Source organism: Homarus americanus, unplaced genomic scaffold, assembly GCF_018991925.1.
Source record: "Homarus americanus isolate GMGI-L3 unplaced genomic scaffold, GMGI_Hamer_2.0 scaffold24319, whole genome shotgun sequence".
In the NCBI taxonomy this organism is placed as follows: Eukaryota; Metazoa; Arthropoda; class Malacostraca; order Decapoda; family Nephropidae; genus Homarus; species Homarus americanus.
Genome location: NW_024732443.1, coordinates 276,989 through 421,167, shown reverse-complemented (window position 1 = coordinate 421,167; position 144,179 = coordinate 276,989).

The following is a 144,179-nucleotide window of genomic DNA, read 5'->3' as shown; positions in this document are numbered from 1 at the left end:
CTAACCCTGGGTACCTGAGGTGTGTGGGGCCACCTGTGACGACCTCCGTAGTGGCACAGTGTGGAGAAGAAAAAACTGTTGTGGTATGTTGTTGTTGTGGGCGGCCGGTGATGAGAGTCTTGTCCCGCGCTGGATCAATGTGTCGGGTCGGGCCAGCCACCAGACAGCCGACACCTGACACAAAAATCTCCTCAGGTACCAGACCACTGCTTGTTACAGCCACTACCACACGTAATCACTTCTCACACACACACACTCACTGCTACCCCCACACACCACAGGAGAAGCCACAATCACCTCAACACACCTGGACTACACAATACGAGGTAGAGGCTGAGTCCCACTAATAACTACCTCAGCTGATCTTATTAAGAGTTTAGGATTACCGCAACATGTCCAGGGAAGCTGAGAGAGGAACCTTTCTTTACCATACAAGATAACGCTAAGAAATAGTGACGTACCCAGACAAAGGATAGAGGGGTCTTGGATGGTTGTGGTGGTGGTTTGATCCAACATGAGACGTGATGCGGTGGATGTGGTGATAGATAATGAGTCTAACCACACAGTCATCACGAGTGGTAGAGGAGGAGGAGGGAGGGAGAAGGTTCAGAAGACTCTCACTCAAGTCATCCTGTACACAATAAACAAAGCACAATGGCAGGACGTGACCACATCTGACACTGTTAATGTCCCCCACACAAACACTGACAGTCAGAGAGAGTTGTATAAATTTTCTTTCACCCGTACTTGGAATTCTGAGAGACCGCCGCCATTATAAGACAAACTAATTGAATAATTGGCATATATTCAATAATGGTTCAAGTCAATAATTACTAATCCATCAAAATCTCAAAAAAATAAATAAAAAATTCGCAGACCAGTTATTGTGATGTAGCTCCTTAGTACTATTCTTACTACTATTACTAAGAAATATATTTTATTTATTTTTCGGTAATTAATATTAAATATTCAAAGACTCAAGCTAACCCAAATTACACCCCCAAAAAATACTAAAGACTTTCTTAAAACACAGGAAGAGATGAAATACACTAACTCTAACACACAATAAACTAATAAGCTGACCCAAAACACATTAAGAAAACCAAGCTTGAAGACCCAAAACAGCCACTAAAAACAGAAATGCACTTATAAACAAAAGCTAAGAAAGGAGAGGAAACAAAAGTTGGAACAAGAATAAACAAGTCCTGTGAAGACGACCTAAGTCCCACTCCCCCCCTTCACCTGCCCCCTCTCCCACATCACCCCTTTCACCCCCCATCACCCCACGACCTCCCCCATTACCCCTCCCCGGGCTGTGGTTTATAAGACGACAAAGGGTCATAACTCCACCCCAAATCCCCAGGGCTGGATGTACCGGATGGTGGGGTGAGGGAGAAGGTGGGGTGAGGGAGAAGGTGGGGGTGAGGAGAAAGGTGGGGTGAGGAGAGAAGGTGGGGTGAGGGAGAAGGTGGGGTGAGGGAGAAGGTGGGGGTGAGGGGGGGGTTGGTACGTATGCACTCGCTCTAAAAAAATATCTTTACTCCGATTTTGTGTGAGAAAATATGACACAACGGACGAATGATTTAGAAAACCTTACCGAGACAACAAAAGTAGCTGTGTGTAATCATTAATTAGATGTGAACTGGAAGGATATCACCGTAATTAAAGCTATTAGCTGTGAGCGTTAATAAGGGACGAAGCTTAAGTATAACTAGATTCTTAGAGCATACGCCTAAGCGGCTCAGAGACAGGAATCGAACTGTCGATAGCCGGCTACTTAATTGATACTCTGCAGTCAAGGTGTGAGGGCACAGTGGGAATACACAGTCACATGTCCAGTTGATGATTACTTACGGTTCATAGGAAAGTTACCATGGGTGATGTAATTATATAAACCTAATGTATGTAACCCATATTTATTGAAGTTTTAATATCTATTAGACAGGGGTTAATACAAGACAAACAAAAAGACAGAACTTGGTATAAACAGACAGACAAAGACAATTGTCATGTAGAAAACACCTTCGACTAGACTACAGATGACGAGCTTACATAGAGTTAGACAGACAGACAGACAGACAGACAGACAGACAGACAGACAGACAGACAGACAGACAGACAGACAGACAGACAAACCCAGGAAGATGCACGCTGGGTTGGACCAAAAATAAATAAAATATCAGAGGAAATTATTAGTTTAAGGACAAAACTGAGACGGAAAAACAGGAAATACGATAAAAAAAGAGGAAAAAAGACAAGAAACAGAGAGAGAGAGAGAGAGACAGGGAGGCTCAGGTTCCTGCCACACACAACCAACAACACAATTACCCTCACACCCACGACTCTCTCTCTCTCTCTCTCTCTCTCTCTCTCTCTCTCATCGACGGAGCGAAAGACAGTGAATTTAGTGGAGATAAAAGAGTGGAGCATTAAAGTGAATTCCCGACCATTACGCAACCTGATGGTAGTGTATCTGTCCTCTTCACTTTAATAGTCTACCTGTTAATGATCTAAGGTTACCTGGTTGAGAGAGAGAGAGAGAGAGAGACGAGGATTTGAGGAGAATCGACAGAGGAAGAGAGATAAAGAAGGAGAGATAAAGGGAGAAAGAGGAATAGAGAAGGAAAAGGGAGAAATAGAGTGTAGTGAAGAGAGGAAGTAGTGAAGGGAAGAAAGAGGAAGAGACGAGAAGGAACAACAGTAGGAGGAGATAAGGGAGGAAGAGGAGAAAAAAAAAGAAGAAAAAGGAGGAAGAGGAGAAGTAGGAGAAAAAAGAGGAGGAGGAGGAGGAGAAAAAAGAGGAGGAGGAGGAAGAGGAGGAGAACAAGAAGGAGGAAGAGGAGGATATCCCACACGCATCTATGGGCAGACAACATCAACACACAGGCGGTGGAGGTACACGGCGATGGCTGAACTGTCCCCATCAATCCAGGGGTTCGAATACCAGCCAAGGTAACAGCGTGGGAGCCAGGGGTATACTATGTGGACCAGGATTTAGTAGTATAACCCGATATATTCATCCTATCTCAGTCTAGGAGGGGATATACTTACCTTATTCCACCTCAACCAAACTGGGATATATTCACCATAACCTAAACAGGGATATATTCACCCTAATAAAACCTAAGATACATTCTAACTAGGGTGATATATACCTATTTTCTGTCTACCTATCTAAGGCATTAAGACTAGAAGGATATGTATACCTATTCCACCTATTCTACCTATCCCATCTCGAACCTGCTTGTGTTACGTGCCTACAGGGGCAAGAGGCTGACGTCCTGGGTTGAGGTCTAAATGATTCACACACGAGAGGAAAGTTTGAGTGAGAGGCGAGGTGTGTGTGCTCTCTCTCTCTCTCTCTCTCTCTCTCTCTCTCTCTCTCTCTCTTTCTCTCTCTCTCTCTCTCTCTCTCTCTCTCTCTCTCTCAGAGGTTAAGGATAAAGGTTGGAGGATGAGGATAAGGGATGGAGGATGAGGATAAGGGATGGAGGATGAGGATAAGGGATGGAGGATGAGGATAAGGTGTGGAGGATGAGGGTAAGGGGTGGAGGATGATGATAAAGGGTAGAGGATGAGGATAAGGGGTGGAGGATGAGGATAAGGGGTCGAGGATGAGGATAAGGGGTGGAGGATGAGGATAAGGGGTGGAGGATGAGGATAAGGGGTGGAGGATGAGGATAAGGGGTAGAGGATGAGGATAAGGGGTGGAGGATTAGGGAGAAGCGACAGGTGGCGAGGCTATTCAGTTATGTATCTACTTATGTGACGACCACCCAGGTAATCAATGAACGGTGTGTGTGTGTGTAAGTGAACGTGTATGTGGCGGGGCTCCAGGAAGGCGGCGACACACACCCACACATTCACATCGACCACAGCCGCCAGCCGTCTCGAACACACACACACACACGCACACGTACATTACTACCCTGATCCTTGTGTACTAACTCTGCTATTAACCTAACTAGCTGGTCAAATCACAATTAACTTCCCATTAAACTTGTATAGATTGTGAACCTCTTAATGATGACTTGACTACACGAGTACAATGACTTAACTATATGAGTACCATGACTTACCCACTGAGTATAATGACCAAACTGCTGAGTACAATGACCAATCCCTCCAGTTTTCATAAGGTTATCAATGTACTCAATACGTTAAGTCACCATACTCAGGTTAAGTCACCATACTCACACTACACACTCAACGCATTCACCATAATAAAAGAAAATACAGCATAAACATTCATATAAAAATGGTTAAATGTTAAGCTTTAAAATGTATAAATGTTTGTCTTTAAAATTACTACAAGACATTGAAATCCTAGCCAGTGTCAGGAGCGTTTACCAGCAGCTGGACTACCACATGTGTACACTGACCCGGCCACCCAGCTGTGTGGGCCAGGCTGCACTCCCTCCCTCACAGCTGGGCCAGGCGGCACTCACAGCTGGACCAGGCGGCACTCCCTCACAGCTGGACCAGGCGGCACTCACAGCTGGACCAGGCGGCACTCACAGCTGGACCAGGCGGCACTCACAGCTGGACCAGGCGGCATCTAACCTTTCATTGGCGGCGTCTCAAGAGTATAAACATCTTCCCGTTGCCTTTCTTAACTGACAGACTCATAATGTGTTTCCCCCCCGAGAGAGTTATCTAAAATACGTCTTATTATTAGAAGTATTTATTTTTTTCTAGAAGTATGCTCGTTTTCTTTTAACGTACACTACCTGATTGGTCGGTGTACGTGAAGTTGTGTTCCTGAACCAATCTAACCTAACACCCAACCAAACCTAACCTAACCACAACCAATCTAACCTAACACCCAACCAAACCTAACCTAACCACAACCAATCTAACCAAACGAAACGAAACCTAACTAGCAGCATAGTGAAGATTCCCAAACATGGCGACGAGAACAACTCATGAGAAATAAGTGAGAAATACTGTATTACATAACCACACTCACTGTTCTGGATCTCTCAACACACTACAGTCATCTCTCACATGTACTCAAACTACATAATACAAAAATATACAGGACACTCACTCTGAATCCTATACATAGTCGAGTCACCCGTATCCCTAAACAATGACATCAGACTGTAACGTGATAGCTGTTCGAGGCGTGACAACTAGTATGAAATTACACCTTATCTTTTTAATTATTATTTTGGTTCTCATTTATCCTCCTCGTCTCTATTTATTTAGATATTTGTCATATATTCATTTGCTATTATCATCATCATCACCATCATCACCACACAAGAGGTACTCAAGGTTCACAACACATCACCATCATCACCACACAAGAGGTACTCAAGGTTCACAACACATCACCATTAAGTATCAGCTACATTTGGAGCATATAAACTAGCCTGGTGGCGTGTGGTAAAGATTTAGTGGCGCCCTAGCACAGGTTTAGTGGTGCTCAGTGGTAGGAGTGGTGATGGTGTAGTAATAGTGGTGGTAGTGGTGGTGGTAGGTGGAATAGTGGTTGTGATGATGATGTTGATAGCAAGTAGGTGGCAGTAAATGTGGTAGTAGGTAGAATGGTTGTGGTAGTAGGCAGAGTTTTGGTGGACGAGGGTGGTGACTGTGGTAGTAGATGTGTAGCGGTTGTGGGTGTGTTGTGATATTGTGGTAAATGTGGCAGGTGCGGTAGAGGATGTGGTAGGTATGACAGAGGGTGTGGAATATGTGGTAGGCGGTGTGGTCTCCCCCATACGCCATTGTCAAAGGTCGATACTCACTAAACAATCAACAAGGGTTAATAAAGCAAATTTGGAGGGAGGGAGGGAGGGGGAGGGAGGAGGAGGGAGGGAGGGAGGGAGGAGGGAGGAGGGAGGAGGGAGGGAGGGGGAGGAGGAGGGGAGGGGGTGGGAGGAGGAGGGAGGGAGGGGGAGGGAGGGGGTGGGAGGAGGGAGAGGGGAGGTGAAGGAGAGGAAGGGAAGCTAAGAGAAGGGAAGAAGGGGAGGGTGAAGGGGCTCCTTTAGAGCAGTAAGTCTGTAACACACACACACACACACACACACACACACACACACACACACACACACACACACACACACATATTTCGTCAGAAAGGCAAATAATTATGTAACACTTATGGTACAAGGAGACTAAAATAATATCTGGGTTTATGTGCACAACTATTGAGTAAATATGGTGTGTGTGTGTGTGTGTGTGTGTGTGTGTGTGTGTGTGTGTGTGTGTGTGTGGGGCAAGGTTTGGCTTGGTAAGGCTGGGCTATGTCAGGTTAGGTCAGGTCATACGTGTTAGGGTAGGATAGAATGGGTTAAGGCAAGCCAATTAGGTTAGGTTAGCCCATTCTTAGATTACCTTAAGTTAGACAAGATTGTGGTGTCGCTAAATTATCTCAAACCAGGATTAAATAGTCTCATTTACAATAGTCTGGGATAACTCAAGATTATGTTGAGCTGTGTTACACTCGGTTTAAGATTAAGATGGGTTACGGCCACTCGGTTAGGGCCAGGTCGGACTTTATCCAACAAAATCCCTTAAAACCACAACGTTAATGGCTGGATACCGCTAATGAAACGCCATCAGCCGCCTGGATATAACCTCCCCCCCCACCCACTTTTCCTTCCCCACCACACCCTCTTCCCCACCCACACCCCCAGCCTCCCCACCCACTTTGAAATCTGATCCGGCTCTCCCGACACATTAGGCCACCGGAGTTTGGCGTCCGATGTAAGAACTCAAGTTGAAAGTTCAAATTGCAGAAGTTGGGGTAGCCGGAGCGAAAACCTGCCGCCAGCAGGAGTTGGTAGTAGTGGTAGTAGTGTAGTGGTACTTAGTATTAGTGCTGGCCACCCTTAGCCGCCTAGGATCACAGCGACCTTCAGTTTCCCTAAGAGAACCACTACTCTCATTCTAACGCCAGGCACTGTTGATCGTTCACACTGGCACTTGAGTCTACGGTGTGCATAACAGGATACCTCAACGCTAGTTCACTATTCTTACTATTCTTCGTCGGTAATAATATGGAGGAAAGGAACAAAGATGATGACACTACGGAACGCCTGGCGCTCCTGATCACTCGTGCTGACACTGCGTTAATGGTAGGGAGGAACGTAGTTGCATAACCTCGTGTAGTGTTACGTGTCCCCCTACGGGAAGGAGGACATAGGGCCCACGCTACACACCAGCTGCTCTTAAACACGAAACTTATAACAAGGATGAACAAGATTTGGTCATTACCTCACATAATGGCGAGTTTTTCTGATGCGCCGCACGAGTCAGGGGATGCAGTGAGGAGCTTGTGGCGTGAGCGGGCCGGGGGAGGGAAACATCTCTCTCAATAGTAATGGAGTCAGTCAGAAAATGCACCTAACCTAACCTAACCTAACCTAACCTAACCTAACCTAACCTAACCTAACCTAACCTAACCTAACCTAATCTAACCTAACCTATCACAGCTGTACCGTAGATGATACAAGACTGTCGCTACATAACCGCAAAATAAAAAAAAATAAAAAATATTTACACATGAACAAGTTATAGTGATTCCCTTAACTTAGACCACACAGGCAGCCACAGGTTAAAAATGTCGTCGAAATTACACCGGGACTTGGATAAACAAACCGACAAAGATGAATATAGATTATGAGATTATAATACAGACCCTCTTCTGGCTTCACTAGCAGGAGAATAACGATAATTAATGAGGTTTAAGATAAAATTACATCACGAAAGTAAATTATGAGACCTGAATAGCAACTCCAACACATTACTGAGGTCAAAATAATGTGTATTTTGACAGAGGAGATTCTAATTACATCGCTTGAGATTTATTATGACACCTAGTTTATTATGACACCTAGTTTATTATGACCCCTAGTTTATTATGACCCCTAGTATATTATGACCCCTAGTTTATTATGACCCCTAGTTTATTATGACCCCTAGTTTATTATGACACCTAGTTTATTATGACACCTAGTTTATTATGACCCCTAGTTTATTATGACCCCTAGTTTATTATGACCCCTAGTTTATTATGTCCCCTAGTTTATTATGACCCCTAGTATATTATGACCCCTAGCTTATTATGACCCCTAGTATATTATGACCCCTAGCTTATTATGACCCCTAGTTTATTATGACCCCTAACTGGTAACAAAATGACCTTTCCTATCTTATCCACACGTCCGGGCAAAAGTTGGACGCTCATGATGATAACGTATCTGGTTGTGGCATCCGGGGCGCGCGCACACACACACACGCACACGCGCGCGCGCACACACACACACACACACACACACACACACACACACACACACACACACACACACACACACTGTAAATTAACAATGAACGCGAGCATAAAACTCCACTGTGAAAAAAAGTAACGAGCCAGATCCTAGCCTGCAGCATTCTCTCTCTCTCTCAATGTAATCTTAATGAGTCAGATCCTAGCCTGTAAGTTATATATATATCTCTCTCTCTCTCTCTCTCTCTCTCTCTCTCTCTCTTCAATGTAATCTAATGGAGTCAGATCCTAGCTCGTAAGTTAGCTCTCTCTCTCTCTCTCTCTCTCTCTCTCTCTCTCTCAATGTAATCTTGCTCGAGTCAGATCCTAGCCTGTAAGTTAGCACTCTCTCTTCATCAATCTTAATGGAGTCAGATCCTAGCCTGTGCTAGCTCTCTCTCTCTCTCTCTCTCTCTCTCTCTCTCTCTCTCTCTCTCTCTCTCTCTCTCTCTCTCTCTCTCTCTCAATGTAATCTTAATGGAGTCAGATCCTAGCCTGTAAGTTAGCACGCTCTCTCTCTCTCCCCTACCCATCTCCCTCTCTCCTTCCCTTCCCTCCATCTCTCAGTGTAAACAACAAGACGTTTTCACTGTCTACGGCCGCAAAAACGAGCGTCACTGCCAACTTTACACCCCCGTAAGTGGTGGGGCCGGAGGTGTTGTGCCCACGACGGAAACCTTGAGGGGAAAAAAACCTGTTAGAAGCTTCCGGTGTTGAGGGGATGTACAGTGATGGCTCTCCTGTTAACCTTGTTATATCCGTCTCATCCTCCCTAGACCATCTGTGGGTGCGTGTGTGTGTGTGTGTATGTGTGTGTGTGTGTGTGTGTGTGTGTGTGTGTGTGGGTGGGTGCGTGTGTGTGCCAATATTCCTCAAAAGCCAATAAGTACATCACGACAAACACACTCCGCCTTACCTTGAAATTTGACTTAGTTCCCCCCCCCCTAAAAACCCCACATTTACTAGTCAATGAACCATAATTAACGAGACTGACACACTTAAAATAGTCAATTCAGAATATAATACAAGCGAAATACTGGTTGGTAACGCCGTAGAAATGTCAGAACTAAAATCTTCACTGAATGACACACACACAAACAGATTACAATACCCTCGATCTTCTCGTGGATGAGGGAGACGGGAACGGGGACCAGACTAGCGCTACTTGAGGCTGCTATTCGTCTTCAGGTGAGACTCGTAAGTCTTAATAGAGTCTTACGGTAAATTCCCAACATTAACTAGAGATCTGCAGCAACGGCACAAATATGGTGGCCAAAATGGTGACGAAAATGCACAAAGACTGTACCGTCACTACGCTCTCTCGTCCTAGGTATGGTGAAAGATCTCCCTAAGACAAGCCGGCTCGGCCCTAATACACCCCAACCCCAGTAGAAGGTAGCCATTACGACTGATGCTCTTTCCTGATGGACCTTATTGGGCTTATATCTAATGGGCCCTATTCCTAAAAAGCCCAGACCTAAACGAGCGATAATATTAGAGCACCCTAATTCTAGCAAGCCCTAATAATGGAGAGCCCTAAAACTAATGGGTTTAAATCCTAATGGACAACACACCTACTGGGCACCAAATCCTAAGAGACCCTAAACCTAATGGATTCCACCATAAATGATCTGTTGAGAGATGAAAGTCCGCTATATCGAGGGTTAGTTAGATGTGAAACCCCCACCTAACGCAAGGAGAAGTCCGTTATATGGAGGTTTCACTGTACCGCATTTCTGGCTCCACAGAGCCACCCAAATGCCGTCTGTCTTGACTTAAGTGATAGTGCTCTTCACTCATGAGGGATATTTTATAAATATGGTTTAACGTAGCTAATGACTAGTACTTGGTCACCCACTTAACGACAAAATACACTTAAGACATTACTTTACACATCTGCTATAAAGTGAGGCAGGCAGATACTGTACAGTCACTCAAAAAAAAACTATCTATACAAAATTGTGTTGAAAAAATATGACACAACGGACGAAGGATTTTGACAACCCTACTGAGACAACAGGAGTCGTAGTGTTCATTCTGGAAATCATAGATCACCCTAAGTACAAATAGTTTTTTGGAGTGACTGTTACGTTCTCGCATATCCAATTACAGAAAAATGACATTTGAACCTTGAGAATCCAGCTGTGAGTGACTACATAAGAGGGCCCATTGTGTTGTCGTATTTACATAATAAGGGAAAAATTCAACAGAAAAACATTGGAGAATAAAAGGGTCATTACCTGAGCCCATTAAGTTCCCGCACCTCCAATTACCTAATAATAAATCATTAAAGAACACCTGTGAAAATATCTTGGTATCGTTCCTGATGTGAGGCATTATGACACTTTCTCCTCACCAAGACACTTTCTCACATACGGTGTTACAAGACCAAAAGATAAATGAAAAATCCACACGACTTTGAACATTTAACTTCATCCCGTTGTTTGAGTCAGCGAGTTGTTTGAGTCAGCGAGTTGTTTGAGTCAGCGAGTTGTTTGAGTCAGCGAGTTGTTTGAGTCAGCGAGTTGTTTGAGTCAGCGAGTTGTTTGAGTCAGCGAGTTGTTTGAGTCAGCGAGTTGTTTGAGTCAGCGAGTTGTTTGAGTCAACGAGTAGGTTACGATCTCCCATCTTCTATTTACGAGAACTGGTATAAAAGACCTTAATATAACAGCTATCATCCCTAAGTAGTGTGGCGGTCGCTCTAACACGCACCATGTCTCATTTCCCTCCTGTGTAACACTGCCGAGGTCATCTTCTTTCTTTCCATTCGCTTATTTAACTCATAATATTGTGGAATTAATGTGTTTTTGTGTCTAAACCAATAACAACGACTACAGGACCCAATAACAACGACTACAGGCCCCAATAACAACGACTACAGAACCCAATAACAACGACTACAGGACCCAATAACGACGACTACAGGACCCAATAACAACTACAGGGCCCAATAACAACGACTACAGGGCCCAATAACAACTACAGGGCCCAATAACAACGACTACAGGGCCCAATAACAACGACACAGGACCCAATAACAACGACTACAGGACCCAATAACAACTACAGGGCCCAATAACAACGACTACAGGACCCAATAACAACTACAGGACCCAATAACAACGACTACATGACTGGTGATATTAGGGGCAGAGTTTAAGAATGGTTTAGTTGTAGTAGAGGAAGTGAAGGTCGGCTGCCTCCATTAATGTGTTCTACCTTTTATTATATAACGGTGTACTGGGGATGCGAGCGCACACACACACACACACACACACCGGGGAGTCGTGGCTTTTCCGGTCAGCTAAGTTGTGCTGTGCTGGTTCACTGGAGGCCACTTGGTAGGCCCTCCGGCTTAACCCAGTTGATGGGGAGTGGAAGGGACCCGTACCCATAACACCCATTGACCTGTCCATTTTTTAACACAACTCATAGGTACCCTTCGACCCCCATAGTACATGCACGCCCCCCCCGCCCATCTACCCTACAGGAGGACCCCCCGCTATCTCCGTGTGGGCATTGTGGGGTACCAGGTTTATCCTCATGAATGGGTTAGGTGACACACACACACACACACACACACACACACACACACACACACACACACACACAAAGCTTGTCGGGGAAATATGTCACTTCAATCGACTAAATTGGCCGGAAGTTTGGAGTTATGTTACCGAGTGAAGTGGAAGAGGAGGTGGGTGGGATGAGGAGGGGCGTGGATGGATGAGGAGGGCGTGGATGGATGAGGAGGGGCGTGGGTGAATAAAGAGGAGGGACGTGGGGTGAATAAAGAGTGAGGGACGTGGGGTGAGAGAGGAGGGGCGTGGTGGAAGAGGAGGGCGTGGGTGGGAGAGGAGGGACGTGGGTGGGAGGAGGGGCGTGGGTGGATGAGGAGGGGCGTGGTGGATGAGGAGGGCGTGGTGAGAGAGGATGGACGTGGGTGAATAAAGAGGATGGGCGTGGGTGGGAAAGGAGGGGCGTGGGTGGGAAAGGAGTGGGCGCGTGGGTGGAAAGGGTAAAGATGGAAGAGAGGGACGGGTGAAAGAGAGAGGGACGTGGTTGAATGAAGAGGATGGCGTGGGGTGGGAAAGGAGGGGCGGGTGGAAAAGGAGGGGCGTGGAGGGAAAGGAGGGGCGTGGGTGGGAAGAGGAGGGGCGTGGGTGGAAGCGGAGGGGCGGGTGGAAGTGGAGGGGCGTGGGTGGGAGAGGAGGCGTGGGTGGAAGAGGAGGGGCGTGGTGGAAGAGGAGGGCGTGGGTGGAAGAGGAGGGGCGGGTGGAAGAGGAGGGGCGGGTGGAAGAGGGGCGGGTGGGAGAAGAGGGGGTGGGTGGGAGAAGAGGGGTGGGTGGGAGGAGGGGCGGGTGAATGAAGAGGATGGTGTGGGTGGGAAAAGGAAGGGCGTGGTGGGAAAGGAGGGCGTGGGTGGAAGAGGAGGGGCGTGGGTGGAAGAGGAGGGGCGTGGGTGGAAGTGGAGGAACGTGGGTGGGAGAGGAGGGCGTGCGTGGAAGAGGAGGGGCGTGGGTGGGAGAGGAGGGGCGTGGGTGGGACAGGTGGAGCGGGATGGGGCTGGAGGGGATGGAAGGAGGGAGAGGTAAGGGAGTAGAGAGGAGGAGCATGGAGGGACCTGGGAGGGAGGAAAAGGAGGGAGGGGGGGGAGCTGTGGAAGGGAGCAAGGGAGGGACAGTAGACAGGAGGAGCGTGGAGGGACCTAGGAGGGTAGGGAAGGGAGGGAAGGGAGGGAAGGGAGGGAGGGAGGGAGGGAGGGAGCGGTGAGGGTGATTCGTCCCCTGGCCTTTATAACAAGGCGTCCCTCCAGCAGACAGCCTGGAGGTATACTTTAGCCTCCTCCCCTCGTACTTCCCTCCACCTTCCTCATCTACCTAATCTCCTCCATCTTTACTCTTACCTCCCCTCACTCCAAGCTCAATACTTCCCTCCTTCAGCTCCCTCTTCCTTCCTATTCTCCTCATACTTTTTCTCTTCATCTCCTCCTTTTACACCTGCCCTCTACACCTGCCTCTACGCACCTGCCCTCCCTACGCACCTGCCCTCCCTACGCACCTGCCCTCCCTACGCACCTTCCCTCCTACGCACCCTTCCTCCCTACTCATCCGCCCTCCTACGCACCTTCCTCCCAGCACCCTTCCTCCCTACGCACCTGCCTCCCTACACAAATATCACACCTGCCATCAGAGAGAGAGAGAGAGAGAGAGAGAGAGAGAGAGAGAGAGAGAGAGAGAGAGAGAGAGAGAGAGAGAGAGAGAGAGAGAGACAGAGAGAGAGAGAGAGAGAGAGAGAGAGAGAGAGAGAGAGAGAGAGAGAGAGAGAGAAGTGTAATGCTCACTCTTGGCAGGCACAAACTCAGTCGGGCGGCAGGTGACACGTCAATTATCTCCGGCGCCGCAATTTTTCCCAACTAAGGCGTGAGCAAAATGCGGAGGGGGTAACCGAGTCCTTCCCATGTTGGCTGGTACCTATCCCGTGTGTGTGTGTAACTCTCAAGCTTGCCAGCAGCACTCCAGGCACAGAATCAAATATGTGGCGTTCATCAATGGGTTATTTCGACCCCTGGCTGTTTCAGTGGAGGTCAGGTTAACACAGGACAGATTAAACTCTCAACGACCTACATTACGCAGTGTATGAGACCCGAGTTTACATTTCGGTTCTGGATATTTAATCATGGTTCACTTTAGACAGGGTCGTTAATGATCTACAGCCCAGGTATTGTGGCAGGTGTGAGGGTCAGGGAACACCTGATTTTGGCTGCGGGTATTTTGACCCGAATAGGTTAGGTTCGGCTGACGACCATGGGGAGTAAATATTTGCTTGAGGGATTTGGGGACATATAGGCGCTGCAGGATCAAGTATGGTTAGGTTAGGTTACAAACGGTTGGAACTATGAAATAATTTAGGACGGTTAGGTTATGGTAAGTTAGGTCAAATTACAAGAGATTAGGTTATGAAAACACTAAATTCTAGACAGTTTTTAGCTTTGATAGGTTAGGCTAGGTCAGGAAGCGTCCAAGTTCTGGACGTTTGACCAATGACAAGTCTAATAAAAATTAGATCGACTCTGGTGAGGGACGAGACAAGAAGCGGTACAGTAAGTAATATGAGGAGTCGGCGAGGCAGACATTTTGACTCGGGTCTGTCTCAGTTAGAAACGACACACCGCTCGAAACGTCCAAGAAGTCGGGGAGGAGGAGGATCGTTCTGGAAAATTCAGTAGAGAGGCCCCCATCTTTGCTCTCAGTGACAACATCCCTCCCCCTCCCCCTCCCAGCCTGGCAGCCATGTGGCGACAACACGTGCATGACTTTCCCCAAAACATGTAGCAGTGAGTGAGTTAAACACTGCTTCCACACACACACACACACACCCACCCACCCACCCACACACACACACACACACACACACACACACACACACACCCACACCCACACACACACCTAGTTCATCAGCACAGGGTCCTCCACACTCACTAAGGACTTGTAAATATACCACCAACATTATTCCTTAAAGTCTCCTATGTCAAGTTACTTCCTGTCATAACCAAGATATACAAAGACCTCATTTCATCCGCTGCTCAATTAAACAACATAAGACATGGCTTCACAACTACGCTGAGACTCTACCGCAGGAGGGAAAACCATCTACTGACGAAGATGATAAGAAAAACATAATAAAACTGAAGAAAAAATGTCTACATCAAATCAGCCATGAGAGAGAGAAGAATATCCCTCCCCAGTAAACTAATTCCATCAGTCAGGTTCAGAAATGGCAAAGCGTTGAAATGACTGGATGCAGGGAAGAATGGTGACAGGATGACCCAGGTACCCCCCTTCTACAGTAACCAGGTATCTCCTTCTACAGTAGCCAGGTACCCCCTTCTACAGTAACCAGGTACCTCCTTCTACAGTAACCAGGTACCTCCTCCTACAGTAACCAGGTACCTCCTTCTACAGTAACCAGGTACCCCCTTCTACAGTAACCAGGTACCCCCTTCTACAGTAACCAGGTACCCCCTTCTACAGTAACCAGGTACCTCCTTCTACAGTAACAGGTACCTTCTACAGTAACCAGGTACCTTCTACAGTAACCAGGTACCTCCTTCTGGTAACCAGGTACCTCAACTTCTGTGTAAGGTACCCCCTTCTGCAATGACTCAGGTACCTCCTTCTACAGTAACCAGGTACCCCCTTCTACAGTAACCAGGTACCTCCTTCTACAGTAACCAGTAATCCTTCAGTGGTGGTGAGAACTCGGCAGGTGTGAGAATTAAATAAAGGAAGAGACAAAATCATGAGTAAAAGTGTAAACGGATAAGAGGGGAGAGAAACAAAGACAACAACAACACATACATACATACATACATACATACATACATACATACATACATACATACATACATACATACATACATACATACATACACACACACACATACATGCATACACCATCCCCCAAATTACATTACGACTGTCCGCGTTTGGAATAAAAAAAAAAAAAAAACATCCCTGGCAACCCAACAACTGAAATCTTTAATACCGAAATAAAAACATTAAGCATAAATCAACACAATAACGTCACTTAAAAAAATTAAAGCGAAAAATTTTACCTTTTTTTTTAGTGTAAGTTTAAATTCGCTTAATTCAGGAGTAGTTAACATCCGGGCCACAGGTGAGAAAATTTTACGGCCGTTTAACATTGGCGAGAAAATTTGACTGGAGTTTAACATTGCTGAGAAATTTTGGTGGGCGTTTAACATCGGCGCGAAATCAAGGTCTAGTATGTTTACAGTTTAACGATGTTGTGAATTATGACGAAAAATGCTGATAATAAACATCGACTAATAACCATTTCTATTGATGATTTTTGCTTATTTCACGGAGATGTGAATTATTGCTGTAAGTCAAGAATAATCTAAAACAAATATATATAATTATCTATCTAATTATTTTATGAATGGCAAAGATAATTTCTACACCATGAATACTCTAAGAATAATTATATGTTCAATTCACTAGTCTAGGAATGATACTGATAATTTGTAAATAATTATATAACGTAATATAATCTGCATTTCACTATTTTATGCATGATGATAATTTGTATACCACTTAAAACTTAATATAAGACCCAAACAGACACACGAATTACAACAATTATATATAAATAATTATTTTTTTTTCAGATACACACAAATAAAATTATCAAAATTCTCCTATAATTTACGAAAACAAATTATATGATATTTATGAAAAACGTGATGAAAAACGTGAATTACTTAGTGAATAAAATTATATAAATCCTCCACCATTATTAATAGAACGACACATGAATCCGAAAATGGAATTCAGTGCAAGTAAGTTAAAATATTCCAGCATAATATGACGATAACTTGTAACTTCCTCTCATGAATTACTTTCGTTACCAGGATGAGGAGGAGGATGAGAAGGATGAGGAGGAGGATGAGGAGGAGGATGAGAAGGATGAGGAGGAGGATGAGGAGGAGGATGAGAAGGATGAGGAGGAGAATTACGAGGTGGTGAAAAAAAAACACTCTACTCCCTAAGCAACAACCAATAAATATCCTCACATGCAAAAAAAAAACTATCAGTCAATAAAAAAAAAAACCCAGATATTGTGCTCACTAAACGCAGCCTAAACTCCCTCACTTCCAAACATTATACCAGTCAGGTGAGGTAAGGCGGGGGCACAGATGACTCAACAACCCGGGGAAACGACATCAGAAAACGGCACACCAAAACCCCTTCCAGGCAGGACGTACACACCTGGCTACCCTCCCCTCGCCAGGTAACCAAATTAAACATATCCAGGTGTATTTTTTTTCTTCTCTTAGGTTATCTTCACTACACTGGGGGAGTGGGGTAAAGTCATAGCCTTGAGAGGATTAGTAAGATGATGTAGGTGTGGTGGTGGTGTGGGGTAGGGGTGGAGGTGGTGTGTGGGGTGAGTGTGGGGTAGGGGTGGTGGTGGGGTAGGTGTGGTGGTGGGGTAGGTGTGGTGGTGGTGGTGTGGGGCAGGTGTAGGGTAGGTGTGGTGGTGGTGAGGTGGTAATGTGAGGGAGGAACTACATCACCACCACCATCACCTCCAACAGGCGGTCAACATCTCCGTAAACAAATGAAGCTGGACAGGAAGGCACAACCATCAACAACAATAACAATAATAATAATAAATACTACTACTACTACCACTACTACTACTACTACTACTACTACTACTACTAATAATAATAATAATAATAATAATAATAATAACACAAAAAATATTACCAGTCCTCCGCCACATAAAACGAATTAAGTGCGTGAATAAAAAAAGAGAAACGAGTTAATAAAATAAACCCCCCAAATTAACTAATCTTCACCTGGCACTAAATGTAACATAATGAACGATAAATTATGAAACAGCGTTAATGAATCTCTACTGAATGACCGTCCTTCTTCCCTAACTACTAAATAACGGAACATAATATTAAGGCCAATGTTTACCTAAAAAAAACTATTTATATCGACCAGGTGAAAGTATCTAATTAAGGTAGTCTCTCGGGTGTGATTCTGATATCTTTAGGAAGAAATTTTAGGGTTTTTTTAACTTGATTCAAACATGTACTGTACGAGTCAAGATATACCCTCCCTGGTCCCTATTACACTCCCTCTTCCCCCTCAACCCTGGATACCTATAAGGGAGTATGTGTTTCTCCCTTTGCTCCCTACCCAAGACTCCCTGGAGTATGTCGCAAGTAGCCATCTGAGGCCAGTCTTCTCCAACTCCTCTCCCAGCCAACCTGCTACTGGAACCTGCTGTAAACTTGGGAGGAGGAGGAGGGAGGGGGAGGGGGCCCAGAGACACCGTAAACAGCCTTGTTTCTCCCACACCAAAAAGTTACGAGGGTCGAGGAGACCCCCCTCACCCCTCACTGGAGAATACTGTGTACTGTCCGGGTGGGTGGTACTGGGGGAGATGATGAGGGGTAGGTTGTTGGGGGTTTCAGTGGAGGGGTGAGAGGAGGAGGAGGAGGAGGAGGAAGAATACTAATCTTCCTCACAGGTAAGATATTCCTCAGGAGTATATATCTAGCGGACGCCACCAACCCTATCACCACCATCACCACCACCACCACCACCACCACCACCACCACCCCCGTATAAAAAATATAAACTAATAAAACCTAAACAGTTGCAAAATATAAATCCCCCCAAAAAATGCTGAACTGGAAGAGAGAAAAAATTAAATTCCTTCTTGAGAACCGAAATTAATTTATCTTATGGAAGGATTCAGTTGTCAGGGAAATGGACGAATCGAAAAACCTTTAGGCCAAAACTAAATACAATTACCAGAAATCCAATTATGTGAACTGGAGGAGAAAAAAAAACCCCAACGGAACTCCTTCTCGGGTATCGAAGATTATTTCAGGGAGGAGGAAGAAAGTACTTCCCAGGGACCATAAACCAGGCGGGGGGGGAAGTGTTGTATGGGAGCGGCTGACTCCAGCATATTAAACCCGGGTTCTCAGTGATTCTTAGGAGAAAATATTCCTTCCTTTAACAGCTGATGTAATAAGAGTACCTGACTGTGCTTCAAATGGCGGCACCACTGTCTGCCGGCACCACTGTCTGCCGGCACCACTGTCTGCTAGCACCACTGTCTGCTAGCACCACTGTCTGCCGGCACCACTGTCTGCCGGCACCACTGTCTGCTAGCACCACTGTCTGCCGGCACCACTGTCTGCCGGCACCATTGTCTACTGGCACCACTGTCTGCCGGCACATTGTCTGCCGGCACATTGTCTGCTGACACCACTGTCTGCCGGCACCATTGTCTGCCGGGCCAGGAATCTCCGACTCGTACGTTAATTATCTTTCCCGTAACTAGATGTGAGGGAAGGTAAACAGTTATGGTAGAGTCTCAATGCAATTCCGACGTCATTTCAACCGTCAACTTGGTGTCGGGGCTGAAATGAGACACACTTAATACACCCGTCCGCTGCTACCAGGAATAGTCAGCGTCAATATCTTCTGAGAATCCATTTCCTAGAACCAACGTATCTAGCAGTCAAGTCTCTGTACCATATTGGCGCCATTTTGCCGAGTAAAAGAGAGAGAGAGAGAGAGAGAGAGAGAGAGAGAGAGAGAGAGAGAGAGAGAGAATCTATTCACGTTGCCTTATAGTTATGTCACTTGAAGTGGAGTTTGCGTGGCCGGGGGGTGAAGTGAGGGGCCTGTGGTACGAGCGGGCCAAAGACGCATGGGAAATTTTTCTCAAGTCAGTCAGTCAGCTAGTCAGAAAGTGGAGAAGTCAGTCAGCGTAAAGGAGGAAAGTCAGTCAACAGAAAGGCAGTTATTCCTAAGTCAGTCAGTTAACGGGAAAGTCAGTCTGTCAGTCGAAATTATTCAGTCAGAAAGTCAGTGAAGAGAGTTGGTCACGAAGCCACCTACCTCTCTACCTGGGCTGACTGCATCAACGACAGCCACACACCACATAGCACTGTCTACTAACCGAGAAATTTGTCCACGGCGCACTTGAAGGATAAACAAATAGCGTCCAACACCAGCCTCCACCAGTCACCAGCACGACCATCTACAACCCCGGCCTCCACCAGTCACCAACACGACCACCACAACCCCGGCCTCCACCACAACGACCACCCACAACCCCTGGCCTCCACCAGTCACCAAACACGACCACCCACACCCTGGCTCCACAGTCACCAACACGACCACTACAGCCCCTGGCCCCACAGTCAACAACACGAGACCCTGAGCTCCCCTCCACCAGTCACCAACACGACCACCACAGCCCCCGGCCTCCACCAGTCACCAACACGACCACTACAACCCCCGGCCTCACTCAGTCCCCAACACGACCACTCATTACTCCCCGGCCTCCACCAGTCACCAACACGACCACTCACAACCCCCGGCCTCCACCAGTCACCAACACGACCACTCACAACCCCCGGCTGAACTCTATACCGGGTGACGAGGTTTTCCGAAACATTTGAGCATCAGGACATTACGATCCAATACAAACTTTTGGGGCGGTAGTTCTTCATCCGTGGCGGCGGGTGGCTGACCCTTTCAACACCCAACATTTGACCCCTGGAAAGTTTTGATGTTTTAAACAAGAACTCTTGAACCGATGAAGAGTTGAGGACTTGGCTCCTTCAACACAAACACAAAACCCTTTGATGACTCAAGTGTTTGTACACGAAAACTTAACTCCTCTAGAGTCCACCACCTCCTGTACAACAACATGACCGCTGGAAGAGGTCGTGTAAAAAATTAATATTCAACTAAAAATATAATTGTTTATTAAGAAGAGTCCCTTGGCCAGGTGTGTGTTAACTTGGCCAGGTGTGTACCCCATTGGCCAGGTGTGTCCCCCATTGGCCAGGTGTGTGTCTCCTTGGTCAGGTGTGTCTCTCCTTGGCCAGGTGTGTGTCCCATTGGCCAGGTATGTTTCCCCCTGGTCAGGTATGTCTCCCCCTGGTCAGGTATGTCTCCCCCTGGCCAGGTATGTCTCCCCCTGGCCAGGTGTGTCTGCCCCTGACAGTGGATCAATAACATAATCAGCCTCACAATCCTTCCTCTTAATCCCGACCTCACCTGACAACACCAGTCACGCCACACTCACATCAAATTAGCCATGAGACATACCTGTAGTCAGACATGAGACATACCTGCAGTCAGACATGAGACATAACTGTAGTCTGAGCCATGAGACATACCTATAGTCTGAGACATGAGACATACCTGTAGTCTGAGACATGAGACATACCTGTAGTCAGACATGAGACATACCTGTAGTCAGACATGAGCCACTCTTACCTGTGACCTCTGGTGGCCGGCATTGACGTACCTGTGGGGGAAGAAGCCTGAGATTAACAATATGATGACCTCTCTCTCTCCCTCTCAGGTAGCCGTACAGAGTCTACCAGCCGTTGGAACACCTCTATTCACCGCTATAAACACACATGTATTTACATCTATTTACACGCAGGACCGCACCACCCTGGACTGTCGCCACACCTACCTACACACAACAGAGGAAACAACAACGACAACGACAACAAACAAGGTGGTAGAGCCGCATATACTGTCAACACGTCCATATATAAAACTATAAATATTATTAATATAAACACAGTTGTACACGTCATTATAGAACACACACACACACACACACACACACACACACGTACGTTACGTTCATTTCCACTCATGTAAACAGAGAATGAGTGAAAGTCGAGAATTCCCGTCGAATCTCAGTGTAATTTCGACGCCATCTTTAAATCATAAACGAGTCAGTCAGATACAATGTTATTTCACCAGTTGAGGGAAAAATCTGAATGGTGTATGTCTAGGAATCTGCCACATTAATACGATCTTACTTCAACATTACGAACGTTTACGAATTCGTCAGTGAATGTTTGTCTCAGATCACCAGTTGTGAGGTAAGGTATCGCTAAAATCTGAGAATTCGACAGTTGGACCTCTAGAGTACGATGAAATAGCCCAGTGAGTACGATATCTTAACAGTTAGAGTACGATGCCAGCCTCCTAGTTACAAATGAATTAGTCCAATGTGTACAATATCTTTCCGTTTGACTGAATTACCCCAGAGATGTCAAACCCTTGAGTACAATGACACCTGACTCAGTGGGCTAAGTCATCGTACTCGGAGAATTAAGTCATCGTACTCAGAAGGTTAAGTCATCGTACTCAAGAAGCTGTACGTCAATAAACAAATACCACTTAAGTCTTACACTACACTTGAGTGAGAGAGAGAGAGAGAGAGAGAGAGGAGAGAGAGAGAGAGAGAGAGAGAGAGAGAGAGGAGAGAGAGAGAGAGGGGATGCTCCAGTGCCTTTAAGTCGTCGTCTCCTTTAGGGGCAAGATTATCCCTGTCGTCTCGCTGAGGGAAGGGAGGAGGCTGAGGGAGGAGATGGAGGCTGAGGGGGAGGGAGGATGGAGGCTGAGGGGAGGAGGATGGAGGCTGAGGGGAGAGATGGAGGCTGAGGGAGGAGGAGAGGAGGCTGAGGGGAGGAGGAGAGAGGCTGAGGGAGGAGGATGAGGCTGAGGGAGGAGGATGGAGGCTGAGGGGAGGAGGATGGAGGTTGAGGGGATGGAGATGGAGGCTGAGGGGAGGAGGAGAGGAGGCTGAGGGAGGAGATAGAGGAAGGAGAAGGCGGGTAAAAAGAAAGGAAGGGGGAAAGAGGAGGGAGGACAAGGGTAGGGAAGAGGGAAAGAAGAGAAGGGCGAATAAGAATGAACAAGAAACACGAAGAAGGTGACAAAGAAGAGAGAGAGAGGAGAGAGAGAGAGAGAGACAGAGAGAGAGAGAGAGAGAGAGAGAGAGAGAGATTAAAAGGAGGAAATGAGTGGGGAATAAAGGAGAGAAAAAGAGCGCTATTGATAACGGCAGAGGAGGAGGAGGAGGAGGAAAAGAAGGAAGGGGAGGAGGAGGAGGAGGAGGAGAATGCGAAGAAAATAAGGAGGAAGGGGAGGAGGAGGAGGAAGAGGAAAATACGGGGGAAGGGGGAGAGGAGGAGGAGGAGGAAGAGAAAAAGAAGAGGGCAGGAGAAGGAGGAGAGGTTTATAATGTACAGGTAGGTCCTCACACGTACTGAGGTAAATCACCAACACGGGCTAAGAATTAAGAAGTGGTGTTAGCATCACACCTGTATCTCCTCTCACAGGATAAAACTAAACCATCCAGACACATTATCACCATTACTATCACCAATTATCACCATTGCTATCACCAATGTCATTAAAATAATAATAATATATAAAATAATAATAATCTCGTCTTCGTCATCATTATTACTATTATTATTATTATTATTATTATTAGTAGTAGTAGTAGTAGTAGTAGTAGTAGTAGTAGTAGTAGTATTAAGTATACCACCACAGTAAGGACTAGAATAACCTGACCTGACCCAATCTAACCTGACCTTATATGATCGAAATTAACCTTACCTGACCTCACCTAACCTGACCATCACTGCAGATCGTTCACAACAACAGAGTGATAAGGAAACATAAATAAACATACATACAACCACACAAAATGACTATAATAATACCTTTAAAATGTTGACATGTGAGGCAGGAACAGTCAACACGGCCATGAAATATAATGATCAGGTCCAGATGTCAGTAATGATGGATAATACAACTAAAAATAGGCCAGGTGACCCTCAGGTGAAACTGTTGTGAATAACGGAATATAAAGTCTTCAAAATTTACAATACCTAAACATGTTCTATCTATTATTCGATTATAAATATTAACAGACTAGTATGTTCCAGAAATTATAGATTCACTTTCGAAAATATATTAACAGTCACACGAGAAAGGTGGAAACTTTTTCAGAATTACGAAAATAAAAAGTCGTCTTTACAACAGTGACTTGGTGTTTATGTCTTGGGGAGGTTGAATGCGAGGGTTGAGACGGGACCAGAGGAGGAGGCAGCCAGCTGTTGAATATGTCAATAGGATCACTACCACCACAATATGGGCACCACCTTTCTCGAGTGGCTCACGCTTTCACACACCACACATCTGCCACCCAAACTCTGTCAGGGGTGGAGTAGGGTAGCGTGGGGTGGGGGAGAGGAGGGGATTCTTGTCAATACTGCGGGAGAGGGAATGTCCGTCTCTGCCACAATCAAGTGTCGCCTCTCGATTAATTCAGCGTCGTTTCTCCCTGTGTCGTGTAACAGTGACAATATAGCACCGGGTATGTCATAAAAAGAACGTTCTATAGATTTCATCGTCGGGGAAAATGATAAAGAAGTCAACGATCTTGGGTTAACATTACGAATACTCACAATCAGTCACGTCCCGTAGGTAATGTTCCTCTTGTAACATTAAATTGCAAAGTACACAGTAACAGGAAGACATAGGAGATCATCTGTGTGTCGTATACTCACCCATGGACAACTAAGAAACAGACAAGTCCAGTTAGAAAACAACTCACAACTTGCCTCAACACAACCGAGAAACATCCACGACGGCCCATAATGAACTATATTAACTTATGGCGTCTAAAAAAAATAATTCATATCAACTATAGAAAACTTCACAACTTAATCTATCATGACAGCTAGAAGTTAGACCAAGACGCCTGGTCAACACACAGGGGTCACGAAGGGTTCAAATCGACTCATATTTCCGAGCATCGATGAGCGTATGTACAGAAGACGTGAATGGTGTGACTATCATCCCAAAGACAAAAAAAAACAAAAAATAAATAAACAGCGTCATGCCAAACCCCGAAGATCTGACATGAGCCCTCCAGACATGCCGGAGGTGTCGCGGGAGGGGGTGAAGTGCTCGTGGTGTGAGGGTCAGGCAAGGGCAGCATCCGGGTGACTGCGGCCGACACACCAGGAACCCGTTTGTGGGGGGGGCAGGTGTGGCTCACTAACTCCTCTTCTCTCAGACACATACAGTTATACCCACCACCACCGTCATTATCTACTACCACCACTACCATTGCCACTATCATGTCTTTCCACCACCACTACCTACAACCTTCACTATTAACCACCTCCAAGACACCTAGGGTTATACTCCCCACCACCACTACCACATTCTCCCAGACATTTACTTATATAATCCACCATCACTATCACCATCTACCACCACCATCTACCACCACCACAACTGATGAGAGAGAGAGAGAGAGAGACTCCGGTTACCACACTCGTAAATAACTCACTCTGAGTCACTCCGCCACCCAGTGAGTCACTCCGCCACCTATTGAGTCACTCCGTCACCCACTAAGTCACTTCATCACCCAGAGAGTCACTCCGTCACTCCAGAGCTCCGGGTGTGACACTCACCCTCCTCCTCACTCTCACTATCTTTCCACCTGCCACACTATTTACCCTCGCCACTGTTGCCTCCCTTCTCTCTTATCATCTTCCTCTTCCTCGTCTTTTATGAACCATCAAGCTTTTCTTCTCTTCTGTTTATACCAGTCTCGTTGTTTGTGGCTGAACCTCTCCCGTCTATCTCTGTAACTCAACCATCACTTCCAAACTAACTGACCCTCTGAGAGAACTTTTTCTAGCTACGTTTTTCAGCTCAAAGATCGCCTTTACTCGCTCACTGACAGAAACCATCCCCCCGCACCTTCAGGCCGCTGGTATAATAGGTTCCTTAACGCACCACCCGGGCCGTGACTCCCACAAGTTCTGACCAGTACACCTGATGAGTAATTCTTGGTGACCTTGGCTGTATGACAGGAGCTACACCACACACCTGACTCGGAAGGTGATAAAGGAGACCAGACAGTAACACAACAGTACACCGATAGCTTTTGTAAAATGACCCCAAATAAATCACTGGCCAATAAAAGATCAGGTAAAGGTTGCAGCTTAAGGTCTTTTATATTGAACAGAACAGATAATGGTAACAGAGACGAGAGTGTCAGGGACCAGCACCACACGTGTTACACTACAGCAGGTATTTACAGCACCAGGTGGGAGGCGGGGTGTGTGTGTGTAGACCCGATTATAGTGTCGGGTGTTAAGAGAGGTAACAGTGATGGTGGTGGTACAGGTGTTGGGAGCGGTGCAGGTGATAATGGTGGCGACAGAGCTAAGTATAGTGGTGGAGGAGTACAGTCAGCCGCGGTGGTGGAGGAGGCGCTAGGGAAGGTCTGGTTGGTGGTGGCAGTGTTAAGTATGGTGATAGTGATGGAGACAAACAGATGAAAGTGGTGGAGGTGTAAGGAGTGAAGTGAGATGTTGGAGACGTCAGTGTTGGAGCGAGCGTCAGCGTACACGCGCGCGCGCGCGCGCACACACACACACCCCCCGGCGGGCTATAACAGCCATGGGCACAAATGGTGGAGCTTTTAGGCAGATTGGTGTGGTGAAGTGGTCGCCAGCCTCCACCACATTATTCTCACCTGTGTACAGTATACCCACCACCACCACCATCACCAACACTATCCTCACCACCACCACACACACACACTCGTACCCAACACAAAATGAAATAATTGTGAGGTGCTGATACCGCTAATGTCATATAATACCACAAATTATATTACCTTCACACACAAAAAAACACTACAATTCCCTCCAAATAACCCACCAACTACCAATAAAACTCCTACATCCTTTAAAACACACACATTAAAAAACAAACATATATAATCAAACGTTAAGCATATTACTGGTACAATATGATCTGTTTGTAATTCCTGAAAGAGCGGTGGATGGATTCGCTGGCAACTTGGTATGAATACAAAATCCCTCCTTCTCCGGCCTACACCAGTAACTCCCACTCATACGGCCTAAGTTGGAAGGCGTTCGGGAATAAATCGCGTGTTCGACTTGATGGAAATGCATGGGAATGACATGGCATTTAGTTCTTGCAAGCTTGAGAGAGAGAGAGAGAGAGAGAGAGAGAGAGAGAGAGAGACTGTGTGTGTGTGCGTGCGTGTGTGTGTGTATGTGTGTGTGTGTGTGTGACCAAGTGCCCCGGATTCTCGTAGGTGTGTATGGTTAATGTCACGTCAGGTCAGCTCAGGTCAGGTTAAATGAGGTGAGATTAAGTTTAGTTAAGTCAGGTTCGCGTATTAGTTTAGGTACGGTTAGGTTACCTTGGGTTACGTTAGCTTAGTTTAGGTTAAGTTAGTTTCCGTGAGTTTAGGTTAAGTCAAGTTAGCTTAGGATTGGAGATTAGATTAAATTAGGTTGGGTTAAGTTAGGTTAGGTTAGGTTAATTTAGGTTAGGTTAGGTCAGGTTAGGTTGAGGTACCCTCCATGTTCGTCAATGTTTCGATATCGTAACATAATCCTCTACCATATAAAGTAATTTCCCTTAGTAGTCCGGCCCGTCATGGCGGTAAGGCAGAACTACCAGAGAAGAACCACCACGATATAACCCTGAGCTCCAAGTCGTTAATGCTCCGATATCGTAACACTATCCTCCGCCGAGTTTTTTCCCACTGTAACCCCAGACAAGACAACGTAACGTACAGCAGCTAAAACAACTATCTGTGCTTACTTTGTGGGAAACAATATGAGACCATGGACGATGAATTTTGGTATACGAGGGCTGTCACTAGTCACAGGTAAAATTTCAGAGCATATCGACCCCCACCTGCACAGATAGTTGTCTTAGCTACTGTATATACTGCAGAAATAGCTGTAAAATTTCCACGCAATTTCTCCCCTGAATAACCATTATGACGCAGCTTAGGTGAACCACTTAGAAGCCTCCTCGCCCCTCCCTCCACCCACTAGCCAGGGAGGAAAATATATCTTACGAATCTCTGAAAATCTGGCCCTGCCTGAGGTACTTAGGGGGCGGAATAAGGGAGGGAAAGGGTGAGTAGGTCAGTAGGGAGGGCAGTAGGGAGGGAGGGAGGGAGGGAGGGAGAATATAGGGAGAAAGGGAGACCACTTCACCAGATTGAGGTTAGTACTGGGTCTCTCGGTCCTGTTCATCTCATCCCTCAGGGGCACCAGTTCTCATGGTCCCAAGACTAATGGGCTCACATCTCAACCTAACTTAACCTACCCATTAACACCACAACCATTACGACTGGGTGCTCTTATATCCCACTCACTCCTAATGGTTTTGGATCAGGTTAAGTTTGGCTTTAATACAACTGGAATTTATTAAGAAAACGGTCGGTCAAAAACTGGGGATTAGAACTGGGAGGAGATCATCTTACCGGTGATCTAGGACCGGGTGGTCAGTGTGAGTCATAGTGACCACCATCTACTGTACCAGCCACACAACACCATAACTTGACCCTGACATATAGCAGTAACTCTCTAACTCTCTCCACGTCGTTTTTTAGGTTTCATTGCATGTTATTTACTTGAAGGAGATACAATACACGGCCTTTTTCTCCTGTAGCGGTGGTGATGGTGGTAGCAGGAGGTGGTGGAGGTGGTAGCAGTGAGGTGGTAGCAGTGAGGAGTGGTGGCAGCAGTGAGGTGGTGGTGGTGGTGGTGGTAGCAGCAGTGAGGTGGAGGTGGTAGCAGTGAGGTGGTGGTGTTTTACAGAGCCGTGTACGTAATAAAATATAATTCAGAGAGACGGCGAGTAAACATATTTCCAGTTACATCAAGGCCACGACACCACTCTGTATATTACATCACCACACACCATAAAAAAAACACCACCACCTCTACTATATATGCTAAACCTGCACCCAACCTGCTGATATTTCTCAACTAAAAATTTCCGGATCCTGAAACGAAATCTTTAAGACAGTGAATGCCTGGAACCTTCCAAAAGCACTGTTGGGAGCGTGTGCCTCCTGGGGTGCGGTGACCGGGTCTTAAGCGTCCCCTGGAGGTTGAAACTTTGATCAAATCAATACGAGTGGTGGATATTCTCTGAACGCTTCCCAGTTTACTTGAGTCTCCGACGTATAATAATAACAGCTGGGAGATCACTGCTCACCTAGGGAGTGTGTGTGTGTCTCAGGGGAGTACATGAAATACATCTTTGAGGGTCGATGTGTCTCCTCAGTCATACAGGTGCCAAGGGTCTCTCAAGGAGTACATTATACATAAGCTTTAGTTCTTCTGGGAGTGTATAAGGAATACACGATACACTGCCTAATACAGACTATGCCTGTACAACACCTGGGTGACGACGAGGTGTAAAGGAGCTACGTAGATGAGACCAAATGTACGTGTGTGTGTGTGTGTAAGTGTATGTACGTGCCTATGTATGTATGTATGTGTGTGTGTGTGTGTGTGTGTGTGTGTGTGTGTGTGTGTGTCCTACTTCAGTGGTTTGTACTAGGACTACAGTACAGTACCTGGCGAGGCTGGGGGGACTGAGGCAGGTCAGAACCATACACCCGGATTCTCAAAGTTTCTTACGATTATATTTTTTTTCTTCGTTAAAATGCTTCTGTAAGACTGTATGTGAGTGACTTAACACCCGGAGCATCTTGCCTTTGAAGTGAAGACATAACAGCGTATCCAAATATCTCTCTACAGCTGCCTTAACAGTTATGACGGAGGTGGCAAGAACACAGTCGGTCAGTGTTGTGGTTCAGCTGCCGGTCTCCATCTTAGCGAGTCTCCACCATTACCAGGTACAATGTCTTCGTCCCAGTTAAGGGAATAAACCCAACGTTAGTAGTCTTTGAGGCCCCGGACCCCAGCTGGCCCAACAGTACCTCACTCCCGGGCCCTGAATGCCACGCACCCAAACACTGCCTCTGGATTATGTTACATATTTCACCTGGGCAAATATTCACCGTCTCAGAGCTGTGTTTACCAAGAGGAACCTTTTATGTAGTGTTCTCTGTGAGGTGTAGTGTGGGGGAGAAGATTTCATACAGCCTCTATTGCCCTCTTATATTAACAATCTTTATTTGGTGCAACGTGAAACTCTGTGAGGCCAGAATCATGGTGTATAAAGGAGCAGTGTCTCCAGGGGTCTGGGGCTCTATACATCACCCAACTGTTGAGTCCTCCAAAAAACATGGAACCTTAAGAGTAATGCTGCAGCCATCACAGGGACACGGGTGCAGTATTTGTACCATACAAAAGAGGCGGAGGCCAACAGTGCCCTCTAAAAAGTGTTCATAAACCGACCAATATCCCTCGGTGACCAGTTTTTCATTAATTATCCCCCCCCACCATTACCTTGTGTCTTTAGCAAGAGAGTGAAGGAGACAGCCTTTCCACTCGAATATACCCGAGTACTCATGCCGAGGAGAGTAATATTCCTCCAGCACCGTCAGGAGACAACACCCGGTCTTCATGATGGGGTGTACTATGTTCCTGGAGGGGGCGGGGGTGACACAGCCCGCCACACAACCAGAACATTTACCACCACCCCATCGTGTTGTGTGAGCTTTGATCCATCTTTTACCCCGAGTCCCGCCCACAACACTACCTCCCTCAAAAGACCTTACACAAAACACAACATTTTTTTCCTACTTATCGCTTGAATAGTATCTATAAATAGTCAAACAAAAGAGTAATTCAAAATTAGCTTTTAATATTTCTCTAATGGTTACAGGGTACTTAAATGACTATTAATAATATAAATGCACATAGATAAAGACATTATATACCCAATATAAAGGACAATGCTGAACTTCTCTTCATTTTCTTATTACACGAATATTACTCATTTACTAATTCTGAAAAGATTTAAACACTGAAAAAATAGCTAATCAATGACTGTGAATTAACTGACTACAAGAGTAAACAAAGAGGCCATTTGATGCGTCGTTATAACTCTTAAGTCTCTACAGTGACTGATCCCACACCTCCCTGCTCTCACGTGTGGTACATAATGAAGAACCAATACAAAGCTCCTCCTCGTACGACAACTTTTATAATAAGACGATTTAACTTGGTGCTGGCGGCGGCGCTCCATCACACAACTAATATATTTAGCCACAACTTTTTCAACTAAATTGTTAACTCTTTTACCGCCATTATAGAAAAAAAATGTGAAGTGTTGATCTCTCTCTCTCTCTCTCTCTCTCTCTCTCTCTCTCTCTCTCTCTCTCTCTCTCTCTCTCTCTCTCTCTCTCTCTCTCTCTCTCTCTCTGTGTGTGTGTGTGTGTGTGAGTGTCAGTCAAGGAAGGCGAGCATTAAGGAGTCAAGCGCAGCCAGGTAATGAATATCTTTTAGTATATTTCACTGGAGTTAGATACATACATAGTTATCATACACCTATCAGTATTAATAAACTTTAAACTCCAGCTAACAAAACACATAGTGATAACAGACACGTTTATCCCAAGGAAAAGTTTCTAATCGCTTTTAAATGCCCGTAGTGTTGTTAAGACCTTCCAAAAATTATATAGAAAGTTTAAGAAAAGTGTATATACCAAAGTAAAAGTTTTAAACCCCTTTGTTTCGGATAGTTTTGAGTAACGTTTCCAGAAAAAAAAAATACAAAAGTTTTGGTTCACTTTGTCACATCCCGGTATAAATCGGTTACTGCGGGGATTTGGACAGAGAAAAATAAAGATTTAGTGATATGTGTACGAATGGTAAAAAGAATTGTAGAGCTGTACAAAACAAAATGAACAAAAAGCACATCCCCCCCACACACGTGAAAAACACATTTACAAACACACAAACAAATGGAGAACACACACACACACACACACACACACACACACACACACACACACACACACACACACACACACACACACACACACACGTCTGTAGCTGTCGCCTTCATTGATTTCACTAAAGCGTTCGACCTAGTCGACCACAATATAATCATAAACAAAGCTATTGACCTCGGGCTTCGGAGAAGTCTCATACCATGGCTTACAGACTTCCTCAGTGACCGACGCCAAGCTGTACGCTTCCGAGGGGCTGTCTCCACCTTTCAGTCACTCACCTGTGGCGTCCCCCAAGGCACCAAGATGGGACCACTCTGCTTCCTTATGCTCATCAATGATGCCCTAAGAGAAACCCCTGCTCGCTGGAAATATGTCGACGACTCCACCATTGGGATCAGCGTCAACAATTCCGCTCCCAACTATACCGCCCTCAGGATTTATTGAACAGTCTCCAAAACTGGGCCACCAACAACCATGTCACCATCAACCATACCAAGACAATGGTTATGCACATCAACCTCTCCTCCGACATTGTCCCACCTCCTTCCATTACCCTAGGTCCGAACACACTCCAGGTTGTAGATTCCACGAAGCTCCTCGGCGTCACCATAGACAACAAACTAAATTGGAAACCACACGTCAGTGAAGTTGTCAAATCCTCCAGTTTCCGTCTCCACCTCCTCCGCCGACTCAAGTCCCTCGGAGTTCCCGCACACGAGCTCCTCAGTGCATACACAACATTCATACTTCCCAAGCTCACCTATGCCTCCCCCACCTGGTCTTCCTCCCTAAATGCCACACAACGTAAACACCTAGAAAAAGTGCAAAAGAGGGCATGCAAGATTATTCTCTCCCCTTCCTACTCCACATATCAAGAAGCGCTCAACACACTGACCCTTTCGACTCTCACTGACCATCACCACGGCCTCATCTGCAAATTTGGTAAGAAGCTTCTACACCATCCCCGACACCGGCCCCTACTACCACCTGAGATCCCCTGTCCGAGAATTGCTGTTCGACACCACAACCGCATCCAGCCCATACGTGCACGAACTGATCGCTATAAGAACAGCCCAGTCCCAACCATTGTAAAATTATCAATAACATGTAATAAATCAGTGTATTCACTCCCAGTAAACACTGCTCCCTACACTGTCACTATGTTGAAATGAACTGTATTTTGAGCTGATCCCCATCTAAGTTACTATATGTCTTATTTGTGTCACTTATGTCACTTGTATATTATTTGTAATTCGTAACCCATTCCCCAAATATGTAACTGTATATTTTCAGCCTCTGGCTGCAAGCTCTTTCAATAAACCGTTAATTATTATTATTATTACACACACACATATATATATAATTAACGTCAAATATTTCATAACAGTTGAAAAATATCGTATATCTTGTATCTGTAGTTCGTGAAACTCGCCTGCCTGTGTTGCCCTATGTCAGCAACCAATCAACAAGGGCAAAAATCGCCAAACCTCCGTACTCACTCACTCGGCTTTACCCTGACTGTGATAGACACGCATTGACAAGTTAATGAATTCGGCAGTTTGCTTCCGAAAACAACTTTTTTTTTTCCTTCTTTCAATATCATCTTCATGTACTGGCCTTCTGTCACTGTCAAATACGTGTTGGTTAAAAATTTTTGACACTGATGAAGAAAAGACTAACGGCAACTCGTGAAGGACGGAGTGAGCGGGGCCAGTGACTCCCTGCAGTAAGAGGAACGACGTGTATTATGAAACAAGACGAGACTGGGAACACACCAACAGCAAATGATGACAAAAAAAAGCGACAAAGCACAACAAATGTACTAACGAAGCAACAAATACAGGAGTAAGAACAATAGCAAATGATAACGAACGGAAGAACAGCAACAGTAGAAGATAACGAAAAAACAAAAACAGCAGGAACAGATAAAGGGGGAAACAGCAAACACACGAACTAACATCAATAACAACAGATTAACAGCAAAAATAACAGGACCCACATCACCAGCAACAAGGAGGACAACTATCAACAGGAAGGAGATGCCACCCATTACCTGCGGCTACCTGCACCAATATCACCCCCTCCTACCTCGCCTCACACCCTGTTTAGCTCCCCACCTCCCCTCCCCTCCTCCTCAAACCCTGTGTAGCTCTAGGCAGGCTATTGTGTAGGGAGACAGTGTGGCGCTGGTGTTGTGAGATGCTACCTGGGATTCACCTGACGTCGATTCTACGGTTTACGCCAGCCAGGTGACAACCAGGTGAAGCCGGTTACTCTTGCCTACACGTCAGTCCCCAGATGTTATAGATTGGTAGATCAAGAACGGTTAGTAGACAGTTATTAGAGTTTTTTGGTGTTTCGGCGATGGTCATTACATAAACTAGTAACAAGTTGATCAGTCGATAGCCTCGAATGTCAACACCTACTGCCCCTCTCACTCTCAGAAAGTCCCTAGACTAGTACCTACTGTACAGTCGATCAAGCGCCACACATCCTCCAAGTGAAACTTAGAACACACTGTATTGTTTGACTGCTTCTCCTTAAGAGCCGTTCGTAGTTAAGTTGAATGTCCATCCCCCTAATTAACACAATTTACATTCTGCCACCAGCCTGTGTGGTATCATTCGCAGCTCACATCAGCCAAATGCATTCGCGGACTTTGTGAATATTACATCTGCATTTTGTTGCTTCCACAATATCATCACGGTCATCAGGCAGCTTTGAGCAGCAGTATCTTCCTGCTGGAGGGTCGTCATCCACTGGGCTGCCATTTCTTTCAATACGAGATGAAAACTTTGCATCTTAAAACTTTTTCGGAGACTTTACCAACACGTGATGGTCAGACGATTGGTGTTAAAGCTCTGGTAATGCCTTTACTGTCTCCTTCATGAAGAGGGTCACTGTCCGCGGGGTTATACTGTTATACAAGGTGACCCAAGTGAAGGAGACCAGTGTGGCCCTCGTGTACCACCAGGGTGGGTGTGGCCCTGGTTCACTACTACAGTGTTGGTGTGGCCCTGGTTCACCACTACAGTGTGGGTGTGGTCCTGGTTCATTACTACAGTGTTGGTGTGGCCCTGGTTCACTACTACAGTGTTGGTGTGGCCCTGGTTCACCACTACAGTGTGGGTGTGGTCCTGGTTCACTACTACAGTGTTGGTGTGGCCCTGGTTCACCATTGCAGTGTGGGTGTGGCCCTAGTGTATTATCACAGTGTGGGTGTGACCCTGGTACCCCACCACGGGATGGGTGTGGCCCTGATACACCACTAGTGTGGGTGTGGCCCTGATACATCACCACAGTGTGGGTGTGGCCCTGGTAGTGATAACAGCCTCACATGACCACAAAGACAGCATTAGTAAGCGCAGCACACGCCGGCGGCGGACAGTAAGCAGCGCCACACCGCCGCCTCCGCCTCAGATAACTGCATCTCCCCCAGAGTGGCGGCGCCCATATTATGACTGCACCCACCCTGCTCCACTAATATTGCCCCCTGAGATACGACCCATATACTGTATGTGAGGGAGTATGGTGCCAGCTGACCCACATGTATCTGCCCCACAATGGAAAGACAATGTCACTAGCCAAATTTATTTGTTATAATGTGTGTGCCATATACTGCACCTATATCACATCCACATAAGGTACACGAGCATCCTCATGTGTCCACAGTAAACTCTATTCCACATACACTTTTAAACTGTATATTGTTCTTGAGAAAATATCTGCTATACAATGGGAAAAAATCACTCCAAACGAAACTCCTATTACTCCTATGGTAAACTCAACACTACGGATTATACCCTAACCCCCCCTCTCTAAAAAAATTATCCAATACCAATGAAAATTTCTCTTTTAATTATCCTCAGTGTTGAGAACAGTAATGAGAAACATCACGTTACTACACACACACAAAAGAAACTTGGAAAAAAAAAACCGAAGGAAAAACATCAGGGTCATTTGTCAGGGAGGCAATAAGAAAGGTCTCTGGAGGCTGACTCAAGACAACACGCGGCCCGACAATGAGCGGAAAAGTCGACAAATGTAGCGAATTTCTGGCTTCCTTCGGTAACTTTCTAGGGCGATTGGAGTGAATTTGTTTGTGATATTTGAGGATGAATGTGGCGTGTTACAGCAACTTGTGGTGTGATGTTAGTGAGTTTAAATGGGCTAGCGAGTATGAATGAGCTAATGTAGTGATTTTAGCGAGTATGAATGAGCTAATGTAGTGATTTTAGCGAGTATGAATGAGCTAATGTAGTGATTTTAGCGAGTTTAAATGAGCTAATGTAGTGATTTTTGCGAGTCTTCATGAGCCGATGATCGTTTTGCTGACAATTAAATCGTTTGAAGATGATAGCGACGAATTTAATCAAGTTTGGGAAAAACTAAAGCGAATTTTATAGTTAACGTTGATTCTAGTGAATTTTAGCGAGTATCAAAGTAATAATAATACCAAACTCAAGCGACTTTTGGACTGCATTTAAAGCGAACTGGGGTTGATATTAGTATTGTAAGTTACCTCAGCGACTCGTGGGGTTGTAAGAGTTAACAAGAGCGACAGGGAGAGGGTGTGTGTGTGGGGGGACAGACACCAACAACCACCACCAGCCTCTTATTAACAAGGTCGACGAAGTCATCTTCAGGACGTGAATCATTCAGCCCACATCTGTTAATCTCCAAATGGGAAATTTATCGCCTGGCTAAACAATTTCGACTGATCGACAACTTCAGCTAAATTTATCGTCTGAGGTTATGGAGGAATTCTACGTCAACAAGTCAAGATCATGAACACAGATCGATATCAGAGGTCAAAAGCTAAGGTCAAGTTCAATGTTAAACTGTCAAGATCGATAGTCAAGGTCAAAGGTCATGGTCAAAAGTAAAATTGAATATTAAAAGTCGAGATCAAAAGGTCAAGATAGATAGTCAGGGTCAAAGGTCAAGTCGAGACACACTGCCCAGGTCAGAGGTGAGTGGCATGGTGGCCCTCTGATGCCACCTCACCCACCCCAACACAGTAAACGATAACACTGCGAGTCTTATTTCCATCACTGACAATAAAATGTTTTACTGGGCAATAAAGAGTGTCGAGAATGAGGTTGTTTGGGGTGTGTGTTTAGAAGTGTGGGTGTTTGGGGTGTGTGTTTAGAAGTGTGTTTGGGGTGTGTGTTTAGAAGCGTGGGTGTTTGGGGTGTGTGTTTAGAAGTGTGAGTGTTTGGGGTGTGTGTTTAGAAGGGTGTTTTGGGGGTGTGTTTAGAAGGTGGGTGTGGGGTAAGTAGAAGTGGGTGTTGGGGTGTGTGTTTAGAAAGTGTTTAGGGGTGTTGGGGTGTGTTAGAAGTGTGGGTGTGTGTTTGTGTGTTTAGAGCGTGGGTGTTTGGGGTGTGTGTTTAGAAGTGTAGGTGTTTGGGGTGTGTGTTTAGAAGTGGGTGTTTGGGGTGTGTGTTTAGAAGTGTGGGTGTTTGGGGTGTGTTTAGAAGGTGTGTGTTTGGGTGTTTGTGTGTGTTTAGAAGTGTAGGTGTTTGGGGTGTGTGTTTAGAAGTGTGGGTGTTTGGGGTGTGTGTTTAGAAGTGTGGGTGTTTGGGGGTGTGTGTTTAGAAGTGGTGTTTGGGTGTGTGTTTAGAAGTGTGTGTTTGGGGTGTGTGTTTAGAAGTGTAGGTGTTTGTGTGTGTTTAGAAGTGTAGGTGTTTGGGGGTGTGTTTAAAGGTGGTGTTTGGGGTGTGTGTTTAGAAGTGTGTGTGTGTGTGTAGAAGTGTAGTGTTTGGGGGTGTGTGTTTGAAGTGTGGGTGTTTGGGGTGTGTTTAGAAGTGTGGGTGTTTGGGGTGTGTTTAGAAGTGTGGGTGTTTGGGGTGTGTGTTTAGAAGTGTGGGTGTTTGGGGTGTGTGTGTTTAGAAGTGTGGGTGTTTGGGTGTGGGTTTAGGAAGTGTGGGTGTTTGGGGTGTGTGTGTGGGTGTTTGGGTGTGTGTTTAGAAGTGTGGGTGTTTGGGGTGTGTGTTTAGAAGTGTGGGTGTTTGTGTTTAGAAGTGTGTGTTTGTTTAGAAGTGTGGTGTTTGGGTGTGTGTTTAGAAGTGTTTGTGTGTGTTTAGAAGGTGGGTGTTTGGGGTGTGTGTTTAGAAGTGGGTGTTTGGGGTGTGTGTTTAGAAGTGTGGGTGTTTGGGGTGTGTGTTTAGAAGTGTGGGCGATAAGAGTGCTAATTTAGAGTGTGGATGTAGAGTGCTTGACAATTCTCTCTCTCTCTCTCTCTCTCTCTCATACACTGACGAACATTACACCACCACGCCTCTTCCCCCCTTCCTTCATTTATTATCGTTTACTGCATATCTTCCTTTGTTTACTTTTCTCTCTCTATGTCACTAACTATTGTTGATATGACGGCACTTTTATCATTTTTTTTCCTATACATAAGAATTCGACTCTGGAGAAAAAAGGGGATTGATTTTACAGCCAATTGAGGTTCCTAGTTCTGAGTGAAACATTATTAGCTGTGTCCGTAGAGTTTTACTTACATTTACACTACTGTACAGGTTCAAACTATCATAATATTTCACACGCACGCACGCACACACACACACACACACACACACACACACACACACACACACACACACACACACACACACAGAGGTTAGGTTAGACTCTCCAACACCTTTAGGGAGGCAACTGATGCCTTGTATAATATCTTTGTTTTTTGTTTTTTTCTTTTTTACGTTCAGTCTTCTCTTTCGTTTTCGACAGGGGTTGTGTGTACTGCTGAACGTTACCTGCTGGAGTATGAGGACGCTCACTGCTGAAACTACCCTGAAGTACTGAAGTAGTGTCCTGTCCTGTCCTCGCCCGGGTATTACGTTAAGTCGTGCAACAGACGGATAACTATCAGGTGAACAACGAAACTTACCAATATAAGTCAGTAATAACGTAACTGTGGACGGTGGGTGTGCACTGATCATCTAATGCTGTCAGTGATGTCTTTACTATCACCCAAACTGAACTTCAAGGGACGACTGGACAAACACTACATAGATCAAGATGTATTGCCACAGCCCTGGGTACAGGTATCATCAGCCCGCCCTACTCAGTATAGTAGCGGTTATTGTTACGCAGATGTAAGAACACCTGGATATACAAGTCTGATGTCTTCGTCCTGAATACACACAAGCAAGAAGAGAGAAAGTGGGTATCATAGTTCTGACCACCCTTAAGGCCAGTACTGATACAATGCACTAAGCCTCGGTCTACCACTACTCTCCACTTGCTTCCACTTTCCAATTGTATATTCAAACACCCAGTCTCAGTAGGGTTGACTAGAGGCGCCTCACTCAGTGGTTGGCCCTTTGCCGTGAACCAGCGACCTCAGGGACAAGAAACGAGCGCTGTATCCCACTAGACCACCGCGGTAAGTAGCATAAATAACTATATGTATGGGAGTAAGGAGTCAACAGTAGAGAGGTAGACCCTGGGTGTGTGTGTGTGTGTGTGTGTGACCTATCTCTATATTATCTTAACCCAGAGCACTGTAAAGGAGGAGCCGAGACCACACCCACCTGCCACTCACGACCCAGGCTGTGTCACCAGGATCATGCTACCAATGAGGTTATGTCACCAACACCGTCATATCACCAGCACCGTCACGCCACCAGCACCGTCATGTCACCAGTACCGCCATATCACCAGCACCGCCAAGTCACCAGCACCGTCATGTCACCAGCACCGTCATGTCACCAGCACCGTCATGTCACCAGTACCCGTTATGTCACCAGTACCGTCATGTCACCAGTACCGTCATGTCACCAGTACCGTCATGCCACCAGCACATAAAATACAACCCTGGAAAAGAGTAAAATACAACACCAGGAACACGAAATACAACACAACAGTACGAGAGGCGGTGGAGGAGGTACAAGTGGCTGGTGTGTGTAGCAGCGGTCTTCCTGCTCCACCATACACACGCTGCTGTATCAGACCACAGACGTCCTCCTTTTATCTGACATGTTTACTGGCCGCCTTCACTGTACTCGTTCTCAAGGCACAGCTCCGCCACAGCAGCAGTCGTGGTGGTGGGTCGTCTTGCCTCGTGTGCTGGTAGTTGTATCCACTTGAAGTTTTATTCGTATTCTGGTCCGGGCAGCGATTAATTTATCGTGCACCCCTTACTCATCCTGTGAGCGGTAGCACAAAAGGATTACAGAACAGAGGAACAATGGGTCTTTATCATGACCCAGTGGCCAGGTTATTGTACCATTGGCTGTCGAGTATTGTGCCAGTGTCTGTACACAGTATATACCTGACTCATCTACCTGGTGCAGATCGTGGATATTATATCATGATTCAGTTGTCTTACCGTCAGTAATTAAGTGCTGTGTCATTGTACACATGCACATTATATTTGGACAGGTCCCTTAAAGGTTTTAGTTTTAATACAATGTAATAAATATGACTATGTGTCAAAAAGAGCCCTTAAAACTGTAATTAGGAACTTATTGATGAATTCGACGCAAGCAGATAATTGTAAACAGGAAACAGTCAATCCATTGTTTACCAAGATGAGATGTATCAAATGAAACATGTATATGAAGCAAGTAACAAGATCACGAGGCAGATTAGTTTTTAAGTACCTTTGGCAGTATATCCCCGAAGCAGATGTGAACAAAACTATATGTAAAGCGTGTAGCCAGACAATAGCCACACACTCGGACACTAATTCCTTGACTGTGTTAAGGTTTATTATCCTCATCTATAGGTTCTTGGGGGTGAGGTTCATCGTGTTGGCATTCTCCTGTGTAAGATTATTGTTTGTTACAACACTTAGCTAAACTACTGTACGTTAGCTGCCCAACACTGGTGGTATTTATGAGCACACAAGCGTGGCATGGTGTAAGGGGGGGGGGCAGACCCGCTGTCAAACACCATCATTCTCTTCATTTCACGACTGAAAGAATTCTAATTTCTTGCCGTCAAACTGTTGCGGCACTTCAGCTCAAGCATATAATGAAATTGCGAGGACGTGTGTGGGTTTATAAACTTTTACAGAGATCCAGATGAATTTACGGGTTTCCTTTGCCGACATATTGATTTATAAACTAATTTTCGTAAACAAGCAGAAAGATTCCTGCGAGGGGAGGAACTTTTAAGATCTACTGACGCAGGTGACAACTGATGCCGTGTGGTGTGGCTGTGTACGCAACACGAACACCAAAAGGAAATGAATGAATGAGCAGACACGAGTAAAGGCGGCGGACACGTTACAAGGTGACTCAAGCAGCGGCTGTCACGTAAGATCAAGACTGAACTGTGTGTGTGTGTGTAAACATGGCGGTCAGGATCTCCCTACTTCCTACAGTGGTGAGACAGCCAAAGACTCCAACCTATAGTTCCCTGCTGTACACGTTAATAGTCACCACCTGTCCTCCTCTCACTTGAGTATTTTCCCAACCTCGTCTAAGTCAGGACCAAAATACACATAATCATTGTTATATATTCTGTAGGGGGAAAAAGAGAGAGTGAAGGCCCTAGAATACCCGGCCGCGCTGTCCCATTATGACTCACGTCTTTTGTGGCAACCCGACGGAAAAAACCCCGTGTTATCGCTGGTATATTTTGGTGAGTGGTGGTGGTGGCGCCTCTCGTGCTGCCAATATATACTGCCTGTAACAACAGTTTTATGACCAGGCTTGCAACAAACTGCCCCATGTTATACACACCCGTCCATATATTAGGTAAAATAAGAGCCCACACGTTATGTAATGTATACCAGCGGGTACAGCTGCCATACAGTGTGAGGAGCCGGAGTTATGGTTGTGGCCACCCGTCAACAGCGGAGGATGAACCTCACATATAACCTGACCCACATTATAGTACTGGCCTGGCCCCACAGTACAGTACTGGCCCGACCCCACAGTACAGTACTGGCCCGGCCCCACAGTACAGTACTGGCTCCCACCCCACCACACACTGTTGGCTGCAAGTCCTGGATAAATTACTTACCTCCGTTAAAAGTTTTGATAATTTACCCTCAGCCATACAGCCATACTTCCTCAGAGTATATGCACCGTACACAACAAACAACTTATAAAAAATATAACTTCTTTTTCTTTTAAGGCAAGATTCTAGACGCTCCCCCCCCACCCCCAGTACATCTTGAGAAAGTAATCTGAGAGAAGGATTATCTCATAATAAGAAAATCCCGCTGATATACACAGAGGCACAGCTGGACCCGCTTATTACCCCCGCCCTGACCATACTGAACCAACCCTGCGGCGTCTGGTGGTGCACTACTAACTAATGTAACCCCCATCTCTTAATTTAACCCTCACGAGGCTCTACGTTAATCTTGACACATTACCGCCCCGCTGCTACCCTGAAGAGCGACGGCCACACACTACGTCCCTCCTGGATTTCGTTTCATGGAGATTACCTTGTAGAGCTTATATCCGCGTCTGCCACCTGTTTCTCCAGTGCTCTCTCACCAACTGGCTAGAGACAGAAGAATCGTGTTAGTTCCTCGGCTGTCATGTTGTTTTGGAGGTTAAGCCTATGAGTTGGTTTGAACATTTATAAAGCTATAATTTAACCATCAATTGTGACTCCCTCCCCCACTGGCGATTATCTCTCTCTCCTTCACTGTATCGATACTCTCTCACTATATCGACACTCTCCCTCACTACATCGACACTCTCCCTCACTATATCGACTCCCACCTTCACTGTAGCTCCCCCCTCCCTCATGTTAAGCCGAGTCCCTCACAGACTCCTCCGTGTCTCCACCTCTTACGCACAACAATCTCTCTCTCTCTCTCTCTCTCTCTCTCTCTCTCTCTCTCTCTCTCTCTTTCACACACTTACACATACAACTTTCCGCCACTGTCACACAACTGGCCGACGCTAACAAACTTCCACAGCGGTGATTAAAAAGCGGGTTTTCCTCCCCAGTTGGCGAGCTTAATATTCAAAGGACTCCTGGGTGACCCCGTGTTCAATCAAGCCAACCTAACGAGCTTTTTACCAACTAAATATATATAATACAATGCGTGGCAAGATATGTGGATTATTTCTATATGTGACTTGGTTATGGGGTGACACATGTGAGGGATACAGGTTATACATATGTAAGCCTTATGGGTAATACATGTGACGGCTATGGATGATGCATATGTGACTCTGCAATGGGGTTAGGTTAGGTTAAGGCAACTCGGTGTATTGATCAAACTATGAGACTACACTCAGATGTACGTCCACAGTGTGAAGGTGGTGGTGTGGTGTGCCCTGCCTCACTCCCCAACGGTAAACACCCCCGGCCCTCCCTCCCCAACAGTAAACACCCCGGCCCTTCCTCCCTCCCCAACAGTAAACACCCCGGCTCTCCCTCCCTCCCCAACAGTAAACACCCCGGCTCTCCCTCCCTCCCCAACAGTAAACACCCCGGCTCTCCTTCCCTCCCCAACACATCAAATATTCATGTTACAATAACTGACTTTGACCAACATTATGAGAAGGCGAAAATCAATAGCGACCTTCTGCGTTTACTAGTTCATCCTGGTGTTGTTGTTGTTACTGTTACGTATTGTTGTTGTTATTGGTGTTGTTGTTCCTGATGTTGTTGCTGGTGTTGTTGTTGTTGTTGTTGTTGAAGTGACTTACTGTTACTGGTAGTTACTTACAGTCGACTCGTCACCACCAGCAGCGCCACCGTCATGATCATCGCCTACAATAATGAGTTCTTCCTCCTTATAACCACACTACCCTCTCTCTCCCTCCCTCTCTCTCTTTTTTCCTTCTATGCTTTCCTTCCTCCCTCTCTCTCTCTCAGCCCGCATGCTGCCTTCCTTGCCTCCTTCCCTCTCTTTCCCTCTCCTTGGCTTTCCTCCTTCCTTCTTTCTTCCATGCTTCCCTCTTTCTCTCTCTCTTTCCTTGGATTTCATCATTCCCTTCCTTCTTCCTTCCTTCCCTCCCTCCCTAGCCCCTTCATCAAAAATCGTCCAATAGTCAATCAACACCAGCTGCTCATCCGAAACACTGACTGGCTGGCGGTTCACTGTACAGTATAATTACTACTACTACTACTAATTACTTCACCAATATACTACCATCACTACTACTACTGTTACGTGTGTATTACAACTCATTATGCATAAAGACTGTTTCCTGTAGAATCTATTATTATAACTTTCATCATGATTATTATTGTCATCATATTATCATTATTAGTAGTAGTAGTATCAGCATTATTGTACATGGAATTAGTCTTTAAAAATAAGAATCACAGTATTATACAAACCTTCGCGAAAAAGGATTAAACCTCTTGAGTACAGACTAAACCCCTTGAGTACAATACCACCGTACTCATTGGAACAGTTCATTAAATTGAAAGGGCAAAGAGACATTTTACTCAAGGGGATAAACTCATCGTAAGACTCAATGAAAAATTCAGTCAGGACCCCAAGCCAACATAAGTCACCTTCACTAGTGTATAAGACCTCCGTACAAAAACCTGTCCTCTCAGAAACGGACAACAATCTGGGTACAAACAAGTTATAACTCTTAGCTACTGATACGTGAAGATAAACTCACGGATTATTAAAAGAATCACACACACACAGTTGTCTCCCCTTACCTCGAGACTTTATGACCCCCGACACGATGGCAAAAACACTCAGGTAAACTTTCATCAAAATATCTACATAAAGTCAAGAATTATGACCCCTCACGAGGAAGAGTTCTGGAGCACCTAAAGTACTTACCACACCCTGACACGACTACACCATACCCATAACAACCCACCCTGACACTACACCATACCCATAACAACACACCCTGACACGACTACACCATACCCATAACAACACGCCCTGACACTACACCATACCCATAACAACACGCCCTGACACGACTACACCATACCCATAACAACACACCCTGACACTACACCATATACCCATAACAACACACCCTGACACTACACCATACCCATAACAACACGCCTGACACTACACCATACCCAACACCTAACCCACAACAACCCACCCTGACACTGATACTGACACGACTACACCATACCCACAACAACACCCTGACACTACACCATACCCATAACAACACACCCTGACACTACCATACCCATAACAACACACTGACACTACACCATACCCATAACAACACCTGACACTACACCATACCCATAACAACACACCCTGACACTACACCATACCCATAACAACACACCCTGACACGACACCATACCCATAACAACACGCCTGACACTACACCATACCCATAACAACACACCCTGACACTACACCATACCCATAACAACACACCCTGACACTACACCATACCCATAACAACACACCCTGACACGACTACACCATACCCATACACTACACATACCCATAACAACACACCCTGACACTACACCATACCCATAACAACACACCCTGACACCACACCATGCCCATAACAACACCCTGACACTACACTGACACCATACCCATAACAACACACCTGACACTACACCATACCCAACAACACACCCTGACACTACACCATACCCATAACAACACACCCTGACACATACACCATACCCATAACCACACGACACTACACCATACCCATAACAACACGACACTACACCATACCCATAACAACACACCCTGACAATACACCATACCCATAACAACACACCCTGACACTACACCATATACCCATAACAACACGCCCTGACACTACACCATACCCATAACAACACACCTGACACTACCCATACACAACGCGCCCTGACACTACCATACCCGCAACAACACGCCCTGACACACCATAGCAACGACACACCACTACACCATATGCACACCCTGACACTACACCATACCCATAACAACACGCCCACACTACACCATACCCATAACACACACGCCTGACACTACACCATACCCTGATGACTACACCATAAACAACGCCCTGACACGCCCACGCCCGTATCACCCGTCTAAGAACCTTTAAAATGTCCAAAATTACTTTAAAAATATAACTCAAAATAAACAAAATACGGACACGAGAGCGAACTTTAAAGCGAATATAAAAATAGTAATTCGACTAACAAGAGACTGGGTAAAGGAGAAGGCCTGCGGCAACCAACGTGTGGCCAGATCTACTAGTGGCTAACACGACAGTACTGACCAGGTGGTACACGCGGCAGGAGGAAGGAGAGTGATGCCACGCTGAGGGAGGAAGAGGGGAAGGAACTGGCGAGAAGAGGCAGTGGGGGGTGGGGATAAAGAAGGAAAGAATGGGAGGGTGAAGGAGAAGTGAAGGTAATGGAAGGAGGGGAGAGAGGAAGAAGCGAGTGGGAAGTAAGATGAAAGAATTAAGAGAAGTATGGAAAAATCTGGAAAGGGAGAATAAGAGAAAAATACGATGAAGGGGAGAAGGAAAGAGGAAAAATATATGAAATATATAAGAAAGGGAGGAAGGAAGGGAGGGAGTAAAGACAAAAGAAAGAAAGAGGGAGAGACTGACTTTCTATCAAGCACAGACTCGGCCGGAATCCCCCACACCACCACATGCCTCGCACGGAACACACATAAAAATCTTCCCAGTTGCTTATTTCTCCTCAAAATTCCTCGCACGCTATAACACACACACACACACACACACACACACACACACACACACACACACACACACACACACACACACACACACACACACACACACACACACACACACACACACACACACACACACACACACACACACACACACACACACACACACACACACACGTTACGTTCATTTCCACTCATGTAAACAGAGAATGGGTGAAAGTCGAAATTCCAGTCAGATCACAGTGTAATTTCGACGCCATCTTTAAATCATAACTCTCTCTCTCTCTCTCTCTCTCTCTCTCACATATAAGTCAGCGGGAAGTGAATTTAAATCGAGTTACCTTCTGCCGTAAACAACAGGTGTGATAAAATACTAATTAAAACGACAAAACACCACCTGACGCGCGACACACACACACACACACACACCCTATACAGTGGTAATAAGAGCTAGCTGCAAAGGCTAGTGTAATAAGAGCTAGCTGCAAAGGCTAGTGTAATAAGAGCTAGCTGCAAAGGCTAGTGTTATGGGCTAGTTTAACCAGCTAACGTATGGCAAGGTGGGAGACGGGTTAATGAACGTGTTTACCTTAAGGGGGAGGAGGCAAGCAACACCTGTCAGCACCACAACACCAGACTTACCTTCCTCTATACCAGCTGAGCTGGTCTCTCTCTCTCTCTCTCTCTCTCTCTCTCTCTCTCTCTCTCTCATTCTTTTTTCCATTTTCTCTCTCACCATCATTACTCTGGAGAGGAAGTCATCAAATTTACACAGCCCAGAGAGAGAGAGAGAATCCCAGCTAGGTACGGTAAGTCGGCCTAAAACTAAGAGCATTATATTATTAAACGCGTGAATATTACCGCTGCTCACAGTAATTTAACATGGCTGACTTTACACAGGCCTGACCCATCCATTAATATGTGTGAATCTATAGAGCCTGATATATTAACACGACAGCCTGATATATTAACACTAGAGGTCATGATGAAGGTCAGGGGTCACAGGGAAGGTCAGGGGTCAAGAGGAAGGTCAGGGGTCACGGGGAAGGTCAGGGGTCACGGGGAAGGTCAGGGGTCACGGGGAAGGTCAGCCAAGAAAATAATAATACCTAAGACTTTTTCTACCTGTCTGTATATGCAAATGAGAAATGTCTAACACAGAAAAAATCTGACATACAAAGCATAGAGTTAATAGTGTAAAGTTTAGTAACATTAGGGTGACGCAACAGTAAGGTGAAGCAACAGTAGGGTGACGCAACAGTAAGGTGAAGCAACAGTAAGGTGAAGCAACAGTAAAGTGAAGCAACAGTTGGGTGAATCAATAGTAGGGTGAAACAACAGGAGGGTGAAGCAACAGTAGGGTGAAATAACAATAGGGCGAAGCAACAGTAGGGTGAAGCAACAGTAGGGCGAAGCAACAGTAGGGCGAAGCAACAGTAGGGCGAAGCAACAGTAGGGCGAAGCAACAGTAGGGTGAAGCAACAGTAGGGTGAAATAACAATAGGGCGAAGCAACAGTAGGGTGAAGCAACAGTAGGGTGAAGCAACAGTAGGGTGAACCAATTACAATACGGCGCGGCACCGAAGCACAATTACCTAGACTAATTAAGCCTTGAGAGGACTATCAATAAGGCGACACATGCAGGAACAACCTATTTGGCCTACCACTCCCACCCACATACCACCCCAACCACCCCCAACCACCCTCTACCACACACTAACCACCTACCACCCCCTAAAATCCATCCATCAGTACCAGTCCACTATCTCCTCTTCCCCCCCAATCCCCCTACCACCACAGTTAGGTTTGGGTTAGGTCGTTAGGATTACGACCAATTAGCACCATTCCATTCACCTCATCCTAACAACCTACCTTACCTGTTAACCACCCTCTCTCTCTCTCTCTCTCAAACGACACAATCACTGTACAAAATGGTGAACAAGTAGGGTGTACAGTGCGCAAATACACAGTGTAATATCGTCAACCTCAGTGTACAGTTCCACACACACATATACACAAGGTAATACACACCTGTACACAAAATACACTCATTAACTAATTATACACGATTATATTCTTAACTCGAAGACAAATACCTGTACAAGTTCCAATATTCACTTACTGACTAATTATTATGAAACACTTTGGTGAATAATAATTACACACACACACACACACACACACACACACACACACTTACTTTACCCAATTATTATACACCGCGAATTTACAGAATTACAACACACTAGCAAATAATTATATAACACTGCCATACAACACACATCATCAAACACCTTGGCAAATAACAACGTCAACACATTATACACCCACTGGCCAATTATAATACAACGTGCACTAATACCCAATTATCATACATAAAATTGACAGCGGGATATACACAACTTGCCAATTACTGTACACTGTTTGCTCTTCCAAGCCAAACAACATAATTACCACACACACACACTAATTACAATGCCCGTCAGTTAACAATTAGGTCTGCATATAAACGATATATAAACACGGAAATTATTATATAAACATACAACAAATTGATGTGTATATATGTGATAGGGCACACACGCACACGCACGCGCACGCGCACGCGCACACACACACACACACACACACACACACACACGCACTACATCCTTGACCACCAAAGAGTTAAGACGTACCTGGAGCTCCTCTGGGAGCAGCCAGGTCAACTGTTAAGTTAGCCCATACCAACTCCCTCCCCTGAACCCTCCTCCCCATCGGAATATCAACAAGTTCTAGCCTAACACCTCCTAACACCATCTGTGAAGGAATTACTACACCACGTGAGGCCCCTCATAACACCATCTGTGAAGGAATTACTACACCACGTCAGGTCCCTCATAACACCATCTGTGAGGGAATTACTACACCACCTGAGGTCCCTCCTAACACCAACTGGGAGGGAGTTACTACACTACGTGTTTGCTGTTCAACACCTACATTAATCTGTATGTTCACTGTATGTTCCTTTACCTTTCTCTAATGAAGGCTTTTGTTAAACCACCAATGTATGTAATAAGTCATTTATGTCCAACGTATATTTTTCAGCCTTCGGGCTGCAGAACTTTTTCAATAAACCGTTAATAATTATTATTATTATTATTATTATTATTATTATTACACACACACACACACACACACACACACACACACACACACACACACACACACACACACACACACACACACACACACACACACACACACACACACACACACACACACACACACACACACACACACACACACACACACACACACACACACACACACACACACACACACACACACACACACACACACACACACACACACACACACACACACACACACACACACACACACACACACACACACACACACACACACACACACACACACACACACACACACACACACACACACACACACACACACACACACACCTACACACCTACCTACCTTTCCGCTCACGGGTTTCATCGTTGTCAAAATGTAGCATAATTGGACATAACTTGATCTCTTTTTTAACACAAATTTTGTGAAAAAACTCACATCATCTAACAAGCAATTAGCAATTATCTCCCGTCCAATGACATAATACTGATGAATGGGCCAATTAGGAGCCTTTTTGTGTGTTGTATCCATTCCTTGTTTTATTGTCCTATTGTCTGTGTTATTATTTATCATTTAATTACTCTTCGTTATTATTATTTTATTATTATTATTATTGTTGTTGTTGTTCTTGTATTATATTTTAGCATTTTTTATTACTGTATTATTATTGATATATTATCTATAAATTATAATATATCTAGAGAGAGAGAGAGAGAGAGAGAGAGAGAGAGAGAGAGAGAGAGAGAGAGAGAACACTCACCACCACCGTTGTGTTCAGCAGTAGGGGATCACGTACCTGCCAAAGAAAAGGACATAATTAATTACAAGGTTTACAGGTGTAGAGGTAAGGGTGTACTGTGGAGGTGAGGGTGTACTGTAGAGGTGAGGGTGTACTGTAGAGGTGAGGGTGTACTGTAGAGGTGAGGGTGTAGAGGTGAGGGTGTAGAAGTGAGGGTGTAGAGGTGAGGGTGTAGAAGTGAGGGTGTAGAGGTGAGGGTGTAGAGGTGAGGGTGTAGAGGTGAGGGTGTAGAGGTGAGGGTGTAGATTGAGGATGTCAGTTGAGTGTAGGGACGGAAAGATACATTTAAACTGTTCCCCCAAAATAATAGTCAACAATTACCTATAAACTGTATCAAAGTTATTAGTAGTAGTAATTGTTTATTTCGTATTTATTAAGAATTACACATTACAACACACAGAGGTTAGGTTGGGTTAGGTTAGGTTAGGGTAGGGTTAGGATAGGTTAGGTTGGGAGGTTAGGTTGGTTTAGGTTAGGTTAGGGTAGGGTTAGGATAGGTTAGGTCAGGTCCACCAGAACATCTGGCTGGTCACTCATTTACCTTGCTATCCTATGTTCCCTCGTTCGCTGGGTTCCTTTGTGTACCCCCTCCCCCCTCTTCTCCTCCTTCCTTCTCCCCCCCCCCGACACATCTTAGTCCTTCCACATTGTCCTCCCTTTCTCTTCTTTCTCCCTCTCTCCCTATCCCCCTTTCTCGTCCACCCTCCTCCCCCTCCCTTAGCTTTGTTCCCACCCTCCTACACCTCTTTGTCACCAGTCTTGTTACACATTAGTAAATTAACCCAAGTCAATTTTCATCAGGACAAAAAGCCTACTGTGTGAGCACTAAAGGGACCACCACCACCACCACCACCACCACGTATCCTGCGTCACACTCCCCTCTTGGCGGGGATCAGCACACCAGAAACATGTTCCACTCTTAATTATTTTTGCCATCTGGGAACACCCTAAACACAGACAAACTCAGATTTTTATAACTAGACATAATATGAGGCGGGGGATAAAGAGCTTCTCCCGTCTCACACTGGCATCAGGGGTGTAGTGTGTAGTGCAGTGTATAGTGTAGTGCAGTGTAATGTATAGTGTAGTGTAGTGTACGTAGTGTGTAGAGCAGTGTATAGTGTAGTGCAGTGTAATGTATAGTGCAGCGCAGTGTACGTAGTGTGTAGAGCAGTGTATAGTGTAGTGCAGTGTAATGTATAGTGTAGTGCAGTGTAATGTATAGTGTAGTGTATAGTGCAGTGTAGTGTATAGTGTAGTGCAGTGTACGTAGTGTGTAGTGCAGTGTATAGTGTAGTGCAGTGTAGTGTGTAGTGCAGTGTAGTGTGTAGTGCAGTGTAGTGTGTAGTGCAGTGTAATGTATAGTGTAGTGTAGTGTACGTAGTGTGTAGAGCAGTGTATAGTGTAGTGCAGTGTAGTGTATATTGTAGTGTAGTGTATAGTGTAGTGCAGTGTAGTGTATAGTGTAGTGCAGTGTACAGTATATGAGTAAGCAGAGAAGGCTGTGAGGAGAGGAAGACGCCAGTCCTGCTCGTCACAGTTTGCTGCCCGGGAAGAAAATAACTGAGCTGTAACACAAAACGTCTCTGAATTCGTCAACTGGACAGACAGTCTTTCCTCAAATACCAGAAAATATTGTCGAAAACTTTACAAGTGAACTGAAATGTTTACCCTACCTACTTTCTGTACGTAAAAAATTTCCTTCATTCGTACTTCAAACCTAAATTTTCCCCTCAATATGTTGTCTAAAAAAATTGCTCTGATAATTTTCACCTCAACACCGATGAAAGTAGGTCCAATAGGCAGTGTAGATACAACCCTCATGGTGGGGGTCTGGGCTGGTCAGTAGAGAAACATACACACAAGATATATTTACTCAACTACTGTTAAAAGAGGACTGAATGCAAACACAAGTGACTCTAACCCGACGACCACACCATCACCCACATGTACACAAGCTCCTCCTCTGAACTGTGTGTGTGTGTGGTGGTGTGTGGGGGGCTAGTACAGTGAAGCACCACAGCCTCCGCCCCACCCTCCGGTGTTCAAAGGGATCCAAAAGTGATCAAACAGTCAAATCCGATGACGCCACTGCCAGAATCAACACGTGAACAAACCAATTCGTGGGATATTTCCGCTCTCAATTTGATTCGGAAACTAGACTTACTAAAACACAGAAAGTGGCTTGATATTGCAGAATATTTACGTCATATATCGATAAACTAAACACATAAAATTAACCAAACAGACTGAATTTGCATCTCCCGTGTGAGTTGACAAATAATCAACATTGCCCAAAATTGAACTTTCTCGATTCAAATTAGGCTATTTTGGAGCTGGCACTCGACCCCGGATATTATAATGTACTAAAACCACTATAATTTAAATCTAAAAAAATATGACACTCGCCAAATAGTTGCATATGTGTCTATTAAACCAGAAGTAATAATGTTAGCCCTCGGTTAATGATCTACTAGCCACAGGGGACTATTAACACACACCTGGCCCTCAATTAAGGATCTACTAGCCACAGGGGACTATTAACACACACCTGCCCCTCAATTAAGGATCTACTAGCCACAGGGGACTATTAACACACACCTGCCCCTCAATTAATGATCTACTAGCCACAGGGGACTATTAACACACACCTGGCCCTCAATTAAGGATCTACTAGCCACAGGGGACGATTAACACACACCTGGCCCTCAATTAATGATCTACTAGCCACAGGGGACTATTAACACACACACACCTGGTTCTCAGTTAATGGGCCAGCTAGTTACAGGGGCCGGTGGTCATCAGTAAATACTTCCAATCTCCGACCTGTCACTGGGAACTGGGTGGTGGGCGGGGGTTAGTGGGGGGACGTGTGGCAGGAAATTTAACCCGCTGTGATTACCTGCTAACACACCATCACCACCCACCCACCCTAGCCGCCCATCAAGGTGGCTCAAGTCTTTCTCCTCGCCCGCCCAACACCTCACGCCCACCCGCCCACCCATCTAGTAGGGCCGCCCACTCCTCATCGGGCTCATCTCAACAAGGAGGTTCTCACGTTGTTCACTTCACCTTTAGCTGACGACTCCTCGACCTAGTTCTCTCTCTCTCTCTCTCTCTCTCTCTCTCTCTCATTGGTCATGTATTTTTACAGGACTTGTTCTGCGCACACGCACACGCACACACATACACCCACATGTCCAGTCAGCCAAGGATGCACCGACCCCACCCTGGGTCTCGTGCTCGCAATTTTACCTGGCAATACTTGGTAAAGGAAGGCTGTATGTAAAGGTGATTGGTGGATCTGTTTTCGACTGTATCACTGTTAGGATAAATATTAAACAAACCAAAGTAACATATTGATAATAAACTATTCATTGTTATTTAAGGTCATGAAAAGTTTCAAATGTTCTTATATTTGTTTAAATAATGAAGAAAATTATATTAATCAATTGGCAACTGGACTACACGTTCAGCTGCCACAAGATTCTCACATCAAATTTTCTTAATTATTTAAACAAATATAAAACTAATTATAAACAAAATAACGAGCTGGAACAGGCTACTAGTCTTAAGAGCCAGTGTCAGGGTGCAGTCTGTCTGTTTTGGTGATGGGGCCTTGGCCGGATCTATAGTGTGCTCCCACCTTGCGATTCTGGGTCGCAATCCCCCCCAGCTCCTTCCTCCCCACCACAGAGAGAGAGAGAGAGAGAGAGAGAGTCAGGTATACACACGCAGCCAATATAGGATGAGGACAAGGTCAGTCACCGTGTTTGTCGACTCATTGATCCTGTAGAGTACCGGCCCCCAGCTATGACTCCTGTACTTCTCCTTCCCTCCACCACCAACACCCTCCTCCACTCCCTCACCACAGCGCCCTCCCTCACACCACTTTTTTTCTCTCCCTCCACCACCCTTTTTACCCTCTACCAGCACCTCCCTCCCTCCCTCCTACCAGCACCCTCCTCCCTCCCTCCACCACCCATCCCCTCCCTCCACCACTACTGCAGGTTCTCTCCTCCTGCAATCACCACTGCTCACACCCCTCACCTCCCACACCACTAACCTATTCACACTGAAATATCTACACAACTGGACCAGTGTGTACCATACTAGGGTGGTAAATGAAGCAGTGTGTACCCCTGAACACTATGCCTTACTGGTGATGCCAGGTGTACCATGAGGGGCAGAGAATAACAAGCCCATAGAATGCACACTGTACCAAGCTTGTGTGGTGCACTTTAGGTACACAGTACAGAGTAAAGAGAGAATAAATTTAGCTTCTTAGCAGCAGTAAACGAGACAGTGGTACAGCATAGGGTACAGTACAGGAGTGGGAAATTAGCGTGGCAAGGCAGCCATGTGGCAGTATCAACATCTATATATGAGGAATCAATGGGCCGACCTTTTGGGACTCTCACATATCTTCCAATACGACGTCTGCCATGCCACCCCCAACCTGCCTCACCAGCCTGTCACCACCCCCAACCTGCCTCACCAGCCTGTCACCTTCTTCCTCCTGTACCATCTGCCCCAACCTCCTTCACCAGCCTGTCACCACCCCAACCTGCCTCACCAGCCTGTCACCCACCCCCAGCACCTCCTGGCCTCACACCCCTAGCCTGCCTCACCGGCCTGCTGTCCCACCACCACCAAGCTGCCTCACCAGCCTGTCCTGCCCAGAAGCTTCCTCACCGGCTGTGCCACCCCCAGCCTGTCCACCAGCTGCTCACCCACCCCAGCCTGCCTCCTCAGCCTGTCCCCACCCCCCAACCTGCCTCACCAGCCTGTCACCACCCCTAACCTGCCTCACCAGCCTGTCCACCCACCACCAAAGGCTGCCTCACCAGCCTGTGTCGCTCCTGTGCCTCTCACCCAGCCTGTCACACCACCAGCTGCCTCCTCACGGTCTGCGTAGCAATGAAAACGATGCTCTATCACCACCTGACACCAACCCGGGTAAGACTGAGTGGTACATCCTGTGACTGCTAGTAGACAACACATTTGGTCACCAGGTCATATTATAAAAAATGCAAAACAATATAGGCAAGCCACACACACACCGAGAAACCCTGCTTTTACGGTCCTGTTAAAGAATTTCCTGTTCGACACAGCATACAGCCAATACGAGCACGAACTGATCGCTATAGAACCAGCTCAGTCCCAACCATTGTAAAATTATCAATAACATAATCAGCAGATATATTCACTTACAGTCAATCTTACTTTTTGCACTGTCCACTATGTTGGAAATACCTGGGTTTGAGCTACCACACCTAGATTATTATAGATCTATGTATTATCACTTGCATATTACTTGTATATTATTTGTCAATCAAGACCCATTCCCCAATTATGTGACATATATTTTTCAACCTTCCAGTTATCTTTCAATAAGCCTAGTATTATTATTATTATTATTATTATTATTATTATTATTATTATTATTATTACACACACACACACACACACACACACACACACACACACACACACACACACACACACACACACACACACACACACACACCTTCCTTATTCGTCATGCTTGAAAGCCGATGCCGACATTATGTAGACAGACAGACACAATACAAGCAACAACCAATCACTGAGGATGATAAATTAAGATGAAAAACAACCCAGGATGATAAAAAGACCATGATAAAACAAGAGTAAGTAAGCGAGGTTAAGCTAGGAGGCCCCCCACACACCGTCTACGACACAAACTAAGGTCCGTTCAACACCATAACATGGATCATCTGCCAGCGTGCACGAGGGTGGTAGGCGGGCGAATGTTGAGGCAGCCAGCCTAGTGATGGGGCGGGCAGGTTCAAGTGGTGGGGCAGGCAAATTAATGGGCAGGACTGGTAATTGGGGACGGGCAGGCAGGCAGGTGGTGGAAATGACAGGTGTTAAGAAAACGGAAGCAGGTAGTAGAGAGTCGGCAGATCGTGAGACGTGCAGACTGATGTCTGTTCACTTAGCTTGGAGGCCGCTATTACTACTGGTACTACCCCCTCCAGGTGTCATTCCGGCCTTGACTGGTTTCCCGCAATGTACCTCCAACACTGCAGGGCTGACACACCACCACCACCACCACTAATTCTGACACCACCTCCACTGCCACCAACACCATCCACACTATGTTCCAAGGCTACTACCATACCCACATTACCACAGCATCATTGCACAAGGGGTTAAGACATCTTCCTGTGGTTAACTCTCAGTGTATTCAGACGTTAGCATCGTACTCACTAGGATAAGTCTCTGACCAGGTCCTAGGGAGGCGCCAGGCTTAATGTCCTGTCTCGTAACTCAGTTAAAAACGTTCTGCATCCTCAGGAGTGTCCCGCCTCGTGAAGTAATATACTGCTCACACGTCATCTCCCTAACTAGACATAAGTGACGTAGTTTGACCAATGTTTACACGCACACAGTAATTCCCGTCATACAGTGTTAGGTACGAGAGTTTATTACCACAGTTGGTGACCACTTACATAGATACCCATACCTGTATACATCGGTGTAAATAATTGTATGTGCATATCCATCAGTGTTCAAAGTTTGTATTGTACTGGCATGTGTGTGTGTGTGTGTGTGTGTGTGTGTGTCCTAATGATCACACACACACACACACAAATGTAAGCCTTATTCATGGCGGCGGTGTCTGTCCGTCAAGTCATCAATCTGTGACTTAATCACATCCTCGGCCCATAACTTCCCAGGCACTACAGGGATGTGTGTGAAGGTGTGTTATAGGAGAGCTCCTGCTGGTGTGTTATGAGGAAGGCTCCTGCTGGTGTGTTATGGGAGGCTCCTGCTGGTGTGTTATGAAGGCTCCTGCTGGTATGTTATAGAGGCTCCTGCTGGTGTGTTATAGGAGGCTTCCTGCAATTGTTGTGTTATAGGCTCCTGCTGGTGTGTTATGGGCTCCTGCTGGGTATTATAGGAGGAGAGAGCTCCTGCTGGTGTGTATAGGAGGCTCCTGCTGGTGTGTTATGAGAGCTCCTGCTTTCAAGTGTTATGAGCTCCTGCTGTTAATGTTATGAGCTCCTGCTAGTGTGTTATGGGAGGCTCCTGCTGGTGTGTTATGGGAGGCTCCTGCTGGTGTGTTATGGGAACTCCTGCTGGTGTGTTATGGGAAGCTCCTGCTGGTGTATGAGAGGCTCCTGCTAATTATGAGAGGCTCCTGCTGGTGTATAGAGAGAGCTCCCTGCTGGTGTGTTATGAGGCTCCTGCTGGTGTGTTATGGGAGGCTCCTGCTGGTGTGTTATAGAGGCTCCTGCCTGGTGGCTGTTGCAGGCTCCTGCTGGTGTGTATAGAGGAGGCTCCTGCTGGTGTGTGTTATAGGAGGCTCCTGCTGGTGTGTTATAGGAGGCTCCTGCTGGTGTGTTATGGGAGGCTCTTGCTGGTGTGTGAGGAAACCCTGCTGGTGTGTTATGGGAGGCTCCTGCTGGTGTGTTATAGGAGGCTCCTGCTGGTGTGTTATGGGAGGCTCCTGCTGGTGTGTTATGGGAAGCTCCTGCTGAGTGTGTTATAGAGGCTGCTGTGTTGTTGCTGGGAGGAGGCTCTGCTGGTATGTTATGGAGGCTCCTGCTGGTGTGTTATGGGGCTCCTGCTGGTGTGTTATAGGGAGCTCCTGCTGGTGTGTGTGTGAGAGGCTCCCTGCTGGTGTGTTATAAGGCTCCTGCTGGTGTGTTATGAGGCTCTGCTGGTGTGTGCCATGAGGCTCCTGGTGTGTGCAAATCTCACTGCTGCAATTGTGTTGCCAGGCTCCTACTGGGTATGTTATGGGAGGCTCCTGGTGTGTTATAGGAGGCTCCTGCTGGTGTGTATAGGAGGCTCCTGCTGGTGTGTGCTCAGGAGGCTCCTGCTGGTGTGTTATAGGAGGCTCCTGCTGGTGTGTTATGGGAGGCTCCTGCTGGTGTGTTATGGAGACTCCTACTGGTGGTGTGTTATAGGCTCCTACTGGTGTGTTATGGGAGGCTCCTGCTGGTGTGTTATGGGAAGCTCCTGCTGGTGTGTTATAGAAGGCTCCTGCTGGTGTGTTATAGGAAGCTCTGCTGGTGTGTTATAGGGCTCCTGCTGGTGTTCTTATGAGGCTCCCTGCTGGTGTATTGCCAAGGCTCCTGCTGGTGTGTTATGGGAGGCTCCTGCTGGTGTGTTATGGGAGGCTCCTACTGGTGTGTTATGGGAGGCTCCTACTGGTGTGTTATGAGAGGCTCCTGCTGGTGTCTTATGGGAGGCTCCTGCTGGTGTGATGCAGCTACAAGGACCTTTTAGTCACAAGGAAGGAAAGTGGCCAGCTGTCTCCGCCAGCAGCTGTCTCCACCACCAGCTCTCTCCACCACCAGCTCTCTCCACCACCAGCTCTCTCCACCACCACCACCAGCTGTCCCCATAACCCAGTAGGTACAATATGGCCTCTCTCCTACCGCCAGAGTAATCGCCCATAACAGCCTTCATGTCTGCCGTCACCGCCACAGCAGACGCAGACATGAGCTTTAACCTGTGTGTGTGGGGGGCAGCAGCAGCAGCAGACTGGCTCTCTCTACCCGTGATAACAGCCAGAGGAGGTGCGTTCACTGTTCACGCGGTACCACTGGAATTCACAAGTCGTTTACAAAAATAATTATGCAACAGGCGTAAAAATACACCTATGGAATAAATACACCCAATACAAAAATACACCAATACATTAGCTTATCTTATACATTATACAGATACAAAATACCTGAACATTCAATTGCCTAGTTAAAGGAGACAAAGCAAATGTGATATTCATTACGTTTATAACTATCAATAAACTGAAACTATCTCATTAAGTATATATAATTATAGTATAATTCGAGGCTATAATTATGTAATTATATACCAACAAGAGAATATACTGCCACATACACTTAACCGTAAACCATGATAGACGAATAATGTTACGGGTATCCGGATATTAGACGGATAATGTTACTGTTATCCGGATATTAATGACTCGGAGAAAACCTAACCTAACCTCACTTTACCCGAACATCAAATAATCTAACCACACTTAACCAAACTTATATTAATCTAATCTAACCTAACACAACCTAACCTAACCCAAACATTACATCGTACAAGAACCCTTAGCTCACCACCTACACATGAGCCTCCCTACACCACTAAGCAGAGCGAAGATTCTCACCCACTCCTGCGTTAATGTCCTGCCCCTAACTGGTGATGTGAGAACGCGTGTAAATGAGTCACTTAAGCAACGACACAAAGATGGAGGGCTAAATGACCTCGGAATTGCAAGAGATTACCGTAATTAGATGCGTTCTATTATCTCCAGCTGGGGTGAGGGAAATTTTAACGTGTTAACTTTACAGAATCTAGGTTTAACATTACGACACTTGCCTAATTCTAGTGATAAAATAAGTTGGGTGGTGGAGATGATGATGATAATAATAATAATAATAATAATAATAATAATAATAATAATAATAATAGCAACATCATCAATAACAACAATAATAAAATAATAAAAATAATAACAAAAATATAATAATAATAATAATAATGATAATAATAATAATAATAATAATAATAATAATAATAATAACAATAACAATAATAGCAACATCATCAACAACAATAATAAAATAATAATAACAATAACAATAATAGCAACAACAACAAAAATAATAACAAATAATAATAAACACTAATAACTAACCCAATCACCATGACATAATTTAGAACAGGATTAGACGCTATACAAGTCCCACACAGCCGCCCACCAGGTAACCACAACACACACACAAGCAAATGACCAAAAACTACTTCCTCGTGTAAAAATCTTTATACAACTCAATGTTCCAGTGATGTTAATTACCTTCATATGTCAACAGCAAATTTATAATATTAAAAAAATATATATTTATCCGACGTAATATATTAAGCACAGCAACATTACATAGGTAGCTGTAAAGTTGTCCTGTCTCTCTCTCTCTCTCTCTCTCTCTCTCTCTCTCTCTCTCTCTCTCTCTCTGCGTTGATCAAGTAAGCTTATTTAGTAAAGGTAGAGTCTCAGCGTAATATTCGTGCCATGTTGGACATCACTGTAGTGGTGTGAGTGTGCAGGTCCGTCCTTACGTGTCCGGTAACGAGGAAAGATCAACGTCCAAAACCTTTGAGATTGAAGGCAAAGAGGAGTATAGCTGAAGGGTGCCATGACACTTCCTTGAGTTTTGGTCCCATAAACACACCATTAAAGGCTCCTTTAACACACACACAGACACACCTATAGACCATTACACCAGCCTCGTGCCGCCCTTGAACCACCTAACACCCCCTCCTCCCTCCTCCTTGTATTTTTCTGCAGAGTTCTCATCGTGACACCAGCCAGACTGACCTCTTTACCTAACATCCGGCCCAGAGGTTAAATTATTTCTGGGATAAAATGTTTTAATCTGATAATTGGAGAGAAAAAAAAAATATACAGGTATATCAACTCAATCTCAGATAATCCCTGAACATGTCTGGGTTTACACCATCACTCAGACCTGCCATAGAGTTTTATCCCTTGGTTTAATGATGTAATCCCCCGATAGCCCCCTCCTCCTGTTCTCCCCACCGCCCCACCCCGCCCCGCCCCGCCCCACCCCGCTTCCCGTCGACCCACTAAGGGCTTTTCATCTCAATATTTAATGAAAACTCAACACAATTAAATGTAACAAGAGATTATGTCTGTCTAGTTTCCACATGGCAAGTCTTTATGGTGTAGATGACAGGCCATAGCTGGCAACCCAACCCAACCCTACCCTAACCTAACCAAACTAGCGGTCCACATCCCCCTGAACAATGGTCAAGAAGTACCTTAGTCAACCGGTACTCCGTGTTGATGCCCAGTACAGTCATGCCCCAGTACAGTATCTTGTTTATATGATCCCCGGTACTGATTCTCATACTTATACAATTGAGTACCAGAAATTTCCTCAACTGGTAACTGCCATCCATTCCCGGTACTGCTAGACACTATCACGCCCCAGTACCTCACTTGACTAATGCCCTGGTACTGACTCCACCCACACTTATGGGAGTGCCGCTGTCTCCCACCCACATCCACACCTACCCACACACAGATGAAACGTCTCTTCCACACACGGTACACAAAAGCTGGGAGGGGAGAACGAGCTAGTGGGTAGATAAAAATAGCAGAAATAGGATAAAGAGAGAGGGGGAAAATAAAGGCACAGAGAGAGAGAGGATTACAATAAGTGGGGGACGCAACAGAAGAACAGGGGTGGAAATACGATAGTGTCACCCGTCCACAGCAGTAGGGAGAGCAAAGCCGCCCTTTGAACGACCTGCTGTGGTAAAAACTTTTGGTTGAACTAAAACTAAATCTCTCTCTCGAAGGTTATGCTGACCTTAGCTAACTATTGACTAACCCAACCTAACCTGACTTTACCTCACCTAATAACACTTGATTTAACCTAATTTAACCTAACCTAATCCCACGTGACCGAACCTATCTCGGGAGGTCAGAGACTGTGAGTGGTTCGTTTGCGCTAAGCTACGGCTCGGTGACAAGCCAAAGGGGCCAGTCCTAAGACGCCCCAACCAACCCTAACCAAACAGGATTAGGTCCCAGTCCTAAAGGGCCACGATCCTGTTGAGAACCAATTCCAAAAGGCCCCAGGCCTAACAGCCAGGATAGACACGGGTCTATTATCACATAGGGGTCCTGCGACCTCCACTCACGGGCACAAAAGATAGTCCCCATAACGGCGTCACAACTGGAATGATGTTCTACTGTAATGTTTAGTAGATCAACACACACACACACACACACACACACACACACACACACACACACACACACACACACACACACACACACACACACACACACACACACACCACTAGCGTCATGGGTGTCGCCTCTATATTGGAAGGTTCACATGATCATCTCCACACCGCTACTGCTCCTGCCGTGACGTCAGCAGCTACAGGATGAGTGACGGGGTAACATTGTTAACGTCAGGGGTGGTTATCAAGCTCTTTTATTGTGAGGTGTGGGTGGCTGTGGTGTAGTGTGGGTGGCTGTGGTGTAGTGTGGGTTCAGATTCAGATTTGCCCCCGAGGGGGCTAGTTTATTGGGCACCCCCTTACATCCTATGCAAGGTGAAACGCAGAAGCGTTTGCAGCGCCCAACAGGGAAGTATGAAAAGTTCATACTTGCCTTTATGACTCGTACATTAAGGGCGTAAAAGCCTGAAGGGTCATAGGTTTTGTCAAGTTACATAAAGTGAGAGAATGATGAGTGTGTGGGGGGAAAGTTCCCGGTACATTTCATCTGTTTATGGCAAAGAGTGGCAGGTCCCTAATAATGTCAAATGCTAGGCCTGTGACTAGGAGGAGGGATACCTGGTCTGGGAAGGGGTGTAGTGTGGGTGGCTGTGGTGTAGTGTGGGTGGGCTTAATGTGGTGTAGTGTGGGTGGGCTTAATGTGGTGTGGGTGGGCGTAGTGTGGTGTGTGTGGGCGTAGTGTGGTGTGGGTGGGCGTGATATGGTTTGGTTAAGTGGATTGTGACTTATTGATAATGCCACTCTGTTTATCACCACGTTGCTGTGCTCTTGTGTGTGTGTGTGTGTGTGTGTGTGTGCGTGTGTGTGTGTGTGTGTCTCCTGTCCTTCCTAAGGTACGTGTCGACACCTGACGGTCCCCTCGTATATACGTCACACTGAGAGACAATAAGATGATATCGCTGAGAAAAAACTCCACTTTTAGATTACGTGAGACAAAGATGGAGGTGACTGACTCCCTAAGATGAAGAGCGGCGTATATCATCGAGACTGGGACAGACTCTCAAAAGTTCGCAAGATAAAATTTCTCCCCAAAATGAATGTTAAGAACGCATCCTTTTTTTTTTCTCGAGAATCGTACCCAAATTACACGCGTTCTATTTCCCCTCATCTACAATAAAGACATAATGAAGTAAAAGTAACCTAGAGTTTATTATCTGATTCGGGAGTGCAGTGAGGAGCATGTAAGAGCGAGGGCAGGGGGGGCGAGGGAGAAAAATCCCCTGTTAGTCCGTCAGGAAACGGGTTCAACTAAATAAAAAAAATATGTATATAAAACCGCAGGGGTTCTCTCAATGGCCCGTACGCTAACATATACCTTCCTTCCTGGTCGGGGGATGTGAGAACGCGTCTAACCAGCCCATTTAAACAGCGACGCAAATATATCACTCTAAATGGCGCCGATATTGCAACGAGACTCTACCGTGACGAGATACGACCTTTCTGCGTCAGTTACAGGGAAGAGGAACTATCTTATGGAACTTTGAGGATCCGGGGTTCAGGTTTATTTGAGTGACTGAAAGAATCCAGGGTTGGGATCCAGCTTCAACCGCGGGCGATTCAACTCACTGGAAACTGATAGTCCAGGGGGAAAAGGGGCGCTGGTGATGGTGTCAGCCACAGAGGGCAAAATGGAGTTTGTACACAACCAGCAATACTACTGACGTATAGTGTGTGTGTGTGTGTGTGTGTGTGTGTGTGTGTGTGCGTGTGTGTGCGTGTGTGTGTTCGTTCCTATGTGAGTATATGTAAGCATTTTTCTGTATGTGCACGTATGTACATGTAATGTGTTAACACTTGAGTAGGCGGAAACAGGATGACCACCATAAACAAACAGCCCATCAGGTGGCACTGGGGCGGAACACACTGTGAGAGCCAGGAAAAATACATTAAGGAAAGCCGACGTCTTCCACCCCAACATTCTGGTTCCGGTTTACCAAAAATTCTGGTTCTGGATTCACGAAAATTTCTGGTAAAGATTCACAAAGGCTCACACGATGAAAACTTTTCCTTACTGGAGATGTTAAAAATGTACCTTACAGCATAATATTGGATAAAGCACAAAATAAATACAGAGAATCTTTTCGTTAATTTTGTCCCGTTAAGGTAGAATATAGACGTAATTTTGATGCTACACTGAATAATTTATGTGCTTCAGCTGAATTCAACCAATTAGATGTGTTCTTACATTCTGGGCGACTTCTGATTGGCTGATCAAACCAATGTGATGTTTATTCCGAGTGTCTCAGTGTACACCAGCTGCAGCCTAAACGATGGTGACCAAGGATTCCTCACTGGTTGTCTTGGGCTGCACGCGCACACACACACACACACACACACACACACACACACACACACACACACACACACAAATCTCACACCCGTAAAACATTCATCAGTAAGGTCAGGACAGGCGGGATGAGTCAGAATTACACGGTAACAGACACATAACTGGGTAACAAAACGTAAGGTAAACATGGTTGGTTGCAGGTGGACCAAGAGAGTCAGTTGTTGCCTCACTGTACACTCACAGTACAGGCCCTGCAGGAATTAAATGCCACCTGGAATGCTTTGCGTGTACATATGTAAAGGCAGGTATATGCTTAGTGTGCGAAGGCGGCAACCTGTCTCGCTCCACTGCACACTTAACAGAAGCGGCAAGGTGTACCACTTCACCTGTACACTTGGGTGTACCACTTTAACTGCACAAGTAATAAAGCACCAAGTTCTTGTCTTTTCTAACAATGCCACACGCCCATACACCCACAAGTCAACGTATCCACCGCCCACATATCCACACGCCCCCCGCCAGCATGCTGTGCCCGATATATAGATTTCTGGTAGCCCCCTCCACCGGGCCACAGGTGCAAGATTACCTTAGTCAGCTACACCACGGACAAAATATTATTCACTATGTACAGTAATACACCTCACTACACATCCACACCACGTACACAACACAGTCTTACCAAGAAAAAATTCTCACCACACACAACGTACATATACTGCTGAGCACATACATATAACTGAACAAAATACATAGTATTTCTATGTATTTTCTCAAAGTTAATAACTTGGGAAAATGAACTTTGACCAAATGAGCATAAACAAAAATGTTAGTCGTTTATGCAGAAACTCTAGTGGTGCACATATCTTGGTGTGGAGGGCCGTGGTCGACAACCTTCAGATATGGGGATGGCATTTTGATTGATTGACGGATGGAGAAACAAAATGGTCCGTGTACCGTTGTTTATAAGGTAAAACTGTCAATTTAATTTCCCTTCTTAACTGTGTACAAACTATTATCATCTTGGCTACCACCCTCCTACACACACTTGGCTACGTGTACAGAAACCACAAAGTTTTTATCAACGCTAAGTCCTACTGCCTCAAAAGTACAGTATATCTCGTGAAAATAAAGTATGTACTACAGACCCACCCTACTGTATAGACCCTGGTCATAAGTGAATGAATCAGAACAAACTTTGGAACACATCAGAGAAAGTTTTATTGAGATATTTGGATTTATTTTATCGATACAGTTATATTCCTCTAATGTATTTATAAATATCTGTGGGAAATAGAAGTTAATTTACTGGTTACTTTAAAATTCTGGCAGTTGTGTGCACGAAAGTGTTACCAGAAAATTTGATCCACACAATAGATAATGGTGTGCGAGGATATCAATACCTGTGGTCGACTGTACCAACCGTTCTGGTACTAGTGGATAACTCTGCTCACAACACCATGAACCACCTCAACCCCTTGGATAACGATACTATTCTAGAGGAGTTAGCAGTGACTAGGCTCACAGATTCCGCCTAATAGCAGGTCTGGGTCTGGATTCACAACGATCCTGCAAGTTTAATCCTCTAAATGCTGTTAATTGAACTGAACTAGCTAGGGTAGAGTTTTAGTCTAATTTTGAAGCCATTTTCAACGTATTTTTATGCAATTTATAAAGGCAGACAGTTAGGTACGTGTCTGGATGTCTAGTTTGGAGAAAAAGTCTGGTACAGGCCTGTGATAATCCGGCCCCAGGCCCTGACACAACAAACAGCGGTTCCCTGCAGGTGGTGACTGAGTCTGTAATACCTTCCTCTTCTTGGCCAAAGTTTGGGTGTACAGGAAGGGTTGAGAACAGCAGGTAGGAGGTGACCTTAATATGCTAAGCGGTGGGTCCTCGCTTAAACTGAGACGCTGTCCTTGAATACCACAAGGCCGCACCATCTACATAACAATGCTCGCAGCCTACCTCACACACCACACGCTCATGTCAGGCTAATCCTTACTAGGGGAGCCTCCAATGTACCGATTCCTGCGTGAAGCGGCACATCTCCCACCGGTTACGCCATGTCGTCACCATTCCATAACTTGAAGATTTCACAGATTTCAATAAACAATCCAGATTATTTCAGTAAGTCTTTTATCTTTTTATTTCACAATTTATACTTTGTACCTAAGCTGCGACCGAGGGAATACAGCGCTCGCCTCCTGTCCTGGGGGTAGCTGGTTCACGATTGGGGCACCCCGAGGTCACAGTCGATCCAGCTATAAAGAGACACTGTCCACCTGCAGAAGTGAAGGTGGAGGAGACCAGTGCTGTTCTTACTGCCTCTTTGTATACCGTGGGTAAATATTAAGTTTGATGTGTCCTCACTACTCCTACTGGATCACCAGGAACTTGAATACGCTGGATAGCTTCAAACATAGGTTGGGTGGATATATATGAGTGATAGGGGTTATGTGTAAATGGGACTGCCCAGTATGCCCGCTGCAGTTTCCTCCATTCTTATGTTCTTATCAGGACCACAGGACTAACTTCCACCAACAACTATACTATCCGCTCATGTCTGTACGTCAAATAACAAGACCTACCACTAAGCGAACTTGACTTATTGTAAACACAAGCATGTGTGTCATCAACCAGTATCTGCTGAACCAACTAAGGTGGCATGGCAGGTGAGTGAGCACAATCACCAACACACTGAGCACTTGGGCCACCATCACCCTCAAAGGTTTAAACTAACACCCTCAAAGGTTTAAACCATCACCCTCCAAAGGTTTAAACGATCGCCTCCAAAGGTTTAAACCATCGCCCTCAAAGGTTTAAACGATCGCCCCCAAAGGTTCAAACCATCACCGTCAAAGGCTTAAACGATCTCCTCCAAAGGTTTAAACCATCGCCCTCAAAGGTTTAAACGATCGCCCCCCAAAGGTTTAAACCATCACCGTCAAAGGCTTAAACGATCGCCTCCAAAGGTTTAAACCATCACCCTCAAAGGTTTAAACCATCGCCCTCAAAGGTTTAAACCATCACCCTTAAAGGTTTAAACCATCACCCTCAAAGGTTTAAACCATCACCCTCAAAGGTTTAAACCATCACCCTCAAAGTGGTAATGCGACTACAGTATAAGAGCTCGACTCGTAATTCACACAACCTACATAGAAATTCACACAAACTCTCTCTCACTTCTACAGAATACTGATAAATTATTCAACTGATATAACATTATTATATATGGCGTTATAAGCTATTCATAAATGATGTGTGGTATTAATAAATGATATGTATATATATATAATGTAGTATTAATATGTAATGCTGGGTTGACAGACTGCCGCGGTGTGTGGGGGGAGGAGGGCCAACAGCTGTGGTGGGGGTGCCTCTTGGAATAAAGTCAGGGCTCTAGTAGGTAAGTCAGGGGTCTGGGAGGTATTTCAGGGGTCTGGGAGGTAAATCAAGGGTTTGGGAGATAAGTCAGGGGTCTGGGAGGTATTTCAGGGGTCTGGGAGGTAAATCAAGGGTTTGGGAGATAAGTCAGGGGTCTGGGAGATACTTCAGGGTGTTTGGGAAGTAAGTCAAGTCTTTGGGCAATAATTCAGGGCTCTGGGGCTTAAGCCAAGGTTAGACTTAAGGGTGTTAGGATAATGTTAGGGTGTGGGAGGTCACAGGTCCCAGATGAAGACAGGACACCTCACACCCTCCTCTCAGTTAGTGATGCCGCCGCCGCCTCGTCAAGACACCAGCCATAAACTACAATCTGCAGACACACTGGCGACCCGGGTATTACTGCATCACCGACTTTCTCTCTCTCTCTTACACTTGACCGCCAAATATAACACAAACACTAACCCTTGACCGCCAAATACAACACAAACATTAACCCTTGACCGCCAAATATAACACAAACACTAACCCTTGACTACCAAATATAACACAAACATTAACCCTTGACTACCAAATATAACACAAACAGTAACCCTTGAACACCAAATATAACACAAACATTAACCCTTGACCGCCAAATATAACACAAACAGTAACCCTTGACTACCAAATATAACACAAACACTAACCCTTGACCGCCAAATATAACACAAACACTAACCCTTGACTACCAAATATAACACAAACATTAACCCTTGACTACCAAATATAACACAAACACTAACCCTTGACCGCCAAATATAACACAAACACTAGCCCTTGACTACCAAATATAACACAAACACTAACCCTTGACCGCCAAATATAACACAAACATTAACCCTTGACCACCAAATATAACACAATCACTAACCCTTGACCACCAAATATAACACAAACACTGACCTTTGACCACCAAATATAACACAAACATTAACCCTTGACCGCCAAATATAACACAAACACTGACCCTTGACCTCAAATATAACACCCAAACCCTCCAATCAAGCCCTAAACACAGACCATGACCCTAAGGAGCTCTTTAAAAGTCCCTTACCTCCCATGCCGCTAGGAACACCATAACGCAACCCTGAATAAAGGTGACAGCAGAAGCATCAACCCCACACTCGGTTTCTTTACATCGCCACGTTGTTGTTGACCATGGGCGGACGTGGGCCAGGCATACTAACATGGGCGGACGTGGGCCAGGCATATTAACATGTGGGGACGTGGGCCAGGCATACTAACATGGGCGGACGTGGGCCAGGCATATTAACATGTGGGGACGTGGGCCAGGCATACTAACATGGGCGGACGTGGGCCAGGCATACTAACATGGGCGGACGTGGGCCAGGCATATTAACATGGGCGGACGTGGGCCAGGCATACAAACATGTGGGCACCAAGGTAATGGGGTACATAGTGGGCTCCCGCCGTGTGTAGTTGAATGGTGTAATTCGTGGGCAGAATGCAATGGGTATATCATGGGTACGCGGTGTTAAGTTTGGCTATGTGGAGAGAGAGAGAGAGAGAGAGAGAGTGTGTGTGTGTATTAAATGACACACTAGTCTAATAATTGACACTTAAAACAACAGATGCGTAAAAACAATACGTCTCTCTCTCTCTCTCTCTCTCTCTCTCTCTCTCTCTCTCTCTCTCTCTCTCTCTCACCATGCGTGTGTGAAACAAGGGACTTCAAAGGGGTAAAAGGATTAAGAGCGAGAGTAGTGCAAAACAAAATGTGGGAAGCGACATTTATAGTGCTAAGACAACAAGAGGAAACGCCCAGCACACACATACATCCACCCACAGCCTACACCTTCACCATAGAGTCGGTCCAAACATCCACACTGATTCATGACACCTCATAATCAGTTCACTGTTAACCTGATCTGTATCTATTGTCGGTGTCAGTTTTGTATCAGTGTGTTAGGTTAAGTTAGATTTGGTTATGTTATGTTAGATTAGGTTATGTTACGTTAGGCTAGGTTGTCAAAATTACTTTACGTTGAAATTTAGGTAATTATTATATGGGATTAAAATAAACGTTATGTTAGGTTACATTACAGTACGTTACATGAGGTTAAAAATACGTTCTTTGACGTAAGGTTTGTTCAAATCGTCAACTCTTAAAGAAATAAAAAAATGTATTTACCTTAACTTACTCAGTAATGGCACTCACGACACTACACACCTTCAGTAATGGCAATACACACCTTCATTAATGGCACTACACACCTTCATTAATGGCGCTACACACCTTCAGTAATGGCACTACACACCTTCAGTAATGGCACTACACACCTTCAGTAATGGCACTACACACCTTCAGTAATGGCACTACACACCTTCAGTAATGGCAGTGTGTTAGGTTAAGTTAGATTTGGTTATGTTATGTTAGGCTAGGTTGTCAAAATTACTTTACGTTGAAATTTAGGTAATTATTATATGGGATTAAAATAAACGTTATGTTAGGTTACATTACAGTACGTTACATGAGGTTAAAAATACGTTCTTTGACGTAAGGTTTGTTCAAATCGTCTACTCTTAAAGAAATAAAAAAATGTATTTACCTTAACTTACTCAGTAATGGCACTCACGACACTTCACATCTTCAGTAATGGCACTACACACCTTCATTAATGGCACTACACACCTTCATTAATGGCGCTACACACCTTCAGTAATGGCACTACACACCTTCAGTAATGGCACTACACACCTTCAGTAATGGCACTACACACCTTCAGTAATGGCACTACAGACCTTCAGTAATGGCACTACACACCTTCAGTAATGGCACTACACACCTTCAGTAATGGCACTACACACCTACAGAAATGGCACTCCTTGCTTCTATCCACCAGATCTCTCATTTAACACAACCTCCTGCACGCGTCTCTGATTTCAACATGCAAATTGTTTCGTTCTTATTTCCCGGCTAAAATCTTTTCCTTTTTTAATGAATATATTTTCTCTCTCACAGCTCCTCCTTCCAGTCAGTAACCCCCCCCCCTACGTGTTTACAGACCCGACCACGGATTACAATGTCTGAGTCAATGCTGAGGAAATATATGTAATGCATTTATATATCCTGGGTAATTTTACTTGTGTGTTCAGGTGACGTCCGTGAACAAGAGCACCGTAGAACAGGGATAATACCTTGTGTTCAGGTGACGTCTGTGAACAAGAACACCGTAGAACAGGGATAATAACGCAGGTGTTCAGGTGACAGATCCTTGACGTATTCTCTGTCGTGTCCTGTTGTTACCACTTTCCTTCCTTCCTTCCTTCCTTCCTCCCTTCCTTCTTTCCTTCCTTCCTTCCTTCCTTCCTTGATGATAATTTGGGTAAATTTTCGGTTTCACTTTCAACAATACGAAGGAAATAATCGGAACTGAGCTGAAATTTGCTATATCATCTACAGGCGATATTTTTCAGACAAATTTTGACGTAAATTATGTACAACGATATAATTTGTTACTGGGGAGAAATTAAAAACATTCGTTGTCTTCTTGTTGTTAATTTCCTCCTCTGTTTCCATGGTTACATCTGCCAACATATATTACGTCATCTCTGGGGATTGAATCTTCGAGTATGTACAGTCACCCAAAAAAATACCTGTACTTGGGGTGATCGATGAATTCCAGAATGAACACTACGACTCCCGTTGTCTCGGTAAGGTTATCAAAATCCTTCGTCCGTTGTGTCATATTGTCTCAACACAATTTTGTATAGATAATTGTTTGGCGTGACTGTACCTAAACACCCTGATATATATATAATGTTTGATGATCTTTGTATAGTTCTTTTACATAGACGACAGAGGTGAAGGGGGCGTGACCAGACCCAGTGGCGGCCGCTATGTAAGGAGGTGACGGAGGGAGGGCCAAGGTATGGGTGGTTCTATAGGGGGTGGTGTTGCCTTAATGGGGTGAGGTATGTGGCTCAACACTCTTAAACGGTCTTCGTTTGTGTTGATAAAACTCTCTCTCTCACACACCACATCCCAAGAAACACATTTGTATTTGAAGTAAACTTGGTGGCGCGACCCATTCATTACCTGCCAGACCCACCACCTGTACCTCGTCAGGAAAGACCCACCTGCTGATTGTTCTCTCTTCCTGACCTACCTGACGACGGCGGCGGCGGAGGAGGAGGAGGAGGAGGAGAAAAGGAGTAGGAGGGGAGGAAGGTAAAGTGAAAGGAAGAGGGTAAGGAAGAGTGAGAGAAAGAGAGAAGGAAGAGTGAGAGGCAGATAGGTGGGGTGAGTGGCAGAGAGGTGGGGTGAGTGGCAGACATGTGGGGAGAGTGGCAGAGAGGTGGGGTGAGTGGCAGAGATGAGGTGAGTGTAGACAGGTGGGAGAGTGGGGAGAGTGGCAGACAGGTGGGAGAGTGGCAGACAGGTGAGGAGGTGAAGAGGGGGGGAGTGGCGGGCAGGTGGAGGTGGCAGAGAGGTGGTGAGGTGGCAGACAGGATTGGGAGAGTGGAAAGAGGTGGGGTGGAGGTGGAAGGGTGGGGTGGAGTATGGAACGGGTGGGGTGAGTGGCAGACAGGTGGGGAGGTGCCAGATGGGTGGGGTGGTGTGAGGGTGGGTGGTGGCAGACAGGTGGGAGAGTGCAGATAGGTGGGGTGAGTGGCAGAGGTGGGGACAAGCAGACAGGTGGGGTGGTGGCAGACAGGTGGGGGTAGTGGCAGACAGGTGGGGTGAGTGGCAGATAGGTGGGGTGAGTGGCAGAGAGGTGGGGACAGTAGCAGACAGGTGGGGTGAGTGGCAGACAGTCAAGAAGGGTCGTCGGCCTCTCGGGAGCCTATCAGAGCAGGAGGCCAAGGATTCCCTGCCTGGCTAAACTCATTCGCCTAATGAATACCCCTCCATCCCACACCCTGACCCTCCCCTAACCCGTCACCTCCCCTCTCCCCCTCCTCGTCTCCCTCTCTCCCCAGCCACTCTATCCTTCCCTCTTCCTCAATCCTCAGCTCCCTCTCCTCCCCTTCCTCTCTGGATTGCACCAAGACTCCCTCAACCTAGCCTAGCCTAACCTCCTATCCCCTCACCTCTCCCCATCCAACTGTATTCTCCTTTCCGGCTGAGTTGAGTTTGGTTAGATTAGGTTAGAATTGGGGTCCACTAGAAGAATCCATATCCTAATGGCTAGTCTGGGGCCCATTAGGACAGAAGCCTATTTGACCATTCCAACATTCCACTACCAATCACAACCTGCGCCCCGCTCAAACCCCACACGAACCGGCCCATGCAAACGAGCAAGCACGCAAGAACGCACTCAACCATCTAACCACGCAAACACACACAGGTCTTCACTACCCAGGTAAATTCAGGTCTTTGTATACCATCTGTCGAGGAGGGGGGTGTCTGCCAACACCTAAAGCAGGTAAGTATGCTCTCTCTCTCTCTCTCTCTCTCTCTCTCTCTCTCTCTCTCTCTCTCTCTCTCTCATAATACACACATTCAAAAATGCTAATCAATAAGATGAAGATATTTGAAAGCATGAAGCTTGTTGGTGTCCACGCCTGTCTTCCACTCCTAACCAGCCACTAAACACGGGTAAACACGACACTTTATCAAACACCAAACTATTTCTTTAAGTGTGTGTGTGTGTGTGTGTGTGTGTGTAAGAGGGTTAAAAACAAAACAAAAACAAACTTTCCTGTTCACTCCATCCACTTCCCCAAACTTCAAACATCAAAAACTAAACCATTTTACCCATCCCCCCAGATGACTGACTCACCCCCATCCAGTCAAGTCCATTAGGTGTATTTTCTGTTCCAGTTCAGTGTGTCCATTATACTACTGGTCCTAGTGCCAGAGTCGCTAACTTATCTTACCTAGTCATCCACCTATTCACCCAACCCAGTCGTCTACCTATCCACCCACCTCAGTCATCCACCTATCCCCTCACCTCAGGTCATCCATTTATCCGCCTGCCTCAGATATCCACCTTTTTACCTCCTCTCATCCATCCACCTGTCTACCTTTTCGCCCACGAGTCTTACTTTTTAGTGTGTGTGTGTGTGTGTATGTGTGTGTGTGTGTGTGTGTGTGTATGTGTGTGTGTGTGTGTGTTTGTCGGCGACGTTGTGTTCAAGCCTTTTACCATTGTTCCTGTATTGTATTCTACTTGTATTGTGCATTGTTCCTCTTCCAGTTTTGTTTTTACCGGCGTCTATATTGTCGACTTGTATATTTTTTCCTTTTAGGCCAGAATAAAGCATGAATTTTTACTACATATATTGAATCAGAATAAATGTCACCCCCAGCGTCGTCATTATTTTTTCTTGTGTTTTTCTCATATGAACTTTACGATACCCAGCAAGTACAAACAATAAACAACAATGACATAAAACAAACGCAGACAGACAATGACACCAGCCATCTCACCACAATACAATTTGGAAGTTGTTTTTGCTGTTAATGGCGACATAACTGGTGTGTTTCCTCCCTCCACCTGACCGAGAACTCATGTCACTGGAAGTTAATGGTAATGATAATGTATCTAGTTAAGGTGTTTATGATGTTATTTTTGGATGTGTGTGTGCGCGCGCGTGTGTGTGTGTGTGTGTGTGTGTGGGTGTGTGTTTAGCTGAGGACAATCACTTAGGCTTATTTATCGTAGGAACCTCTTGACCGACGACCGAGGTAACACACAGCCTGTGTCAGTTATCCTCTGAGGGACGAGTGCATAGTGTCCAACCTAATGTAATGTTATGTAATAGTCTGATTAGGTTAGTGTAATGATTGTTTATCAGACCATAGCTTACAGCCCAGAGAAAGAACAGCACATATAACAGCAAGTAGATGAGCAAGTGTACATCCACGCAAGTTAACACACCCTAGAGTAAGACCTGACCCAGGAAAGGTCTCGGCCACACGGTACCTCAGTTAACCTCGCGTTATGACCATGTTACTCAAGAAACTACACCTGACAGGGCACACCCGGGTGGTAATAGTTAGGAAGCATTACTGACCGGCGACATGACCACGCACCTGGGCAAACACAGCTGTCCAGACCTGACCCAAGAGGGGTCACGGTCACAATGAACCAGAATTCTCACTGCCACGCGATTAGCTTACCCCGGCGTCGTGACCGGGTTACTCAAGAGGCTACCTTCCAGCCAGTACACCTGTCACCTGGCCAGACACACCCAGATTAGTGACGACATCTTCCGGCTTGTCACCGCCAATATAAAGAGCCTGCAGCTCCTTCCCAGGGGGCAGACGGAGACAGGAGTGGCTCGTCACTAGTCGAGGTCGGGAGGGGGACTTCCCTCCCCAGCACCGAGTCTCCAACTAGCAGTCTCCCATAGGAGACATAATCCAGCAGCCATAGGAGACAAAGTCAAGCAGCACCTACAGCTTCCCCAGCCGCTGTGCCTCCCGAATCCATGAAAAAAGTCACAGAAAAAAAGGCACTGAAAAAAACCCTAACCTAACCTACGTGCAATGTCATCATATATATATTGTGTTGTCAATGTATACAAGTCAAGTGACTTTATTTCCGTTCACCGGCCTCCCTCAGGTCACTCGTGAGTCAGAGCGATCCATAGGGTGAGTTACTTACGGTGGGACGTGTATCCATTTCATGTTTGTTGTCCGAGTCATTGCATAGTAACGTAAATAAAATGGTCTATTAATGTGTCCAAGCCATTGAGTTGAATAATAAATAGCTGTACTTGGAACCGGTGTTTAGAAAATTTCCCCCAAGAATATAATACCAAGTTTAAATAACTAATCGGCCACACTACCAAACTTCTTCACTTTATCCCACAACTATAAATTCTTCCTATATCTTCTATACGAATTTCCATGTGTTACATTAGGTTAGGGTGGGACTCATTAGTATAGAGGTCTATTAGCCCATCTGATCGACAAACCCCATCAGTCCTAGACACAGGTTCTTGTCTTCCCTTCAATGTCAAGATGTCGCCTCTTGCTCACAGCCAGGCTCCTCCTCTTCCCCATCATTTCTTCCTCCTCCCCACCCTCATCTCCTTCCCCCTCCTCCTCCCCATCACCTCATCTTCCCCATCCTTCCTCCCACTAACTATCATTTGAAGTCTCTGTATTCTTCTTCAGTTCTCTTCCCTTCCACTCGTACGTTTTACTGTATATTCTCTCTTCCTCTCGTCCTTCATTCCTTCCTTCCTTCCTTCTCCCCCCCCTCCTCCTCGGCTGCATAATTTACCTATCTTTATTGTCCTTCAAGATACTTCTCTCTCTCTCCTCTCCACGGAGGAATTATTGATCTGGTCCTCCACTGATCATTTCACAGCCGGTTTCTTAATCTCTCAATTATTTTTCATTAACTTCTCCTTAACCTTCCTCCTTACAGACAGAAGTTAGTGTAGCTTAACTTTCCCTAAAATACGGGCCAATCACTTCTCTTATTCGGGCCAATCACTTTCTCTTAAAATACGAGCCAATCACTTTCTCTTTAATATGGGCCAATCACTTTCTCTTAAAATACGAGCCAATCACTTTCTCTTCAATATGGGCCAATCAGAAGGCCTCCCTGGTCATCAACGGTAACATATCCCACAATTATACCCAATCAAGACGAAGAGAAAAGCACAACCAATATCCACTTTCACTGACGAAACCACCCGTAACTAAATTTCGTATCGAGAAAACTTCATTCATCATTACCGGTACAGTAATAGGTTACAGGTACAATACAGGGCTGAACCTCCTGCTGACTGTATCATAGACATGGATAGAACCTGTAATTATCTCATATTTACAAGTTGGGTTTGGTTAGATTATGTTGGGTTAGGATAGGTTTAGATTAGGATAGGTTAGGTACTTGTCTCAGTCCACCCAGTCTGTCTTTCCTCTCTCTATCTGGTCTATCATGCTGGTCAGAGGGTGGCAGGATAGGTGTTCCCCTTGACGAATTCATCAATAATATCCAGTGAACTGCAGAGTGCTTTTGTTTTTAGGAGGACAGTGTGGGGGTGACAGGGGAGAAGGTGCAGGGGTGACAGGGAGAAGGCACAGGGGTGACAGGGAGGTGACAGGGGAGAAGGTGGTCAGGGGAGAAGGACAGGGGAGAGGTGGGCAGGGGGTGACAGGGGAGAAGGTGACAGTATAGGGGTGGGAGAAGGGGGGGCAGGTAGGGGGTGACAGGGGAGAAGGTGGTGCGGGGTGACAGGAGAAGGTGACAGTACAGGGGTATAGGGGAGGGAGAAGGCAGGGGGGGTGACAGGGGAGAAGGTGGGTGATAGGGGAGAAGGTAGTATGACAGGGAGAAGGTGGGGTGAGCAGGGGAGAGGTGACAGCATGGGGTGGGAGGACAGAGGGAGAAGGTGAGGTACAGGAGAAGGTGAGTTCAGGAGGAGGTGGTGGGTACAGGGGTGACAGGGGAGAAGGTGATGCACAGGGGTGACAGGGGAGAAGGTGACAGTACAGGGGGGTAGGGGAGAGCTCAATTACAGACAGGAGGACAGGGAGAATTAGGACAGGCTAGGGTGACAGGGGAGAAGGTGACAGTTGTGGGTGATGTGGAGGTACAGCCAGGGGTGTCAGGGGAGAAGGTGACAGTACAGGGGGTGACAGCATAAGACAGGGGAGGGATAGCACAGAGAAGGTACGACAGAGGAGGTGGTGCACAGGGGGTGACAGGGGGAGGTGGGGGTACAGGGGTGACAGGGAGAAGGGGGTGACAGGGAAGAAGGTGGTGAGACAGGGGAGAAGGTGACAGCTGGGGGGTACAGGAGAATTGGTGACGGGTAGAGGTGACAGGGTAGAGAGTGACAGGGTCTGGAAGTAACAGGGAGCTAAGAGACAGGTCAAGGTAAGGATCAATATCAGGGGAGGTGGTGGGGGGGGGTGTGGAGGATTGTGGGGAGGTGCAGGCTGACTGGCACTGAGGCCCACCGTGACCCTGTCCGTACCTTCACGTGCTCAAGAGCGGCCCCTCCCCACCTGACACCCACTCAGCATTCCTCAGCAGCCTGGTCCATGGGCTGTTGCACACACACACACACACACACACACACACACACACACACACACACACACGTTTTAACTCATCGAAAAGAGTTGACTGTGAGGCGTCTAAAACAGTTTAACCTAACAAAAACATCACAAACAAACTGTAAGGCGGCATGACACATTCAAATTATTCCCGAGGTAACACGAATCCTCTGTAACCTAACTCAAGAGACCAAAAGACCCATCAAATTAACAACATTGGTCGCAACACCAGACCGGGGGAAAAGACCACGTTAATCCAATGCCACGAGACCAACAAGAAAGCTTGATTACGAGATCAGGATATAACCCTTAACTAGTAAACAAAAGCACGAGACCAGGACTTGAAAATGAGCCTAGAAAATGATATAAACTCAACAACTCAGGCACCAGACCAACCCGGCTTGATTACGGGGGCAGGAAACAATTAAAAATAATAGCCAAATAGTAATTTTAACTGGACAGATTATGAATGAAGAGAGGTGTAGCGAACCCAGCCCTATATTCACATGTGTCAGGGTACAATCAACGACATGGTCACCAGTCTGACTGAATGTACGGGCCCTAGAGATCGACCTGTAAACACCTTCCCTACCATATCAACCCTCCCTTCCACTGTACGTGACCGAACCCCAGAGACCAATTCTTAAAAGCACGACCCCAGAGATTAATCTTCACACCCGTCCTTCCCCTGCCCTTCATCCTCTGCATGACCGAATAATCTGAATAAGTGACCCAAGAGACCTTTAAATTCCTCCTCTCTCTATGTTTTCCCCATTCTTCCTCCACCTTTTCCCTAGGTAAATCTCCAAGGGGTCAAGCTGTTTCACCGCCGCCGCTGTTGTTGTTGTGGTGGTAAGCCCCCCTGCCCCCCTCCCTAAACTGCCAGGGTCGCTTCTGGGATGCCGCCAGGGTGTTAAGGTAGATTTAAGAGGACGTCAGGAGCCCCGCGGCACCACTGGAGATCAGGCGGCGTGTCGTGGCGGGTTAAGGAGTTATGGCCAGAGGGGCGAGAAGCACGCGCTGTGGTGCTGGCCTGGACGGGGCCTCCATCACCATCCATCACCTCACGTTCTGCGAATGGTTATGGTCCATTGACGTGCTGAGCCACACAGCAGACAATCTAACAGCTACTGTTGGCCCTTGAGGTGCTGAGCCACACAACAGAGACGGTCTAACAGCTACTGTTGTCCCTTGAGGTGCTGAACCACACAACAGAGGCAGCTTGAGGGGTGTTATGGTCCGCTACTGCGACAGGCTAACAGCTGTTGTGACGCCTAGAGCAGCTGGACCACAACTTCACTTCCTGAATAACTTGGGAAACAGATGAATCAAGGAGAGAAACTAAAGCGAGAGAGAAGAGGAGAAAGAAACAGAAGGGGGAATGGAAGAAGTGAGAAAGGAAGAATAAAATGAGGAGATAGACAAAATTAGAGGAATGGAGGAGAGGGAGAGAGAAGAGAAAATGGAAGAGAAGAAGGAGGGGAGGAGACATAATAAAGAGACAAACCTGGCCACAAACAGGGCCACACACACCCACACACATACATACCTGTGCAAACAGGGCCACAGAGGGCCACAAACGAGCCTCGACTCGGCAAATTTCCCACGTTGCCGGCTCTGACAGGAAATTTCCGCCTATGGACCCCTGGCTGGCCGACTCCTGCGACAAATGGAATTACTTCCTCCGCCGATATCTCGCGCGAGACCCAGCCACCTATCTCGCTTCCTAAGGTCTCTCCCACCACACAAACTATCTCCCTCTACCTCTCTTACCACGCAAACTATCTCTCTCCAGCTCATCTCCAATGGTCTCTCTCTCTCTCTCTCTCTCTCTCTCTCTCTCTCTCTCTCTCTCTCTCTCTCTCTCTCTCTCTCATATGTATCTCACTTCATTTCTTCTTATCTATGTTTTCCTCCCTCCCCTTCTCCCATGTCACCTAAGTCTTCCTCCTCCTTCGTCTCCTCCACCTCCTTACTCATGTCTCCTTAAGCTCCTCCTCCTCCTCCCTTTTTACACAAAACACTTTCTTCTTCTTCTTCTTCATTTCTCTTTTTATTATGTTTTAATCTACCCCTTCTTTAAATCGTCCCCTCTCACCTCCCCCTCTTTAAATCGTCCCCTCTCACCTCTCCTCCTCAAATCGCTCCCTCTCACCTCCTCTCCTTAAATCATCCCCTCTCACCCCCCCCCCACCCTGTGTCTCTCTCAGTCAGAGTCCTCCAGCAGGGTCGTGTGTTCATTTCCAACACTTTTTCAGGTGATCATCAAACGTCGTCCATCTTTCCCTCCCTCCTCCCACTTCCCCCCATTCTCTTCCCTCACCTCTCCTAGTCCTAGCAGCACCCCCCTCCCTCCCTCTCCCTACCTCATTGTCTTCCTCACCTCTCTAGAGTAGTCCACCAGCACCCCCCTCCCCTTCATTCTCTTCCCTCACCTCTCTAGTCCACCAGCACCCCCCCCATCCCCTCCTTCCTTCCTACCTCATTCTCTTCCCTCACCTCTCTAGTCCACCAGCACCCCCCTCCCCTTCATTCTCTTCCCCTCGCCTCTCAAGTCCTACAGCACCCACCCACCTATCCCCCTCCTCCCTCGCTCATCTCACCTCTCTAGCCCAGCATCAACTCATTCATCCTCCCCCCCCCCATCCCCTCAGCCAAAAGCCCTCGACATACTATAAAAGCAGAAGTCTTGCATTAAGGAATTACAATACTCACTCTCATACCAAAGGATTAAAAAAAATAAAAATAAAATAAAAAAACGAAAGATACTCTACTTTTTTCCCCCCCCGGGCGATAAAAGCCTTTTGGGGGAAGGAGGGAGGGAGGGGGAGGGTGTGGAAAGCTGGGGGAGAAAAGTCTTTACTCGACTGAACCATAAAATGACGTTTAAGATCAGATGCGACCGTCGTAAAATGTTTAATTGAAGCGACGGTAAAATAAGCCGAGTGGGGTTATTATGCCGACTGGCTTTGTGGCGGCGACCATCCAGGGACCGTCCTCTCGTCTGGCTGTGCTGGCTTCTTACTCCCACTCCTCTTCCTCCCCTCCCCCCACCCCACCCCACTCCACCCCACTCTCCCTCCGCCTCCTCACAATATCATATTCTCTGCGTTTTACCTCAATGTTTAAATTCGCTTTTATTTCTTCGACCTGGAGGAAGAATTTGTAGAGGGATTATTCTGTGTGTGTGTGTATGTGTGTGTGTGTGTGCGTGCTTTTGTGTGTGTGTGTGTGTGTGTGTGTGTGTGTGTGTGTGTGTTCTTCTAGCCCTGAGGAATGAACACGGAAAATCGCTTTAATCTAAGAAGGAATTTATTTATGAAATGTAACTACAAACTGAGTTTGTTATAAACACACTGAGAGAGAGAGAGAGAGAGAGAGAGAGAGAGAGATAACACTCTTCACACACACAATAATATCATTGGTCATTAATTACACTATCTCTCACCTCAAATTGTTTGGTAGCTCAGCCGACTTAAAGAGCCTTCAGCCCCCCCAATTCCCTGCCACTGTCTGTCTGACACAACCTGGCGATCAATGAACGTCCCTCCACCCACTCACTCTACGGGTTACCTCTGTCTGCACGCACGCAAGCACACACAACCACGCACACACACACACACACACACTCACACACACACAAATACACTCAAATAACACAAATGAACTCGAATTTTCTCAGACATCTTTACTCATTGTTTACCGACGTGTCTCTTTACAGTGTCCTCGTCTCTTCTTCATTACTTATATCTTATTCACGTCTCTCATCATACTTTCACTATAACGTATTTGTCATCATCATCATTTATCTCTTTCACTGTACAGCTCACAATCCATCCTCGTCATAACACTAAATTGGGACTCAAATGGGCCCCACCACTCATAGACACCAACCTAACCTAACCAATTAGGATTAGGGGGCCAATTAAAACTGGGGCTTATTGGGACTGAGGTCTATTAGGAATGAGGTCTATCGGGTCTGGGACGTATGGACCTGGGACCTATTATCATTGGAATCTATTAAGGATGAAGACTATTAGGATACACCTATATGAACTGGGGCCTATTAGAACAAAGCTGAAGCCTATTAAAACAAGAGACATATTAGGAACGGGCTAATAACTATTAAAGCTAAGGCCTATCAAACCTGGCGCCTATTAGGAATGGGGCCTAGTAAGAGGGGAACCCATCTCAACTACACTGTAAAGTACCCGACAAAAAAAAAAAAACACCCACAAAAAACACCCACAAAAAACACCCACAAAAAACACCCACAAAAAACACCCACAAAACACGAAGATTCTACCTGGACCGTCACGAGGGCAACAGGTACATGGTATAAGAACCTTTCCAAAAGATTCACTCCCTTTGTCTCCAAACTGGTGCCAAGTGAATGTGTCTGGGCGAGTCTCCGAAGTGATATTTGCTATTTTTGTGTGTGTTATTTTTTTACGTGTCTTCTTAAAGCATCTTAAGTTACGGGGATTACGTATCGTGCAAACCCCTTAAGAATCTTGTATCCCCTTAAGAATCTTGCACCCCTAAAGAATCTTGTACCCCTTAAGAATCTTGTACCCCTTAAGAATCTTGTATCCCTTTAAGAATCTTGCACCCCTTAAGAATATTGCACCCTGTAAGAATCTGGATAGAGACGGTGCAAATGAATAGTATGATCTGGACGTCTATCACCTACGCTGGGGTCTTCGTCAACATGATGCACCCAACCTAACTACCTACCCCGTGTGAGGTAGGGAGCGGGAATGATGATGATTATGATGAGAGAGAGAGAGAGAGAGAGTTAAGTCCAAACACTCCTGTAACGTCACGTCACCTGGGCCAAATTCTACCAACTCCTGGCGTCACACAAACACATCCTAAAGACAACAACTGATTCACCTCCTGGCCTAACACAGCACGGTTCCCCTGTCAACACGCCTCTACCACCACTGAAAGACTCGTGTTATTGGTTTAGGGTGCGGTATTTGGTCGGCATTCACCAGGCAAAGGCGGAGGAAACGTCAATAGAAAATTTAATAAAATCACTGCTGGAGGGTGGTGGTGGGGGCTGGTAGGTGGGGAGGGGTGGTAGGGGAAAGAGGGGAAGGGTACGAGAAGGGGGGGGAAAAGGTGGGAGGAGGGGGGCAGGGAGGGACTGAGACTGACGTACTGGCACACACACACACACACACACACACACACACGACCCCCAAAAAAAGAAAAAGTGACAGAGACCAAACGTGATTAAAAACTTTAACTGGGGGATTTTCAGTGTTTACTGCCAGGTCGGGTCGTGTAGGCGGGCCAGTGGTCGTCTCTCTTCCCTGGGACACCCCAGGAGCTATGGCCAGTGTTAGGGACGGTCGAGTTCCTACAGTATATACCCGTTGGAGTACCTAACCAAATCTAACCTAACCTAACCTAACCTGGCTGGGATGTGATCTTAATTTCACATATCTCAAAACAACACCTGGTCAATACATCCCTCTCATGACTACTACACATCCCTCTCATGACTAGTACACATCCCTCTCATGACTGCACATCCCTCTCATGACTAGTACATCCTCTCATGACGTCAATACATCCTCTCATGACTAGTACATCCTCTCATGACTAGTACACATCCCTCTCATGACTAGTACACATCCCTCTCATGACTAGTACACATCCTCCTCATGACCAGTACACATCCCGCTCCAGATACCTTCGCACGCATTCCAATAAATTATCCTATTTTTCCAATGTCTTCTGCCTACCACTCACACATCTCTCCTAGCTCATGATACCCCACTCCACCTCTCTCCGACCCACTCAGTAAATCTTAAACTTTGACCTGACCTCACGCTGCAGTGGTGTGTGTGTGTGTGTGATCATGGACTACACACACTTATGTAGTTGCCGTGAGTAACATTTTGACTTACACCAGGTCTATGTTGAAGTGAATACCGTACAACCCCACTGTTTTAAGGAGTGCCAGGGGTCTTGAACCAGACAGTGCTAGGGTCTTGAGCCGTAGTGAGTGCCAGGGTCTTGAGCGTAGTGGAGTGCCAGGGTCTGAACCGTGGTGAGAGTGCCAGGGTCTGGAACTGTAGTGAGAGTGCCAGGGTTTTGAACGTAGTGAGAGTGCAGGGTCTTGAACCGTAGGAGAGTGCCAGGGTCTTGAGCCGTAGTTAGGGTGCCAGGGTCTGAACCGTGGGAGAGTGCCGGGTCTTGAACCGGTGAGTGTGCCAGGGTCTTGAGCTGCAGGAGAGTGCCAGGGGTCTGAGCCGTAGTGGAGAGTGCCAGGGCCTTGGAACCGTAGTGAGAGTGCCAGGGGTTTTGAACTGTAGAGGAGTGCCAGGGCTGAACCGTAGTGGGAGAGTGCTGAGGGGTCTTGAACTGTAGTGAGAGTGCCAGGGTTTTGAACCTGTGGTGCAGACAGGGCTTGAACCGTGAGGAGAGTGCCAGGGTCTTGGAGCCGTAGTTAGAGTGCCAGGGCTCTGAACTGTAGTGAGAGTGCTGTCTTGAACCGTAGTGAGTGTGCAGCAGGGTCTTGAGCCGTAGTGAGAGTGCCAGGGTCTTGAGCCGTAGTGAGAGTGCTAGGGCCTTGAACCTGTAGAGGAGTGCCAGGGTTTTGAACCGTAGTGGAGTGCCAGGGTCTTGAACTGTAGTGAAAGCGAGGGTCTGTACGTAGTGAGAGTGCCAGGGTCTTGAACTGTAGGAGGGCACAGGCTTGAACCGTGTAGAGGCGTGGGTCTTGAACGCAGGAGAGTGCCAGGGTCTTGAGTCTAGTGAGTGCCAGGGTCTTGAACCGTAGTGAGAGTGCCAGGGTCTTGAACCAGGTAGAGTGCCAGGGTCTTGGAACTGTAGTGAGAGTGCCAGGGTCTTGAACCGTATGAGAGTGCCAGGGTCTTGAACCGTAGGAGTGCCAGGGTCTTGAACCGTAGGAGAGTGCCAGGGTCTTGAACCGTAGTGAGAGTGCCAGGTCTTGAACTGTAGTGAGAGTGCCAGGGTTCAGAACTGTAGGAGAGTGCCAGGGTCTTGGAGCCGTAGTGAGAGTGGAACATAAAAATCACGTTTAAAAGACAGGAAACTTGCATGGTTATCAAACAAGACACCAATCAATCAATCACTCTCTCTCTCTCTCTCTCTCTCTCTCTCTAGTACCAGGCTAAAACCTCACCCTTTTCTACGTCTTCTGTTGTGATCTTAACCAAGCATCAGTCTTGAGTCCCAGGAGAGTCACCTTTGTTGGGACTCGTACAAGATCCTGTCATCATCCTCCCTCCCTTCCACCTTCTTCCTTCCTTCCTTCATCCTCCTCCTCTCCCACTATACACCTCTCGCTCCCTCCTCCTTCCTCTCTCCTCCCCTCCTTCTCCTCCTCCTCCCTGTGTGGCGTGTATGTGGTAGAGGAGATAAGCGGAGAGGTATTATGCGCGGGTGGGCAGGCTGGCGGGCCAATATGAGGGAGAGGAAGGGAGGAAGGAAGAAGGGAGGAGGAGAAGGGGAGGAGGAGAGGAGAGGAGGGAAGAGGAACCGCCAGAAGAGGTAGGTGGGGGAAATAAGTGGGAAATGGGAAAGGTGAGATGACCTAGAGACCCACTCACTCCTCCATCCCACTCAATTCCTCTCCCGCGCCTTAATAGCTAAGCTGTCTCCCACGCCTATAAATCCTGTAACCCACGCCAATAAATCTCTCTCCCACGCTGTAAATCCCTGTCTCGCACACGCCAATAAATCTCTCCCCACGCTGTAAATCTATCACCACGCTAATAAATCCCTGCCTCACCCACGTCAATAAATCCTCTCCCGCTGTAAATCCCTATCTCACCCACGCTAATAAATCCCTGCCTCACCCACGCTAATAAATCCCCCCTAACCCACTCCAAAAAATCCCTACCACACCCACGCTAATAAATCAGGGACCATACAATAAATCCGTGAATCGCTGCATGGTAATCCCTCCTACTACGTGCAGTTTCCCCAGGCAGTAAATCTCCAGCCAGCGACAGTACAGCAGAGGAACAACACAGCTCTAGCCTGAATAATTTACCGGTTCATTCTGCCTCACACTACACCAAGACTGCTGCATTATAACATTTCTCTCTTGTTCTCTTTTCTTGTTCTTCCTCCTCCGCTTTCTGTTCTTCCTTATTTTGTTCCTCCTCCTCCTCCTACCCCATCTTCTTACCCTTCCTCTTATTACCCTATCTTTCTTCTTCTTCTTCTTCTTCTTCTTCTTTACACAAGCTCCTCCTCCTACCATTTATGAAGGAGGCGGTGAAGGAGGCGGTGAAGGAGGAGGTGAAGAGTGGGAAGGTGGTGAAAAAAGTTGTAAATGAGTGGTGAAGGAGGCAGTGAAGAAGATGGAAAATGAGGAAGGTGGTGAAAGAAGTTGTAAATGAGGTGGTGAAGGGAGGAGGTGAAGGAGGGGGTGAAGGGAGGCAGTGATGACGGTGGTGGTGGTGACAGGTTAGGGGCGAGATGAATGTCCCCACCCATCCACCACCCACCCCACCCCAAGATTAAGAGCGATTTGGGGAAGAAATTGTGTAATTGGGGAAATTTTCTGGTCGAAGCTCCAGGAAGATGACTTAGGATGAAGGGGGGGGGGGGGGGGGGGAGAGAGAGAGAGAGAGAGACCACATTATATATCCCGTCTCCTGTCGTCATTTACATTTATACTTATAATTCTGTTGAGGTTTCCAAATACATCAAACTCCATAAGATATTTCCATAAAAAAAAAAAAAACGTGGTTCAATCTTTCCTTGTGTGTCGGAGAGAATCATTACACACACATTAGGTGACTAGGTTACTTGTTGATACAATGAGAAGCTGGGCGGGGGAGAGGGGAGGAGGATTGCAGTGGGTGGAGGCTGCTACCTGGTGGGAGGTAGGTGGAGGCTGCACCTGGTGGGAGGAGTAGGTGGAGGAAAGTGGGCGTAGGGGTGGAGGACAGTGGGCGGGAGGTTGGAAGGACAGTGGGCGGAGGGTGGACGACAGTGGGCGGAGGGTTGAAGGACAGTGGGCGGAGGGGTGTTGGACGACAGTGGGCGGAGGTTGAAGGACAGTGGGCGGAGGATACACCTGGCTGGTAGACAGGGCGACACCCACCACCACCATTACTTACACATCTCTAGCTACTAATGTCATTCACTGGGCATCACCACGCACGTACACTCACCCACACACACATGCAAGCTCGGCCCACGACGCCCACACAGACATGCTAAACCACACCCATGCATGAAACCCTAGATCACACAGCTCTCTCTCTCTCTCTCTCTCTCTCTCTCTCTCTCTCTCTCTCTCTCTCTCTCACCTTCCATCACACAAGCATCAGTACACACTGCCCCCCTCAACTCTCTCTAATCATCAGTTCCACAACATCGTCACCGTCACTTTAGTTTAGGTTAGGTTAAGCTAGGTTACGTTACGTTAAGGTTAGGCTAAGCTAGGTTTCCATTTATTCTTGCGTTGTATCTATACTGAAAGTATGATGAGTTTAGAGTGCAGTAGTGTGAGGGGAGGGTAGTGTGAGGCCAACAAGACAACAGAAGCAACACAAAATTTAACACACTCTGGCATAATGTAATCTTAAGTCAATCAAGTTAATGGCATGAATAATAAAACCCGTGAACTTTTAATATATCCCGGTGATTAAATACTAATGACAACACGTTATCTTTTAATATATATATTGTTTTTATATTAAAGTATTATAATTTATTCTAATGACGATCAAGAATTTACAAATATATTTTCGAAGAACAAAATGCCTGGGATGTTTCTATTGCCATTACAACACCAAATACAACAAAATTACTTTAACCTAAGAAAATCACACACACACACACACACACACACACACACACACACACACACACACACACACACACACACACACACACACACACACACACACACACACACACACACACACACACACACACACACACACACACACACACACACACACACACACACACACACACACACACACACACACACACACACACACACACACACACACACACACACACACACACACACACACACACACACACACACACACACACACACACACACACACACACACACACACACACACACACACACACACACACACACACACACACACACACACACACACACACACACACACACACACACACACACACACACACACACACACACACACACACACACACACACACACACACACACACACACACACACACGAACTGATCGCTATAAGAACAGCCCAGTCCCAACCATTGTAAAATTTATCAATAACTTGTAATAAACCAGTGTATTCACCCCCAGTAAACACTGCTCCTTGCACTGTCACTATGTTGAAATGAACTGTAGTTTGAGCTTTTCCCCATCTAGTTATTATATGTCTTATTTGTGTCACTTATGTTACTTGTATATTATTTGTAATTCGTAACCCATTCCCCAAATATGTAACTGTATATTTTCAGCCTTCTGGCTGCCAAGCTCTTTCAATAAACCGTTAATTATTACATATTATTATTACACACACACACACACACACACACTAAATCATACCTATGACTTTTAAATATATTGTAAACTGGAAATATTAAACTTGAAAACCGCCAGAGAGGAGGAAAGGGGGAGGGAGATAGGAAAGAAGAGGAAGAGGAGGAGGAAGAGGAGGAAGAGGTGGAAAGAGGAGGAGGTGGAAAGAGGAGAAGGAAGAAGAGGAGGAGGTGGAAGAGGTGGAAGGAGGAAGAGGTGGAAGGAGGAGGAGGAGGAGATATTTTGAGTGTGCATCAGTCAGGGTTTACAGCTAGACATTTAAAAGCTATAAATCACCTTTGGCCAAATTTAAATGACAGTCTCAAGAATCCTTTTAGCCAATTCTTCTATTTCACCTGAGAAAACATTTTAACCCTTTCACCTCCTGTCTCTCGCGACCCCTGAGATGATTACACGGCGGTGAGGTATTTTTTTTATTATTAATATTACTCTATTATTATTATTATTATTATTATTATTATTATTATTACTCTATTATTATTATTATTATTATTATTATTTTTATTATTATTACTTTTTTTACATTGAGATTTCTACATTATCACGTTATTTCATCAATATCATTACAACCTAACCTAACCAAACCTAACCATGCCTAACCTAACCTAACCATGCCTAACCAAACCTAACCATGCCTAACCTAACCAAACCTAACCATGCCTAACCTAACCTAACCATACACATTACATTATGGAAAAGCTGTATCACTTGGAATCTATATATATAGCTTTTTTTTTTACACAATCATAAGATCCATTTCAAAACTACCAAAGGACACACACTATTACTTTCAAAGACCAAACCGAAAGTAATATTTTTTTTCTGTTCTGTACGAGGTCAACAAGGTAGTCTGCACTATACCTTACCTTACCTTACCTTACCTTACCTTACCTAACCTGACCTGACCTAACCTGACCTGACCATACTTTATCAGGTCAAGGAAATATAAGCACTTTGTTAACTGTGCCAAGGCCTTCCTAGTGAGTTCTGTATAGGCCTAAAAGCTACTCCTCAATCACTGCTTATTAAGTACTGTTTTTGTTGTTGTTGTTGATGAATATTGTAGTTTTTCTTAGGTTATTGTTGTTGATGATGCATATTGCTGTTTTTCTTTGGTTATTGTTGTTGATGATGAATATTGCTGTATTTTTTGGTTGTTATTGTTTATTAATATTCTGTTCTTTTAGGTTATGGAGCTTCAACCTCAAAGATCATTTAGCAGTGAACACGTCTCGAGATAAATTTATTTTAATAATTTTATCAGATTTTTTTAATTTTATAGAGAGACAGTCAATCCCTGGGTTAATCTATTAAGTACAACCACTCACTACATTAACCACTCACTACATTAACCACCACTACACCTCACCATAACCACCACCCAATCACCATAATAAGTACCACTAGTAGAAACATCAAAGACAGATTTTCTTCATCGTAATCTTGACATTTCATTTATAATTCATGATGATCAAATGTTTCCCCAACACTGCCAGCCTTTATTAACGCTGACGACTTATTACACCACCATCGGCTGCCTCCTCCCACCATCATTAACCAGTTCATATGATTACCTACCTAGGACTATTTCGCGACCTCTCATGTCCTTTCATGATCTTTTAAGACCTCTCAAAACCTCTCATGACCACTCAAGACCCCCCATGACCACTCAAGACCACTCATGATCTCTTAAGACCTCTCAAGACCTCTCATTAAAACTATGAGAATCTGGGGTCAAGAACTGAACGAGACAATTCCTGCAGGTCATATATCTCTGTCTGCTGTAATTAATATTTAATAATTTACCTATGAATTTTATCCCTATTTCTATATATTTTAACTGGAATTAACACCATCCATCCATAATACATATATACCTCCATCCATAATACATATCTACCTTTTTTATATCTATTTCTGTATATACCTATTTAATTTACCTATTTTACTTTTATTATTATTTTTTTTAAATTCTTTCCTACCTGAGAACAGATGCGCTTACTGACCCCTGTACCTCCCACTCAAACGCTCGATCCTAAAAAAAAAAATGTTGACCTTTCAAAGCCTTTTAAAGTTCAAAGGTCAAGGTCAGAGGATTTTTCAGTTTGGACTAGCGCGTGGCCGTGAGAACTGGGTCGTGGGTAATCTGGTTTATTCTTCCACAGCTGAGCATCACCTATTTGTAACCTCCCTCCTCCTCCACTTAAGTGTTTATTTCACCAGCTAATTCCTCTAAGTTGTGTGTTTGGGACTTATATACTTACAGATTGTTTTTCATAACTTGTAGAATGTTTTACAACGTTCTGTGTTTACTTTAACGTTTCCTAAGTTACTTAAAAAAAAAAGGAACATGAAAATTTTAGGTAGTCATCTAGAACTCAGTGCCAAATGGTCTTTGAAATTAAACTCAATGACACTCGACTTCAACCTCACTCACAAAAGATGACTGGTTGAAGCCATATTGTGAATCTGTGAACGTTATGTCTGTCTCTGCACCAGCTAAACTGATTACAAGCAAGGAAACTAACAGACAGACAGACAGACAGACGTGATTAACGACAAAAAAAAGCCGCCAGACAAAGAGTTAAAAGTTGGCGGATATTGTACCCTATAAAAGCCTTTTGTTTGGAAACTCAAGAGGCAGAAAGTTTCTCGACGTTAGAGACACACGCTGAAAACACTTCACATTTACCCTAAGTCGGAGTGACTCAGTTTCTACGTCACCAAAGGCTATGAAAATTGGCGCTATTATATTAAAAACAAAATTACCACAGGATTTTAAAATACATAATTATAACACTGACAAACAAACAACTTACCCAAAGACGTCAAAAACAGGTGGAAAAAAAAACAAAGTCGTGGAAAAAAGTTGAAAAAAGAATTAGAGGTGTGAAGAGAATAACGCGTCTTACCTGATGATGGAGATGATTAGTGAGGGAGAGAGTGACCATCACACACACACCTCACCTGGCTCTCACAACCCTTACCTGAAACATAAGGGAAATACATAAGTTAGAACAGTCTAGCTTAGTGATGACTTACTGAACACTACCATCACAAATTTGAGGCAGATTTCCACAATTACTCTCTCTCTCTCTCTCTCTCTCTCTCTCTCTCTCTCTCTCTCAGTTAAATGATACAACAACAATAATAACACAAGGACTCCTATCACCATAAACACAACACTACCACCACCATCACCACCACTAGAAAGAAACAGCTGAATAATTATACGCCAATAATTACATACCAACATAATTATGACACTACCACCACTACCAGCACCACCACCACCATTAACTGTCGCGTATTTCCACCCTCAGCAACACAGACTATGAAGGTCCCACACGTGAAGCTAATGACTTTATTTTGAGAGGCACAATTAATATTATAAAGTTAACATACGAAGGGGAGGCCTGGATATGGTGTATGGTGAGGGTGGTGTGGGGAGTCTATGGCGAGGGGGTGTGGTGTATGGTGAGGGGGGTATGGTGAGGGCGTGGTATGGGGGTGGGGGGTGTGGGGTGAAGGGGTGTGGGGTTTGGTGAAGGGTATGGTGAGGGGGTATGGTGAAGGGGTGTGGTGAGGGGGTGTGGTGAGAGGAGAGGTGATGTAAAGAAGAGGAGGGGGCGTCGTCAGTGGTAAGAGGACGTAGGGAAGGACTAAATGTAGAGGAAACACCAAAACAGAATCAAAACGAAGAGGAAATAAGAGAGAAAGGCGAAAATAACAACAAGAACAAATAAGATAAAAAGACATGATAAGAATGGGCGAGAATAAGGAGAGGAAAGAGCAGGAGACGAAAACATACAAGGAAGAGGAACTATAATAATGTTGATAATAGAGAAGTGAAAGAGGAAGTCACCCCATAAATAGGGAGAGCGAAGCGAGAGAGAGAGAGAGAGAGAGAGAGTAGCACCAACTGTATATCAATAACCTTAGGAAAATTTTTTAGAGGCTTGACCTTTGTGTTGACTGTTGTCTGAGGAAAGAAATCAATTTACTCTTATGGAGGTATTGCCATGGGTCAAGGTCACAATTATATGACCTTTGACCTCCCTTCACACTCTTTTAAGCAGTGACAAAAAAAAACACCGAAAAGACACCATCTTTAAATCCGTTGCTCGACGATAATCTTTGACGTTACAACAAAATATTCTTAAAAAAAAAAAGTCAATTCACTATAAAACCTGTAAATCAGTGGCCATGATGAAAGGAGACTCAAATCCTCCCAGTGAGATGAAAGAAGCCAGTTTTTAATAGTCAGCCGAAACACCAAAACAAAAACGTAAATAAATAAGATTTGTTTATTTTAGTTTATTGATGAAGAGTCAAACCAAACATACTGGTTTAAGAGTTTATTTTGCCCGAGTGAAAGAATTAATCTGTGTTCTCAATGGGAAAATAATCCATTTGTTTTAAAATTCAACAAACCTGTGAGAGAGAGAGAGAGAGAGAGAGAGAGAGAGAGACCCTCCCCCCCCCCAATTTTCCAGTGATAAATCAAACCTTTAACGGCGGGAATGGAAGGGAGGCAATTTTACGTGAACAATAAAGATATTTTGATAGTGAAACAGGGAACCATCCACGCTTCTGTTGTGTAAAGAAAACATCAACACAACCAACTCTTTTCACTGAACGTCGAAAACTCTAGACATTGCCGTCATCCTCAGCCGGCTATCGTAATTGTTTCAGCCTTTTCTCTCCTCAACAGTTTCAGACATTTCATACCCTTATTTACATGTTGTGGTCTTCTGATATATTTTATTTGTATCTCTGCTTTAGTTATAGTATATTCTTGTTTATTTTCTGAAGTTGTTCGCAGTCATATTTCCCGCCTCTGCTGACGGTCATGTAAATATTTCAATGTGATTCTGATCTTTTTAAATGTTGTTTTTGCATAATGTAGTATTACTGGTACGTAATTTGTCTTAGTATGCCTTATTGTGGGTAAAAATAAGTATATGTTAAATTAATCTTCCGAAAGCGTAAATTTACTACCAGAGTTTAACAGTTAATTCATGTATAATAATTCTGATAAACTTCCTACTTGCTTATGTTTGAAATAATGAATGTATGTATCTTTAAACAATTTAGCTATATATCTTTCTCATCAGAAACGGTCATCCCAACGATTATGAATAAACTCATTTAGAAATAGACCATTACTTCAGGACAAAATCGGACAGGTTTGCAACAGCCAATCAGCTGTAAATTTTGAGGAGGGGTCGGGGCATCTTTTCTCAGCTGGGAAAAAACGCGCTTTAGTATCCAAGCCACTCACCTGCTACCCACCTGGTTACTTGAATACACGTGTCAACACTTTACCACACACACACACACACACACACACACACACACACACACCTAATTACTAAAGAAAAAATCGCTATAAAGAACTCGTTCACATTCTCGTTAAATACAGGTTGGGTGGTGGTGGTGGTGGTGGTGGGGGAGGGGGTTAGACTAGTAAATGCAACAGTTGAGGTTATCATGCTTCTCGCTATTACGCCTCACCTCTATCACGGCTATCATGTGCAATTTGGGACATAAACACTGTGGGGTCGTTACCAAAACTCAATTCCTAACTACAGTGACTGGGATCTAATTTATTAGTTTCCTCATAACCTGCTAGACTACCTGGCAGTCGAACCATGCGTGACCACCTGCTTGGCTGGCCCATCTACCTGTCTTTATGGCCGACTGGAACAAGTGACAGTAAATATACTCCTGTCTGTTGTAGTTCCTTCAGCTCCTCTTGTTGTTTACGTTACGAGGTTTGTGTTGGTGGAATGTTGTCCTCGTGAGGCGGATGTAACATGTGTGTGTGTGGGGGTGGGGTGGGGGGGGGGGTTCAATGGCCACCTTCCTCACCACACTAATCCAAGATCGGTGAGCGGCCATCATACACAACTCCCTTGAATAAGACGCACCACCAAGCCACACAGACAGAGGCACGTAAAGAATATGTTTTGAGAGGAAAGTGTAACTACTGGCCGCCTGTCTCCTGGTCTTTGGTCTTGATCCTCAGTGTTTGGTATCTTAAGTTTTCCTCTTCAATGAGGCTGACGAGAACTCATTTTTATAATTATGAAAGTTACAGAGAATTTAGACACCGTTTGACTTCCAACTTCAATGAGGAATTGAGAGGCGTTCTCGCAATCTTCAGTTAGACGTAAATATCGTACGGCTCTTGAAGAACCCGAGCACTGGATACGAATTCTCTAAAGTTTGTCAGGTGTACTAACTTTATGACTCAAGTGGCCCAACGCTTAGTCAGGCGGTGCGAAAGGTGAACACACCTGTCACACACTTAGTTATGAATACCTTACTTGGTTTGTAGCTTCTGGTAATTGGAGTGCATTTTACCACCATGAGATATATATACTAAGTGGTTAGCACGCAAGCTTCACCACCTGTCCACGTAACTCTCACACCTGAAATCTACAACGGCAAATATCGCCCTGTGTCAACCTCAACTTAACCCTTTGAACACCAAACTTTTTACAGCACTACACGAGACTGGTGGTCACGCCTGAGCCATTATGCCAGTGTCCAGTCCACCAGCAGTCGACACACACAAAAAAACAGCACCAATGCCCTTATTACCACCTGCCAGACATCAACACCAAGTGGGGTCGTTGCTCGGGGTCCTCAGGCACTCGTGGTCGACCCCCCCCCCCCTCAGTGCCCGGCGGTACCTTTATTTAAAGTTGTGTGACCTTGACGTTTGTGCCTTTGCCCCTAATAATATATAAATAACAGCAGGAGGGGTCGACTGAACAGTATATAAATTAAGTGTGAACGATGTCGCTCATATCGGTTGTGAGTTATGTTTCTGGTATGCTTAGTTAGGCGACACAAGCCGGCCCCCTCACGTGATCCAGCCCACCTCAGTAACTACAGAAATGACAATGCAAATTGACCGACTGCTTTCGTAATGACAGTCACCTGCAGCATGACTCCCTGGAGGTCTACTTGTGCCAGTGCAGGTGCCAGCATGTCTCCCTGACTCATCGTCTGCTGTAGTGACCACAAATGAATGCCGTACTGCCTGCATACCAGACAGTTACCAACCAGTCAGATTGGTCATCCTGCTGCGTATCTGACACTTACCAATCTGTCTGACTGGTTATCCTCCTACATACCAGACAGTCGCCAACACATCTAGCTGACTGACTCCTCGTCTACATGCATCTACGATAGTCGCCTGTCTGTCTGAGTAACATGCCAGCTGTCTGCCTGCGTGTCTGGCCACAGTAGTAGCCAGCAGCACCCCCCCTCCCCTCGTCAGGTCCAGCCCCTCCCCCCGTCAGGTCCAGCCCCTCCCCCCGTCAGGTCCAGCCCTTCCCCTCGTCAGGTCCTCTCCAGCATCACACAACAGGTGCTCATTACGGCTCCATAAAAATGGGTGATGAGAGAGGCGACTGTGACTGGTCTTTAAGAGATTGTCAAGTAGATTTCTCTTCAGTGACTGGTCGATTCGGCCCAGGTTTCAATGGGGCCCCAATCTTAGAAGGCTCCCGTCTTTACTGACCCCAATATTAATGCGTCCCAGTCCTAGCAGGCAACAGTCCTAGTAGGCCCTAATCTCAGTAAGCCCCAACCTAGCTTGAGACAATACATTATGGTACGATGGACTGGAGTGCAGTACACAAAACCCTCAGTGGTAATGTAGACTCGTCCTCCCGGGCACCAGTCCTAATGGTTAGTTAGTAGGACCTGTGCCCGCCCACTTGACCTCTGACCTTCTGGTGGTGTGAGACGATGATCTCCTTTATTCTCTGACACTCAAGTGTAAGGGGGTGCCCAATAAACTAGCCCCTTCGCGGGGCAAATCAATTCAGTGTACTTGTTTCCACCATTTCCTCTGTTGCTTGTGGTAAAGGAAGTACAGTAATAAGATCATGTCTTACTCCTCTTTACCTTTACTGATTTTCTGTACTTCTTTCCAACTCATTTATTCGACCTTATGTTTGTATTTGTGTAACCAAACTAACCAAACTACTACAGGTACAAGGAAACCACCACTTTATTTGTTCTGAGTCTTGTGACGGGGTTGTTGGCTAGGTACCACTGCGGCACCACACTCGCATCTCATCAATGCATTCCACGCTTAGTTCCCCTTTGGTCGAGTGTGAGGTTTTTCCAGAGTGACCCCTACCGAACACGACAGTTCTTCTCCCGGTACTCCAGCCTGAACACCCCCCTCACTGTACATCTAGGGAGACCACTGATGGAGCTAGGGAGACCACTGATGGAGCTAGGAAGACCACTGATGGAGCTAGGGAGACCACTGATGGAGCTATGCAGTGTAAATATCAATATCGATCAATCAATCATGGACTTGGGAGACGATTAAGGTGAGGTCCGCGTGTGTGTCTTGTGGATGGTGAAATAATTACAATGTCCTATAGTCAAGCTATTTGGGCTAAGTATACTACCGATAAGATAGATAACGGATAATTATTTTAGTTAAAGAAGAGGAGATGGATGAGGATGGCAGAAGGGGAGATGGATGAGGATGGCAGAAGGGGAGACGGATGAGGATGGCAGAAGGGGAGACGAGTGACGGGCTGGATATTCAAAATGGAAACAATGTGAGGAATGACGGAGGTAAATAATGATACTTAATTAGATGGAACTTAAGGCGTGGTGTGAGAGAGAGAGAGAGAGAGAGAGAGAGAGAGAGAGAGAGAATTAGTTAGTTTTCTGATACGCCATTTAAATTATACTGTTGGTTAAGGCACCACCTGTATGATACTGTCACCACCTGGGTATAACTAAACTAAACGCTTACACCTGTAATTATGGTAATATTTTAGGTCAATGTTTCTCAACCCGCAACCTATCATCATCATCAGTTGAGAGAGATATTTTCCCAAAAGACAAAGTTTATTTTCTCTCATTCGTAAAAGTTTGGGTGAAAGAGTTTTGATCACTGGTCGTAATTTGTGGAGCTGAAGACAGTTTTGGTTAAGAGTTTGTCTACGTCCCCCTGAAGACCGACATACTATACTCAATGGCTGTAGTTCTAAAAGGTATCTCCATTTTATAACATCTCTCTCTCAGACAGACAGACAGACAGACACACACACCACTAGAATTAGTCTTGGTACCATGGACTACCAAGGTGTGCTGTAGTGTAGAATATCATCAGCCAGGTGGCCATAATGCGACAGTTAGGGGACCCTGCCGTGTCGCACGCCCACACACGGACTGCAGGTCACGTACAGCCCTTACCAGGCTCACTATGGACGTGTTACGATCACTAAGGAAATGCACAAGTCACCTCCGAGGGCCGGCATCTCAGGAACATACACAGATCACGTCCAGCAGCTAATACCCCCGACGGACAATACATAATATCCCCGACGGACAGTACATAATATCCCCCGACGGACAGTACATAATATCCCCGACGGACAGTACATAATATCCCCCGACAGACAGTACATAATATCCCCGACGGACAGCACATAATATCCCCCGACGGACAGTACATAATATCCCCCGACGGACAGTACATAATATCTCCGACGGACAGTACATATACCTGCCACACCAGCAAGTCAGAGACAGTCCGTCCCCAGCAGACAAGCCATGGACACACCACAGGGATAAATGTTATAATGTTCCCACAACGATTAATCCAAACTCTACAAATATTTCTAAAAAAGGTGATGAAAAAAACACTCAAAATCATCTACAAAAAAAAATCGCCCAAAAGTACAAGTATTCTCCCTCACAGGTAACACAGGTGAAGTCATAAAGGACACGAGTCATGCCAGGTAATGACCCACTAGGACACATCGTAAACACAGGCACCACCACACTGCTATTACCTCCCTCCTCCCGTCAGTATTCCTAATTAGAACCCCGCGGGACGGAACCCCCCATCGGCCATTTTCAACGTCTCTTAGTTAAGTTTGGATGGGACCTAGTGGGACTGTGGACTAGTAGGTTTTGAGTCTAATAGGACTGGGACCTAGTAGTTTTGGGGTCAGAAAGGACTGAGCACTAGTAGGTTTGTGGTCTAGTAGGACTGGGACTTAGTAGGATTGGGACCTAGTTGACCTGACGCTCACCTAACAGACATACTGACCTACCTAGGTACACCACTGAGAAACAACCCCGTGAGAACGAATATATTAGAGTGAGAGAAAGGTTCTGGTTTGATTGAAGAGAGAGAGAGAGAGAGAGAGAGAGAGAGAGAGAGAGAGAGAGAGAGAGAGAGAGAGAGAGAGAGAGAGAGAGAGAGAGAGAGAGAGAGAGAGAGACCCACCAGGTGGCTAGGAGACTATTCACTAACTCGAGATTATTTACCAGATGTTGCTGTTGTTGTTGTTGTTGTTAACATCGTCAGAATGGTTCACCGGCTGAGGACATGAACCACGATTCACTAACTCAGTTTCTACACAAGACAATAAACCCTTTTTAGGTATTTAAGAAATATCTACGATTCTCCGTTCTTGTCAATACGATGTTCACTCCCTCCCTCCTTCCCAACAGAGGAGCTGCCTGGGTTTTAGTTATTGGTGCGCCGTACGTTAGAGGGGTCGGAGGGTGGGGGGGGGGCGCACCTGTTTTTCGGGGGCACCAACAGTAAACAGTTTGAATGACTGAGCTCACCGAATTCAATAACATCGGACTGGAAAACCGAGAGAAAGGAGGAAGGGAGTGAGGGAAGGGAGGCATAATATAGTTTGTTGCATATTGCAATACGACACGGAGCCACCAACAGGGATGGAGGAGCGTGGTGATGGTGGCGGGTCATGCTGGAGTAAGATGGTAAAGGAGGAAGAACAGCATTGGGAAAGCAAAAGGTGGACCTGATAGAGAGGAAGACGGAAAACATATAACACAGTATGGCTGACTTGGCCCAGAAATTTAATAAAAAGAAAAAGGACACCATGAGGAACGGTGGAGGTTGGAGCAGTAGAAAAGGCATAGATAGAAATTGTTAACAGAAAAGTGGTGGACTTGGAGAGTAAAGAATGAGAGGGAACAGAAGAGGTGACACACTTGTGGGACTAATATAAGGAAAAGAAACAGGAAAGTGGGGTTAAAAGTGGTGGACTTGCTGGAGTACGAGAAAAAAGGATAAAAGAAATAAAAATATAAAGCAGCGCCCCAGGAGGACACTTGGCGAAAATCGATGTGGGTTGTCCAGGATAAGTCTTGTGTTAAAAGACAGAATCTAATCACAAAGTTTGGAAGCATTTGCTAAAAGCTGTGGGAGGTCGAGCGGTCGGTCACTCTCAACACCACGACCTCGAGTGTAAAACGTGACCTTGACCTCAGATCGACCTTAACCAAAATCAAATGTTTCCAGGAATGACCTTTAGCTCAGCGCCAGTCCGGTATATTTGAGTGTTTTGGGCCGTTTGGGTGTAGTCTCAATCCATGACATCACTTTTACATCTTTTGTATCTTAGAGGCAGTGTGGATACAGCACTAAGCCTTCGGTACACAAGAGTACACAGTGGCCGGCACTACACTCGACCGCCTTCACTTCCCCAACGTGAAAAGTTGGGTCAGGAGGAGAGAGATGTGTCCACTCGGCCGTCACATTCCATTTCTTGCAATGAAACTTCCTAAAAATTCTGGAATACCTACACCCACGGTCTGCCATTGTGATACTGAGTGTTGGTACAGGTACACGGCGCCTTGACCCGAGGTACACTTCTTTCCTCATACCACTGTTGTTAACAAGCTACCTCCTGCTCTCTCTAACACCTATATCTCTCTCTAACAAAGAAAACTACTTTGCTCTAAACACACCCTCTCTCACTTACCACCTACCACCTGCTCTCTCTAACACCTACCACCTGCTCTCTCTAACACCTACTACCTGCTCTCTCTAACACCAACCACCTGCTCTCTCTAACACCTACCACCTGCTCTCTCAAACACCTACCACCTGCTCTCTCTAATCCTCGCTTCACAGGGCGAATAAAAACAATTTAGGGGAAAAAATAAGAGAAGGTGGGAGGGGAGGGGAGGGGAGGGTGGGGTGGGGTGGGGTGACATGACCTGACCTGACCTGACCTGACCTGACCTGACTCACCACCAGACAGCAAGTACACGAGGATTTTCAAACCTTCCTTACGTTCAACTTTTCTCGTAACAGAAGAGGTAAGAAGGCAACTAACTGGCAAACTTAAGCTAGAGTTAGAAGAAGAAAAAAATAATGTTCAATATGGCATTAAAAATAAGAGTGAGACTTTGTTGGCTGGATACGTTGGCTTAAGCACCAGTTAAGGAGACCAAATTAACGTGCAGAATCTTTGGGCTTAATGACCTGGCCTCGTGGTGGTGGTGGTGTGGTGATGGTGGTGTGGCAGTCCAGTGGTGGTGGTGTGGTGGTGGTGATGTGGCGGTGTGGTGGTGGTGATGTGGCGGTCTGGTGGTGGTGTGGCGGTCCAGTGGGTGTTACGGTGAAGGTCAGAACAAAAGCCTCCATTTTGTATATTATTGTTTCTCAAGATCCCTATCTAGGTTACTTTGTAGTGATGACACACACACACACACACACACACACACACACACACACACACACACACACACACACACACACACACACACGTTGTAGTATTTTACAGTTCACATTTTTTGTAGGCGTTGCAATATTAATTTTGATGAACCCCCCCGCGGGCACACCTCCATCCCTAAGCGAATTTACCCAAACAAATTTCGTTATGTCCACCTGTCGCCGAGCAGCTACTGCCACCACACTGAACAAGAAGAGGACGGACGGACGGGTAGACGGTTGGATAGACGGACGGACGGGTAGACGGACGGATAGATAGACGGATGGACAGACGGACTGGCGGGTAGACGGATAGACAGACGGGTAAACGGATGAATAGACGGACGTGCGAACGGATGGATAGACGGACGTGCGAACGGATGGATAGACGGACGTGTGAATGGATGGATAGACGGACGTGTGAACGGATGGATAGACGGACGTGTGAATGGATGGATAGACGGACGTGTGAACGGACGGATAGACGGTTGGACAGAGTCGATCAAAAACTATCTTTACTGGAGGAAGAGGGGAAGAAGGGGGGGGGAGGTCGGTGAATTTCAGAATGAACACTACGACGCCTGTTGTCTCGGTAAGGTTATCAAAATCCTTCGTTCGTTGTGTCATATTGTCTCAACACAATTTTTTGTAAAGATAATTTTTGGGCGACTTCTATCAACCTAAAAAGACATTACAACTCTATTGCGTGGACAAACAGACAGACCGACAGACACAGATAAACAATTCTATAAACAGATACTTAATAAAATACATAAACAAGTTAAACCACACCATGAATAAATTAATAAATAATACAGAGCCGATTTACCGAGTCTCGTGTGTGTGTGTGTGTGTGTGTGTGTGTGTGTGTGTGTGTGTTCCCCGTTATATAACACAATAGAGGTGAAGAGTGGGTCACTGACTGCGTTAAATCCACACTTTCATAAAAACACATCTATCAGTCAGGTCAGACGAGGGAGACTAAACACGGGTAATACACGGAAGTAATATCCACTGCTTATAACACGGTGCCATAATTCTTTCCATCTCATTAATTTAAAACAATATTAACAGGATTGACGATAGACTCTACAAAATTACAGAGAATAAACTAATAAATATCTACTTAATAAAAATAATAATAAAAGTAATGATAATAATAATAATAATAATAATAATAATAATAATAATAATAATAATAATAATATATACTGTATATGGCATGAAATATATCAGGGACTCCTACAATACTGTATATATATAAACAGTGTACATATATATATATAAATCCCTAGTGAGATAAAATATACAAGTGTGGAATATAGAAGGTAAGAAACATATATATCCGGGCAACACACTGGGGGGGATCATTCAAACACAGCAAAACTTGTGTTGGTTCGCTCGACCGAATAAAAAAGGCGGACGCTTCAAATACCGCCATTAAAATGCAGTGGTAGCGAGAGCAACACAATAAAGGGTGGGGAGGTAGAGGAGGTGAGGGGAAGGAGAGAGGAAGAGGGGTAAGGAAGGAAGAGGAGTAAGGAGGAAGAGGGTAAGGAAGGAAGGGGGTAAGGGAAGGGAGGGAGAAGAGGAATAAGGAAGGGTGTGAGGGAGAGAGGGGGGGAGAGGGAAGGGGTAAAGGAAGGAAGAGGGGTAAGGAAGGAAGAGGGGTAAGGAAGGAGAAGGGAAGAGGAATGAGGAAGGTGTGAGGAAGAGGGGGAGAGGAAGAGGGGTAAGGAAGGGGAAAAGAAAAGGGGTAAGAGAGAAAGAGGGGTAAGGAAGGAGAGGGGAAGAGGAGTAAGGAAGGTGTAAGGAAGAAAGCAAGCAAGAAGAGAAAAAGAGAAGCAAAAATAATAATAAATAAGGAATGAAACGAAAAGGAGAGCCAGAGAAGCACCTGATGAATGAAGGAAGTACAATAAATAAGGAAGATACCCACAGGAGTTAATTAAAAGAGATGGATGGGAAAAGAAGAGAAAGAGAGAAAGAGAGAAAGAGAGAGAGAGAGAGAGAGAGAGAGAGAGAGAGAGAGAGAGAGAGACATAACCACAATAAACACTCGTATAAGAGGATAAAGTAATAATTGTAGTAAAATGTTAAATAAAAGTAGATGGTAAAGAAGTAAGAAGTGAATTAACACACCTGTACATAATTTTATAAGTAATTAAATAGGTAAATTAATTCATATAAGTAATAAATATGTATACTTATTTTTCTTCCTCTTCCTCACTTCCACCTCCTTCTCCTCCATTCGCGATCCATTCTTCGTCTCATTCTATTCTCTCCTTTACTATCTACGTTTTTCTTCTCAATTTCTCCTCTCCTCTCCACTATCTCCTCCTTCCTTCGTCTCCTCTCCTCTCCGCTATCCACCATCTTCGTCCAATCTCGTCTCTCATTTCTGCCATCCTCTTTCTTTTCTCCCTTCTTTATTTCACATATTTTTCGGGCCCAGTTATTCTCCGCGACCTGCAGATGTGGTGGTGGTGGGGATAGTGGTAGAGGTGGTGGTGGTGGTGGTAGTCGTGGTGGTGGTAGTATTGGGGGTAGCGGTAGAGGTAGTAGTGATGGTTGTGGCGATAGTAGTGGTGGTGGTAGTAGTAGCTGTAGTGATGGTAGTAGCGGAGGAAGTAGTGATGGTTGTGGTAGTGATGGTAGTAGTAGTAGTGGTGGTGGTGGTAGCCTGCTTACCTGGACTCTAGCTACCTGGAGATGAGTCTGGAGGCAGGGGCGCGCACACACACACACCTCAAAACACAGGCAGACAAATGTAGAGTGTGTTTGTGTGTTTATGTTAAGTTTTTGAGATATACCCAAAGATTAGGATAGACGGGGAATGACAGGTGGGGGATGATAGGTGGGGGGGGCGAGAGGCGTGCGTGGTGGTGGGTGAAGGGGGTGGTAACAGGGGGCGGAGTAGTGTGGTGGAGATGATGGTAAACAGGAAGATATGGTGTGGGGAGAAGGTTGTGGTGATGGTGGAGGTGATGGGAGGTGGTGGTGGAGGGGAGCGGTGGTGGTGGTGGAGGGCAGGTGGTGGTGGTGGAGGAACAGGTGGTGGTGGTGGTGGAGGAGCAGGTGGTGGTGGTGGTGGTGGAGGAGCAGGTGGTGGTGGTGGACGGGAAGTGGAGGAGGAGGTGGTGATGGATGGGAGAGGAGAGGAAGTGTAAATATTTGTGAGGTACGAGGTGAGGGCTGATGGAGGAGAGGTAGGTTAAGCTCACCTGCACACCTCCCCAGCCACACCCCGCTGGCTGAGGACGGAGCTAGGACTCGGGGTAAAGGGGATACATGCTAAGACGTAGACAAGAGGGGAGGAATCTACACCCAAAGTTTACAATGAGTTTAGCTCCTCTATTTACACCGACACCCATACACCGACACCCATACACCGACACTCATACACCGACACCCATACACCGACACCCATACACCGACACCCATACACCGACACCCATACACCGACACCCATACACCGACACCCACCTCCACTACAACACACCACCAATACCCATCCTACACTACCTTGTGACGAGAACTACACCTGTACTACTGTTTGTTAATACCTACTGTGAATCTGTAGGAAAATATATAATCCATAAAAAAGTCAATATAAAACAATAAAAATATCAACAATTTAACAAAAGGACTTGAAAATCCACTAACGAGTTAAAAATAAAATCCAGAAAAATTTTAATTCAAACTCAAAATAAAAAAAAATATAGTTAATAAAAATTTATAAAACAAAAAAAAATTCCATCATAAACTAAATAAAATCAATCCAATACGATGCTATAAAAGTCAATATCCTAAAAAACCGAGTAAAAAAAAAAACTCATGGATGCAGCTTACAACTCCCGCCATTAGCCGAACATGGAAAACTTTTTCACTATTTTTATGGAATTCCGGAGGTATGTCACATATAGTTTGAACCCCCGGCACAGCGCGGTACTAAATCAAATTGTGTGTGTAAAGGTGTGGAGGGGCGAGCCATAGGTGCTGTAGTGCTCACACCTGCCTTACCTGGCCCCTAGATAACCACAAGATGATGTAATAACTTTCGGTTTATGTCTGCTCGTCTAATAGACCTCCACTACAATTCCTCTATAGGCCTACAATATCCCATGAAATATAGGCCTACAATATACCATGTACTATAGGTCTATAGTATACCATGAAATTTAGGTTCCTAATTTTGTGACAATGGGTCCGTTTTGAGTTTGTATCGTGAAACTGTTACTGGGCTAGGTTAGGGGGCAAGGGAGGGGAGGTTAGAGTAAGGGAGGAGAGGTTAGAGTAGGGGAAGGGAGGTTAGGTTACGTTAGATTTGGTTAAGTTAGGTTAGTTTAGAAAATTATAAGTTAGAGTAAGTTCCGAATCATTATACTGGACTGTGTTCATGAAGCTCCGGTGCTACTCTGACTGTTCCATGTTACACCACGACACCCCCCTCCCCCCTCTACTGTTCCACCCCTACTGTACACCATCACCAAGATACCAACTCCACACCACCACCACAACTACTCCACACTACCACGCATCACACACACACACACACACACACACACACTCAGGGCAGGACAGGGGAGGCAGCAACAAACACAACCCTCTAAGCTCTAAATACCTTCATGAATAATACACAGGCTACCAATTACTGGGTGAGAAAGGGTTTAAACACAGTGAGTGCATGTGGTGGGCCAGACTCGTGGACACACCGCCCTCACACCTCACGACACACCGCCCTCACACCTCACGACACACCGCCCTCACACCTCACGACACACCGCCCTCACACCTCACGACACACCGCCCTCACACCTCACGATCCAACAATATGGCGGGATAAGGCGTACATGAGGAGGGAACTGTTGCATGTCCCTCCACCTTCCCTCCAGTCTCTTCCTTCCCCCTTCCAGCTCTTCTCCCCTTCCATCCAGTCCTTACCCATAGGTCTTCCTTTCCCCTTTCCTTCCCTCCTCTTTCATCCAACCTCCTCCCCTACATGGTCCCTCCCTCACCTACTTCTGTCCACCTCCTACATCCCCCCCATTTTTCCTCTGTCCACCCCTTTACTACCTTCTTCCTCCTAGTCACCCAATCCTCTTCTGCCTTCCTTCTTCCTTTTCTATTCTCCTCGTCTCTAACACCATTATCCGTCCCTCATACCCCCCCCACATAGTAACTACAACCAGCATGACGTGACAGGGAAAACTAGCCAACAGTGCCGTACAGGAGCAACACAGTGTTATAAAGAAGGTCTGTCATCAATATTCCTCGTTAGAAACACAAGAGCACCGCGTCTGTTTGGTCTCAGTCGCTAATACACATAATTCTGGCTGGCTCGCCTAAACCAGGCGTGGCACGAGCCTTGACGAGCGGTCGAGGAGGCACCTACCCACCTGACACACACACACACACACACAGTAGAGTTTGCTGATATGTATTTTTTTTTATCCTACATGTTAATCACTGCACCACAAACACAGAGGAGGTATCTAATATATATAATGTTAGTTTTAATATGCTATAAATTACACTCATACACACACACACTCTACGTTAATACTCTATTAAATGAATGGGTTGCAAGAGTGGTAGCGATAGTGTGTGTGTGTGTGTGTGCGTGTGAGTGTGTGTGTGTGCGTGCGCGTGTGCGCGTGTGTAATGTTGTGAAAGGAAGGCAAAACATGATTAGTGTCATTTTAACCAATGACCGAATCCACAGATACAACAGGACACCCATTATTACACATAACTAACCTCCAAAATAAGCCCCTTAGCCTGCGCGTGGGGAGGGAGGTGTTGAGGTTGTGAATGAGTGACCATGACTGTGGCTGGGATTGACCTTAAAACGAATATATAACCCTGAAAATACATACATGCCTACAACATACATAGCCAGACAGACGGCAGCGGACTCAAAAATGGCGGAGGAAGGCAGGATGTACACACTGAGGGAGCCCGCGTGTGTGGGCCTAATAACGTGGCGGGTGACACACGGGCAGGCGACGCACGGTGTAACTCACCAAGAGAATGCAACGCATGAGTTTGTGTGGCTGCACGAATCTCGCCTCACCTCACGATTAATTCCATTAATCTGACATTTTATCATGATTTCTTTTCTACAAAATTTAATTAACACACCTGGACGAAACTATGCCTTGAGAGCTCTCACAACACGGGTCATTGTTACGGTACACGGCCATGTACAGTGTTTACATGATGATATGTGGGTCTTATATAGTGCCATGCTTTGTGTATGTTGAGCTAACAGTTTCTGGTGTTAGAACCTTGTGCTATAACCACCTGGCCAGCACACAGTTAATTTAACACAAGCTTTGTCTCGCCCTTCATCTGTACCACAGGTGTGTCAAGCAACAGGCAGAAGGCAGCGTGTAGGCCGGCGAAGGCGGTACAGGACTATCTTCCAAGCGAACGATGACTGGATCACAAACAAACACAATGTGTTCTTGTGATAAAGCACAGTACTAACGTACAATTTGTACTGGTAATGTAATCACAAATTTGGACAACATCCAGAGACGTCCCTAACCTTAAACACTAACACCTGACGCTGGTGCTGTACCCGGTGACCAAGGCAGAGATGAGGAGTTGTTAAAAGCAGCTTTAAAAAAATATGTTATAAGCCGGACCATGATCTAAAGCTAAAATGTTCTACAGTCACTATGACACCCACTTGGTCGTCACACACCTGTCCGTTTCTTGCGCAACCTTGTCAATAAATTAATAAACTCTGCCCTACAGTAATTCTTGGTCTTAATAAAGAGAGAAAATCATCCTCATATTAGCGGAGAACTTAGCCATTTTAATTATCTAAAATTATGTTCGCCTTTAATACCAGACACTTGAGCATTCTAACCTTTTTATATCTGTAACTGGAACTCACTAACCCACGGGTCAGGAGACTTAACTAACCTGCCTCTAACTCACCCAGGGAATCAGTTTTGCCCTCCAGAAAATCACTCTGAGATAGCAAGTTTCCCCTTATGGCCTAGGCCTTAGGGTAACACCGCTTCTTGGCCATTTGGGAGTAAAGCTGTGTTTTTCAGACAGCCCCGCACCACCTCAAAGCTTGCTGCTCCTGACAGCCAGACCGATAAGCCGTCACAACTCTGGAACTCAATATCAACCATTATGTGAGCCAGGATCCTCGTGCAGACTTAATAAGAATATCTCAACATAACGCACCTTATTCCAGCGGTTAGTTAATTTTATAAGTAATATATATATTTTTTAACGGCGAGGAAACCCTTCCCCTAATATGGTGAAGGATAACCGGACGGTGATTGAGCGAGTCTTAAAACACAGCAGCTGGTGGGTCGCCTCGCTCCATGAAGTACGTCTTATGTTCCTTAAGAGGGACTCACTATGCCCACCATTTCTATGATCTATTGTTACACTAAAGCCCCGTCCACACTATCGGACAGTGACCGGTGAGGGTCCGATAGTGTGAACGGGGCTTTAGTGTTAAGACGCCACACTCCCAAACTAACAGTCCCAAGTTCGATTCCTGGCCAGAGTGTAGGACGTCTCCTTTCACTCTACCTTTACCCTGACTCACTCACACTCATCGGTGAACTTGCCGATGGTGGAACAACCTTTGGGTGGACTAACATCCTGCCAAGGTGGTGAATGGTGGTGGAACAACCTTACACCATAGTATTAACAGGCTTAAAGGGGAAAAAATAACCACTTTAGCCTATATAGAAAAGTGATACTCTCATATCTCTGACCTTGACAGATTTTCCGCATTACGGTCATCGTGTAATAGAGCAGGAAAAGAACTTCTCATCTTTTTCTCTTTTCCTTTTTTTGGCGGCCCACAATAGTGAGTCGGGTTAGCGGAACCAGCAATATATATTTTTTTTGGTTCGACCTAATGATTACAGCGGAAGCTCTCCGTGGGCAGCTTAACACCCGCAAGATTTTTTTTTACTCATAAACTTCACGATTATAAAATGTAAGACTTTTTTAGCGACATTTTTTATCTAAAGCCATTGTGAGTTATGAATACCAAGAGATAACCAAAGCCACGGGAGAGGCAACATGGTGGTCAGGTCATGGAGGTCATACAGGAACCGAAACAAACATGATCTAAACCAAGTGGAGAATAACAGTCATCAAGGAAGGTCGTCGATCAGGTCGTTATTGTAAAACCCAACAGAGACAAGAGACACTGACAGCCAAGCCAGGTGGTGGGTCAGGTCCTGATTGTAATGCGGCCACAGGACAACGAGGGAGTTACACTACAAGACCTGGTGATAGGCGACTGTCTGTGAGGTGGAGGGCATGAGGCAAGAGAAAAAGAGTGGGAGGATTAGTGCTGGGCATGAGGCAAGAGGAAGTGAGTAGGAGGATTAGTGCTGGGCATGAGGCAAGAGAAAGTGGGTGGAAGGATTCGTGGTGGGTATGAGGCAAGAGGAAATGAGTAGGAGGATAAGTGGTGGGTATGAGGCAAGAGAAAGTGAGTGGGAGGATAAGTGGTGGGTATGAGGCAAGAGAAAGTGAATGGGAGGATAAGTGGTGGGTATGAGGCAAGAGGAAGTGAGTGGGAGGAGTAATGGTGCGTCACCTCACAGGGGAGGACACATTACTCAATAAACAAGGTGTCTCCCACTTACCAGTTCAATGTTAACCCATCAGTCACCTGTACCCAACCCTCTTCGTCTGTGTACTGTACTTGTATCTACTTGCTTTTGTCTACTAGATCTACCTGCATTACCTGTACCTAATTATCTTACTGTATACCTGTGATGAGACTCGCCTGCATTACAAACAACTAAGCAATTTTAGAGTTAATCGTCTCAGCTTAAGCACGGGGGAGTTTGTTTACGGCGAGGTAGTCTGAACCATGGCTGGCCTAGACTCTGTTTACCACTGTTCCTTGCACTCCCTCTTGTTTATATTTCAAGGGTGTTGTGAGCGGCCAGGTATCCTGTCTGCATTAAGCCTTGTTTGTGCTCTCCCTCTGTTTACAATTAATGTTTCTTGTTAACTTGTTTTGTTGTTGTTATACGCCAGTGTTCTCGGTGCGTCTCCAAGGCGTCGTATTTTTTTGTGCTCATTTTCTTTGTAAGTCTCAAGAGAGTGTTATTCATTACCATGGTGTTATTAGATCTCTTGTTGGTAACGTGGACTGTATTACCTACTGAGTAAATGTTGCTTTTTTTTCTCTTCTCGTTGTCAGCTCCTTCTCTGTTATGTTCATACTGTAATGTGTTTTATTATGAGTGAACTTTTGTATCACTGTTATTTCCTGATGTTCTCCTAGCGTTATTTGTTATATTTGTTCCAACAGGTGTTACAATATAGTTACTGTTACATGTTATTTGTATCAGATATATATGTAGTTCTTTTTGTGGTGCTGGTAATGTATTCATCAACATGGCTGGTATGGTTGGCGCCTCAACAAAGACATTTCCATAACCCGCAACAATAAAAAGGGGACACTGTTACGTCTGTCTGTCTGTCTGTCTGTCTCTACATAATATCACTTCCTTACTTTCAACTTAGGAGAGGATACTTTTCTTTATCTGTTCAATGTTATCGTCTAAGTGCAGTGCCTTCAGGACTTAGTGACCGATGCTTTAAGGACTTAGTGACCGATACTTCAAGAACTTAGTGACCGATACTTCAAGAACTTAGTGACCGATACTTAAAAGACCCCGAAAGTCAAAACCACAAAAAAAAATCACAACACAAAAACTACAACCTCGATAATCAACATCTCCCATGCATCTTAAATTCACAACACTTGACTTAGGACCGATTCAGACCTGTATGTGGTTAATGGTCAATATACTTCAAGACCCTGGTGGATGATGGCTCGAAGTGCAATGTGGCATAACACTCTTTACATCACCAACACGCTAACAGAGGCCACAGTCAAGGCTCCAATTGGATGACGTATTCTAGCCCTGACAAATGACCTTCCGGATCAATAGCTAAATAATAATGTGGTCCACCGATAAAAAAAGGAAAATTGGTGTATAAATTTAAACAACTGATATCTAGACCGAGTTTGATAATCGGTATGGCTGATATCGATACTGAGGTTGATAATCGGTACAACTGATAGTGAGACCGAGTTTATCAATCAGTACAACTGTATCTAGACCGGTCTTTTCGGTACGTATTGGCACAGTGACGGTCTCTGTTTTACGTGTTACCAAAGTCACTCAATCGGCGTTACTTAGTCGGTGGGTAAGACAGTGTTACTTAGTCGGTGTTACCCACAAGGCAGTGGTACTTAGCCAATGTTACCCACAAGGCAGTGTTACTTAGCCAATGTTACCCACAAGCCAGTGTTACTTAGCCAATGTTACCCACAAGGCAGTGTTACTTAGCCAATGTTACCCACAAGGCAGTGTTACTAAGCCAATGTTACCTACAAGGCAGTGTTACTTAGCCAATGTTACCTACAAGGCAGTGTTATTTACCCAATGTTACCCACAAGGCAGTGTTACTTAGCCAATGTTACCCACAAGGCAGTGTTACTTAGCCAATGTGACCTACAAGGCAGTGTTATTTACCCACCGTTAGTTCCCCGTGAGGATGGCGAGTTAAATCAGTCCCGGGCTTCACTTACGATTTGCTTACATTAACCGGCAGTAAGGTGCAGTGGGAAGGTGTGTACGACCCCCAGCTCACACACCCACCGTTAACTCACCCGTAGACACACAATGGTTGTTTGGCTTCTGTTAACTTTTTTTTTCTCTTTATACTGTTTTTTTTTGGCAGGGGGGTGGGGGGGCAGAGGATAACGTAATGATATCCGAGGGTTGACGACTTGGGAGTTAGAGAGGAAAATCTCGTTTGTTTGTTAATGGTAGCTCAACCTTATCAACATAACGCTCCCCAGTCGTAATGTTAACCACCTGGCAGGATAACGTAACGATATCGGGACGTAACGACTTATAAGAGGATAACTGACCGGAATTGAGCCCCAAGATGCCAGACGCTCTGATATCGTAACGTTAATGTTTTTCGTGATTTGTTTTTACCTTTATATTGATTTGCTAATTTTCCTTCGTTCACTTTTCTATTTTCGTTTAGTTCTGCTGACGACTGGAAGGACACATTGTAACGAAGAAGAAGATATTAACGTAGGTATTGAGAACTGAAAAGGAAGGGATGATCAAGAGCCACATCGCGGGGCCATACAATAAAGGTAAGAGACAAAAGCAATGAATGAGAGAAGGGAAGAGGTCCACGTTTACGAGGGAACAAGATGGTTGATGTGAGAGCTGGAGGGGAGACAGATGGAGAAGGTTGTTTCAGAGTTTTGATGTGCGGGGAACAAAAGACCTGGGGAGCTCGGGGCTACATGAGGGAGCGAAGAGGTACATGAGCAAGTTTCATTGTCATGAGGAACAGAAGAGAGAGGGAGGAGGGTGTTCGTACGTTAGTCGCTCTGAAAGTGTACAATGAAAGACAAAAGTCGTGTCGTGAAATTTGGTGAAAACATATGCCGAAGGGCTAAACTTTTGGTGCGCTCTGCCTTGTGGTAGGAGGCTCTCATAATGTTTCACGAGTTGTATTTAATCTTCGGACAAAACCGCGACACGAATTTTGTCTTTGATTGCACACGTACGTCGACATGTTATGATAGTGTGAAATTTCATCAGCTCATCAGCTGCTGAAAAATCTGTAAAACAAAAAATAAGATGAAAAATAAGGATCACTGAAGTACAGTATTGGTCTTATATTGTGGACGAGGACTGAATCTGGCGGCCAACCCACCAACTCAATCGACCCTGCAGCTCGTAATAAATATATATAAATATATATATATAAATAAATAAATAAATATATATATATATATATATATATATATATATATATATATATATATATATATATGTAACCGGTCGGAATTTACTGGACTTTAATTTCTCACTTGACTTGGGGTTTATTAAAGATTATTAGATGGTAATGGCAGTGGAAGGGCCCCTTAGTGAGAAATCCCGAACCAGCACAAGAGCACTTAAATTTACTAACAAAATGAATTGTCCGTGACCCGTGGAAGGATAGCGTCTGTGACTGGGATGAATGATACACACTGTAAAATTTAGACACTTATATTCCCTCCAACTACAAACACAATCAAATAATGGTGCACTAATATGCGCACCTCTTAACTTGAACTTAAAACACTACTCTGGGGAATAAAAGTTATACATGATATTGAAATTATTAGAAACTCAGGCAACAATAAATTTAAAGTATTAAGAAATGTTGCTTGCACACATGAAACAGGCCTTAAGGGTTTTCACAGAATAATATCCACCACTGCGGAAGTGGTATAAAAATAAGAAATTATTAATTCCACCATGAATAGGCCTAAAGGGTACTCAATATAATTATGTTACACCAACAGATGCAGGCCTTAAGGGTTTTCAACAAAATAATATCAGTCACTGAGGAAATGGTATTAAAAAATAAGAAATTAAATACTCTACAATGAATAGGCCTTAAGGGCACTCAATACAATTATGTTACACCAACAGATGCACACCTCCTAACCTAACTTAAACACTACTCTGGGGAACAAAGGTTATACCTGAGATTGAAACTATAAAGAAATTTTAAATGCACACAGCATACATTAGTAACTGAAAAAATAGTATTAACTACACACAAAAATATTGTCACTATATTTCATATGTTACTGGGTCCACCAATACTCGTGAACCATGCTCCCTAACCTAACACACACACAGATTCCACCTGCAATCCGTAGTCGTTTAAGGCACAACCAACAGGCACCCGTAGTTGAAGGCCCAAATCAGCCTTTCTCCACCTTAAACTCACCACTCCAAGCCCTTAGTAAAAGTAACCCCAGATCAGATCAGCTAGTTCACCATCCCATGGAGGTTTAGGCATGAGCTGAGGTAGAGGAGAGCGATGACCAATCGATCAATATCCTGTCGCCGCTGGGCACCCAGACGGCTAGATTCTCAAGAGATCCTGATACCCCTGCTGAATAGGAGCAGCCTCATCCTTCATTTGTCTCGCAGTCAAGTGGGTTCTGACGGAAACCCTGAAATGAACTCACTGTTAGCTCTTGTTAACTTTACCACTGCCCTATCTAACCCTGTCTGAGATCGAATGAGACTCACTTGTTATACTGCAATAGTGCAACACAGGTGACTAGGCCACGTGACTATTTCTGTGGACGGACGCGCAGGGATGTCCTGTAGGTCCAATCGCTTTCACGTGACTGAGGACCAGCCAGCGTCGCGTCTCTCCAAGGCGCTAGCTTAGGCCTACGTGACATATTTTCCGCCTAACTAATAACTCCTTGGGACACCCGTGACATTATTCAGACTGATAAACGATATATAATAATTTCAAATTCAATAATAGTCCCTTAACTTCATGAATCGCATCATTATTAATTCGGCAAATTACATTTAATATCACTTAGGCCTAGTTCCACAACCTCTCGCTATGTGCAGGGAGAGCTTTCTTCCCTCCGACGACCTTGAAAGCTCAGTATCGCTAATTGCGCGGTGTTTGAAATTACTCTGAAATTTCTGAATATTACATATATATATATATATATATATATATATATATATATATATATATATATATATATATATATATATATATATATATATATATATATATATATATATATATATATATATATATATATATATATAGCGTAAGGTGTTTTGATGGCCGCGGAACCGTTACATCACCTCAAGTACCCGATCTAAGACGAGGGGACCAAACAGGTTCCCCAGAAGAAAAGAAAATACTTAATTGATTCAATGAGGAAATGGTGGCACTATAGCCAGGAGTCATGCCTCACCAGGCGGGCCAACCAACTACTTCCGCTCCTGTGATCATCGAGTCCTACCCCTGGCTCACTGACGGTTTACAACAAACAAGTAGGTTTTCCCTTACTCTACTACTTTGTAAAACATTCAGATCATAAATCATGTTCTGTGTTATACTGAAAGTTGTGACAAGAACCAAGTATTTAAGGTGACGTGAGGTGAGCCTTACTATAACTAGTTTGGTGAGTGACTTCATACAGCACGAGGCGTAGGAGGCGTGACTTATGTGGCGCATAGTACAGCTAAAGGGGTAACTGTGGGGACAAGCCGTACAGATACAGCAGTAAACACAATACTCATCAGGGACACAGCACAGAGACAACAGCCACTGATACACTATTCTCCCCTCCTCTCGCCCGTCATTCTAATTCTGTCTTTTAGTCGTGTTATGCCTCATTTAGTTTCCGGTCCCACCTTCCTCCTCCGCATCACCCAGATTCTTCACCAAGTTCCCCCTTATTCACCTCCATTCTCCCCGCTGGACAAGTTCCACAACTCACCTTTCACTTCTAGAAATGTCTGTCTTCGGTTCACACTTTGCTGAGGCAACAGTTTTTTCATCGATGTTTTGATCGTCTTTCCTTCCTCTTCTCCTTCCTTACTATCAACCTCCTCCTCCTCCCCCCCATTTATTTTTTCTCCATTCTCTGGTCCGTGTTTCCCTGGAGACCATGTTGATCCTCCACCGTCACCGCCCTCTCCCCTGCCACTCACCCTCCCCTTCCAAAGACCTCTCACGTCCCCCTTCACTCCCCCCGACCCTCGCCTCTTGACACTGCCCTTCTCCAACACTCATCCTATTCCTCTATTTACTCTTCAGTCTCGCCCTCTTCCCCCCTCACTCTCCTCTTTCGTACTCTCAGTATCCTTGTGTTTTCCCTCCCATTCCTGTCATCACTTTACGGTGATTCCTCTCCGTCTCTCTCTCACACGAACGCCAAAGGCTTCGTCACAAAAACCTCCACAAGCTCCGCCGTCCTTGTTTCGTTCATCCACTTCTCTTCCTCCTTTATCACCTCTCTCTCTTCCCCCTCTCTCTCTCTCCCTTCCTCTCCAGCAGACTTTAAATTTTGCAGGAAGTTTTCCTCGTCTGGGGATCATAAAAACTTGGGTGAATCTGGGGCGACGGAGGAGGTCGCCACACCAGGAATGTGAGTAAGTGTGTGTGCGGCACTCTCTGACGCGCGCGCGCCCATGACTGTTGCCTCACATCCACTCCCTACCTCGCCATAGTGCCTCGCCCTGCACTTACCAATGCTACATCATACCCACCTACCTACTACCTCGCAAGACCCTTATAATGCCTCACCAACCTCTCATGCTGCCTTGACCACGCATAGACACTGCCTCACCATGCTGCTGCCCTTCAAGCTGCTTCGCTACACATACACCCCCCCCCTACACACACACACACACACTAAAAATAAGCGCCGACTGGTGGCAACTCCCACAAGACTGTTATTCTATAATAAAAACACTAAAAATTTTCTCCTCACTCTCCTATGAGTCGAGATATACCTAACACCAGATTATCTTCCATGTGTGACGGTAAATAACGTACAGCCACGAACAACAGCTCCTATACACCCTATATTCGAGACTATACCAAACACAACTGAAAATATATTATAGTGTCATCTATAGGTAAAGAGGCAACTGAGTCTCGTTAGAACAGTTGAGCCTAGGTCCAACAGTTGAGTCTCAGACAAAAGAGGTACTTTAGATCGTGACCACCCATAACGATACTCGAGGGTCTGCCGTAAAAGTGGGCCATATTCTTAAACACAACGATCATCTACGTCACCGAGGAATAATTTTCTGTGCAGATTTCGCTGAGGGAGGATTTACGGCGTCTGGGCCTTTGTGGGGGAATAACAGAGTGGCGCGTCACCGTCTCCGGCAGGTTTATGTTACGGGGAGTCACGACACTGACGGTGGTGGTGGTGCCGTGATGGTGGAAGTGGTGGTGGTGGAAGTGGTGGTGGTGGCGGAAGTGGTGGTGGTGGAAGTGGTGGGGGTGGTGGCGATGGAGATTTGCTTCCTGCTCCTGCGTTCAATTTACCACAAATGCAAACGTACACACACACACACACACACACACACACACAAATAAAACATTACCGTGCCAACTTGGAACCCCTGAAGTGACCCCTTATTGACCTCAAAGATAAATACATCCAGTAAATGGCCAAATAATACTTAATGACACTGGCGGGCCATTAGAGGGTACCTTATCTAATACGCTCAATTTAACCTGAATAAACCTCGTCAAACTTTACTTATCTACCCGGTAAACAAGCTGCAGCACACGCGCCTCTTCAATGTTGTCGCGTATTTTATTTAACACTGCCTCTGGTCTTGGTCAAGGCAGCTGCTCCCATAACAAACACACCGTCTCGCTACACATACAACCACTTAATAGTGTAATCGGTGTACGGAGGGTTGAGCGTGACGTCAGAGATCAGCTGATGGGTTGTTTATCGATGGTGGGGCTCGACCCGCCATCACCAGCAACACGATGCCGTTTTGCCATACAGGGACCAATGTCCAGTTGAACACACACACACACACACAACAACAGACACGATGAACGAAACAAATAAACAGAGAAGACTGTACGGAGACTGTAACATATAGTCGTACAAGCTGCTAAAGGTGAGTACAAGAGCGGTAACCCTTCACTACAGCGACAGATATTAATAATTTTATGTAACGGGAATAACACAAAGATATTCAAAGAACCAAACAAATAAGTGTCTGAATGTTCAGGCAATTAAATAACGTTTTAATGTGAATGGGAGTTGGTCGAGTTACACACACAGGTAGTTAAGTCAGCACCAGTACCCCGTCAACTATTGCTCGTCTAGTTGTCCACGGCAATATTTTTCCTGGTGGTGATGTACAGTCTCGTTCAAGAGTCTCCGAACACTACTCAACTAAGCTATAATAACATGGAGGCTGCAAACGACAAACATATAAACATATCCTTCATATACTCGGTCATAAATTATTCTTGTCAAACTCTCTCTCTCCTTCATAGTTTGCACCAGAAAAATGTTGTTTGTGATGTGGGTGGGTCAGGTCCCTGGTTACTCACTGCCAGAATACACCGCCGCACCTAAGTGGTTTACTACTAGTTATGGATCTATATACTTTACATCCACTCTTATTTCTGTCTAGGTTATAATCTGGTGTAACTACTGGGCATAAATCCAGAAAGTTTTATGTGAGTGTGAGAAAGAGTGTGTGTGTGTGTGTGTGTTCCCTGAATCACGTGAGAGCTCTGCCATCCAACTGATTGAATGTAAACAAACACATGCGTTTCATGACGTCAAAACAACCCCGCTATAGTGACACGTGAATAAAATCTATAGACCAGTGACGCCTTGTTTTGGTAAAGTGACCATAATAAAGGAGTTTGCTTTCCTCGGGAGAAGGTAGACTACTGTGACCACGGGAAGACGGTCAACAATTAGATATACACTAAAAGGAATTTACTTCAGTTATATATGTATACCCTGTAGTCAAGATGGCTATAAAGCGAGATGAGTGTTGTCCTAAGTGTATGTCCACGGGTTGATTAAGTTAGTTTCATTTCAATACACTCCTGTACATGTAGGGTACACCTGAACCTACACTCACACCCAAGTAAACCTACATTCACACCCAAGTAAACCTCACACCAAAGTAAACCTCCAGAACCCTGAAAGTAAACCTCCCATCTGACGTGACTCCCGCTAGCCATAAATGCCTGGTAATACTGCAGGGGAAATATTCAGATCATTTTTTTAGACAGCAGATGGGCTACAAATTAGTCATGAGCTGCCGAAGGGGCGGAAGGTGGTCACTAGTGGGGGAGGGAGGAGGGGGTCACTGCTGGGGAGGATGGAGGTCACTGCAGGGGTAGGATGGAGGTCACTGCTGGGGTAGGATGGAGGTCACTGCTGGGGAGGATGGAGGTCACTGCTGGGGTAGGATGGAGGTCACTGCTGGGGGAGAATGGAGGTCAGTGCTAGGATGGTGGTCACTCTCGGTCTGTTACTAGCTTTAATGAGTACTATTATATGCTAGTTTCTAGAATATATTACTAGACATACACTGTATGTATATGAAGACGTGAAGGGATCAAGAGGAGGCTGATGTGATTGACTTAGCTACCCTGAAACGCAAACCAGTGTTAAAATAATTAGCTGAGATTAAGTTAATAAAATCCTCCTTCGACGGTCAGATAAAAAAAGGGAAATCTCACCTCAGGAATATCGTCAGCCCTCCTAGATATGGGTTGAATCAGTCAAGTCGGTTCAATCTACATTACACGGCTTTCCACACAAGTGTCTGTGATTTAGACTTCCTGTGACACCAATACACAGCTGCAAGGACTGGGATATAAGAGTCTTCTGTCCCAAACACTTGATAATATACGAGGTTGTGTATGGTGAGGGTTGTTGCGAGTTATTCTGTTATATGGATACTATCTGTTGTAAGCAGGGAGCCAATTACACGTGTTTATGTCTGAACACACACAACATGCACAAATAGAGATATTCCCTGATAAACACTGTTAAAGACCGTGCTATTTCGCCCCTCTTTCTCTCTATGTTCATTTCTCTCTCTCTCTCTCTTATCTCCCCTTTATCTCTCTCAAGTTTGTCTCCTTTCCTCTTTCCATCTAACACTTACTTCCATAAAATGAGAGAGAGAGAGAGAGAGATATGTATCTCCCCAGATGCCTTCACCCACCCACACCGGGAGCATTCATACCCTCACGCACACGCACACTCTACCATACAAACCCACTTAAACCCCCCCCCCCCCCCTCACACACACACACATTCATCCTACGCTTTCCTGCCACACTCCAACCAACCCTTCCCTACCACACCTTCCCCCTCACACTACACATCTTCCCTCACACTTCACCTCGGTGGAGCAGGGTTTGGTGGCAGGAGGCAGCAAGTTCTCAGGACAACAGGAGCAACAGCAGGGAGGGGGTGGAGGCAGCGGCATTGTGCTGTGTGACGCCGACCCAACCCCCCTCCCTCCACACCCCCTTCATTTTGTGCCTTTGTTCCCAAGAAGCGGTAATGACTCCCCGCCACTCTCCTCTGTTACCACGACCCCAGCCGCCTGCTTCTGACCCCGGGGTCACACTGGGGTCAACTTTCCTTTACAATACACTAGCGCGAAGCAAATCTGAATCTCATATCAAACTTGGACCCATTACTTGTATACTTTGTGAACATGTCAACTTCCATAAACTTACCTGACCTGACCTGACCACTCCTGCAGGTCACCACCACCACTATGCCGTCCTTCCTGACCCAAAAACTCCTGAAGGTCACCACCCCCATCACAATGCCGTCCTTCCTGACCTAACCACTCCTAAAGGTCACCACCACTATGCCGACCCTACCTGACCTGACCTAACTACACCTGCAGGTCACCATCACCACCGCTATACCGTCCCTTCCTGACCTAACCTGACCTCTCCGTTGGAACTCGACATTATTAAGGACTTCTGACACTTTGCCACACACACACACACACACACACACACACACACACACACACACACTGTAACTTGTACATTAATGACCATTCTTACACTCTACTAATACATCGTTTAAAAATACAAACATAAACTTCTCACGTTCCCGGACACCAGAGTGACTAACACACAGCCTTGCATAATCCTACACTCCTCCTTCATTGTTGCATTAATGACTAAGCACATTCACTAAAGAACAAAAAATGGAACTTTAACAACTAAATGGTATAGATATGCCAGGTTTATCTTGTCACAAACCTCAACAACTCACTACGTAGTCAACATCAAATCAATATTATTCTCAGTCACCTTCAAGATTGCAACGTTAACTATCATTGTAATTTTATATAAAGATCCAAAGTTTCCAGTCAAGAATATCTCCTGGGAAAGGTATGACTGAACCTGTGAGCAGAAACAAGACGATCTGTAGGTGGTGGGACTTAACACGAGGGAAGCAGACTACTTCACTACAACACATCTTCATTTCTCAGGTAAATAAAGAAATAAACAAACAAACAAATAAACAAACAAACATACAAATTCTTACACTCAACCAAGCGCCACTGACGACAGAACTTGCAAATTGCTCTCAAAAATCAACTAACGATTTAAAAGCATTAGCAGGGATAATGTTAACCATAAATGGACTCCTTAATTGTCAGCGGTAAAAGGACTTGAGCAGACGAGCACTGGATTGGATTGCCTTCCACTTAACTCGTAAAATATATAATTATTACTTTTTTTTTTTTATATCTGCTTCCTCGGGCGACTTGTGTGTTCCATTATCACTGTAAGCGAGGCCATACCCACCGAGCAGGGAATATTATGACGGGTGCATAATGTAACTATTAAACTACAGCTTCGATGGAAAATGTCAACAAAGCGCCGCCATCTTGGTTGTTTGGAGGACCTGACCTTACCTAACCTAACCATTATAATCAACTATTATTGTATTAATGACCTATTTCCTAATTACCTCTACTACTTATCTCAACTTTATTTTAACTTCCACGGCTGAGCTATTTCGCATCGTTAATTAGGCGGGTTTTCCGGTAGGCTTGACTAATGGTTTCCTTATCGCCTACTGCCATCACCATTATCACCATTTACATCCACATCACCACCACCATCATCATCACCATTAACCACCACCATCACCACCACCATCATCATCACCATTAACCACCACCATCACCATTAACCATCACTATCATCACTATTAACATCCACCTCACCACAATCATCACCATTAACCATCACTATCATCACTATTAACATCCACATCACCACCATCATCACCATTAACCACCACAATCATCACCATTAAACCACCACAATCATCACCATTAACCACCACAATCATCACCATTAACCACCACAATCATCACCATTAACCACCACAATCATCACCATTAACCACCATCGACAACATAGGTTAGATCAGGCTAAGCTAGGTTTGAATAGGATAGATTAGCTTAAACTAGGTTAGGTTAGGTTAGGTTAGGATAGGTGAGGTTAGGTTAGGGTTAGGTTAGGATAGGTGAGGTTAGGATAGGTTAGGTGAGGATAGGTTAGGATAGGTTAGGTTAGGGTTAGGATAGGTGAGGTTAGGATAGGTTAGGGTTAGGATAGGTTAGGTGAGAATAGGTTAGGGTTAGGATAGGTGAGGCTAGGATAGGTTAGGTGAGGATGGGTTAGGTTAGGATAGGTGAGATTAGGGTTAGGTTAGGTTTTCTTTCACCCAACAACCACGTGACCTAGATACAGCCGAGTAGAGTTGACCAAAAATATCTACTGCATATGACAACGACTCGGACAAAACACCAACACCTGAGAGTGTGTCTTGTGGTCGTAAACCTTTCCTGGTGGTGAGGTGGTGGTGAGGAGACGGTGGTGGTGATGATGGTGAAGAGGAGGATGTAGTGGTTATGGTGATGATGGTGAAGAGGAGGTATGTAGTGGTGATGGTGAAGAGGATGATGTAGTGGTTATGGTGATGATGGTGAAGAGGAGGTATGTAGTGGTGATGGTGTTTTACTACACCTGGTCGTGCTCGCCTCCCATCCATCATCATCCACGGCGCAACACTAATATTTTTCACCTTCCTTCCTTCCTTCCTTCCTTCCTTCCTTCCTTCCTTGTGTACCTACTCCTCCGCTGTCGCTAGCCTACGTCAGCTGCGGCTCTCATGACCATTCGTACCCGAGTCTATAGTCACGAGGAAAACCCTGAGTGCAGAGTAGCCATGAAGAGCTAATTAGAGAGCGAATGAGTGTGGAGTGCGTTAAGTGTTGCGAGTGAGTGCGGAGTGCGTTAAGTGTTGCGAGTGAGTGTGGAGTGCGTTAAGTGTTGCGAGTGAGTGTGGAGTGCGTTAAGTGTTGCGAGTGAGTGTGGAGTGCGTTAAGTGTTGCGAGTGAGTGTGGAGTGCGTAAGTGTTGCGAGTGAGTGTGGAGTGCGTTAAGTGTTGGTGAGGAGGTGGAGGTGTTAAGGTTGCGAGGAGTGTGGAGGCAAGCAGGGTTAAGAGGAGGGAGTATGGAGGTAAGCAGGTTATGGGAGGGAGGAGGTGTTAAGTGTTGCGAGTGAGTGTGGAGTGCGTTAAGTGTTGCGAGTGAGTGTGGAGTGCGTTAAGTGTTGCGAGTGAGTGTGGAGTGCGTAAGTGTTGCGAGTGAGTGTGGAGTGCGTTAAGTGTTGGTCGGGGTGCAATAATAAACCTGATATCTTATCATACACAAGTCACCACAATAACCTGGAAAGTACTAAACAGAGCCCAAGTAAGAGCTGGTCAAGACTGAGCGGGTAGTAATCTTCGCATAATAGTACAGTAACTATTCCCCGTTTCCTGGTATATTATAAACTTGTCATGGAATCAACAAGACATAATGATCTCAACTACTGACACAAGATGATTCATAACACCAAGAAACATGTCGCAGCTCTCAAGTGTTGGTACTACTGGATCAACTCGTCATTTCTCGATGTATTAAAACTCTGCCTCACAGTTATCGAACATCCCCTCCCCCCTCCCCCGTCCAGCACAGGAGAATTCCGATACAGCAGGCAGTAGCAGGTGGTGGTGATACAGCAGGCAGCAGCAGGTGAGGTACTGGGAGCTCCATCTGTATTCTACTCTGGCACAATGAGAAAGAAATGAAGAAAAGTAAATGGCCGTCTTTTATCGACACGAAAAAATACGAGTGCTTTCAATGGGTGGTCAGGAGGAGCCCACTCTCAGTGGTCAGTGAGGACGACTTCCTCCTTAACTGGAGACGTGTGGGCGCATTTAACTAGCTAAAGCACACAGCTAACGGCCAAAATGGTGTATAAATTGTTGGTGGTGAGTAACATCAGATGACCTCACTACCAGACGCACACCACCATCGTCTCCTCATCATCATCATCATCACCTTCTCTGCATTATTGCCATGTCACTATACCCACGTCCACCAGCATTACCATCACCTCACCACCACAACCACCTCATCATCACTACTATCTCCTCCCCCATTTCATCACCACCACCACCACCACCATCACCACCACCACCACCACCATCATCTCATGACCATCACCACTACCAGAAGCAGCCTCAGCCGCCGTCTCCCTAATGGGCCATCACATCTTTACGATCTCTTCATTAATTCTACACCTGTCTTTTATTTGATGTTCTATACAGCGTTTATATTCCAGCCTTCGTCGCTCTCACAATTCTGGAAGCTGAGAACTGTCATGCCTGAGAGGTGTCTGGGGTCTTCCAAGGCTGAGAAATGCTTGAGGTCTTCCATGGCTGAGACATGTCTGGGGTCTACCACGAGTGAGTGAGGAAGACTTCTAATTTCCACTGATGTAAAAAGAACTACAAATTAAAAAAAAGTTCCACAACACTGGCCGACCAACATGACACTCCAATATAATCTACAGGACACCACACTCGAGCTAAGCGCCACCTCACCCCGGCTGGTACCTTTATCATACTAGTGACCCTGAACTCTGACTTTTGACCCAAAGCATAAACGCTGTAGCTCTCACTATATCTCGATTTAAACTGCGGTAATACACGGTTAGTTTGAGACAGTCGGATAGATACAGACGGCACCGGCCCTCTACTCACGCGACCCCGTCATTGAGAGTCACTCGAGGTGTCCGTCAAGGCAAAATAACCCCGAGGATCACGTGAGGGTCCAAACAGCAACAAGGTGTCGTGGTATGGCTCCGTGCACGTGTACACAGTCTTGCCAGGGAAGGTAACCCAGCCACACCCATCACCAGTCTCACCACCCCTCTCCTCCCTAACCCACACTCGATCAGTACTATAGTTGTATTTCTTGTCAGTGAATCTATTATTTACTAGAATTCTACACCTTACTAAACTGGAGAGGAGGGGGAGGAGGGGGGGAAGGTCATGACTCGAGTGGTGGGGTATGAAGAGGCAACCAGGAATCGACATCAAATAGACTTTAAAACACGCAACAACACCTGGGTGGACCTACCGTGTGAGGCAGCAACACGCACACGCTCGGTACCCACCTGTAAGAACAAACAATATATGTTAGGACAATTTCTATGTACAGTCATTGTATAAAGGAATTTAACAATATTTCTCTTACATCTCTATGTACTGTATAATTAAGAAATCCAAGTAAAAGTAAATATCTATCCTTCTATCGATATATATCTACCACTCAGTTCACATCCATCCATTTATCTGGCTGTCCGTCATCCATAAATCAATATGTAATTCGTCAGTCAACAAAGGATTGCAACCCTCAAAACTCTCGACCATCACCCGAAAATGACATGTCACACACACACACACACACACCAAAATCGTACGTACACAGACAGACAGGAGTCAACATTATATACCCCTCTCCTACACTCGTAGAAAATGGGACATAATAAAATAAGACTCCTGGAGACTGGGGCTCGCTTGCAGGTGCAGAACTGGCTGGCACCCTCACTAGCGTATGTCACAGCCGGCGCCAAAACTTCACACGCGAATCGCTAATCAAACCTGACATTATTGGACGCGTATCCGGCTCCCAACACCACCACCAACCCCGATAAAGATCTGCGCCGAAGATTTAATGGTTCACTCTTACCTCTCATCCTCGACCCTTACCTCACCCTCGACTCTTACCTCACCCTTGGCTCTTACCTCACCCTTGACCCACTCTCACCTCTCACCCTCAACCCTTACCTCACCCTCGAGTCTTACCTCTTACCCACGAACCCCTCTTACCTCTCACCCTCGACCCCCTCTTACCTCTCACCCTCGACCCTTAACCTCACCTTTGACTCTTATCTCTCACTCTCGACCCTTACCTCACTCAAATCTTACCTCACCCTCGGTTCTTAGTGCAACCTCAACCCACTCTTGCCTCACCCTTGACTCATTCTTGCCTCATCCGCGAGTCACTATTATATAAGCCACATCACATGTCCCGGCATGACTCACTCTTTCTCCCAGTTAGATTCGAGCTGTTTAGTCCCCCCCTCCCTTCCTCCTTCCTCCTTCCTTCTTCCCTCCTACTCCTCTCCTTTATTCACCTTCTGGCCTCCTTTTCACCATCTCCCCCTTCTCTCCTCTCATTCACCTTCTCTTCCTTCCTGCCTCCCTCCCTCTGTTTTTCTTCCCAGTACACACGGGTCTCACACACACACACACACACCACCATCCTGTGAATAAAACATCGTATAGCACTTTATTAGCCCCATTAATATTGGCTAATAAATATCCACGACCGATTTCTAATAAAATGAAAATGTTATTGCGTGTGTTTGTTATTGACCGCGAGAGCATTATTGACGTTTAAGAGTAACCTTGTTATTGCGGCGGTTGTGAGTGATGAATTAATTCGTATCAGTCACCAATATAAAACAGTCACACACCACTCACCATTACAGTCAGTCTCAACAAACATGTTTTGGTGGTGGTGGTGGTGACTAGGGCACAGTCCAAACAGGATTGGTAAAACAATGACAAGCCACTGTGATAAAACACCTGAAACTGTTGTCGACACACATTGTTGTCGACTCACACTTTTGTCGGTACATTGTTGTTCACACTACTGTCGACACACTGCTATTGACGCACACACTTTTGTTAATGCACTTGGTTGATGACACATATAAATGTCGACACACACTGCTGTCGACACACACTGCTATCGACACACACACACACACACACGTAAATTTCCACGCTGAGAGATCCGGCTTCTCCTCCCTCACACTATCTTGAACAGGACAATATTATTTCCTCGTTATATTAAAGACACAAGTATAGTGTGAATCTGACCAGGAAAATATGTCTACACATTTACTGTACTAACAGACATTCTACAACTGAAAATACATATGCAAGTACACGTTCCCCATTATCATAACTTAACACTATATAACTATAACACTACACAAAATCCAATTTACATAATATTAACACAGAAACAGCATCTACTGCTGAGTTCATTCTGTTTATGGTCAAATTAATTCCGAATAATTTTAATTTCGAGTCAATTTAATCCAAAGTCGACGTCACCCTGGTAGCATTAATTCTTACACCATTTACTTACACGTAATAAAATTCCTTTCCTTCGCTAACAAGAGGGAGGGAGCGCAGTACTTCTCTCTATGGCAGGTCACTTATTAACTGGCTATTATTATTATTATTATTATTTTACCTATTAGTTACCTTAATTAATTTCCTGTCATTCCCATTTTGTATAATTCAACGACTAGGCAACGACAGATGGTGAAAAATAATACTTGTCACCATATTTCACCATGACTGTTACCACCACCATCACCACCAGATAATCCTCTCGCCCACCACACACCTCCCTTGTCACCTAAACCCTTATACACTATCACCCCACCCCCACACCATCACCCAACCCCACACTATCACCCACCCCCCACACCATCACCCAACACCCCTACACCATCACCCAACTCCCCCACACTATCACCCAACCCCCACACCATCACCCAACCTCTACACCATCACCCAACCCTCCACACCATCACCAACCCCCACACCATCACCCAACCCCCACACCATCACCCAACTCCCCCACACTATCACCCAACTCCCCCCACACTATCACCCAACCCCCCTCTACACTATCACCCAACCCCCCCACACTCATCACCCAACACCCCCCACACTATCACCCAACTCCCTCTACACCATCACCCAACACCCCTACACTATCACCCAACTCCCCCACACTATCACCCAACACCTCTACACCATCACCCAACTCCCCTACACCACCCAACCCCCCCACACTATCACCCAACTCCCCCCACACTATCACCCAACCTCTACACTATCACCCAACCCCCACACCATCACCCAACCCCCCACACTATCACCCAACTCCCTCTACACAATCAACCCCCACACTATCACCCAACCCCCCACACTATCACCCAACCCCTCTACACCATCACCCAACCTCCACACTATCACCCAACTCCCCCATTCACCACCCAACCCCCACACAATCACCAACCTCTACACTATCACCCAACTCCTCTACACTATCATCCAAACCCCTCTACACTATCACCCAACTCCTCTACACTATCACCCAACCCCCACACTATCACCCAACTCCCCCACACCATCACCCAACCCCCACACCATCACAACCTCTACACCATCACCAACCCCACACTATCACCCAACTCCCCTACACTATCACCCAACACCCCTCTACACTATCACCCAACACCCCTCTCTTGTCACCCCACCAATTTGCCTTGTCACATCGTCTACATTATTAACACCGACCAGTCTTCACCCTCCGTACTTCAGCTCGGCACCAATAGGAAAAACTGTTGTTGTTGTTAGTGACGTCACATGTAGGGGTGGACGTGTCTCCCAGCAGACAAGAGGAGGCAGGTGTCAGGCAGAGAAAACAGGGGGAATCAGGTGTTAGGTATAGAAGATAAGAGGTGTCAGGTGTGAGAAGCAGGGTTTCAGATGTGTTAGGTGTAAGGAGGCAGAGGACAAGAGGTGTCAGAAGTGTCAGGTGTAAAGAGGCAGAGGACAAGAAGTGTCAGGTGTGAGGCGACAGAGGACAAGTGGCAGGTGGTGAGGCGGGTGTGAGTGATGGTGATCTGGGGGCGTCAGGTCTGGAAAAATCACTGCTTGTCACGTGTTTGTGCCGCAGAGTCATAAGGACCGTCGTGTGGGTCTTCGTCGTGTTGGCCTTCGTCGTGTTGGCCTTCGTCGTGTTGGTCTTCGTCGTGTTGGTCTTCGTCGTGTGGGTCTTCGTCGTGTGGGTCTTCGTCGTGGGTCTTCGTCGTGGGTCTTCGTCGTGTTGATCTTCGTCGTGTTGGCCTTCGTCGTGTTGGCCTTCGTCGTGTGGGTCTTCGTCGTGTGGGTCTTCGTCGTGTGGGTCTTCGTCGTGTTGGTCTTCGTCGTGTTAGTCTTCGTCGTGTGGTCTTCGTCGTGTTGGTCTTCGTCGTCATTGGTCTTCGTCGTGTTGGTCTTCGTCGTGTTGGTCTTCGTCGTGTGGGTCTTCGTAGTGGAGGTAATGTAACAATCACACGGTTAAAATTACTCACAGAAGCTATTCCACATAAGAAAATACCACGGAGAAAGAGTCTGACGAAAGAGAAAGGAATATCATTTGAAGTGTTGGTCCCATCTGCTGCAGTTGTCAATGAAGGTAAACTGCATAATGCCTGGGATTGTGTTACGTTTTACACACACATTCCTTCATATATGTTTCGGTTTACCTGAAAATGTCGATGTGATTTAACACTGGGTATTTTACGTGTAAATATTTAACTTAGTGGTGTTCCCAGATGTAAACTCTAAGAAAGTAAGAAATCTTTTTACAGACTTTTTTTTACATCCTGTTGCCGACGGGTTGTAAAGATAAGACTCAACAACAGCTCATATAAAACATACACCAACTGTGTCTATAAATTTTTATATGCCCAGTCTCAGTATATTTCAAGGATTACTTTAAGAGGTTAATTGATCAAACTGGCTGACCTAAACGTAATATTTCGACGAAAATGGCATTAGCTCCCATGCCCGTAATACTGGACTTAACCCGATATGACCCATAATACAATAGACAGGTCTAATGTTACTAAATCATGGTAACAACTCAACCTGTGACCACCAAACAGTGTGACAAGGCAACACAAGATCCAACATACGTCAGTCCAGGATATATTAACTATGTGGTGACTACACACAGTGAAGACAACGCGCCGTGTATTAAGACAGTATGCGAAGGCGAATCTGGACACGGAACCCTTTCAGGTGGTCTTCTTTACCTCAGGAAAACGTCAATATCTTACTCGATCAGCGAGACACGCCCCACCATCACCCTGGTTATGTCGCTCATGTTACTCCCACAGTGTTTATCCACGGGCACACTCCACCCTATGTGTCTCTAAGTGGCTTACCCTCATTCTGCCACACGCCACATAAAACCACATAACACCTGTGGCTACTAAACACATATTAGGCAGTGTTTACGTGACTGTTGACTACAAAACACCCGCCGGACAGTGTTATTACTGTGTGAAACATCTTAGCGAAAACATTGTCCAAAAATTCTGGCCACGAGAAACACACTATACTGGGCAGTGTCCTTGAACGTGTTAACCACAAAACAGCCACTGGAAGGTGTCAATGATCGTCCGACTTGCCAATATTCTTGTAGCTTACTGCCAGTGTTCACACGCACGCACACACACACACACACGCACACACACACACAGGCAGATGGTAAAGGGAGGGGGAAGGAGAGAGGAGGATTAAGGTCGAAGGTCAAGGTTCGTCAGCATCTTCTCTGAGAAAGGTTAAGTCAACTAAGACCTCTTGTGTTTCTCAGTCACAGCAGGCAAGAGGGGGGAGCTGGTGGCAGAGCGGTACCGTTCTTGCCTTGCAAGCTAGATGTTGCGGTTCGATTCCCGGGCCGGTGGAAGTTGTTTGGACATACTTCCTAGCCCCCATTAGTCCCTGTTCACCTAGCAGTAAAGTAGGTACCTGGTGTAAGTCGAAAGTTGCGAATTCGTGTTCAGGGAGTTGTTGGAGCTTCCAATAACTTGATGACATAAACCATTGACTCTTCAGGCTTCTACGCCCTTAACTCATGAGACATAAAGGCAAGCATGAACTTAGCATGCTTCTCTGTTGGGCGCTGTAAACGCTTCCGCGCTTCACCTTACACAAGGATGTAGGGGAGTGCCCAATAAATACAAAAAAAGCAGGCAAGAGCAGAGTTTTTCTAAGTAAATAAGTTAGTAAACAAATGCGGGGATGTTTATATTATTAGAATTTTCTTGTATTAGATATTATTATTATTATTACTGCTATTATTATTATTATTATTATTATTATTATTATTATTATTATTATTATTACTGCTATTATTATTATTATTATTATTATTATTATTATTATTACTGCTGCTGCTATTATTATTATTATTATTATTATTATTATTATTATTATTTATTTTTTATCACCATAAGTCTACGCACCCTGACAGCCGGGTTTCATATTGGATTTGTTGTTTTTCTTTAAGTTGAGAGACAAGTTCAACCCACAAGTAAAATGGTGTAACGTCCGTTCACAAGTAACCTCTCCTCAACAGCCGAAGTAATAAAAGGCAATCTTCCCCCCTCTCTCTCTCTCTCTCTCCTTTCTGTCCCACCGCATCTTTATTTCGTTCTCCCTCCCTGTCTTATTTGAACACACTGGGGCAAGTAAAGAGGAGAGACGGTCGTCCCCGTAAGAACCACGAGATATCGTACTAGTCAATGGGTATGTTATTATCTTTAGCTATGATAATAACACCAAATTAACTCAGTAATATTAACATATTTCTTTAAATAAACATTGAAAATTTTACAAAAAAGATTTTATATATATATATATATATATATATATATATATATATATATATATATATATATATATATATATATATATATATATATATATATATATAACGCTGCTTTAGTAAGGGGTTGGTTGTACGCCCGCCAACACCCCCTCAGTGAGTGTCAGCAATCAGTCAGTATCTCATGACTTCATGGACCGAGTTTGTTGACGAACGCTGCCAGAAAATTCATTTAAAAACGCTGAGCTCATTTCCAGCAATTGGTGACACACGTGAGGCTCCAGCGGCCTGTTGTCCCACACTCCACTGGACCAGCTCGGGCTGGAACGCAGATTCCTAGCCACGCTTCATTACGCCTCTGACGTCACAGTCGGGTGTGCCGCTCGCCGATGCAGATATACAGTAATTTATGGACCGATTACCCGTCCGACCGTCCGTGAACGACATCAAATTACCGACATGATGACTCATTTAATACACCTTCACTTATTTTCATTTCACTTTACTTCGTTCTATTAACAGGAACAAGAGGACAAACACATACAGAAACAGGTACAGAGATTTATAATAATGTCTACAGTTATATATCAATCAGTTAAAGGAACAAGAGAACAATTTCTTCTAAATCTTAACATGAACACAACTTAAATGACAACAACAGAACACAATCACAAGATACAATGGTAAACCGACTTAAAAAAATAATAATACATTAATATTACTTGGGATAAAAATAAACAAGAGTCCAGGTACAGTTATAGAGGTACAAGGAACAGTTACAAGGGTCCCAACAGGTACAGTTATAGACGTACAAGGAACAGTTACAAGGGTCCCAACAGGTACAGTTATAGAGGTACAAGGAACAGTTACAAGGGTCCCAACAGGTACAGTTATAGACGTAGGAACAGTAACAAGGGTCCAACAGGTACAGTTATAGAGGTACAAGGAACAGTTACAAGGGTCCAACAGGTACAGTTATAGAGGTACAAGGAACAGTTACAAGGGTCCCAACAGGTACAGTTAGAGGTACAAGGAACAGTTACAAGGGTCCCAACAGGTACAGTTATAGAGGTACAAGGAACAGTTACAAGGGTCCCAACAGGTACAGTTATAGACGTACATGAACAGTTACAAGGGTCCCAACAGGTACAGTTATAGAGGTACAAAGAACAGTTACAAGGGTCCCAACAGGTACAAGTTATAGAGGTACAAGGAACAGTAACAAGGGTCCCAACAGGTACAGTTATAGAGGTACAAGGAACAGTTACAAGGGTCCCAACAGGTACAGTTATAGAGGTACAAGGAACAGTAACAAGGGTCCCAACAGGTACAGTTATAGAGGTACAAGGAACAGTTACAAGGTCCCAACAGGTACAGTTATAGACGTACAAGAACAGTTACAAGGGTCCCAACAGGTACAGTTATAGACGTACAAGGAACAGTAACAAGGGTCCCAACAGGTACAAGTTATAGAGGTACAAGAACAGTTACAAGGGTCCCAACAGGTACAGTTATAGACGTACAAGGAACAGTTACAAGGGTCCCAACAGGTACAGTTAGAGGTACAAGAACAGTTACAAGGGTCCCAACAGGTACAGTTATAGAGGTACAAGGAACAGTTACAAGGGTCCCAACAGGTACAGTGTTATAGAGGTACAAGGAACAGTTACAAGGGTCCCAAAAGGTACAGTTATAGAGGTACATGAACAGTTACAAGGGTCCCAACAGGTGCAGATAGAGGTACAAGGAACAGTTACAAGGGTCCCAACAGGTACAGTTATAGACGTACAAGGAACAGTTACAAGGGTCCCAACAGGTACAGTTATAGAGGTACAAGGAACAGTTACAAGGGTCCCAACAGGTACAGTTATAGAGGTACAAGGAACAGTTACAAGGGTCCCAACAGGTACAGTTATAGAGGTACAAGAACAGTTACAAGGGTCCCAACAGGTACAGTTATAGAGGTACAAGGAACAGTAACAAGGGTCCCAACAGGTACAGTTATAGACGTACAAGAACAGTAACAAGGGTCCCAACAGGTACAGTTATAGAGGTACAAGGAACAGTTACAAGGGTTCCAACAGGTACAGTTATAGAGGTACAAGGAACAGTTACAAGGGTCCCAACAGGTACAGTTATAGAGGTACAAGGAACAGTTACAAGGGTCCCAACAGGTACAGTTATAGAGGTACATGAACAGTAACAAGGGTCCCAACAGGTACAGTTATAGACGTAAAAGGAACAGTAACAAGGGTCCCAACAGGTACAGTTATAGAGGTACAAGAACAGTTACAAGGGTCCCAACAGGTACAGTTATAGAGGTAAAGGAACAGTTACAAGGGTCCCAACAGGTACAGTTATAGAGGTACAAGGAACAGTTACAAGGGTCCCAACAGGTACAGTTATAGACGTACAAGGAACAGTTACAAGGGGTCCCAACAGGTACAGTTATAGAGGTACAAGGAACAGTTACAAGGGTCCCAACAGGTACAGTTATAGAGGTACAAGGAACAGTTACAAGGGTCCCAACAGGTACAGTTATAGACGTACAAGAACAGTTACAAGGGTCCCAACAGGTACAGTTATAGACGTACAAGGAACAGTTACAAGGGTCCCAACAGGTACAGTTATAGAGGTACAAGGAACAGTTACAAGGGTCCCAACAGGTACAGTTATAGAGGTACAAGGAACAGTTACAAGGGTCCCAACAGGTACAGTTATAGACGTACAAGGAACAGTTACAAGGGTCCCAACAGGTACAGTTATAGAGGTACAAGGAACAGTTACAAGGGTCCCAACAGGTACAGTTATAGAGGTACAAGGAACAGTTACAAGGGTCCCAACAGGTACAGTTATAGAAGTACAAGGAACAGTAACAAGGGACCCAACAGGTACAGTTATAGAGGTACAAGGAACAGTTACAAGGGTCCCAACAGGTACAGTTATAGAGGTACAAGGAACAGTTACAAGGGTCCCAACAGGTACAGTTATAGACGTACAAGGAACAGTAACAAGGGTCCCAACAGGTACAGTTATAGAGGTACAAGGAACAGTTACAAGGGTCCCAACAGGTACAGTTATAGAGGTACACGGAACAGTACAAGGGTCCCAACAATACAATAGTACACGAACGCAACTCAGGAACAACGTAGATTACACACACATATATTCTTGTACACAGAGAACAAAGACGTAAATAAACATTCTTCATACACAAAACTGCCCACAAACAGGCGATCCTTTTTGCACTAAACGTTGCGCGTGTTTGCACTGAAGTATATTGAAGTCTGCTTATAATTTGTTTGTATTATATGCAAGCAAAATCTGTCTACCACTGACGTATGGTTAACTACTTATCAGTTTTGTTTCTTTGTACAAAATATTAAAAAAAAATATTCGTATTTAATTCTCTTTAAAATTGTATATCTACTGATGTATAGTTAACTATCTAGTTGGCTCGTGGTGGAGAATAATTAAGAGACAATTGTACACAAATAAATGCATTTTTTCTTGGCAGCGGAGAACATTCATATTAAAACATATTTGTAAAGGAGTAAAATACATAATTTCATATTTTAATGAAGAAAATTTTAAAGAAACTATTTCTTTGCGGTACAGTGAATACGTTCTTAACAATTCATTTTTATGTAATGGAGTTTATTTCACTTAATTCGTTTGGTACAGGAAAGCTTTGTTAATTAAGAAGCAAGTGTTGACAATAAAGTGTGTGTGTGTGTGTGTGTGTGTGTGTGTGTAGTCCTGGGCGTCAAGATACACAGCGATAGCCAGGCGGAGGCAGGGAGATTGCCACGCCTGCTATCACCCTCCCCACCCCCCCTGTTATCTTCTATACACATCACTCAATATTATGTTGGTGCAAACTCGGGTCTATTTACGTATCAGTTTTCGTTAAGGTACTCTCCTATGCTCCACCTCTTATCACAGCCTGGGATCGGAATGGAACGTCAGGTGAAAGAAAGACCACAGCTGGACTTGTTTATGTGTTGCATATAATATCATAAAAGACATTCTAACGCAAATACTTGAGGGTGCAGCCGTAGTTTACTGAATAGTGTAAAACATTTATAACAAGAATATCAATGTGTGTTGCTCTATTTTATTCAAGGGTAAAATAAAGTGTAAACATTTAAAATAGAAATGTTTACAGGGACACTAATGTTTTATTTCGAAATAAAATAGATGCTCTGATAAACAAAGTCGACAAGTGATGTTTCATTAAATTAAGTGAAACAAGTGGTGAGAAGACCTCCGTGTATTGTTGTTTCATATAATAAAGTGAAACATTTCAATGAGAAACGTAAAGGTGCAACATATGATAAATAAGACATACAGCGAAGGAACATTTACCTTATAAAGTCAAGGTTTTCAGTAGTGTGCTTTTCATTGAGAGACAAACACAGCCTACAGGTGCAGTTAATATTTGTTGTAGAGGTGGGGCCTGCCGTGTGTGTGTGTGTGTGTGTGTGTGTTATAATTATTGTGTATTACCTATGAAAAAATAATATAATAAAATAAAATCTCTTAACCATTATGTTCAACTGCCAATTTTGTCTTCTTATCGACGTTCAAGCTGCTGTCAAACACCTTCACACAGTCTCTGTACTTCAATTTGTCTCTGAAATCAAACCTTCAATAGTTACGAGTCTAAGTCATAGATGATAAACTAATGTCATTTCCTTCACTAAATATCTCTCAGACGTAAACAAAAATACATTACCAGTTCGAACAGCCAATCAGACCTTTTGTATTATGTTATTCTATATTCAGCCATTAGTACAGTAGCAGCTTTAACGTGTCCCTTGCTTTATGACTATCCCCCCCCCTGCTAGAGGCTGAGGTCCCAAGATCATCAAGGTTGAGAGCTGAGTCGTCACAACGTTCTGAACTATTACCTTGAAAATTATCTTGAGGGTCAACTTGTCCCTTAAAGATTCCAGTGTTTGGTCAGGCTGGGTGAAAGGTCAAGGTCACTCACTACCCGGCTCATAATTTATTCAGCCGGCTTTAAGCTATTTATCGCCCTCACATTTTCATATTAAATGTCAACCTTCAAGTGGACGGCGAATCTCTCCTGTGTCAATAATGCCAATCTTCGCTAATTTCCGTCAAGGGGAAAGGTCTTTGATTTGTTTTGATGTGGTTGACTTAGTGAGGTGGGTGTGTGTCATCTGGGGGGTCAGAGGATGTCTTAGGCTCACCTAGAGACACACACAGACCACCACAACACCGCCCCGATCACACCTATTCACACCTGCCTACACCTGTATTGATCACCTCCATCATGAGGCACAAATATTTCCCACCAGGTGAATACCGACGAGGAAAATCCCTGAAACGACTCGGTCAATATTCTCGAGCAATATTTCCGAGGGAGGAGACGAGGGTGAATATTACTCAAGAAAGTATTAAGGTGTGTTACCTATGGCACCGGCTCACGGGACTAGGGGAACAGATGAGAGGGAGGGAGGGAGGGGGAGGGAAGGAGGGAGAGTTGCAGCGGTGTCTTGTAAGTGATGAAAGTAAAGGTTTCAGTGTGGGAGGAGAGTGTGTGTTTTCATCACTCATATTCACCACCACTGTCACCACTAACAGTCCCCCCATAATTTTCACTTCACATTCATCACACAATATCAACTTTCACCAAACATTCACCACAACTCTCATCACACATACCATAACTCCCATCACAAATTCACAACTCACCACACATTCACCACAACCCACACCACACATTCACCACAACAGTATGTGATGGGTACAAAATCAAACTAGTATATTTGCTTCTCTTGTCTTATTTGCAACTCTTTCCCACCAACACGAATGAAAATGAGAACGACATTAAACAGGAAACGGGGAGCATAATACATCAGTCGCCAAGCCGTGACCTTTGACCTCTCACGAAGCGAGTTTCAATGTGATGTCGTGTGCGTCTTCAGTCGATAATACAAGTTCCTATCAAGTTTCGTAGACATATCTGTATCGGGTCATGTGTTGTGGTCCGGTGGAGGAGAAAGTTTACTAATACCCGGACACAGCCGTATACCACCTTAATGTATTCACACCAAGAGTTATGAGCCGCTGGATAAAGGAAAAGTTTTACAGATACTCAAAGTTAAGACAACCCAAGTTAACAGACATCCAAAGTATACACAAATTTTACAGACAACCAGACAGACACAATGTTAAAACCTATACCAACAATGCATCCGTCTCACACGAGTAAACACTGCCGAGTAGGAGCTACACGACCACTGAACACACCCCCGCCACCACCTTCTGACCACCAGCTGCCGGGTACAGGGCCGTCTAAGAACCCATTATTACTGCCTATATAAATCGTCACTTGGAAAAATGTATCCCTCATGCACGCTTAAAAAAAAAACAACATCAGTAAGGTCAGGATGTATAATTCCACAAGTTACTCGCTGTTGCACAATCATCTTAGTATTTCCTTCCAGTGATGTGTATGACCCTTGCACACTGAACTCACTGTGTGTGTGTGTGTGTGTGTGTGTGTGTGTGTGAGGTCATAAGTGTGTTTTTATTATATATATATTCCTTTAACTTTACAACATCTCTTTAACACACCCTGTTAATAATATACACAACCAGTACCATTCCTGCAAGTTCCTCCCTTCTTCATCCCCTCCCACCTAAATTATCAAATTATCCTTCACTCATGTTCGTTTTCACAATCAATCACACCCGCTTCATAATCCTAACTAAAAAAAATATATATATTATCTTTTCACTTTTTTTTCTATTTCTTGTTTATATTACGGAGGGTTGGGGGGACGGGGGATGTCCGAGCTCCGTTTTCTATGGCGGTTTCCCTCCTTAGTAATAATTTTAATTTTCCATTTGCATCAATCAGGGCAATACTGTCCCTCACTAGTGCTGCTGCCACTCCACACTATCATGCTCTCTCTCTCTCTCTCTCTCTCTCATCGTATACATTTTTATATTTTTCCAACTAAATATAATTATTCCTGTCATCTGCAATTACACATAACTAAAGATATCTACTTTAATTATCACACTGGTAATCAGAATTTTTTTGTCATCTTACTTCAATAGCAAAAAAAAATTATATATATATATATATATATATATATATATATATATATATATATATATATATATATATATATATATATATATATATATATATATATATATATTGATAAAAATCAATATGAAAAGGAAACAATGGAGTTAATCTTAGCTTTCTGTCTTTATTCAAGCATATCTTCAGAGGCAACTGGATTATATGGACAGAGAGGCTTAAATATTATGGGTGATTTTATCAAGATTTATCTTATCCACGTTTTCATTATTGGACCTACATAGAAATATATATATATATATATATATATATATATATATATATATATATATATATATATATATATATATATATATATATATATATCAAGTAAAATAATAATAATAAAAAAGGAAAGTACCAGGAAAGTTTGTCGTTATACTTTTCATAATCTTGGTCAAAAAATATAAAAAGGTTCCATAAGTAAAACATTCCAATTGTCTTACTTTGAATCAACATTACAAGATTTATCTTGAGAATAAAATAGTAAGTAAAGGCCGCCAGTACGCTCTTCATCGCCTCCTTAATTCACCAGTCAATATATAAAACAACCTGCCTTTATATAATACCGTAAATCAAGGAGGTTTGAACAATAATTCCCGCTGCCATTTCGCGAGCCCATTTTGCATGTAAAGTTTTGCAGGTAGCAGCTGGCGTGTATAGACATTCTTGCTGCTACCCACTGTCACAAGGCTGGGCTCACTCACACAAGGCTGGGCTCACTCACACAAGGCTGGGCTCACTCACACAAGGCTGGGCTCACTCTCACAAGGCTGGGCCTTATTCACACAAGGCTGGGCTCACTCACAAGGCTGGGCTCACTCACACAAGCAGCTGGGAGTGGGCTCACTCACAGGCTGGGCTCACTCACACAAGGCTGGGCTCACTCTCACAAGGCTGGGCTCACTCACACAAGTGCTGGGGCTCACTCTCACAAGGCGGGGCTCACTCTCACAAGGCTGGGCTCACTCTCACAAGGCGGGGCTCACTCTCACAAGGCGGGGCTCACTCTCACAAGACTACACCCAGACATCCTAAGGTCAGTACCACATTATTTTGAACGCAACGTTTTCTCCAAGGCTTCTACGATGATTTTTTTTCCCCCGTAACTAGAAAATGGCAACAGATCATTTAACTAGCTCGTTTAAGTTACGAAAGAAGAGTGTAAAAAATGGCACTGGTGTTGCACTGAGACTATACCAGTGTACCGAGAAGTGTTTTCCCTTCCTTAATTAAGAGGTACAAAAATTAAACACGCTGCTTCGAGGTTCTGCACACTACACTACACTACACTACACTGTGGGATCAAGTGTTGCCATTTGCTGATATTATACAAAATTTACACTTACTTGAGCACACGGTAGACATGACTCTCCCAACCACGACTCTCTCTCCTTCCCAACCACGACACTCTCTCTCTCCTTCCCAACCACGACACACTCTCTCCTTCCCAACCACGACACTCTCTCTCCTTCCCAACCACGACTCATTCTCTCCTTCCCAACCACGACACACTCTCTCCTTCCCAACCACGACACTCTCTCTCCTTCCCAACCACGACACACTCTCCTTCCCAACCACGACTCTCTCTCTCCTTCCCAACCACGATACACTCTCTCCTTCCCAACCACGACACACTCTCCTTCCCAACCACGACACTCTCTCTCTCCTTCCCAACCACGACTCACTCTCCCTTTCCCAACCACGGACACACTCTCCTTCCCAACCACACACTCCCCTCTCCTTCCCCAACCACGACTCTCTCCTTCCCCAACCACGACACTTTCTCCTCTCCCAACCACGACTCACTTCTCCTTCCCAACCACGACACACTCTCTCCTTCCCAACCACGACACCTCTCCTTCCCAACCACGACTCTCTCTCCTTCCCAACCACGAGACACTCTCTCCTTCCCAACCACGACTCACTCTCCTTCCCAACCACGACACACTCTCCTTCCCAACCACGACACACACTCTCCTTCCCAACCACGACTCTCTCTCCTTCCCAACCACGACACTCTCTCTCCTTCCCAACCACGACTCACTCTCTCCTTCCCAACCACGACACACTCTCTCTCCTTCCAACCACGACACACTCTCTCCTTCCCAACCACGACACACTCTCCTTCCCAACCACGACACACTCTCTCCTTCCCAACCACGACTCTCTCTCCTTCCCAACCACGACTCCCTCTCCTTCCCAACCACGACACTCTCTCTCCTTCCCAACCACGACACACTCTCCTTCCCAACCACGACTCTCTCTCTCCTTCCCAACCACGACTCTCTCTCCTTCCCACAGATGAAAAATTCAATCGTATTTCATAAAGGTATATTTTTGAAGACTTTAAGATAGGATCCTCAAAGCCTCGTATGTCATATTCTTGCTCTTTAACTCAGGATAAATAAAAACACATCTAATTGCGCAAGTCTGCTCAATTTCGACAACATTTTTGGCCGGCTTCTTTGTGTCGCTGCCTAAGTGAGTCAGTTAGAAGCGTTCTCACATTAATAGCTTGAGGAATTATTTAACGTAAGAAGCCTTTGAGAATCCATCTTGTGTGTCGCTGCTTGAGTGAACCAGTTAGCGACGACGTTGTTACATTAATAGCAAGAAATTTAACATTAGGTCGGTTCAAGAAGCCACTTACATCTACTACTGTAAAAGGTAACGTACTAAACCTCTGAGAATCAATTAATTAAGGAACAATTAACATACGGACACTAGAGAAGACGACTCGAGTTACTTTAATAATAGATCTCCAGGAATTTCGACAAGGTTGTATTTGGTCGCTAAATATATTCCACCACGCATCAGTTAGGGCGAGAACTATTCAGAGACGCTGTTGTCACGCCACGTGTATAAGTTACGAATGAAGTTATAAATTAATACTTATTGTAAGGCTGTATTTTGTATCTTCTTCTTCTTCTTCTTTCTTCCTTCTTCTTCATCTTCTTCTTTCTTCCTTCCTTCTTCTTCATCTTCTTCTTCTATTATTACTACTACTGAATGCAAGTTTGCCTTGGCGTGAGGATAGCGGTGGTTGGGTGCAGCACCAAGTAAGTATGTGATGATGTTAGTGTTGATAACGGGGTAAGAGCCGCCAGTTTATATGTTGTGTTCTAAGGCACGTACTGGACTCCCTTATCAGCTCTTACACCCCCCCTCACACACAGACAAACACCTGCCGCCCAACACATATGTTACAAATACAATGCAGAGAGAGAGAGAGAGAGAGAGAGAGAGAGAGAGAGAGAGAGAGAGAGAGAGAGAGAGAGAGAGAGAGAGAGAGAGAGAGAGAGAGAGAGAGAGAGAGAGAGAGAGAGAACACACCCCACCATACACCATTTCACTACACCAAGCTCCTATTAGTGAAGACTCCTCCACACTAGGTTGAGTATAAATTAAAGTCTAGGCTACGTTACAATGAGGAATCACTACAGTAGGTTTAGTTGTGGTAAAAGGACGGACAAAAAACTGGCCCCATCTCCTTCACAATCAACCCTATTCAACTGCTCTCCTCTCCTTATGACGAAACGCTTAGAGTGAAAACGTCGTTCAGTACCCCCCTGCAACATATAGGAGGAGGAGGAGAGGAGGGGGAGGGATGGGGAGGGGGAGGTGAGGAGAGGAAGAAGATGGATTAAGAGGAGGGAGGGGGACAGGAGGAGAGGATGGGTAAAGAGGAGGAGGAGGGGGAGGTGTGGTGGCACCCCCTCAGCCCACGCCCTCCCCCTCCAAACTTGCCCGGGAATTATGAATGCCGGCCCTTTAGAGTGCCACTCAAGAAATGGTTCTCCGACACGGCCAAACTTTGTACGAGTTCCTTCCTCTAATTTAGAGTTTTAAATCAATAGTTAGTACGATGGCAGAGAGAGGCGGAGGGAATGGGGAAACAAGACGCCATTGTCGTCGGGAGGAGGGCGGCGACCGTTGGCTGGTGCTCCAGGCTAATATGTGTACCTGGAGTACTTTAAGATAAACTGAACATACCTGGACTATACCTGGAGTACTTTAAGATAAACTGAACATACCTGGACTATACCTGGAGTACTTTAAGATAAACTGAACATACCTGGACTATACCTGGAGTACTTTAAGATAAACTGAACATACCTGGACTATACCTGGACGACAATAACTGGATATAACTGAACGACTATAAAATGAACTCGACATACCTGGGTCTTGAAGACTTAGTATGACTAGAGTAGACCTATAATATACCATTGTATACCTGGAATACACCAAACATAACAGAATATGTATAGAATGTACTCAAAGTAGAAGTAGGCCTGGCCAAACACACACACACACACACACACACGGATAAGAGACTACAAGCTCCCTACAATGTCATCAAGGAAAGTCGATAGCAAGAGACCCAGGAGATGTGAGGAATGACGTGTCGTGTAAGGCCAAGACGGGATCAATCACGAACCAATACGGCTGGAGGCGACGACGAAGAAGATGATGGTGAAAAGTAACGACGTGTTAAGGAGGTACAACACACGTCCTCATCTGCCTACTGCAACACCGGTATAGCTCAGAGTAGAGGTCGCGGGTGTTCAAGATGTGGACACAGCCCCTTGGACAATACGAGGATTTGCATAATCAGAGTTCTCGCGGGACGGGACAACGAGCCACCTGTTCACCAATACAAGACTTGTTGGGTGATGGTGTCTGCTCATATGTGATCAAAGTCTTCTTTCTTTTGGAGAGAGAGAGTATATCACCACACACCATCACACCACACCATCATCATACCACACCACCATCACACCCTCATCAACACACCTTCAGACCACACCACACCTTCACCACACTATCACCGCCACACCACCTTTAGGTAATGTTAGGGGCCCACTATATGAGCCGACAGTAAATAAAGTACACCATTACCTACAACAGCGCCCATGGTAAGCGTTCACGGAAATTGGTACTACACTCTGCCAGAATTACCTCGGTGGTTGGTTTATAAATGGTGAATGCTGTTCTTTTCTTTATAAATTACGCCGGAATAACACTAACACACACACACCAAATTCTTCATAAATTACCATTAACATCACAACCGCCCCCCACCCTCATAACCCGCAAGTAGATGTCGGATTATTGCCAAACACATCCAGGGAATGTTGTCACCCAGGTGTACGTACATCCGGCAGCCCAAATATCAAAACTGCACGAGAGGTTGAGGCTTAAGTTACTCCCTCGGGGATGTATCTATAAGCGCTCCAATTGAAGGCGGAGAAGCTTGGTCGTACAGATAACATTTTACGTCAGATCTTTTCCACAGCTGAATAGATTTTTGCAATACTCTCCCCAGCCTCGGGTACATCCAGTCGAAATATATTCTCAACTTTTCCACCGTTTCAAGTGCTCTTTTTTGGTGCATCAATTCATTAAATTTTACTGCCTATAATGCCTTCATTCTCCTGTGATTGGAAACGTTTTAACTCATGTCTTCCTCAGAGCTGAATAAAACGTTTACAATATACACCAGTCTTAATCACTAGTTTAATTATAAGTTTTTTCCCGTTAACAATTTTTTTTGGTGCATCCAGAATGAAATTATTTGAACGTTTTTAAATTGTTATCATTATATATTATTGGTCATGGTTCACTAAGTAATTAAATTCATCCTTATTGTAATATATTTATACACGAGAGTTAGTTGGTGAGTCTCTGCTGACACAGTGATCCCGTTTTCTGTTGGAGCCAGAGAGGGCCTTGTGGGTGTGTGTTGGAGGTGTGTGGGTGGGTGTTAGTAGGTGGTGTGTGGGTGGGTGTTAGTAGGTGGTGTGTGGGTGTTAGTGGTGTGTGGGTGGGTGTTAGCAGGTGGTGTGTGGGTGGGTGTTAGTAGGTGGTGTGTGGGTGTTAGTGGTGTGTGGGTGGGTGTTAGCAGGTGGTGTGTGGGTGGGTGTTAGTGTGTGTGGGTGGGGTGTTAGTGGTGTGTGGGTGGGTGTTAGTGGTGTGGGGTGTGTTAGTGGTGTGTGTGGGTGGGTGTTAGTAGGTGGTGTGGGTGGGTGTTAGGTGTGTGTGTGTGGGTGGGTGTTATGGGTGTGTGTTGGAGGTGTGTGGGTGTGTGTTGGAGGTGTGTGGGTGGGTGTTAGTGGTGTGTGGGTGGGTGGGTGTTAGTAGGTGGTGTGTTGGTGGGTGTTAGTAGGTGGTGTGTGGGTGGGTGTTAGTA